At 36.4% G+C, this 121896-nt stretch overlaps 7 protein-coding genes and 1 long non-coding RNA gene across 17 annotated transcripts in view; 6 read left to right on the top strand and 2 right to left on the bottom strand.

The window, feature by feature from the left end:
• Positions 1 to 752: 752 nt before the first annotated feature.
• Positions 753 to 6256, top strand: LOC131533371 (uncharacterized). Its single transcript, XR_009269092.1, has 3 exons — positions 753 to 839; positions 4767 to 4838; positions 5582 to 6256. It is a non-coding gene; the product is annotated as an uncharacterized LOC131533371 (long non-coding RNA).
• Positions 6257 to 16285: 10029 nt separating this feature from the next.
• LOC131533370 (polycomb complex protein BMI-1-A) lies at positions 16286 to 26194 on the top strand. Of its 2 annotated transcripts, XM_058765675.1 has the most exons (14): positions 16286 to 16494; positions 17133 to 17244; positions 17354 to 17417; positions 17503 to 17531; positions 17961 to 18015; positions 22954 to 23083; positions 23193 to 23289; positions 23553 to 23608; positions 23694 to 23744; positions 23888 to 23993; positions 24183 to 24225; positions 24358 to 24456; positions 24671 to 24751; positions 24949 to 26194. In XM_058765675.1, the coding sequence occupies exons 1-14, from the start codon at positions 16359 to 16361 to the stop codon at positions 25267 to 25269; spliced, it is 1380 nt and encodes a 459-aa protein (XP_058621658.1). In that variant the 5' UTR covers positions 16286 to 16358; the 3' UTR covers positions 25270 to 26194. The 2 variants fall into 2 exon arrangements, with proteins under 2 accessions (XP_058621658.1, XP_058621657.1); XM_058765674.1 differs by lacking the exons at positions 16286 to 16494; positions 17133 to 17244; positions 17354 to 17417; positions 17503 to 17531; positions 17961 to 18015 and adding an exon at positions 19642 to 20282 and having other exon boundaries at positions 22951 to 23083.
• A 94-nt stretch (positions 26195 to 26288) lies between these two features.
• spag6 (sperm associated antigen 6) lies at positions 26289 to 33608 on the top strand. Of its 4 annotated transcripts, none has more exons than XM_058765672.1 (11): positions 26289 to 26821; positions 28649 to 28744; positions 29365 to 29531; positions 30723 to 30912; positions 30998 to 31203; positions 31283 to 31456; positions 31782 to 31934; positions 32565 to 32756; positions 32894 to 33010; positions 33110 to 33255; positions 33399 to 33608. In XM_058765672.1, the coding sequence occupies exons 3-11, from the start codon at positions 29370 to 29372 to the stop codon at positions 33460 to 33462; spliced, it is 1404 nt and encodes a 467-aa protein (XP_058621655.1). In that variant the 5' UTR covers positions 26289 to 26821; positions 28649 to 28744; positions 29365 to 29369; the 3' UTR covers positions 33463 to 33608. The 4 variants fall into 4 exon arrangements, with proteins under 4 accessions (XP_058621655.1, XP_058621656.1, XP_058621653.1 ...); XM_058765670.1 differs by lacking the exon at positions 26289 to 26821 and adding an exon at positions 27655 to 28498 and having other exon boundaries at positions 30729 to 30912; XM_058765669.1 differs by lacking the exon at positions 26289 to 26821 and adding an exon at positions 27655 to 28498.
• Positions 33609 to 37247: 3639 nt separating this feature from the next.
• Positions 37248 to 60860, top strand: LOC131533275 (polycystin-1-like protein 1). 4 transcript variants are annotated; one of them, XM_058765507.1, is made up of 54 exons: positions 37248 to 37530; positions 37639 to 37741; positions 38622 to 38770; positions 39546 to 39704; positions 39785 to 39955; positions 40050 to 40218; positions 40470 to 40709; positions 40903 to 41035; positions 41124 to 41327; positions 42118 to 42299; positions 42376 to 42579; positions 42699 to 42862; positions 43131 to 43541; positions 44348 to 44422; positions 44546 to 44605; positions 44700 to 44861; positions 45192 to 45269; positions 45394 to 45536; positions 45624 to 45744; positions 45836 to 45959; positions 46045 to 46237; positions 47071 to 47127; positions 47233 to 47451; positions 49204 to 49449; positions 49538 to 49654; positions 49746 to 49894; positions 49974 to 50074; positions 51046 to 51241; positions 51502 to 51585; positions 51678 to 51885; positions 51986 to 52092; positions 52211 to 52427; positions 53654 to 53827; positions 53957 to 54076; positions 54236 to 54302; positions 54392 to 54489; positions 54601 to 54757; positions 55288 to 55420; positions 55532 to 55616; positions 55734 to 55877; positions 55990 to 56108; positions 56197 to 56310; positions 56382 to 56505; positions 56603 to 56686; positions 56795 to 56925; positions 57022 to 57256; positions 57617 to 57718; positions 57828 to 57968; positions 58186 to 58320; positions 58424 to 58633; positions 58782 to 58943; positions 59042 to 59209; positions 59910 to 59992; positions 60090 to 60860. In XM_058765507.1, exons 1-54 carry the CDS (start codon positions 37446 to 37448, stop codon positions 60550 to 60552), a joined length of 8280 nt encoding a protein of 2759 aa, XP_058621490.1. In that variant the 5' UTR covers positions 37248 to 37445; the 3' UTR covers positions 60553 to 60860. The 4 variants fall into 4 exon arrangements, with proteins under 4 accessions (XP_058621490.1, XP_058621489.1, XP_058621492.1 ...); XM_058765506.1 differs by having other exon boundaries at positions 49743 to 49894; XM_058765509.1 differs by lacking the exons at positions 59910 to 59992; positions 60090 to 60860 and adding an exon at positions 59412 to 59532 and having other exon boundaries at positions 49743 to 49894.
• A 316-nt stretch (positions 60861 to 61176) lies between these two features.
• pdia4 (protein disulfide isomerase family A, member 4) lies at positions 61177 to 64915 on the top strand. Its single transcript, XM_058764897.1, has 10 exons — positions 61177 to 61482; positions 61741 to 61909; positions 61994 to 62199; positions 62320 to 62458; positions 62598 to 62803; positions 62893 to 63051; positions 63151 to 63302; positions 63549 to 63705; positions 63829 to 64067; positions 64281 to 64915. The coding sequence occupies exons 1-10, from the start codon at positions 61395 to 61397 to the stop codon at positions 64689 to 64691; spliced, it is 1926 nt and encodes a 641-aa protein (XP_058620880.1). The 5' UTR covers positions 61177 to 61394; the 3' UTR covers positions 64692 to 64915.
• A 1444-nt stretch (positions 64916 to 66359) lies between these two features.
• Positions 66360 to 83151, top strand: ezh2 (enhancer of zeste 2 polycomb repressive complex 2 subunit). Of its 2 annotated transcripts, none has more exons than XM_058764896.1 (20): positions 66360 to 66742; positions 68424 to 68542; positions 68752 to 68880; positions 69116 to 69235; positions 69307 to 69427; positions 70561 to 70740; positions 71119 to 71221; positions 71361 to 71524; positions 71620 to 71717; positions 72972 to 73215; positions 73449 to 73618; positions 73811 to 73905; positions 74061 to 74101; positions 74218 to 74343; positions 78259 to 78437; positions 81235 to 81330; positions 81415 to 81496; positions 81577 to 81657; positions 81739 to 81823; positions 81905 to 83151. In XM_058764896.1, exons 2-20 carry the CDS (start codon positions 68426 to 68428, stop codon positions 81963 to 81965), a joined length of 2292 nt encoding a protein of 763 aa, XP_058620879.1. In that variant the 5' UTR covers positions 66360 to 66742; positions 68424 to 68425; the 3' UTR covers positions 81966 to 83151. The 2 variants fall into 2 exon arrangements, with proteins under 2 accessions (XP_058620879.1, XP_058620878.1); XM_058764895.1 differs by having other exon boundaries at positions 68420 to 68542.
• Positions 83152 to 83221: 70 nt separating this feature from the next.
• cul1b (cullin 1b) lies at positions 83222 to 98610 on the bottom strand. 2 transcript variants are annotated; one of them, XM_058764893.1, is made up of 22 exons: positions 98508 to 98610; positions 95414 to 95756; positions 92891 to 93068; positions 92420 to 92587; positions 91789 to 91839; positions 91601 to 91691; positions 91215 to 91378; positions 90943 to 91105; positions 90707 to 90837; positions 90179 to 90286; positions 89979 to 90085; positions 88809 to 88857; positions 86877 to 87008; positions 86663 to 86780; positions 86496 to 86572; positions 86240 to 86371; positions 86047 to 86139; positions 84790 to 84837; positions 84380 to 84462; positions 84132 to 84237; positions 83931 to 84044; positions 83222 to 83846 (listed from the first exon to the last, which is right to left on the bottom strand). In XM_058764893.1, the coding sequence occupies exons 2-22, from the start codon at positions 95551 to 95553 to the stop codon at positions 83766 to 83768; spliced, it is 2334 nt and encodes a 777-aa protein (XP_058620876.1). In that variant the 5' UTR covers positions 95554 to 95756; positions 98508 to 98610; the 3' UTR covers positions 83222 to 83765. The 2 variants fall into 2 exon arrangements, with proteins under 2 accessions (XP_058620876.1, XP_058620877.1); XM_058764894.1 differs by having other exon boundaries at positions 95414 to 95644; positions 98508 to 98585.
• A 19717-nt stretch (positions 98611 to 118327) lies between these two features.
• cntnap2a (contactin associated protein 2a) overlaps positions 118328 to 121896 on the bottom strand; it is a 378859-nt gene continuing 375290 nt past the window's right edge. Inside the window, exons 23-24 of the mRNA XM_058765454.1 lie at positions 121456 to 121527; positions 118328 to 120900 (exon numbers count right to left, since the gene is read on the bottom strand). Coding sequence (XP_058621437.1) covers positions 120701 to 120900; positions 121456 to 121527 — 272 coding nt within the window. The 3' untranslated portion in view covers positions 118328 to 120700. The remainder of the gene's footprint in view (positions 120901 to 121455; positions 121528 to 121896) is intronic.

Genomic DNA, 121896 nt, shown 5'->3' with positions numbered 1-121896 from the left:
GTGTGTGTGTGTGTGTGTGTGTGTGTGTATGAGTAAGCAGGCTCTTTCATTTTAAGCCGTGCAGTGAACATGCATGTCATGGACAGGGCCTGCTTTGGGCCACTGCACATCTCAGGAGACTTCATTAATTATTCAACCCTTTAACTCCCAGTGAGACAAGCCCGTTCGCTGTATGTGGCCGGTAACCCCAGAAAAAGACCATTACATACAGGTTACCTGAGTATATGCAGAATAGAGATGATGCGTTGCTATGGAACCAGCGACAGGAAGATTCGGAGCATTTAATAACAAGAACAGCGGCAGAACTGGGTACAGTACGCCGAAAGAAGCGCGTATGTATGCAGAAGCAACCAGAAGTGCATCTGGGGTGGAAGAAGCGGCCAGCTCATGCTGATTTTATACGGTTAAAGTTGAAGTATGGGCACAGAATTGACATGTAAAACTTGATTTAAATTAAATAAATTAATAATTCAATTATATATTAAATGATTAAATACATAAATATTTAATTTAATAATTTGTATATTGAATATATAAATTATAAAATTAAATAAATGTATATATCAAATACAATTACATTATAAATTATTAAATGATTATTAAAATATAAAATATAATACAAATTATTTAAATTAAATTAAATTAAAATTCTAATTAATTTGTTAGACTTAATCAGATCGCGCTGAATGCTGGTATTTTAAATTGTGTAGGGATCTGATATTCAGCGTAGACGCCATATTTAATTTTTCACGAAGGAAACCGAGGCTGCGAGGGATACACTTAAACTCCCATATCAAGTCAAAAGATATCTTCTGAGTAGCTGGATTATCGACAGACAGGTATGGCGTCTGCCTCGAGTAGGGTACATAAGTTTGAACACATTAAATAAACATTAATAAACATATTAGTCAATGGAGTCAACGGAAAATCCCCACCGTGAGAGAAAAATAAACGCGCGCGTTTGTGTGTGTGTGTGTGTGTGTGTGTGAAGGACGGGGTTGACTAAATGCCTCCAGCGTGTTCCGCTTGTGAAATTTTATGCCTTTAAAACAATGCTATGTATTTTGAGGATGTACATTTTACTGGCGTTTTTACGAGAAGCATAAATAGGCTACAGATGGTTACATCAACAAACAGTTCAAGTATTATAAACTCTGAACTTTCTAATATTACATATTAAACGTTGCGCCTGATTAAATGACACAACAGAGGAACCTTTCAAGTAAAATTTCTCAGTCTTCTATCATGCCTCTTATAATTCGGATCAGTTTGAGGGAGCACATATTTGCAACATAACTTTAGAGAGACGCTTTCAGTGTCGAAAACAATGTTATTCAGATATATCAGACAAGGGAATGCATCTTGTATGACAACTACTCTGTTATTGAAAACCCCTGTAAATTCCACAGCATTTTCCATTTAAAACATGGTCAACCTAAGGCTGACATATAAAAAGGATGAGGTCATCGAATGCCAGGTGTGCATTTATCAATGTAATCTATGAGTGCAGGGACCTCCCACAAACTCACTGGCCTATAAGAGCACAGCGAATTGAAAGAAGCAATGAAATCAAGTTTTTACCACAGTATGACATAAATAAATATAAAAACATGCACACAAATCAGAATCTGAACCCTTAAGCCTCCAGAGTCCACTACATCTTTTCTCAATCTATGATAAAAAAAAAAAAAAAGTTTGGTTGCCTTTTAATTCTTTGGCAATAGACATCTGTTGAGCCACATGGCCAGTATTTTGCAGAGTGGAGGACACTTGTTTTGAAGGATTAGCTGACTAAGACATTCTCTGTGTCTTCCCTGGCTAGCCATGTTTTATTGTTATTGGTTTTGGGCATGATAGGAAAGTTTGTAACTACAGGTGTTGGACACATGAGAGACAGGGACCAAATCAAGTTCATCACAAAAGATAACAAAATGTGTTTTATGTCCTTCAGGATGTGAATGGTTTGGATGCTTTTAGATTTGCTGGGAGAGAAACTGTGCTTAAGGTTAAGGGAGAGGGGCCGTTCGAACACTGGCAGCTACACAACACCCACAATTAGTGGTGTTTGCTGTGCTTTGTCTGCATGAAGCTGCAGCACAGGACACATAATGGCCACCGTCAGGCCGGGGAGAGGGATCGAGAGAAAGAACTGCTGCTTTTCAGCTCAGAAACAATGAGGCCCAGGCTGGAATAGCCTCTCCCCACAATATGTGAAAGGCCCATCTAGGATTTGATTGCATAACTTGTAATAGAAAATGACTTGAAGAAATACACCGGCCAAATTCTTGTCTTTAATGAACTAGGTTCAGTGAGTCTGTTTTGAAACTACCGCAATTAACTGGTTACAGTCATGGTAGGACAATTAATTTACTTTTACATTTTTACATGGATTAGCACTGAGGTTAATTTTAAATAACTGCTTTACAATCACAATCATCTCGGAGAGTGGTAATGGGTCCTTAGAAAATGGTTGTTTTGATTGGATAATTTCCAAAGCTCTGCATTTCAAACAAACTAAATGATATTTTTCATACCATTAGGTTGATGAAATCTTGAAAAAAATTATATATATTTGCACCTAAAAACGGCTTTGTCCCTTTTTCTTAAAAAAAAAACAAAATGCTGGGCAGAAGGTTCCAATCTTTTAAGAGTCATAAGAACAATTCAATAAACATTTAAAAGCAGAAATGTGAAGCTTATAATTTCATAAAAGCACTAAATATTGTTTAAGCTGTAAAGCTGTTTAAATCATCAATTTTAGTCGTTTTAGGGTTTATGGCGTTACATTGTCATGCCGACTAAGTTGTAAAATTGGATGTAACTTTAAACAGAAAGGGTTAAATCTTTTTCACGCTAAAATCATATTATCATATTATCAACTATTGTTGGCTATACTGTATTTTAACGTTTGGATTAACCCATTCAGTTCCATTGTAAGTACCTTACTGTAACTGATTTTTGCTTTTGTTTAGGAAAAGGAGAGATGATTGGAAATTAATTTTTGCAGTAATCACCATTATACCACAACTGCTGTCGATCTTTTTCAGAATTCTTGATAATTTTCTCCAAACTAACAGCACCTTACGGGACATTTGGAATGAGGGGTTAGTGCGCTCTGGACTACGGCTGCCTTTGTGGTCACTGGAGAGGGAGGGCCCTCTTTGTTCTGTCAAGGACTTATCACAATCAGAATGTACAGTGTGTCAGGCACACACCGGCATATATCAACTTCAATCTCTTTTTAATGAGAAATTCTGCCCTCTTTAATATGTGCAAATTAACCTTCCCCCCTCCACTCCTGAAACCTCTGTATATGCACACCCTTCTCTCTATATCTGTCCCTCTCTTTTTCCCTCCCCACCTCCCTCTCTGCTTTTCCCCCTGGGGGCAGAACCCTACGATGGACATAGTGCTAGATTAACCATCAGGCTGAGTAGAGCACGAGAAGCTTTGACTATGAAGCCAACACTATTCAGGCCCATACCAGCTGCCTGCCTGGCCCTTATATTATTACCATCATTATTCTAACTATTATCAATTTTATATTCAAGCCATGTTGATTATAATTTTTGAATTACAGCTAATAAGGAATTTTTAAAAACAGAGAGTGGCTCCAAGCCTGGCACGGTGGTGTGCCATAATTTAATAGATTTCCTGGTAAGGGATCCATTTCCCTACAGTGTGCCCAGCGTGAGGTCCAGGGAGCTGCCAGCATCCTACTATTTTTTTCCCCCTCTTACGCTTTTTACTTAATAGGCAAAAAATATTGTTTGACTGTCTCTGTAAAATAGCAAATAAATAAATAAAAAAATAAAAACAAAATAAATAAAAATCTGGCAAAACACTTGATTTGGAATTATATTTATATCAACAGTTAAGTGAAGGCTTTAGTAAGCAGGCCTATAGATATTTTTATTTTCAATCTGAAATTGGTTCAAATTGAAATCTAAGGTGTTAAATTATTATTATTATTAGTAGTAGTAGTATTTAGAATAAATGCTGCATCTCAAAATAAACTCCTTGGTTTCACAAAACAATGGGCAATAATATTTTTTACGAAATAATTTTGCCCCTGTCTTGTTCTAATTGTAATACTTATTCATTTTAATAGCCAGTGCAGGACAAAGACCCTTTCCTCACTTCTAAGAATCTCTATATTTCTTTTATGCTTGTGGAAAATGTACATGCAAATTGAAGCCATCAACAGCCAGTGACGAAGTGAGAGTACATATTGTAAACAGTGTGTGCCGTTGCTATGGTACCCATTTTCACTTCAGAAGTGGGGAGGGAGCGAGTGTGCGGCGGGGAGACTGTCCATGCGTCTCCATAGTGATCAAGATGCCATGCAATCCTGCTATTCTCCACAGCAACTTCTGTGTTTCCAATCACACAGACAAAGAAACTTTCAATTTATATAGTGAATGTGCAACTATAAAGACATTATAAGTAATATTTCTGAAAAATGAGATATAACATTTGCAGTAAATACTGATTTCTACGAGCATTTTTCCTTCAAAACCAATTTCTCTAATAAGACTGAACTGAATTACAGAATATATTCCACCAATTAAGTGAAATGGTCTGTTGACCCAGTAGCGTAAGCACCGACCTGCATGTTCAGGGAACAGGCAATTAGGAGAAAAATGTAAACTTCTCCAGATCATCATTAGGCGATTCAGTCTCAGAGGAAATTGATTTTTTTTTTCTTATTCGACCCTTCCTCCTTTCAAATTCCATTTAAACCTCTCTCCATTTTCAATCCATAGGGTTTCTGCACACGTTGCCATCAGGACTGAATTTACTGAGGCAGAAAGAGTCTTAAGTCTCTCTCGTTCCAGGTTAGTTTCTTTCTTTTTCTTTCTCTAGTGTTTTAAAGGCATGGTTCACCCAAAAATTAAAATCTGTCATTAATTGCTAATCTTCATGTCGTTCCAAACCCGTAAGACCTTTGTTCATCTTCAGAACACAAATTAAGATATTTTGGATGAAATCCGAGAGCTGACCCTCGATAGACAGCAATGTTACTGAAACGTTTTATGGCCCAGAAAGGTAGTAAGGACATCATTAAAATAGTCCATGTGACATCAATGGTTCAACCTTAATTTTATGAAGTTACGAGGATAATTTTTGTACGCAAAGAAAACAAAAATAACCACTTTATTCAACAATTCTTCTTCCCTGCATCACATCGGCAACCATAATGTATTCTCAAAGTACTCTCGTAATAAAATTAAGGTTGAACCACTGATGTCACATGGACTATTTTAATGATGTTCATACTGTGTTTCTGGGCCTTGAATGTGTCAGTTGCTTTGCTGTCTATGCAAGGTAAGAAAGCAGATTTCATCAAAAAATATCTTAATATGTGTTCCAAAGATGAACTAAGTTCTTACAGGTTTGGAACGACATGAGGGTGAGTAATTAATGACAGAATTTTCATTTTTGGGTGAACTGTCCCTTTAAAACCCGATTCACCTTCCACTATTTTCCTGATAACTCTTTCACCACCTCTTTTTTTATTCTTTTTCCTTTACTCCCATTCTTTATTTTACTTCCCCTTCTATTACTCTCTGAACACTAGGCTGAGAATCAATGCCACATTGATTTTCCTATCAATAGACATTATCATAGATCAGGCATCTGCTAGCACTGGCCTCAATCCACGTGCCGCCTGTTGCCACGGGGACAGAGAGATTTCATCACTCCTCGCTCTCTGACAGACAGACAGACAGAGAGAGATGGCTAAAAAGCAAGGGATGGCAGGGAAATGCATGCACACACGCAGGGTAGAGGATCAATACCTGAAGTGCAAAGGATATTGAGTCAGAGGGGATGTTGGATTTGACTACCGGAGGAAAAAAAGTGCAGCTTTTGTCACCGAGCAAGCAGGTTTCAGAGATCTCCTGGAGTTTGCACATAAAATGCACCAAAACCATAAAACAGGTATCCCTGATTGTGTGATGGCTCCATGAAAGAAAAATATCTGGCAACAGAATATGATTAGCCAAAAAAACATGCACAAACTCACTCTATGCACATATTCATAAACATACATAATTATCGAATACCAGCATCTGAGAGATATAAGCTGTAGATCGATCCTTTGCGGAGACACTGACAACACATTCATGGGAAAATGACAAATACAAAAATCAGCTCATATCTGCAAAACATGGAACGCCTCCTTACAAAGCCGCTTGAGGTGTTGAAGCATATATGGTTAGAGGAAGATAATTTCCTCAATGTGTGTGTTTGTGAATGTTTGATTTCCTCAATCCCCAGTGGAAGCTGTGAAGCCTGAGGCCTAATGACCATTTCAGAGCTCTCTCGCTTAAACATGACATCCACTTTCCTCTGTCTCACACCCCCCGGTGCTTGAATTTGTGCAGTATGACTCATGGACGTACAAGTGACACCTTGCGGATTGTGTGGACTGGGTTCAAGCAAACAGACAGAAGCTCTGGGCACCTGAGGCTGTGCAGGTAACCCATGGAGGGCACGGTAGAGGATTAGTCCAGTGGAGGAGGAGGGTGGGAAGCAGGGAAACCTTTCCACCACTGCTGTACCACTACACAAAATTCATGTAGTGCATGCTCAAACATTTGCTTCAAAAATAAGTAGTTGTTTTAAATAGAGTGCTGCAATGATGATGTATTTTTGAAGGCCATCCTAGAATTTAGCATCACCCTGATTGCCTCAACAGAAAACCAATATCATTTTCCATGAGCTTTTGAATATTGCAGAAAATAAGCTCTGTGACCAACAAGTTTGATTATTACACATTTTGTTCATCGTGATAATCTTCACAAATGAACACATTTTTTAAAGCCTAAATACAATCACCAGAAGTAAAAATCTAAAAATAGGCATCACCATGTCACCACAACTCTGTATTTAAAATACATTTTCCCTGAAAGTTTGAGTTAAAATTGTTTGCAAGAGTGGGATTATAAACAGTGAAGCAAACTAGTAAGAAAATTAGTTTCGGTGTGTTGATGTTTAATATCCCCAACAACCTCTGTAGTTCCATTTAGCAACTTATTAAGCGACTGCTTTTTCAAGACAATTAAAAGCTTTAAAAAAATTCACAAGGGGTATACTGATGCATTTTATGTCGTAGAATAAAACGTGAAAATATCATGAGCTTGTGTTAGACTTTTTCAGGCATTTAACAGAAAAATCCAAGTGCTAAAATGCTAACCCATTTCTGGGTTTTGGCCTACAAAAATACATTATCCCTGCCGCACTATAGCTTGACCTGTATTTGTACCATTAGTTGTATGAATGAGAAAAATAATTCCTTTAGATGATCTGATTTTCCGTTTTATTCATTTTTAATTTTCTATTACTTAATTTTTAAAGGTTGACTTATATTTTGATAACAACATTTATACAGTGTTTATAGATGATAATCAGCATTTTCTTGTATGTGAAAGTTATGTTAAAACTATATTCAAATTTTATGAGTCAAGTCTGTATGTGGTCTGGAAATGTGGCTACATTTCTACTATACATAAAAAAATGTAAATTAAAATTAAAAAACAATTCAATCTAAAACAGAGCTTCAAAACAATACATTTTAAAGCTATTTGGCTAAAACTATAAAGACAAACCAAACATTCAGCATTATGTGTTATGAGTAGCTTGCTCATTCTTGTTTTGTCTAACAGGAGGTTGTCAGGTCAGGGGCATGCATGCAGTGGGCCATCCGTCTGTTTGCAGCAGAGTGCTTTTAAAGACCGATAGAAACACAAAGCATGGCCTGTCAATCAGAGCACCCCGGTCCCCTGGTGTAGCAATGGAGAGGCCTACTGAGAGAAAAGGAAGGAGGGCAGCAACACCACTTTCTCTTTGGTAATGGGTGTTGTAAGATGTGGGCTGAAATGATGTCTGAAATGTTGAGAGAAATCACATAGATATTGAAAATGATTTCTCTCTGTGGTGTTATTCAGCTGGTATGTAATGTTTATTTGTGTATGTGAATTTTTTAACAGATTTTTGTAGCGTGAACATGAACACAACAAGGTTTATTTATATATAGCCTACATAGCATTTATCTGCACGCACACACACACACACACACACACACACACACACACACACACACACACACACACACACACATATATATACTACACGGTTTCTGTTTACACATCTACCATTTTTTAGAAGAGAAGCTCGTGCACATTTATTTGTTTCAAGCAGAAAAGCAAAGCGACAAAAATAAAAATAAAAACTTCTGAAAGGGGTTAGAGAGGAGGGGAACAAAGAGAACACTTTGCGTTAAAGCGCGCATATGAAAGCCGATCCCTCGCCTCAGAGCTGCTCGGACCTCCTGCACTAGGAATTTGAGAGCCCGTGGTCCGCGTGAGCCTGATTGTAAAATGCTTTCATTTGTGCCGCATTAGTAGTCGAGAGGGAAATGGCACAGAAATCACCCTCAGAGCTTCAATAGAAAAGGAAACTTTGTCATTTCAGTTTAATTTGACTGGTTGCGAACATGATAAAGCCCACTGATTGATATGTGTGTGTGTGTGTGTGTGTTGCAAAGAGTGAGAGACAAAGAAAACCCCCAATAACATCACTATTAGCCATATTTGTATCAACTCCGCTGAATACCTTGTTTCGTGGTCGTATCCATTGTTGTTCTGAGGGCCTTGAAAACTGAATGATTAGTTAAACCCAAGCTGAAGCATCAGTGCGCGCACATTTACAGCAGGCCGACGTCAACCATTCGAATCCACATTAAAATGTTCCCATTTCTATTTTACAAAGTCCTAAACACACAGGCAAAAACTCCAGGTCTATAGTTAAACACAAGAATGAAGGCATGAAGCTACGACGATAGGAGTTACATAATCAATTTATAACTGAAGAAGATCTTTGCAACAGCCTATTGTAGTATCAGGATGTCGTGTTAAAACTGAAATTAATGTCTAACGCCTTGGTGTAGGCTAATGCCTCTAGATGCATTTTTAAAGGAATAAAAAGTTGTTTTTGCTCACGTTTAAAAGTCAATTCAACAAATTTGCTTCTGTGAGATAAATGTTAAGTCTCTTTAGCCTGTGCGAAAACAACAACTGATACAAAAACTAAGCAGTCTTTTATGAAGTGGGCTATAGTTCAACAGCGATTCCTTAAACGTTTACTTTAGAGTAACATAACTTGAAGGAATAGCACTGTAAAAAAGAGTGACTCAAATGAACGGTGAGCATGTAAGTTCCTGGAAGTATGAAATGAGGGAAGAGCAGGAACAATTCCAAATGTGTCAAAAAGACCTTATCCCGGGATGCCGATTTTTCCGTTCCGCTGAATGCAAAGGAACAGCGGGTAATGCAGTGTGCTCGAACGGCTGCTTTTCCCACTCACGGTCACAGGAAAATCGCAGCGGCGGCGTTGTAAAACCGGGCTTGCCTGACAAGCAAATAAAATCAGACCGCAAAGCAGCATTTGGGGTGTACGTGCACCGCGTATCTTTGAAAATATGCGACATCTTTAACATATCGATTAGGCTAAGCTGCATGTTTATGGAAACTTTATGGATTGTAGGCTATAGTGCATCTACAAAAATAACAGAAGTCCAAGCAAGCTTATTATTGTATTTACAGTAGCATATTAGGTCGAAGAAGAGATGCAAAATTTATTTTTTTTAAATGATTTTTTTTAAAGCAATATGATTTTTTTTTCAAATTTGGGTAATATTTGTATTTTCAAATATGCTAACGTAGCCCATTTAATAACGCTTATTTAATTAACTCTTCTTATTAACACCATCTTCCTTAAGTCTTAACATTTGGTTTGCGTACCAAATGAATTAGCCTATTCAACCGACATAACACAAAGTATGAAGTAGCAGCAAGAGAAGCATTGAGACAGCCTACTAAGCAATATGTCCGTAATAAACGGAATTGGTGACAGATAATTTCAGAAATTGTAACAATACAGTAGCAAACCGGACCGTTCTGAATTGTGCAACACTACTCTTCGCTGGTTGTGAATTTCCGCCATAGTGAATTTCAGTTTTTGACTGCCCAGCCGTTTGGTCTTAGTATTTGGCCATTACGGTCAAAAAACGACGTCTTTTCTGATTCAACGCCCACACTTGTATCCCACCACTGCCATCAAGCGGCCACGGCTGCGCCCCTGTTTATTCTATCATTATATCTGTATGTCTGTATGCGCGCGGGTCTGCGGCCTACGCGTGCTATTCGCACGAAAAAGGGCACTTTATGATTTTTGGTACGTGGTGTTCGTTATGCAACTAAATAAATGATTTTATCTCTTTAATAGGTTTAGGTTAAAATGAAGGGAAAGATAAGGGTTATGTTAAAAACGTGTTAGAAGAATAACCTACTCTTTGACAAATATGCCTGAATGAGTGATAATTCACAAATAAAATTAAATCCAAGGTTTATATAAAAATCGTGTTAAGGAACTGGACCAGAAGTCAATGTCAGTGCATTCGGTCAGTTTTGCTGACCAGTTGTCACCGCAACAAAAGCATTATTTTAAAGTAAATTTGCAGATTAATTTAATTTGACAGTTTACATATTTACAATTTATTGTCAAGTACTAAGGAGATTTTGACCAGGCCTTCATTTTTATTTATTTATTTATTTTTTGCCTGGTCAAATTCAATGGCTCATTTCGTCTTGACAAATTGTTGTTTTGATTGATCGTGGGCAAAACAATTTGCAATTAAATATTTATGGTCGAAAACATACACATTGTTCAAGCATCAACGTCATAAAAGCTCAACAAAGCTAAATCAAGTCAAATTTATTTGTATAGCGCATAAACGAACAAGGTAGCTAGCCGCACACCGAATCCAATACAGACTGAAAAAGATTAGCAAAACTTTTTTTGTTGTTTTATAAATTGCATCGTGCAAAAAGTGCAGAGACCATGTAAGTTAAAAACAAGTGGACACGAGTAAGCAAACGATTCAGCAAAGTGCTATCTCTAGTGCTCCAGTGCTTTGTAGGCTATAGTGCATTACATCGTTTCAAATCAGCGTTACAGAATTTATTATTACCTATGAGTTTTGAGCTTAAAATTGGGGTGTACTTTATCCCTTTGATTTGGTTGTCTTTTGATTGCTCGAGATGTTATAAAGCAACATTGCAGAAAAAAAGTTGTACCTGACTGATTTGAATTTGGTCCACAACAAAAAGAGAGGGATTTAGTTCCTATAGGGGGCAGAGTCACTCTCTGAAACCACGTCCAGACACACACACACACACACACACACACACACACACACACACTGTGAGGCTGTTTAAACCACGTACCATGTTTTTTCTGCATCCAGAATGTTGCTACATGGCATCTCTCGAGCAACATCTTGAAGGTTAAAGTAGCTTACTGGAATCAAAAGAGACCACCCCTCTTTTAAAGCTCAAAACTGAGAGATAATCAGATTTTGTAAATCATTTTGAGTTCTGAATTCTGCACATTATATAAGTTCTGCATTCGGCGCATTGTGGCACCATCGTTTTAATACGGAGATATAAAGCAACAAGTCTTGCCCGGCTCGTGATCTGTTTACTCCTTAACGAATAAGATGTAGGACTAGAGGGGAGGGGCGGAGACTCACAGCACTAACGTTTGGCACTGTGCCCACAATGAATGAGCTAGAGCAAGGGGTTGGCACGAAGAACCATTAGGATTTCCCAAACCTCACTAATAAACTGCCCACAGTTCACAGGATGAAGCAACACAGCGGCTTGTAAAATGGAGGGGGCAAAGTCATTAGTAGTATCAGTGGGAAGTGAGCAAACGTGTATTTTATTATACGTTCAGTCTTTGCAAGTGGTGAGTGAACAAATAGACCTCACGAGCCTGAGTTAAACGCTTTGCCAAAGCAAACAGGATTATTGTGAGTTGAGGCTAATCGTAATTGCGGTGTTGCGGTACAAGATGTGTTCGTCTGTCTTCGCAGATTTACAGTGGTCTTCACAAAATGTCGTTGAGGATCGTGGGAATTAATTGCATTTTTCGACAACAACAATTTAAATAAATACGTGGTGTGAAAATGAAAGCAAAGTTCTAATCTCGACAAAATTACTTGAGGCAATAAAATGGGTATAAACCTACAAAAGGCACGTAAGGTTTTCTATCAAAACTAACGTTTCCTCACATGCCTTTTCTGTATCTTTAGCCTACTTTTATTTACCAGACAACTGGGATTGGCGAAGTGCATCGACGATTCAAAGAAAATCATTACATTCTTATATTTAGCCTAATATAACATGATGCTCGTGTGCAGTGCCAGTGGTCGGATATGAACTAACATGATTTACTCTAAGTACAAAACAAATAACAAAACTTCCTTCTCCTGTGTCTTAAAGGAGACGTAGCTTAACCATTAGTCCTCCCCTCCCACCTCACAGTGCAGCCAACTTTCTTTATCTTTGCACTGATGATCGACAGGCCTGTCATTTTATGCTGTTGAAGCATCTCACAAGAGATGCCCTGACAGCTATTCTGATATAATTGAAAGGTTTTGTTTTTGTTTTTTAAATGTTGTGCAGCCCCAGTATTAATTAGGTAGTAGCCTAAATATTAGTTAAATAATTTAGCCTATATTTTACAACATTGACAGCCAAAGCTGTAAAACTTATTTTATATAAACTTTTTTTTTTAAATCTGAAAAGTATTTATGTTTCTGACAGTTTTTTTTCTTCCTGGTTTCATTTTTGTTTTCTGATTTATTTATCTTATTATTATCTGTTTTCTTATCCTTCTTTGTCTTCCTGTTAAACAATTAACATATATTCTATAAATATTATTCCCCCCTTATGAATGCTAAATATAGATTCTCTTAGTAATTAGAGAAACCTAAAATCAAGTCACTTCAAGATTAGTTACATTGTCATACAACTGTAGCTGCAACAAGCTGTATTATCAGAAACGCAGCAGTTTTCTTGGGTTAATTTATCAGGTTTATTCATTCATACTAAGAAAATATATAAGTGTTAGATGAAGTTCAAAAAGAAAAGAAAAAAAGTTTAAAGATCAATCTTGACTGTGATATGCATGCGTGGCCAAACACATTTAGGCCACCACATGATTCCTTTATCACACGCGAAACGCGTTTAAATATAAATAAATACATTAAATATTTTATTGACTTGCTTTTCAAATAAATAAATTAAAATATTAGATGATGCAAAAATGGCTTTTTAAATTTTTGTTTAGCCTAGTTTTGTTTATTTGTATAGGATCTCGTATATATTGTTGAATATTATGGCTTATTTCCTTAAATGAGAGATTTAAGAGATTAATTTCAGATAGGAGTGCAGCGTAGTTAAAAACAAATTTAATTCAGTGATTTAACGAATTTATTACATTTAAACTACATATATGCTGATTTCTAAAATAAAAAGGAGCAATAAATAAACGCATTTATGCAACCAATAATGCCTTTTCATTTCAAAGAAATACTGCCCTACCGAGCGAAATAAAATTGGTCAGACTTTAGGAAATTTTATCTTTCGTTTTAACACTTTTACACTTACTTTTTTCACTATATAGTGCCAATTTTCTCTCAACTTTATAGGGTATATTACAGTTGGATCATATTCATATTACTTCCAAAGCATTGCTGTATGCTTTGCTATCAGCTCTCCATATTGACCCTAGAGCTTTTGCTGTATGGTGTGAAGACAATGACGAAGCAATAAAATTGTTATTTTAACAAAACAGCCCATAACAATAGGCTAATGGCTATTAAATATCTCCTCCCCCTAATAAAAAGCACCAGTGGCGCAAAAGGTTAATTGAAACATAGAGTTTTCCCCTATTTGCATGAACTTTCTTCTAAACATTTGCTGTCGAAGAACCCCCTTAGTTAACAGCTGGTTGTTTGGTATCTGAAAGTTTTTCAGTGAAACGCTTAATAAGTACACATGTCACATCCATTTTGTTGCACAATCTTGTCTGGGCATTACCCAAAATGGCCGCTGTTCTGTTTGAGGGTTCCAAAAAATACATCTTCACCTAGATGTATTGCATATAATGAGGTTGATAAACTTTATTGAAATTCTTTTAAAAACGCTTTATTTGTCACTTTTCCTGTTGTATTCTATGAAAAGTGATTGGAAGCGATTAACTGCTTTGTGTCTTTGAGGAACTTCCTCTGAAATGACAAGGTCGACAGACAGGCAATGTTTTAATGACAGCAGTTTATTTTCGGGCTGCAGTTCAGCCTTAAAACGGTGCTCGGAGCTCTTATTCTGGCATCAGTTAGAGCAATGACCTTAATAAGACTGTTTTATTTTTCTTCTACATTTGGTGTGCTTCTTTAACTAAAACAAACTGGATAATATGGGTCATCATGCATATTCTATAGCCTATGCCATTTGACGTCGGGGTGATAACGCAAATAGCCTGACCAACTCTTTTGCGTATCATAAAATCGAGGAAAGTTTTTTCCCCCATAGAGAATCTTAAGGCTTCTCTCAAATATCAAAAGGTTGCAAAGCAAGGTTTCCCGATTAACAGAATGTTTTTAACCGAGTACATGCATGGTCCGATGTTAAAAAATATTAAAATTATAAAACACCCGTAATATAATATTAACATTTATTGCATAACCTCTTGATATCGCATGATCAGTGTGAGAAAATGTTTGACCAAACATATATGAATAAAAATAAAACATTATACAATAAAAGTGTTAGTATTACTAAATTATAAATGATAAATTAAATTATAAATAATAAATAAATAATAAATAAATTCATATTAATATATAATTATAAAAATAAATAATAATAAATTATTTATATAATAAATTATATATAGATTATCTCGTTAAGAGGTTGTACTTTGTTAAAGAATATTTCATGTAGCTTGAACGAATGAATGAATTAACGAAATAAATAAATAAAAATAAAATAAACAAAAAAATAAATAAATGTAACAGAATAAACATGCGAATACATATAAGGACATCATCATTCATTTAGTATTTTTTGAAGATTAAATATAGCCTAATAATTAAACAACTACATATTTGATGAACACCACTGATTCTATCCAAATAGCGGCGAGCAGATCATCTGCCAAACTTATTGAAAACCAACAAAAGGAGAGCAAATTTTAACTTTAATTTGACTAAAATCTCTATGTATCTCATATTATCAATACTCCGTTTAAATTGTCTGACAGATTCTACTTTCTGTAGACCTTTGTCTAATCTTTTTTTTTTTTTTTATAAAATTGGAACATTGCTTCAGAAATGTTGAATGTAAAGAGACAAAATAATTGTATTTATATATAGTAAAATATTTTGCACTTGTCTATTCTATATCTGAACACATATATTCTATATTCACCTATATTAGGAATACTAATTTAGTATAACATTTATGAATTAAGGTTTTGCTTCTTCAGTGCTGATCGACGCTCGAAATGACAACTTTGTTAAGCTGATTTGTAATTAACCACTACATAAAAATAAAGGTTCCCTTTAGAGCAAAAATAGAATTTAGCTACAAACCGGATGTCATACGAGACATTTGAGTTTTTGGAGTTACTTCTGTTTTAAAGAACGCAGAAACCACTAATCTGTGACATAAATAACTTATATATATATATATATATATATACAGCGAAAAACCTTTTAAATGGTGTAAATGTTTAAGAGCGTAATAGCTATAAAACCATATAATAATAATAATAATAAAAAAGTTTAAGTAGGTTGTGCCTTGCAAAATTTCAGATCTTCCCTCATTACTTGGCTTTTGGAAACTATGGTTGAAAGTAGATTTGTTTCTGTATTTTGTAAAACAATGTTACTTTTTTGTAGTAAAAGAGCTGTCTAAGAGGAGTAACTTATAGCTAAGGTTTATCTTAGGTGATAAAAGGTGATCCAAAGGTGACAGACAGAGTAACGGAGCTGCCGTCGCTCGTCAGAACTGCGCCTGTCAAGTGGACAAACAGCTACAGAATGTTTTATGTAGCTTAACAAATAATGAGGTGCCTGCAAGCGGTATAAAATTTGTTGAATAAAAAGCTGCGCTAAAGCCTTTTAGAATTCTGCCTCCTCAAGAATCATATTCTAATATATTTTTTTGGAATATAAAAGACATGCAGTGGTAGAAATACGGATGCGCTGGACAAAAGTCTACCTGCATGAAGGACTGAAAATGCGGAAACGATCTTGCTTCAGTCGTTAACAACCATTTATATGTGAGTGCTTTTATCTTGGTTATATATCAGTAACATAATGCAAAACAGCAAGTATATAGGCCTTTGCGTTGTGTATCAGTACTGTGTCTCATTCTCCGACAATTCAAGTCTTGAGATCAGCTGACGCGCTCATGTGACCAAGGCTCGCGAGTCTGCTCAAAATGGAGTTGTCGGAATCAGTGATGAAAGGGCTTCAAACCCTGGCCGATCCAAATGTGTTCAACCTGAAATCATTTACGATATTCACGGAGGCCGCATTCGACAGTCTGGTCTCCTCTCGAGGCGAAAGCGTTCTAGGTAAGATGGTTGAGCTTTTTTTCTTTGTGCTGCATTACTTCCGGTGCTTTCCAGACAAGAAGGAAGTAGCGCTGCGCTGTGTCTGTTGCTGATGTTATTTTCTAAGACTGCACATATTATATATCACCTAGCCCTAAAGCTATGCAAGGGCTGACAGACTGTGGTCGCTATCCTTGCTTGTGGCTTGCATACTGTGCTAACACAGTATAGTCTAATGAATCTTCCGCTTAGCCGTATTAGCTAAGCTAATAACACATATAACGTTAACATGGTGTTATAACCGATGCATTCTTCTTCTTTAAGAACTGAAATGTGTATAAGGACTCGTGAATATTTACTTGGTTATGGTCAAACGTAGCCTGCATGTCTTTCATCTAAGTAAAATACCTCATCTGCGCGAGTTATGTCGCTAAGCATGTGTTTTGTCTCTTTTTTTCGCTTATCTAAGTTATGTCTCAGTTTGTATTTAATGCGCTTAAGTGGCATGGCAAATAGTTGTACGTTTGTATTCCCAAATCACTGTTAGTTTAGTTGGCTCAGTTCAAAACAACTCACGTACGTGTTTTGTGAGCTCTCCCTTGTTATCTTTCGCGCACGTACAAAAGCTTCTCTTGAGAGCAATTTTTCATCTCTCGCAGGTCACCCAGAATTGAGGCACATCGACCAGACTACCTTGAAACACTGTCATACCGCGGCAACGACCTTCATTCTGGAAGGCGTTAAGCAAAATGCAGATAAATCAACTATTAGGTAACATGATCCGAAATGGTCTTCTGAAGATTATATGAAACTGTTTAGCACTTAAAAATAAAAATAAAAAAACACTTTTCCATTCTAAATATCTCGTGTGCTCTTTTAGCTCATGTCTTGAAGACGTCAGATTCCAGAATGAAAGAGTGGATACATTTTATAATTCATTCCAGGTAATGTTTTGTATGCCGATGATCCGCATCCTCTGAATGAAAGTACAGTTGCACTGCAGCACATTAAATGTTTGTTTTCTTTTAGAAACACAAGAAAAATTTGGAATCTTTGTTGTCAAGGTGAGAAATTTTATTTAGGCAATATTTTGTTTACTACAACCAATTAGGTAGTGTATTTTCCTGTTTTGCAGAGTGTGATGAATCATGCAAAATCTGTGTAACTCTAATGGCCGCAGCGATAGTTTATTTATTTATTATTTATTTATGCTCCTCAGCATTGATACATGTCCTCCCTATATAACGGATGCTGAATGGCGTCTTGAGTATTGTATAAAGGTACGTTGTTTCTATAAGTTAGTGTTTCTAATATTTACATTATTATCTCATAACCATTGTTTTTCTCGACAGAATAGTCATGTGCATAAAGTCAATCAGCCGTCATACCTGATTTCCTTAAACACCGAGGTATGTAGTACATAGCTATGTCCAGTAATTGCTGCTGTTTTTTTCTTCACTTTGAATAAACTTTGGTTACTTTTGCAGAGGGCTGGCGCTTCTTCGGAAATTAATTTTAGTTGCACCATGGACCAACTTCAGGTATTTATTGTGAACGACAAAGTTGCATGATCATTAGTTTGATTTACCCTCAAGTAATTAGTATTAAAGACACGTTAACATGACATGGTTCACATCGCTGATCAAGAGGTTATTTAAGGCTTGGGTAAAATATACTGTTTTATTATATTGATTAAATTTCTTTAATCCTCCATAGAGGTCACTTTGTCTTCCTACAGTTACATTTTGTGGGCCATCCTAATTGTACGAGAAGTCCTGGTCTAAAGAAACATACAAGCGCAATTGAGACTTGAAATAAATTATTAAACAATTATCTATTGTTTTTATTAATTACTGTCCGTTAATTGATATAACCCATTGATTATATGGTAAGCTATATTGAAATGTCAGCTTTGGGTTTCTGCCTCTGTAAAAGCCTGCTTGGTAATTTTATTATCTTAGTCATTACACAGATGCCTGTGTTTGTTGTAGGGGTGACACAAAGGTGAATTGTCCGAAAGATCAAGTCATAAAATTCTCATGCACTCAATCATGGTCACTATCACGTAACAAATATCCCAGCAGCTCACTTTTTGAATCGGCCCACAAGTTTTAGCAAACTGAAACCAGAAGGTTCCATAATGTTATTAACTTGTTTGCGTAAAACTCAAAGCTTGTGAGGATTACAGTGACAACCAACTGATTATTTTGAAATGAAAGAGTGCTTTGGCACTTAAGACTATACCGCATAACCTGGATGTAAGACTATATTAGCCTACATGAACAGTGTTGCAGCGCAAGTTTTGATTTTATGTTTAGCTCAGAGAGAGAAATTTGACTTTGCAAAATAATGGTGGGAAATAACATGTCCACATATTTGCTGGTGGATAATCTGGATTGTTTGAATTGTGTCTAGGATTTGGTTGGAAAAATGAAGGACGCAGCAAAAAGTCTCGAGAGAGCAACCCAGTCCTGATTCCTGGATTCTTGGATCTCTAGATTTTGGATGCCAAGGATTAATGAGCGAAACGCGTCTTTCCTTCGGGACGCAGTGCCCCATCAGTTATTATTTTCTTTGTTGAATTATTCTTGCATATATCGACTAGTATTCTGTAGCTTCTTTTCATAAAATGTACAATAAAAAATCACTTTGATCTAAGAAAAGCTGCATTTGTGTAATTGTTTTAGAGCTCAGTCAGCTGTCTTTGTTGATAAACGCATGTTTCCGAAAAAAAAAAAAAAATCGACATTTAGTGTCTGATCTCCGGATCCCGTTGTCGGATACAAAAAACGCATTGTGTCTCTATATACTATAGAAACTAAACATTCTTAAGGCTAAGGGTCAGGACAGGTTTTTATAGGCTAATACGTTGAAGTTAATGAGAATATGCGGAATTGTGTTACTCTCCGAAACTGTTATTGAGTCATATTTGTAGCAGCAAAAATAGCACTTAATTTCTATGTGAACTCCCGGCCATAAGTGGAACCTGCGCAGATTTCTTACTGCCTTCTGCATTACATTCACCACCATGAATTAATTTAGAAACAGACTATCGGGTTAGGTAGTCTTAACATGTGATTGGCTATGTAACTGCTTCCTCAACGCCTTTGCGCTATTTAGTTTAACCGACTCTCTATGAATAGACCATCTAGGTGACTCGAATTTTATCGTAAGTTGATAATGTCTCCGTTAAGAATTACCTACATTCTTCAAAGCTGTTGAGGGATAGAGATCATTTTACAGACAAAAGTAGCAAACGGTTCAAAGCTGACCTACAAGAACCTATTCTGTTGTGTAAACCTTACAAGCTGGACCGCGGTCAAACAGACTTTGAAACGCAATTCTTTGTTATTTGCTGAACACGAGCAGCGCTGAATACACCGACACATATTCCCAGGCCACCCTTAAGGAATTAGATCACGTGATGCACGGGGCGGTCGAACTACAAGCCATTTTGGGGACGGTGTCAGTTTCCACTGAACCATCAGCGCAGCATTTTTCGAAGAGAAGACTGAAGGCGCTAGCCCAGAGAAAACGCACATCAGCCTGGCCGTTTCACTGGCGGGAGGTCTACATTCAAGAGCGCTTGCAAATCACCGAGCACAGCACGCACATCGACAACCGGACCTTTTCAATATTTTTTTTATTATTGAAATGCGCCCTGCTCCGCCGTTCTCTTATTGCAATTGACAGCGTCTGCAGCCCTTTTCAAGATGGCCGCTTGGCTCGTATTCATTTTCTACTGATCGCCTCCTAACTTTCATTGTCTAACCACCTCCAGGCTCGACTATTCGCTCCTGCTCAGTAAGGTATGTGTTCTTCGATATCTTCCCTTACCAATGTCTAATTTCACACTCTGTGCTCTACATGCATCTGTGTTTTTGTGAGCGTAAAATGGAGACGTGTGTTAGAGTGGATGCGGGAACTGACAGGCTCGCGTACGCAACACTGGCTCCGTCTCTCCGCGTGCTTATAGATTTTAGTTATTTTATCTAGTAATATCGTATTCTGTCTGTGCGAATGATTCCTGTTTTGTTGTATGATATTCAGTTATGGGCATCATTATGTTCGCTTGGCGTTTCTGGCTAATTGAAACGGTTTAGTTAATAATGAATCCTCATGTGCACGCGAAATCGGGTAGGAACGGGTCGACTGTTCATGTGAGGCTGATTTCTAAAGGATTTTCTGTTTGTTGTCTCATTGAGCAGTTATCTGATTTTATAGATATACGATCTGTATGATGTTTACGACCGGATAAACTCGTCGTTTTGCTGAATCGTACCTATTTGTGTGTTTTCTTAACTTAAATTTACACGGTAACCTAAACGTGTCATGTTGTCGGAGATACAGGACAAAGCTTTCAGCGGTTGACACAAACATTCACTTCACGGATGATGTGTGGTTGATTAAACAACACACATTTATAAACTAAGGTACTTATTTAACACATTTAAAATGTTTTTAGTGTTTTTTTTTCATTTGTTCAAATGACCTGAAGAATGCTTCTCTAGATACCCTGGCTTACACAGGGGTTTGGTTCTTATAACAGTTTGTTGGACTTTGACAAACACATTTGTCACATTTGTCAAAGTACTGTACTTTACCATTCAGATAAAAAAAATAAGCTCAAACAATAATTTTTCGCTTATTTATTTATCTACTATAACGTAGGCTAAGCCTTACTGTGACTTGTCACGTCAAGAAGAAAAATGTTTTAATATTGAATTTTTTCGGCATCTTGTTTTAGGTTTTTTTTTTTTATTAATAAGGTTATTCACTTGCGCATATGTTTTTTTATTTAGAAACCGCAATTTGTATACCTGAGACTTGGGTGAATAATTTTGTTTAATATCACTTCTCTGACTCCCTGTAGTTGTGAATGTTAGAGCTAAATATAAAGTGACATGTTATTTATAGGCTAATATTGATGACTTTAACACGGTCTGCCGGCATTTCGAGTATTCTGTCATCTGCTTAATCAGGTGGAATTTCATGGTGGTAGGCTACCTGTATTCATCAAAATAGGCCAGACAGGGCTTTGTAAACTCGGCACTTTCCCACGTGGCACAGTTCATGTGTAAGGGTCATTTCCTCTTTTTGACAGTTATTTATTCTATAGCCTACGCATACTACCACCACATAGAATGCTTGTCTAGTCAGAGTTCAAAAACAGAGTTTGTGGTTTTGTTTTTATAACCAACCGAAAGGCTTGTTGCAAGAACAAACAGCGCTGCATCAGTTCTGTGACTGGTGGATGTTTTACTAAATAAATGTTAGATCACGAACGCCTATATTTATTTAATAAGCAAGGGCACAGGTTGACATTTTTTCCTCTGTAGATTAATCTGGGCTTGAAAGTTGTCTTGCAGATGTGTATATTCATCATATGTTTTGAGACCCTCTCGCGTGAAATTAGAATTAGTATCGGGTGCTTGGTTTTCTCGCGTGTTCTTAAAATCGTTTTGTATAGTCCGATGGCTTAACTTCTAATTGCCATACAGATGACATCACCCTTTAATGCATGATTATCTTACAGCAAGTTACATAACCTTTAAAACGCATTTTATAACTACTTGCAGTAACCTACTTTTGGTATGCTTCATCCAGCACGAGTTTGAGAACATGTAACGGGTTGACTGAAAGTTATTTCTTACTCTGGTCGTTTTCGCACGGTTGTGAGCTCCTTCTGCGCTTCATAGCACTCGTCTTCGGCTCTTAGAGAATGCCCCGACGTAATAAGGGGTTTCAAAAACAGGATTTGTGACAAACGTAAATAAACTTCATACATAGCAACGTATGACGACAATCATGATGTCAAATGGGTATCAGTTTAATGCAAGGTGCATTCATGGGCAATGAACGACTGCAACATTAGGGATCCAGGAGGGAGAGAATGTCAAAGCATAGCCAAGATCAGCATCATCAATAACATGAATGTTCAGTCTTTTATTTCAACTCTTTAAGCGAGATCTTAAGATACAATGTCATTTTGAAAGGCCGTTATAACATTTTTAATGGGGGAAATGCTTATTTTAAATCGAAATTTCCACTTTCACTGCTTTCTACGCGGAATGCTCAGTTTCAGCTGCTTGGTACGTTGCCACGTAACGCAGCTTTAGTTGCTATAGAAACCGTAAGAAGTGTACGTCACGTAAAGTTCATTTACGCAGACTGTCCTCATAACTGATTCAGTATATTGGTGCGTTGTGAAGTGCTATGTAGTGTGTAGTATAGCGGATCTGACTTTGCTGCGATGTAACGATCGTTTACATCGCAATCGTGCCGTTTCACAGCCCCGAAGACCCGTGTGTAAGAGATGATCTAAAAATTGCGCCAATTCTGTTATTCCGTAAATATACGCAACAGCACATAATAACAAAATGGTATGGTCTCAGGTAATGAAGTCCTCATAATTGTTTCCATTGGCAGTTGTTTATTGTTACAAATCTTTATCATCTTATTTTGATGCACCTGCAGGGTCTATTCTATCCCATGACGATGCATCGTACAACAAGGATCAAGATTACGGAGCTCAATCCCCATTTGATGTGTGTCTTGTGTGGTGGATATTTCATAGATGCAACAACAATCATAGAATGCTTGCACTCATGTGAGTATATGAGTTGTGCTGCTCTATTTTTCTATAGGCCTATCTATAATAAATCATGCAACATACCCAGACCATGTGTCTTATCCTCTGACATTTTTCTAATCCTCAGTTTGTAAAATGTGCATTGTCCGGTACCTGGAAACCAGTAAATACTGTCCCATATGTGATGTACAGGTCCACAAAACGAAGCCACTTCTCAATATTCGGTAACCTTTAAAATCACTGTCTGTTCCATCTTTCCACTTTTTGTAAATAGTTATTCATAGTAATAATTAATTCTGATTATGCATACATCTGACATCTTGTTTGTTTCTTTCTCAAATGCTGTATATTGTGTTTTCTGTTCATGCCTTTTAATGTGAGAATTAGGAAATAACATTGATTTGAGTAGATTGCAGCAGCAGCATTGTTTGAAGTGCATAGTCCCCCCCCCCAAAAAAAGGTTTGACCAACACCCCTCCCCCCACAGGTCTGACAAAACTCTACAGGACATTGTATACAAGTTGGTTCCTGGTCTTTTCAAAAGTAAGTCAGTCACTGTGGAAGATTACTTTTATTGTTTGTAATTATTTACACAAGCTTTGATCTGGAAATTTCTTTTTCTGTGCAGATGAAATGAAGCGTAGGAGAGATTTTTATGCTGAACACCCATCTGTTGATGGTAAGTATTTAATGTACCTAAGTAAATAAGTTGGTTTTGTTAGGATGACCATTTGAGCACACTGTGTTGTGTAATTGTTTAGTCTAATTGTTGAAATTTGTTTAAATTTAAGCTATGATTCATCATCTTTTTTTTTTTCAAAGCTGCAAATGGATCAAATGAGGATCGAGGAGAAGTTGCTGATGAAGACAAGCGAATCATCACAGATGATGAAATTATCAGTCTGTCAATTGAGTTTTTTGATCAAAGGTATGTGTTTACATGTCTGTATAAAGTGATTTTTGCTGTCAGTGTATCTGTCTGTGCTGTTACAAGAGTTTTAAAAATGTGTACAAAAATTTGAAGTGGCCATTCTCTAGCGTAAAGATATTTTATTTGAAACATGAGAAGTTATAGTTTAGTATTTAATTTACAACAATTGTACTATTTATTGTTAAGGGCCCAACAGCAAGGCAGCACAGATGAGAGGCAAAAAGAAGAGGTAATTAAGAAGTACTTGCTAATGCTGAAAATCCTTTTTTCTCTGTAATGATGGTGATACAGATTACACCAATAGTAAAGCTTATCTGAATAATATATGTGTGTGTTATTTATTTTATTATTAACCACACAGGTTAATAATAAAAGATACTTACAGTGCCCTGCTGCAATGACTGTGATGCATTTGAGGAAATTTCTGAGAAGCAAAATGGATATACCTCCTACTTTTCAGGTAATGTGATCTGTGTTATTACAGATGACGTTTCTGGCATTTTTTGAAATCTGTTTGTTACAGTGGAAGTTTAGTAGTTCAGTGTTTCATCACATAATTTTATAGAAAGAGGGTATTGTTATTTATTTATCTGCTGATCTTGAATTATCCATTACGGTGTGATATTGATTGACTGGTGCTTGTTTTTTAATATTATTGTTCTTTGTTCTAATAGATTGAAGTTATGTATGAGGATGAGCCTTTGAAGGATTACTACACATTAATGGACATTGCCTACATCTACACTTGGAGAAGAGTAAGTTCTCACGTTGTTGTTTTTTTTTTTTTACTGTCAAATCTGACTGCTGACTGTTACTTTACACACTTGGTCTTAAATCTCGAAGTAAGTGAAATATTCAAGCAGGTAATTTATTTATCTTTCGTTAATTTGAGTTGTTCAGTATCCACCGTTCAATAAAAAGGTGCCTTCTGTTATTTTTGCACATTCCATAGAATGGACCATTGCCTCTGAAATACCGCGTGCGGCCCAGCTGTAAAAAAATGAAGATAACCCATCCACAAGATGGCGTGAACAATACAAACCGCTCTGAAAGCGATTCAGCCAGCGATAAGGCCAGCAGTCCCGCTGGAGTTCCATCCACCTCCTCACCACTACCGAGTCCAAGCACACTGGTTCAGCCTTCACAACCTCATTTCACCCATATTTCCAATCCTATAAACGGCACAACGATGACGAGCCCAAATCGACAGTTCACCTTTGGCAACAAAGTGCGAAAGACGGCGCTGAACGGATCTTCCACATCGTCGGGATGATGAGGGAATACACGATGAAGCCAACGCCAGATATAATCCAGCTATTTCCATGCCAACGTAGTGTCATGTAGATACATTTCTTTTTGTCATTATTATCAATATATTATACGTGTAACTTTAACGTAGTGGAAATTACGCACTTCATTCGACACATTGCTGGAATTTCTAAGTTTGCGTGAGAACGTTAGAGGCCCATCTGATTGCAAAGTGGAGAGTGGAGCCCAGAGCGACGGTTGTGGCATTTCAAAATGCAAAAATGACTGAATTATACCTACCTTTTTATATATTTTTACTTTCGGTCTACAGTTTCTCTAAACAAATTGCGTTATCTGTTGCTTGTATTTTACATGTGTATTATATTGTTCTTTAAAAGCATGATAAAAAAAGCATTTACTTTTGATTTTAGTTTGCCTTTTCTGGGGTAGTTACTAAACATTCCTGGTATATTCTGGCCTTTAATAATGTATCAAAGAAAGGCATATATAGTTAAAAATTAAAGGACAAAATACTATATTAGGACTGCGTGTTAAAAGGGATGAAAAAATGCAACGTTAAGTTGTAGTCGGCGTAATAATTGTTATTATTCAAAGTTCTTGGAAATTCAAGTTTAATCTTTGCAGTTATTGTACGATTTGCTCCACTGTGCCGGTTCGGGTCCGTAAGTTTGGTCTTGAGGTCATGCTCCAGTCCTGTAGCCTAGCATGCACACACCCTGTATCTTTCAGACTGCTTTCAAGCGATTACATACACGAATTTGTCAGAAGACAAACAGCCACTTGTTATACCCCAAACTTCTTATTCTGGACAACATTTTGATGTCTTCAGTGTTCATTGTCTTATTGGTCGATTGTAGACTATTGACAGCTATTGTATTGTGACTGTTGCACAGTATAAAACATCTAAATAAAACATTTTACACTTTCAATCGTTTTCTTGCGTTTTAATGCTGCTGCTTCTTCAAAGAGAGAGAGAGAGAGAAATCTACATACACCTTAAAATCTTCATGAATTTGCACAATATCCGAATATATTTATTCAGACTTTTATGTAAAATAAGTATTATGTGTGAACAAACTTGACGTTTTAGTATTCAAGAGGACACTTTTCCCTTTCCAGTATTAGCTCATCTCTCAGTAGACAATACACTTAGAGAAATAATAATAAAGTGTGGTCCAGTAGAGAACTGCCGTGTATTAGCCTATTATTTATTTATCTATTTATTTTTGACGCATAAAGACAGCCTACATCCTTAAGCGCGGATGCCAATATATTAAATGCCTGTGCGGTAAACTGCTAATAAACGTGAAGAAGTTAATCAGATTAATTTACGATCAAATCCATTTGACCATGTCTGTTGCGAAGAAGGTATTGTGAGGCAGGTGCTGACTTCACGAACTGTAGCTCAAACAGATGACAAGCTTTTAAGTAGCCTTTAAGTACCCAGTCAGACCTTTTTTGTGCAAAGTACCAGTCAGTCGTCAGAAACGGAGAATTTGTCGTGAATCTCTCCGTGAGGCGAGGAGTGCTTGACTGAATAGGCTACTTACACTGAGGTAATGAAAGCAATTTATTTTAACGGGGTGTGCAGTTCGTCTGTTATATTGACAGTTTCAGTAATAATCTGGTACTTCGACATGGTCTTCAAAGACTTCAGTATAGAATAAGGCAGTTTCTCAGCACATTAAGTCGGTGCTGGGACTTCCGTAGTCTGACTGATTATCTTTCAAGGCTGGAATCTTTTTTTTTTTTTTTGCCCACTCAGACTTGCAAGGCGATAGTATCTTATAAAACTAATTTGGACCTAATAATAATATAAATCGCTTTAGTTATTATAGAATAAACAAAACATAAGAAAATCCCTACCACCAGTGATGTTGACCGAACTTAGTAGTGACTTTAGAGGTGGAAATGAACAAAGGCTAGTATTGTGGTCATGTTTTACATTGATTTTGTGACATTCAAAACAATCTATTTTTTAAAATGAAGAAAATGTTTGAGAAAATTGCTTTTTCCAAAAATGTATTCATCTATGCTCACTTTGCCTTGCTCCAGCTGATGTCATGATGAACCGTATAATGTAGGCCTACATGTACTTAATTACATTCAACAGCATTTAAACAAATTCGTTTAAAAGCCTTGCTCATTACGAGAGCATGTCTTTGTCAGAAGTGACTTTTAAGTTAATGGATACACTTCTCAGATTTGAGCTGGCGTTTAAAAGTCCAGTCTGTTTGAAATGCTTTTTTTTTTTTTTTTTTTTTTTTAGAGGTGTAGAACCTTAATAAATTGATTACTTATCCAATAATGGTCCAGATATAACAATATAAATGACAAGCTTATATTTTTACCATTTGCAGATATAACAATCTAAATGACAAGCTTATATTTTTACCATTTTAGTCCCATATAACTAGATACAGAATAATTTCTAATGTTTTAAGTGAGCCAAACACTCAGTGTAATCATGTTAAAGGACAGAAAGTGCGTGAAATGCAACATATACGCCTAGAGACGAGAAAATATGAAAGGCATCCGGGAAATAATGAATTCATAACTATTTGGTAACCTGCTCAAATTACCGCATTATTAAAGTTTGAAGAGGCTTAAACAATAATAAACTAGTAGAGCGACAACTCTCAAGTGAACAGTCACGTACGGAAAGTTTGTATTCTCTTTGACGATAGACTAATTTTTGCCTACATGATGCACGAACTATAACAAGCACATGTTGTAAATTACCAGTAAATACTAAATATCAGTGCTGCTGTGCCTGTGACTGCAGTTATCTCTGCGATAACCATGTAGAAGCTAATGTGGGGGCAGCTGTTCCCTCTCGCAGCTGCTCTGTCCCGATATCCCACATTCATCGACCGCTTCTGAATTTTATATAATATCCCAAACTAATTAGGGATTATTTTACCTGCTATTGCATCTGGACACCAACTGCATGCGGTACTGTCCCTGACTTGAACATATGCGCGTTTCAGCACGAAACATTTGAAGAACATTGACAGCAAGCTCACCGAACGAACGCGGTGCCTATCACTTCCGGTTTGTTGCCAAGACAACGGTTGCAAGCCTCCTCTAAACTCAAAGTCACAACAAACGCTCTTTCCTAATGGAAGCTTAAACGTACTTTTTTTTTTTGTCGCGTTCACACACCTTTTTGTCGTTTTTTGTTCCGATTTGAGATACTCATATAACTATGAGCCAACGACAGATTTTGCAAGGTGAGAAAGTGAGATCCGTCGAAGTAGCCAAAAATGTAAAAGCTTAATTATAAAACTGCTGGTAGTTCTTACTGTTCTTACTTTTGCAGTTTGTTGCTATAATTGTGGGCACTGATTCGCCTTATTTTGTCTGTTATTATTATTATGCAGTGTTTGAGCAGTACCAGAAGGCAAGAACACAATTTGTGCAAACTGTAGCAGATCTTGCAGCAAGACCACAAAATACTGAAACACTTCAAAATGCTGGTGAGTGTTTAAAATTTATATTTTGTTTAAGGGAGGTTTCTGCATGAAGAGTGGCCTGGCATTTGCTTGTAAATACTTATTATATAATATTTATATAATTTCTAATTTAATAATTTAAACAATTTTACCTTTTTTTTTTTTTTTTTTCAAATTTTCCAAATTCCATCCTTCACATAACTCAAGTAAATTCAAATTTTAGTTTATTTATCCATTTCTTTGTTTGTCCTTACCTACAATGTTAGAGAAGAAGCATTTATTTCAAACCTTTCAACACTCAGGACTGATGGTGGTAAAAAAGAGGCCATAGCAAAAGTTTCTTTGTGCATGGATCTAAAACAATATCTCATTTTCTCCCAAACACAGTACAATGAATGTTTCTGGACAACAAGTCTTTAAAAGAAGTTACCAAGTTGCATTTTTTAATTAATATTACAGAAATAAGGAATACATACGCTCATGTTTACCCTGATCTCTTTTGGAACTTAGAAGAACGTTTTGTTTGATATATTTTATTACATGATTTGAATCTTTGAAAGTATATCCTCCCCTCATCTGCTCTCGAGTGTCTTTCCACTCCTGTTTTCTCCCCTGCACAAATGCGCTCACTCTCTTTGGCTTAGGTGTAATGTCCCTTTTGAGGCCTCTCCTTTTGGATGCAGTCCCAACTATTCAGCAGACAGCAGCTCTGGCTCTCGGAAGGCTTGCCAACTATAACGATGACCTGGCTGAGGCTGTAGTAAAGGGAGACATTCTTCCTCAGCTTGTGTACTCCCTGGCTGAGCAAAACGTGAGTTTCTTTAGCTGTGCCTCTCAGCTCTAATTTAAATGAATAGGTTTGCGTTGAGGTGTCGAACTTTAATGCCTACATTTGATTTTGCACAGTGCAAAAAATTTCCATTAACACTGTCAGTCAAGCAATTCATGCTTAAATAATTTCCATTTTAACATATTTCATGCGCTGTTATTCTTTAAATGTTTTTAACAAAGCCAAAACCGTTTGTTTGCACTATTTAAATTCAATGACTTCAAACAGTAACAGGACTTAGGACTTTTGGCAGGTACTGAAAATGTACATGTTTCATTATGAAAATTGAAAGTTCATGGTAGTACAACATCTCCAGATCTCAGACCATGTCTCTTTTGCCAGGAGAAGAATTGTTCAGAACAAGTCAAGTCAAGTTGATTTATTTACTTGAACAAATACAGAAAAATAACAGAATTGATGTAAATCATTCAAATTCTGTTATTAAGCAGCTATAAGTGTCATTATGCAACTGCATTCAGTTCTGTGTTGATTTAGTTCAGTTCAATATCTGTTAAGTTAATTTATTAAACAAGTTCAATTCAGTGATAAGAAGACAGTAGTTTGGTTATTCGGCTTAAGTCAGTTAAATTTTGATTCAATTCAGTTCAATAACAGTGTCAATGTTGCAAAATTCATGAATTATGAACAAATTGAATTCATCTATTAAGCAGTAGACAATAGTGTCATTATTCAGCTCAATTCACCCGACAGTGTCAGTGCTGGCAAATTTATGTCTTTTAGACCCCAGCTAAACAAGCCAAAGGCAACAGTGCCAAGACAGAATCCAAACTCCATCAGGTGACAGAAATTGAAAGAAAAAAAAAACACCCTTGGGAGAAACCAGGCTCTGTTGGGATCCAGTTCTCCTCTGGCCTAAATAAATGGACATGGTGTGATATTGCTCTGCTCCAGCAGAGAAAACAAAACACTATAAAGTGGCGGTCCAAAGGCTTTGCTCTAAAACTCATTGTTAGAATGCTATTACGCTGTCAGAGAGGCCTCATCAGAAGTATAAAACACTTTCCACAGAAGGTCCTTTTATGTAACTGAATAATATAGAATGTGATATATCACTTACTGTTTATTAAAGGCAGATTTTCTGGTGATTTGTGAACATTCTAGAGTGTATTTACTGGTCAATTGTTTTTCCTCTGGATTACTGGGATATGAAAGACACAGCGTTTCTATAAGAAAGCTGCAGCATTCGTGCTTCGGGCTGTTGCTAAGCACTCCCCTGAACTGGCCCAGGCTGTGGTGGACTGTGGAGCACTGGACGCTCTTGTCATCTCCCTGGAGGAGTTTGACCCTGGGGTCAAAGAGGCTGCTGCATGGGCAATAAGCTACATTGCCAGACATAATGCACGTAAGTTTGCATAAAAAGGTCATTTTTTATTCTTTCTCGCAATTCGTCAATGTTCCTTTTGTTAATTTCTTCTCCTGCTGTGCAGAGCTGTCTCAGGCAGTGGTTGATGCTGGAGTTGTGCCTCTGCTCGTGTTATGCATCCAGGAACCTGAAATCGCCCTGAAGAGGGTTGCAGCTTCCGCTCTGAGCGACATAGCCAAACACTCCCCAGAGCTGGCTCAAACCGTGGTGGACACTGGGGCAATCGCCCACCTAGCACAGATGATCCTAAACCCAGATGCCAAATTGAAGGTGACACAGGCTACAGATTTTGTAATCAATGACATGCAGGCTTAATTTGCCAGTACATTTTTTTTCCTCCTCTTTACAGAGGCAGGTTTTTTCAGCTCTCAGCCAAATCGCCAAGCACTCCGTAGACGTAGCCGAGATGGTGGTGGAGGCAGAGATATTCCCCGCCACACTGGTTTGCCTAAAGGACCCGGATGAATATGTTCGGAAGAATGTCGCCACTCTTATTCGGGAAATCACAAAACACACCCCCGAGGTACCTACCACATACATAACACAGCCACTAAATGATTTCAAGATGCTTGGGTAAGTTTGGAATCTCCACTTTGTCAGCTCTTTGACACCCCCTGTTTAAGTAACATGGTGTGAGGCAGCTAGTCTGTAAAACATGGAGAATGTGGGTCTGTTATTTATCACCAGTGCAACACAGGAAACAAGACAATTGGAAACCGCATTGCATCACCAATTTTTTTCACCTGCCCAAAACTGTTTTGCTTTTCTGGTCTGCCTCACTAATTGTTTATCATTATGTCACACTAGCTTATGTGTTTGCATGTTTGTATCGTGTGTTTCCTACTCAGCTGTCCCAGATAATAGTGAATGTGGGGGGCGTAGCAGCTGTGATTGACTACCTCGGGGACTCCAAAGGGAATGTACGCCTGCCGGGGATCATGATGCTGGGCTATGTGGCTACACACTCCGAGAACTTAGCCATGGCTGTGATTGTATCTAAAGTCTGTTATCACATCCTTTCATAAGCTTACACATAAAATTTGAATTTAACTACACATAACACATAACTACACAAAAGTTTGGGGTCAGTATAATTTCTTTTTTGACGGAAATGAATCCTTTTATTCAGCAAGGATGCATTCAATTGAACAAAAGTGAGAGTTTTACATTGTTACAATAAATTACATTTCAAATAAATGCTGTTCTTTTGAGCTTTCTATTGATCAAACAATCCTGAAAAAATGGTATCATGGTTTTCACATACATATTGAGCAGTACAAACATTTTCAACTGTGATAATAATTGTAAAAAAAAAAAAAAATGCTTCTTGAGCACCAAATCAGCTTTTTAGAATGACTTCTGAAGGATCAAATGATACTGAATTCTGGAATAATGACTGCTGAAAATTCAGACTTGCCATCACTGGAATACATTACATTTTTATAAATATAAAAAAAAAGACAACAGTTATTTTAAATTGTAATAATATTTCAGAATATTACTGCTCTTACTGTATTTTGATTACTGTATCTTGGTGAGCATAAGAGACTTACCAACCCCAAACTTTTGAACAGTAGTGTATTTGTCTCATAATACTGATTATTATCATAATTAATTCTCCACTTCTGTAGGGAGTGTCACAGTTGGCTATCTGTCTGGAGGAAGAGCAAGATCATCACACCAAAGCAGCAACAGCTTGGGCATTTGGCCAGATCGGCCGACACACACCCGAGCACGCAAAAGCTGTTGCTGTGGCCAATGTGTTCCCTAAACTCCTAAATCTCTATTTGGACACTGAAAGTTCTGAAGACCTGCAGGCCAAGGTGAGCCTGAGCCCATTCTTAAAGTGACTGATAGAGGTACCGTTTTTCATTTTGGTGTAAATTAATTTTTACCGCTGACATTTGGATTAGATTTTTAGTAACTCTTCTCTGCTTTTGATTACATGCTAAAAAAAAAGGCCAAGAAGGCACTGAAGAGCATCCTTCAAAAGTGCACTTATCTACCAGCACTGGAGCCTCTTCTCTATGAAGCTCCCAGCAACATTCTTAAACATGTCATCTGCCAGTTCAGTAAGGTAGTGGGAACTTCATCAACACATTTTATGAGCTCAGCATTTGTTAATCCCAATAAGAATAGTTCAATTTTTTTTTTTTATTTCCTCGCAATCTTACAGGTTCTTCCTCATGACAGTAAGGCACGTCGCTTGTTTGTTACCAGTGGCGGTCTGAAGAAAGTACAGGAGATCAAAGCAGAACCTGGTTCTGCAATTCAGGAATATATCAATGCAATCAACAACTGCTACCCTGAAGAGATTGTCAGGTTCTTACACATTTATATGAATAATAACCAATACAATATCAACATATTTTTAAACCAAACAAAGTGCATTTATAATGCTGTAAACTTTAGTGTGCTGTACAGATTTATTTTTGCTGTTCCACTAATCGGCCCATCTTTTACAGGTATTATTCTCCTGGTTACTCTGAGACATTGCTGGAAAGAATTGACAACTATCAGCCAGTGTGATTTTCTTTACTGAAACACTTATGGATGCCTTTTAAAAAGCTGTGAAAAAGGAAAAAATACCATACCATTGATCACTTCTGTAACATCTTATATACATATATATGAATATATATATATAAATCTATTAAAATGTATGTATGCTAGAATTTTGATTTAGCTTTGATGTCTTATTTTGTTTAATGTTTAGTCAATACTGTAAAAAAGCATTTTTGTTATATTTAGTGGTACAACATTATTAATTCAGAGATTTGCATGGCTAGCAGACAGACTCACCTGCAGGGAAACCGCTAAATATACCAAAACTTTATACATTATTATTAGCTAATTGAACTTTATGCATGTAGCTTTAATTTCGGGATTTTATGGCTTGTTTTGTTTGTTTAATCAACAAAGTGCGCTGATTTGCTTGTACGACGACTTAGTTTGGGTTTTTTCAGACAACTGTATAGAAAGAATTGGCCCAAGTAGCAGGCTGAAAAGAAAAACAGGATAAAACATATCAACAAAGTAGTAAATATCATACCGTTCATGAGAACCGGCCATATTGCCGATGTGTTGCTTCGTCAATTCGTCAAGACATCTTCCCGTAGCATATTTTCATCCTCCGCTACAATCCACCCTTCATACCCAACAACTCACCACAAGGTCGTGCAGCATTGCTGTCATCGTTATCGCTTCACGGAGCAAAGAGCAGACCGCTCAGTTTCACTCTGCATTGTGCTACTGGCCACGAACCTCGCAACACGAAGAACCTCGAACCAAGGGACTTAATACCCTTGTCTTTGGCAGGATCATACACATCACAGGGTTCACTACATGGGTGAACGTTGCCTCCATGTCTCCACTGGCGCTGAAGCTTGTTTAGAATTTGACCCCATAAAAATGCGAAAATAAAAGATTGCAAATGGACATCAGATGAACGAAGCAGCGATTGTGTCAAGGCTCTTAACAAAGGACTCGCACAATTATAATTATGCCTATACAATTATGAATATAAAAAGCCTAAAGGCCACTGATCTATATAAATGACTCAAACATTATAGATCAGTGCTAAAGGCCCTAATAATTAGCGACTGACATTTAACGCGTCATGAACAAACAACTCTTAAAAATCGCGTTTGTGTTAAAACATTTTTAATAAATGCCCGCAGAAAATTCGAAGGGGAACGTATGGGAACACTAATATGATCGTTACCGAGAAACGAGCCCAGAACGTTTGATTTTCATTGACAATTATGCATTCACTTATTATCGCCCCCTGCTGTCTTATTTGTGCATAATGTACACATTAAAGAGCAGCTGTTAAACATATGGCAGCCCATTCTTTGTTTATTGTTTCCTCTTCTGGTGTCAGTCAGATTACTTTTTCAATTGACGTTGTTTGGTTATGCATTGTCTCCAAGTCTCCATGTCCAATTCACAACCTTGATTACCAAATCAGAATGCCAAATCACTTCGGGCCTATTTGAATTTGTATTGATTCAGAAGCAGTTTGCAGGAAATTAATTTGTCAACTTAAATATAATTGAAATGATTGTAATATTCTCTATGGTAGGGGATGGTTTGTCATAGTTATTTTCTTCAAGTAGGCTATCCTCTCTGACTTGCCTTACCGCAAAGTTGGAACAAACAAATATCAGTTGTGGCATCGCGCTTTCAACCACTGCCATGCCCAAGAAACGGAAGAAACCTTGAAATAATTAAGCCATATACGCTTGAGGCTTTTAAATGAGAAGGCTATACCCACAAACCTTCGTGTGCACCAGATTGCAAGCTGCTATGCGTAGATTCAATGAAAACTGACAACAGAAGTTTTCCTCCTGCCTCTTCTAGGCTATAGCCTATATATTTGAGACAGTCTTTCCATGATATGAATGTCCTTCGATTTTTTCCCTTTGTTGTTTAGGCTATTTAACAGCAAATCATTCAAAGTTAATCTGCTTTTAAGTCTTGTAGGCCTTTTTGGGCCTCTTGAAAACACAACGAACATTCACACCCCTTTAATAAAGTTAATATTAAACTTAACTGTCAAACGAATATACCGTAATAAAAACAGTGGATTTTTAACTAACAAAGCTTAATGTAGCCTAGTTATGAAACATGTAACCAATGCTCCATAAAGTCTCTGCATTCTTATAGCTATTGTTTTCTTAAAATCTAAAGAACGCGCTTTGATCAACGACAGCTGTCATTTTATAATATAGCCTATATTTGGGTGATTTTTAATTTTTGAAAACATTGCTTTCTACCATGTTTTATTTTACTTATTTTTAAATTAACATAATTTTGTATTAACGTATAATATTTAACAAATATTTAAATGTAAATTAAATTGTCACACGTTTTAGTTCATTTATTTTTTTCTTTTAACGTTTGATTTTTTATTTTTTTTTAATTAACTTCTTATATTTAAAATACATTTTAAAATATTAATTTACCTTAGGCTATATAAATCTGTTTGCTTCTGTAAGAGCTTTGTTGCAAACAATAAGCATTGAATGGGTAGGTCGATATTTAATTGGAAATAGGAAATTAATTGGAACAACCAAAGATTAGTTCATAAAAAAATTGCTTATCTTTGTCGATTTGTTAATTTGCCGTAATCTACTATCTGTAAACAAGTAAACGCAAGGGGGCGCGGTCCTCTCCGCCCGAGCTGGCACCCAAACAACCCAAAACTACTTATTTAGTGTGTTATAGTCTATATAGCACAAGGAAAAGCTGGTTTTATTCAACCCCGCCATCCATTTTTGTGCCCCTGGCCGTCAATGGCCCACTTCAGCTCTCATTCATCACCGTGGAACATGGATACGAATCCCCCCAGAGCTGATGTTTGAAGTGGCATGTTCTGTTTTCTCAGTGGGATGGAGCCGTTGGCTTGGTCAGCACTTGTGGTCCTGTTGTGGGTCACTAACAATGTGTTCATGCCTCACCTATAAATGTCTGTGTCTCACTAATCCTGACGTGGTCCATCTCGGAAAAGTCTTTGAAGCTAAAAACATCACTGGCATGTGATCAGTCAGACTTTGTCAGCAGGTTCTACACACGGGCATCCATACTTTCACCTGAGATTTTCTCACATCCTCTGTTTTAACAAGAACGCAAACAGTCAGGTGTTTCTCTATGAAACAGACCACAAAGCATGAATACAAAATTTAATCTCAAAATGCATAACGCTATTCAAGTATCCTGAGCTATTTTACCAATTGTTTTGGATTTAGAGGGCATGCGGCATTTACTTGATAAGCTAATGTGTCGCTGTGTTTCATCGCACATCCGAGTATCTCCATCAGTTTCTGGTGACTATATGATCATTGCATGAACATATATGTTTTGGAGTATTTTGGATTATTTAAAGAGAGTGTTTTTTGTTTTGTCTTCTCTCATTCTATTCGGTTTCCTGTTTGAATACAGTCACGACATGTGTCACACAGGCGTTGTTTATCCTGTGTGAAACTTGCAGTCATTGTTCTTTGCCTGAGCTAAAGTCGCTGAATTTGCAGTTTGAAGGTGTAAAGCGTAGGCTATTTGTGAAAACCCTTCCAGGACTTTTATACATCGAGTCAAAGGTAAAAAAATAAATTAATTAAAAAAAGCACGGCACCTGAATAGTCGGCACACAAACTGAGGATTTTAACAAAAACTATGCAACTGATTCGTGATTAAGTTCCAGCAATCATAATGACTTCTCAATAGAAGTAGCTTACATAATTGCACTTTTAACTTCTGATGTCTATGAATGTTCAAGAATTATAAAAAATAGTAGAACTATAATAGCATACGATACAGTCATTCATTACAATAAAAAATGTTGTCGTAGTAGGGATTCCTGACTGAAAGCATAAGAATAGCCTACAATCGATCGTTTGGAAATACAACTGTCAATCAAGAAGTCACGCCTCCTATTCACCTGTTCACTGCGAATTCAGACAACAACAAAAAAAACATTCGCACTAGAGACGAGAGACATTCAGATTGTTAAGATGTTTCTTTTATGTCGGTTTGTATTCAGTTTAATTTTGTCAGTCATTTTTGCTCTCAGGCATGTCAAGGGAAACTCGGGATATGGTAAGTAGCAACTCACAAATAAGGCCTTGTTAAAACTCTTTTGAGGAATATAAATAATTCTGGTAAACATTAAGATTTGTGTATAATATCAAATGACACTTTTTACAGCTGTTCAGTGGTTCTTTGAATTGAGCAACTGTAGCTCATTGGGCTCACTCCAGGGTCAAAAAACGGAGCTTCCATTATGTTCTAAGCTGTGTTTCAGTGAAGGGTAAGAACACGATTTTTTTTTTCTTTATCTACACCATAAGTGAAATTACACTGTAAAAGTTTTCTGAGGTAACCTAAAACTGTGAATAATAAAATCATGAAATCAAGCCTATTCTAAATAACATATAAATACATTTTTTTTATTCAAGTCAAAAAATATGATTTCATATGGCTGAATATTTGTACTTTTGACAAAAATAAAAAATGGAAGTGCAGACAATATAACAGCTCAATACAATTATTCAGTTTTTACAATTAAATTAATTAAAATAAAGATCATTATAAACTATAAAATAAAATAGAAATAAAAAAAAAACGCTTATATGAAATCTACAATGCTTATATGAAATATAAAATAAAAATAAATTTACATTACATTAATTTTAAAGATGGAAGTAAAATGTTCTGTGTAATGGGTATTCAGTTTAGCTACAATTTTATCCCCATTGTTACTGAACATGCCAAAATAAATGTATTCCTATGCTTTCTTGAAATGTTATTTGATGAGTCATGTACTCTTATCTTTTATTGTTAAATAACAGTGAAAGAATATGTGGGCATAAGGCAAAACTATAATCAGAAGTGAACAATCACTGTGGTGTGGTATTCCTTCACTGTATTATATTTCCTATCGTTTAACACAAACATATTCCAGAGAGTTTCATCTTCACAATCTAGTTTAGACCATCCAAGAAAAAAATATAAATAAATTCTTGGAACAATGTTTTCAATGCATGCCAGCATGAGTTTATCATAAAGATTTATGCATACATTTTGATTGTGAGTTTGACTGCTCAATCATTAATTCAAGACCTGCGGATAAGTTTCTGTGTTTTAATGTTTTGTATTGAGAAGGAGGTCTGGTTTTTATTTTCCTACAGATGCTTCTCCTCTGAGTATGTCCCTTCTGGGAATGAGACGGGCTGGTTGGCAGTGCACAGCAGCAGAAGGCCTTCTGTTCATGATGCCACTGTAGTTGCTTTGACTGACAGGGTGCAGATTGGGAAGCCCCTCCTCCTGGAAGTCTCAGGTTATTGTCAGCCTTGCCATAGCAACCCTTGTGTAATGTAACTTGCTTGTAATTCAGTTGGGTTTTTAATTACATTTATTTAATTGAATTGGACACATCTTAAATAAAGATGCTTATGAAAAACAAATGGAAATATACTAGAAAATGTAATGCAGTATATTAAATAATACATTTTCATATAAGTATAAATTTACTTAGGTTTTTAAGTATACTGCAATATATGCATGCATCATGTATGGCTATATATTGATACATATACAATTATATATAGCAATGAAGCCAATAAACAACCCAACTTTTATCTCACTTTTGCATAGTTACACATTTCTTAAATGAAAATATGTGGAAGTATAGAGGAAAATGTTTAGTGAAAACAAATTTAAATTTCTTGTTAAAGTCATGGCAACATGGTATGTGTGTGTGTGTGTGTGTGTGTGTGTACAGTATCTTCCTCATAATTGTGTACATATATTGCACATAGATATTAAATCTATTAATACACACAGTACCATTTTTAATCACATGTACATCTATATATTATAAAGTAAAAATTACATACATTATTGCTACATTTGTCATTATATTCTATTCATTATATATTATTTTTAGTTAATATGTTGTAATATATTAACACAATATATTATTGATATTTTCAATATACATTAATACATAATTTCTTGATTGTTAATATATAAGGAATACAATATCCTTTTCTCAAAACATTATCTACGGCTAAGCAATGCAATGTAATCCCTTGTATATGTTCTTGTTCCAGGCATACTAAATCTGAGCAAAGAAAACTTTTCTATGGTTTTCATTACATTTAGTGGGAACTCTGGTCCTCAGGGTCTGCATAATATATCTGTTATGGGCAACGGATACCTCACCTGCTACATAGATGCGATATTACATGCTGCTGGATTGTACCATTTAAGTATGTTTAGCTGCAAAACAACAAATACACGGGAAGAATAAAATAGCTTTTGTGACCACTATATGTCTTTGTATTTTTAGATGTGACCGTGACGAACAGTATCTACACTCATTCTGCCAGCTGGAAGATTAGAGCGTGTCCCTTTGGGACTGAGTACTTGAATCTCATGTTGTCCAAGAGAGATCAGGATATCCCATCTTGTGCCCCTCTGCCCACAGATGCAGAGGACAAGCGGCAGGGTCACACGCGAGGTGTGAGGTCCTATGCATTCATAAAGAAAAGCTACTCAGTTGTACAAACGTATCATCGCTTTTTATACTTTTCTGCTTTGTATGTGTTTTCCAGCTGTTTGGATCTTTTCTGATAAACGGGCATATGCAACAGAGACAGACATTAAATTTGTAGCAGTAACAGAGGAGCCTGATCCTCTATACATTCATTGGAAATTTGGGGATGCACCAGAAATAAAAACAACATCCAGAATCTACAAAAAGAGATATCGCTTACCAGACAAGTACTTTTTGTTTCATCTATTTTCATAAGAGCTTCCAATTTAAACCTATTTTATACAGATTAAATATAAAGTTTTACTGAGTCAATACTTTACATATCTAGAAGTATTTAGTTACTTTTTCATTTATTATTTATTTATAAATATAATCTAATTTTGATAGTGAGTTTGACTGCGCAATCACTGATTCAAGATTTTTGAATTTTGTATTGAGAAACATGTCTATTTATTTATTTTCCTATCTGTATTTGCAGATACAATGTCACTGTCAGTGTGTGTGATGGTCTCGCATCCATCAGCTCAGATGTTTATCCGCTCGTGATTCAGAGAGCTGTGCAGCCCAACAGGCTTCTGTATAGTCCCTCAGTTTTATCACACAGCTCTGTGAACGTCACCTGCCGGATCAGCGCAGGAACTGATGTCTCGTATATCTGGAATTTTGGAGATGGAACAGAGCGAGATGGATCAAGCACTGAGCATCATGTCTATAACAGGTTAAACAAAATGCATCCTCCTGGCTGTATTGTTTTAAAATGATTTATCGATCGTTGTTTTTCATTTTTTAGTTTAAGTTATTTCTAACAAAATTTTGTCCTCGGTCATAATTGTTGGTCACTTATGACATTGAATGTTTCTTATTTTCTGTATTTATTGTACAGTACATGTTGTTTTTAAATTTTTCTATAGAACTGGAGAATACATAATAGAAGTTATTATATCCAACCTGGTGAGCTCAGCCTCTTTAACAGGGCACATCTTTGTCGTTGAAGAATTATGTCAGCCTCCTCCAGTGAAAAATATGGGCCCAAATAAAATACAGGTACAAGTTGTATAGTAATCTAACAATTACACTAACAAAAATGTATCTATATAGTGTATATAAATAGTTTTTGCTTGCATACTTTCAGGTGTGGCGGTATCAAACTGTCCATCTTGCTGTGACGTTTGAGGCACAGATTCAATGTAATGTTTCCAGAGGTCTGCTGTATAGATGGACTATATATGACATGAGCGGACAACGACTGCTGTTCCCACACATAGACACGGGACGGCAGTATATTGATCTTCCAAAATACCTCCTTCATTATGGAACATATAAAGCTATAGCAAAGGTAATGTGTTTTTGTCACTTCGTTGTTTTGCTTAATTGAAACCCTAAATTAGTTCTGTCAGATAAGCTAAAAAGTCCTTGAAATGTTAACATTTAGATAACTGATATAATTTAAATATATTAAAATATTACTGTTCAAAAGTTTGAGGTTGGCAAGATTTTTTTTTAAGTTTTGAAAGAATCTCATATGTTTGCCAAGGCTGCATTTATTTGAATAAAAATAGTAAGAAATGTTATTGCAATTTAAAATAACAGTTTTCAATTTTAAAATGTAATTTATTCCTGTGATGCAAAGCTGAATTATCAGCATCATTACAAATTATTCTAATATGCTGATTTGGTGCTCAAGAAACATTTCTTCTTATTATCAATGTTGAAAATGTTTGTATATCATCAAAGAATCCTGAAAACAACTGTATGATGGTTTCTACATTTTCTTTGATGGGGAAAGTTCAAAAGAAAAGCATTTATTTTGTAATGTTATAAATGTCTCGACCATCTCTTTTGATCAGTTTAATGCAATTTAATGCATCCTTGCTGAATAAAAGTATTCATTTCTTTAAAATCTTAATGACTCACAAACAACTGTAGTGTATATCCAAATATATTCCAAAATATAATTTTATGTTATTAAATAAAAAAATAACCTTAGGTTGCATCACAACATTAATTTCAAGAGTCAGATCAGATAGCTGGTTAAGGTAACTGCTAACTTAATTTTTTTTTCAGCCTAACTGCTCTATATTTTAACAGATGGGGAAATACTAACACAAGTTGTATTTACCACAAAGGTCCAAGTAACCGGCAGTGTGGTGTACAGCAACTACAGTGTTTTAATTGAAGTGGTGCGCAGTCATCCTGTCAGTGTCCTCAGCGAAGCCACAAATATTTTCATCAATCGTCAGAGCGGCACCATCATTACTCTTGATGGACGAAAATCACATGACCCAGATTACCCTAATAACACTATAAGGTACGACAGTGTTTGTTCATTGATACATTCGGTCATTTTTACTTAAATCACATCTGTTTTCTTGTTTCTGTTTTAGTTACAGCTGGTCATGCAGGCCAGTAAACACAGAAGAGAGCAGCTGTTTCAACAGGAACATTGTGACCACTTCAGCAGTACTTACATTTCCCGCTCTTTCCTTGAAAGCTGATTTCGACCTGCTTAAATTCACTCTCACTGTGCGCAGTGGCCATCGCTCTTCATCATCTGAGATGTTCATCACTGTAACATCAAAACATGTCAGGTGGGATTTAAGTGGATAACTAAGATTACATGGCTATAAAAAATAGATTATGTGCAATAAACACAAAGTATGTTGTATATCACATGTTTAATGAATATATATTTTTTAATTCTCTGCAGCAACATTCATATGTCTTGTAAACAAGTCCGAGAAAATTCCGTGAATTGGAATGAGCAGTTTTCTGTTTCTGCTCTCTGTGATGCTTGTGGTTTCAATGCAAAAAATGTCACCTATTACTGGAAACTTTACCTGGTTAATTCCTCAAGCAAAGCTGTACCAGAAAGTAAGTACACAGCCATACAGAAATACACTCTTAAAAATAAAGGGTCTTTATTGGCATTGATGGTTCCATTTAGAACCTTTAACATCCATAGAACCTAGAACATTTCAATTGATCTTATAATGGGAAAAGGTTCGGGGAACCAAAAATGGATTTTTTCTGCAATCACAACCTTTATTTTTAAGAAAGTAGTCATCTATTTGCCAAGTCAACTGTTTAGTTTGTGCTTTTGGATCAATTTGAAATTGATTGCTCTTGCTCTTTCTCTCAGTTCCGTTCTGCAGCAGTATGGATCTCGGTTTACCCTCCAGAATACAGGAGAGCTTACATTTCTCCCAGCCTGCTGTGACACCCTACACTCCAACCCATTTTACTGAGCCTTCCCTTCCAGTATCTCTGGCTCCTTATCTTTTATCAGATGATACTGACCTTACAGCCCCGGTTTCACAAGATACTCTGACTTCAATAATACATAAAAAACACCATAATATTGGTGTACACACTCTAATTGAAAGCCCCAGTACAAACACGCACCACCATGCAGCATTTCCGACTATCGCATCTTCACCCCCCCCTTTCCTTCCATCCTTCCCCGGGGAAACAGAGTCGTCCGGGAGTCAGTGGCAGTATCAGGGGTCTTTACCAGCCTCAGATAAGGTGTCATTGACAGATATGACCTCAGGTAAAATACTGCGGTGAGAGTGACAGTAATCATGTGAATTAATGAATTATGTAAAAGTTTTAAAACTTGAATAGGATTACCTATAATAATAAAGCTTTTGTCTTTATGCTTTAAAACAAATTTAGCTCTATAGTTGATGTAAATTAAAATATAATGAGATTAGACGCCCCCTGGTGGTTGATTGTTTTTTAGATAAAATAGGAAGAACACAGCTGAAGGCAAAAACAATTTGTGGAGGAAAAAATATTTTATATAATAGATCAGTTATCTATCTACTACTACTACTACTTCTAATATAATAATAATAATATAAAAATATTTCTTTGGTCATTTGTAATCTTGCAGCACCAGGATTGCCACTGATGAAAAAAATTTAATAAAAAAATAAAGCAATATTTAAAATGACTGTTAACATTGATACACCACAATAGTTTTTGTTTATATTTTAAATTAAAGTTTATATTTTGCATTTCTGATTTCACTTTAATTTTAAAGTGAAACTCCTAACCAATATTATTTTAGTATCATTGATACACCACGATCGTTTTTTTGTTTATGTTTTGAATTAAAGTTTGTTTTATATTTCTTTAAATTTTGTTGTGTAACTATTATTATTGTTTTAGATATGTCAGTATAGGTTTTTATTAGTTTTAGTTTATTTAGTTTTAGTTATTTTAGTACTTTAACTTAAATTGCACAAAAATGAGAAATGCTGCATTGGCAGCTGAAATAAAATAAGTTTAAAGCAATTCAATCAAATCTAATAATACTAAATAAAATACTAACTTTGTGAGCTACATTTGCAGATTTTCATACTGAGGACATGATTTACACAGACGCTTATCAGGAGTCAATATCAGGCGATCATCTCTCCCTACCAGGTATTTTACATTCAAGTAAACACACCTCCTGACTATACATCCTGAAATGAAGAATTTTATTATAATGAACAGTATACTGAATGATAAGTATGCCGCTCATGAGATTTTTGGTGCTGTTTATAGAGTATGATTACTATAATTATGGAATTGAAGAGGCTGATCCTGGTGTTGGCAGACCTACAGGTACACATTTATACGTTCTGAATAAAAAAGCAATAATGATCTAATTGCTAGTATTTAAATGTTGTAGTGTATTTAACTGTGTCTTGTGTGTAAGGGACCAATTCAGTGGGCTTTAGTTGGAATGGAGTATCATTCCCTCACTCTTATGACAATGAGGGTGATAATCTGGTGGACCCCAGCCTGCTTGGCCCCGCGGTGTCTGAGAAGACCCTGCTAGATCTGGACAGACAGCTCATTCAGTCTTACACTCTCACAGGTACATCTCACAAGACTGAATTACATACACTGTAAAAAGTGATAAGTTGACTTAACTTAAAAAAATCGAGGAAACCCGTTGCCTTAAAATTTTTAAGTAAATGATAATTAAAAAAATAAGTTAATTGAATTGTCAAGTTCACTTAAGTTTAAAAAAAAAAAATTATTATGTACTTAATATTTTTTAAGGCCTTTTAAGGCAACGGATTTCCTACTTTTTTTATAAGTTAAGTCAACTTATAACTTTTTACAGTGTACATTCCTTATCACTCATTTTACTGTAAAAAATAAATAAAAATAAATACATTTGGATGTTGTCTTTTTCCTTTAGGATTGTCTTCTTCGGTTGTCACATTTAAACCCTTCATGCTTAAACCAAAGAGTCTTTATTTGCTTGAAGTGTCTGCAAGTGAGTTTTGGAAATTCAAAATAAAATGAAAATTACAAACAAATAAATAATGCATTAAATATTTGTGAAGTTTTTTTGGCCTGATGCTATTTGCATTTTTCCACCCCGCCCCCCTCCTTGTCAGTTTCTGAGAAGCGGCTGCAAGGGAAAAGCCAGCTGTTCTTCCACACTCAAGCTGTTCCTGAGGGAATGAGCTGCCAAGTGCAGCCCAACACAGGCTATGAAATTCACACTCATTTCAGCATCTTCTGCTCCTCTGGAAAAGAGGTCTTCATTTTGCCTTATACTCCTTTCATTCGTATTTTCAATTTTTACTTTGATCTGAACTTGATGTAATTGTGTTTCCGTGTTCAGGATCTCTTATATGAATACAGTTTTAGTGTGGGCAACGATCCAAAGAAACTCCTTTACGAAGGCAGGGATTTCCAACATTACTTTAGTCTTCCTAGTGGAGATCCTAATGACGATTACAAAGGTAAAGATTTAACAATGAAGCACATTTTATTATTAGCTCACACAAACAAGCTTTATCTTATTTCAGAAATCCTCTTCTTTTCCTCCCACAGTCACAATCTATATTGAAATAAAGAACAGATTTGGAGCAGCGACCAAACCATGTCCTGTGAAAGTGACTGTTCTTCCAAGCTTTCAGAGAAACTCATCCTCTCAGCTCAACCCTGATCAAGAACTGTGCGGACACAATGGAATTATACAGTAAATCAATTCTCACATCTTTATCTGATGTATTTAATGGACTTTTGTTCTTTTTTCCCAGGTACATGTATGGAGTGGGTAACCTAACCGGTCTGAGTAAGATCGGAAGCAACAGAGAAATCATCAACTACATCTCTCTTATGATCGCGGTACTGAACCGCTTGAGTCTGGACCTGGATTCCTCCGTCGAGCTTCTGACGCTCACACGCGCTTCCATCATTACAGCAGCCTGTCAGCTGTCCATCACTGATAAGGTCTTAACTAGACAAAGCCATTGTATTTTAGATTCTATAATTGAGATTTGTAATAAAAACAATATTTAAAAAGACTTTTAACCAGTATTATTTTAGTATCATTGATAAACTATTACAGTCTTTGCTAATATTTTGAATATTATTATATAATATTGTGTGATTTTTGTCATTTTTATTAGTTTGTTTTCTCTAAAATATTTCTATATAGTTTTATTTATTAGTTTATTTAGTTTTAGCTAATTTAGTACTAATTTAGTACAAGTTAAACTAAACTAAAATGTGACCCTGGACCACAAAACCAGTCTTAAGTCGCTGGGGTATATTTGTAGCAATAGCCAAAAATACATTGTGGGTCAAAATGATCAATTTTTCTTTTATGCCAAAATCATTAGGATATTAAATAAAGATCATGTTCCATGAAGATATTTTGTAAATTTCCTACTGTAAATATATCACAACTTAATTTTTGATTAGTAATATGCATTGCTAAGGACTTAATTTGGACAACTTTAACGGCGATTTTCTCAATATTTAGATTTTTTTTTGCACCCTCAGATTCCAGATTTTCAAATAGTTGCATCTCAGCCAAATATTGTCCGATCCTAACAAACCATACATCAATGGAAAGCTTATTTATTCAGAAAGCTTATTTAGTCACAAATGAGAAATATTGTCTTGGCAGCTAGCTGACGGTGAAGTGTTTTACATTATATAAAAATAATATATATTAAAAAGAAATTGTGTTCATTTTATTTCAAGTGATGATTTAAAAAACATTTTTTTTAATGATTTTAGTAGCTAACTATAATAAGACCATAATCTTTTTTTTTTAGGAAATTTTATTTGAAATAATTCACAGGCTTACTGATTTGATAAAAGTCTCCAGTCAAGTAAGTATAAATATATATACTAAATTGAATTGAATTCCAGTTTTCGTTTGTAAATTTTTAATAAATTTTGCTCATTATTTTTCATCTATCTTATATCTGATTTAGGTGACATTTTACAGTGCCAAACAAGTAATTCAGCATGTTCACGACATCTCATCCCTCTCACATGAGTCCAAGCCTCCAGCAGGCCATATTTTGGACTCTGGAATGGTGAAAGCGCTGGTATCGCTCCTGTCTGGTGTGTTGGAGGCTCCAGCGCTCTCTTCCAGACCAGGACACCAACTCACAAACAAAGTGCTTTACACCATTACTGATTTAGTACTGGTAAGAGAAGCATCCCTGATGCTGTTTTGATATGTTGCCAATATTGTTTCTGTTTGAGAAGTTGAAAATCAGCAGACATTTGTTTATGAATTAAGTCCTTCAGATTGTCCAGATCTCAATGCATCTCAGGATCAGTTCATTTCTGCATTATATTTCCTGAATGAAATCCAATGCATGTTTTTGTTTTATTTAAAATTTAATTTTAGGATGCTGATTCCAAAAATAGAGTTGTGCTAGCACGTGACACTTTAATTTCTGCATAATTTTTGTTTTCGCCAACCATTTGTAAGGTGAAGAAGTCTTATTATTTCTTTATCACCAGAAAAGCTGCCACGAAAACACGATTCATATCTGCCAGGTTACAACTGTTTGTTTAATTCTTAACCAGACATTATTTTATGCCCAATTCTGATTAAAAGGTTAGAATTATGGCCAGTGACAGAAGAAAATGTAAACATGAACCAGACATTTTCTGCTACATCTGTGGGTGTCATACAAGCAAAAAGTTACAGAAAATTACATATTTAGTGAAAAAACCTTATTCATGAACTTCTTTCATTAAATGTGACCCTGGACCACAAAACCAGTAGCTCGGGTATATTTGTAGTAATAGCCAAAAACACATTGTATGGGTCAAAATGATTGATTTTTATTTTATGCCAAAAATCATTAGGATATTAAGTTAGGATCATGTTTCATGAAGATATTTTGTAAATTTACTACCGTAAATATATTAAAACTTAATTTTTGATTAGTAATATGCATTGCTATGGACTTCATTTGGACAGCTTTAAAGGCGATTTTCTCAATATTTAGATTTTTTTGCACCCTCAGATTCCAGATTTTCAAATAGTTGCATCCTAACAAACCATACATCAATGGAAAGCTTTTATAGTTTTACTTAATATTTTACTTCACTATTTTACAATTAAATCCTAATCTAATCATGACAAACTATCGTTGGAAAGGTCTAAGATTCCTAAATAGGTATTTTACCACTTTTTCTGTTAAAAAATTATGTAGGAAAAATAATAGATTAATTTATGACAAGAGTGGACCTGAAAAAATCTACATCATAACAGGAGTTCTGACCTTTGTCACAGAAAGTCTTTTTAGTTGCCTTTTTCTCTATCACGCTTTAGAAATCATAAGAAATTATATATCAGTTGAAAACATAAAATCTCAAAATTCATCCTTTGAAACCCATTTTAAAATCAGATATTGCATTACCATGGAAATGGTACATCAAAATCACGTTACAAAATGTTTTCATTCATGAATTATAAAAATTTAAGTTTGGATAGTGCACTATAATGTCTATGTTCAAAACTGTGAGTGACGGCTAAGGGGTTAAAGACAATTTTCTCAATATTTAGATTTGTTTTGCACCCTAAGATTCCAGGTATTCAAATACTTGTATCTTGGCTAAATTTTGTCCTAACGTAACAAACCATACAAAGCCTATTCATTCAGCTTTCGGATGATGTATAAATCTCAATTTTGAAAAAGTCACCCTTATGACTGCTTTTGTGATCCAGGGTCACACATGGAGTATTTGAACATATTTTTTCCACTCCTTTGCAGATTGTAAGTTCAGTGATACATTTTGAATACTTGAAACTTGAAACGTTTGACACCTGCCTGCTTTTGTTACCGTATTTTAGTCTTCTTTGAGAGATTTCAGTCTTATTTTGATTTAAACAGATGCCTTCTGACATTCTGTGATATTAAACTTGTACATTTTGATCGTAGGAGTGTTTGCTGTCCAGCAATGTCTTGCAGTGCAATGTGAACACCACGTTCATGGAAGTGTTAGCCTGGAAGGATGAGCGGTCTCATTCTGTGGTGCAAACATTTGGCCTCACTGCGTTCCACCTCACTGATTTTCTGGAGATGCAATTTCAGCAATGGAGCAGAAACAGCCAGCACAAGCCCTGCGTCATTACCTGGCTCGCAGTGTACAGGCAGAGCCCATACCGCTGGTCCAGACACGTGCAGGTACACTAGAAATGCATGGCTGAGTTTGGAAAAACATGTGCTTTGTCATGTGGAGTAAATTACATTCTAATTTAATGCAACATTACAGCTCAGTGGAGAGACAGCAGACATTCGGCTCTACAACTGCACCACTAGGAAGGAAATCAAAGTCCGACATCTATCCACACCAGTTACCATTGAATTTCAGAGGAAAGAGGAGACAAATGTAGATGCTTTCTACTGCTTGATCACTAATGATGCCAAACAGTTTTCTTCTATTTGTTTACTACGATTTGTGTTTATCTTTGTTCCAGCAGAGTCGACACACACGGTTCACTCTTCTGCACGGTCAGGTGAACACTCATCGGTTCAACATCACGTCACAGACTCTTCAGAGAGCCTTTCAGATCACTGTGCAGTTTAACAGGCCAGCTGAACGCCCCTTTCCCGTCCTGCTGCTGCTTAGGTGAGGACACCGCTGCGTTTCACTGATAGTCTTCAGTGTTTTAGTCATCCTGAATATTAACTATAACATCTGTTTACAGGATGTATGAGCAGCCAACACCTAATCTACACAACAAACAGAAAATGTATCACTGGAAAGGACAGACGGCTCACATCTTCCTCCCTCAATCCTATTTGCATGGTTTGGTGAAATATTTTACATTGTGTCCATACATCCAAATATTTTGAAACATTTAAAGATACAAAAATTTAAATAAAACATGATATAAAATAATAATACACATTACATTATTCATACACACATATGATAGATATAAAATAAAAATAGATAGATATTTGTACGAATTTATATAATTTATGATTAATATATAGTTTATATTAATTAACATAACATATTTATTTATAGTATTAAAATAATATATTAAAATATAAATATATATAGTTGAATTGTATATAAATATGCTTTTTATCATGAAATATGAACCTCATTTTTATCATCATTTTTAAGATTTTATATATAAGACTAATAATGATAGATATAAAATAAAGATAGATAGCTATTTATATGAATTTACATATAATATATAATTCATATATTTTGTATTAATCAACATAACATATTTTAATTGATAGTGTTAATACAAAATATTTTTAATATTTAAATATAAATATATATAATTGAATTATATTTAAATGTCATTTTGTTATAATGAAATATGAACTTCATAAAAATTTTATCATCATCATCTTTAAGATTTTCTTTTTTGGTCCTAAAAATTATATAATGATTATACATAATTTTACATATTAACCAAAAAAGGTACAGGCTGAAGCCTTAGCTTATTTTACCCTAATTCTTTTTATTTTATTTTATTATTTTTTTTTTTTAAATAATATGCATCATTTCCATGACTAAATTTAATCTGTACAAAAGATACCAAAGTAACAGTTACTTAAGACAAAATTTCTTAGGACCTTTATGCACAGCTGAAAATGACATATTTTATAAATGTATATATTTTTTTCACACATTTCATATTCAAATTATTTTGAGTACTATATATTTGTTCATCATGTTATTTTTACACCTTGTTTTAAATTTGCATTGTGAACTCAACACATTATTTTACAATTTCACCTCTTTATCTCCAGCTGCTGGTTCTGTGTACCTGAGGCTTCTCAATGCAGACTATAACAAAAGCCCTAGCAACAAGTACATCGCCAGAGCTGTGAACTACACACTTCGCATTGAGTCTGTGGAGTGTTTGTCCTGGGATGGTGTGAAAGAGCAGAAGCCCAGTGGCTGTTTTTCTCATGGTGGGGTTTCCACAGACAAGATCCACTGCAGGTACAGATTACACAATAAATGCTCCACCTAGTGGTAAAACAAAAAACTAAACTTTAAAGTATTTTAATCTTGTATAGTTACCTCAAATGTTTTAGTAATTGCTTCAGGGTCTAACATGTAGGTTTGAAATTAATTCTTAATATAGTGTTGCTTAATATCAATTACCATGTCAATCATTTGCTCTGTAGGCCAATATTGTCTGACACCATGCACTAATAAAAAAACACAAAAAATGTGGGTTTTGTCCTTTTTTTTTTCAGTTGCAACCACCTGGCATCATTTGCAGTATCACATGAGAACATCATAAGCAGCTACAACTCTGCAGATGTTTCGCAGTTTATCCAGTACACCTGCAACGCCTCTCTCCACATTTATCAGATCTGAATATGGTTGTTTTCCAACGTACACTTACAGATATTTTCTTCTTGTCTCGCAGCTCCAAAACCAACTTCATACTGATCATTTTTTCAGTAATATTCCTGGCTCTCTATGTGGTGGTGTTGGTCATCTGTAGGAAGGCTGATGTTTCCATACAGAAAACTACAGGCTCATTTCTGCTACCAGAAAACAATCCCTCAGACCGGTTCCTCTACGCTGTCACCATAGACACAGGATTGAGATCTAGAACCAGAATGACAGCAAAGGTATTAATCATTGTCACGGGAAATGAGAATGAAAGTGAAATCCTTATCAGAGACCATTGCTGCATGAACTTCTGAATCTTTGTTTATACAATATTGGCAGGTTCATATCATTCTGTATGGAGATAAAGGTGTCTCTCAAACCAGGGAACTCAGCAGCTCTGACTCCAAACTCTTTACATGCAACTCAAGGAATACCTTTATTCTGAGGTACAGTAAATGCTCATTTCACATATTTATCATTTTTGAGGCAGTACACTCAACTGTTAAGTTAAACCTAATGTAATTGTCTGATTTGTTATATTTTAAACCATTATTTATTATTCAGTTGCACAGAGAGTCTAGGTCGAGTATGGAAGGTGCGTCTTTGGCATGATAATGGAGGTTCATCTCCCAGCTGGTATCTGAGCCATGTGGTGGTCAAAGACCTGGTGCAGGGGTCCTGCTGGTTCTTCCTGGGCCAGTGCTGGCTGGCAGTGGATGAGGGAGATGGAAGGGTGGAGAGGAGTTTAGTTGCTTCTGAATGCAGCCTGACATTTAAACAGGTAAACCCTTATGTTGTTAGTGATATACAGCTGGTTAAATATGGACATAGATTTGTGTCTGTGCAGTGTGTTTAAAGGGATAGTTCACCCAAAAATAAAAATTCTGTCATCATTTACTCACCCTCATGTTATTCCAAACCTGTGTGCATTTCATTCTTCTGCTGAACACAGAAAATATTTTAAAGAATGTTGATAACACTTTCGGTTCCCATTTACTTCCAGTTTATTTTTTGTTCATAAATGGAAGTCAGTGGGAACTGAATCTGTTTAGTTAGCATTCTTCAATATATATATATATATATATATATATATATATATATATATATATATATATATATGTGTGTGTGTGTGTGTGTGTGTGTGTTCTGCAGAACAAAGAAAGTCAGGTTTGGAACACCATAAGAGTGATTAAATGATGACAGAATTTTAATTTTTCAAAAAGTCAAATCTTTTAATTTGATAACAGTGCTCAATTTTAATTTAAAATGTATTTAAATAACACTTAATAAAAATGTGTTTATTATTATTTGTTACAACAACATCTTTGTTTATCCATTCAATAATAATTTCTACCATTTGTAGTTAAAATTCTTAACGTTTCACCTTATAATTGTTAAAAATTAATACAATCGTTTCATATTCTTCATATACAATTTATTTTGAGTTATATATTTGCTTACCACTTATTTTGTTACAACAACATTTTTGTTTATTTATCCATTTAATAATAATTTCTGCTATTTCTGCAAATTTTGGCACTATTTTTTTTTACTTAAATATTTATATCTTATTATATAAAGATATCTTTAAGGCAGCAATTAAACTTTCAGAAAATTGAGCTTTGCCATCACAGGAATAAATTACATTTTAAAATATATTAAAATAGAACACAGCTATTTTGAATTGTAATAATATTTAACAAATATTTATTTTTAATATTTTATTTATATCTATATTTTACTGTATTTTGATCATATACTGTAACTGCTTGCCTCTTCTTCTTCTATTTCTTCTTTATATTCTTAAAATATTAAGGTAGAAAAAACTTAAAGGTTTAAAGGATTTTAATTGCATTCCCTACTGGCCTGCCCAATACAAATACACAAATATTAATGAATGACTTAATTTGTCATACATAAATAAATGTAAAAATTTTTCTTTGAATATGTCTGTTATACACTTTAACACAAACATCTTGTGTTTTTCCTTCTATGTATCATCGAAAGTTCCTGTATTTGAAACTCACAGAATACCTGGAGGACTTTCACCCGTGGCTGTCTGTGTACAGTCGTCCGTCTTTTAGCTCTCACACACACACTCAGCGCTGGAGTGTGTGCCTGCTGCTCCTGCACTGCTACATGTGTGTCAGCGCAGCGCTTGTAAATCTTTTGGAAAAACAGGTGTTCAACACAGAAATCAATACATGTCAACAAATACTGTCGACATATGTGTGGTTTTGTTGCTTTTACTTTCTTTTTCACAACATTGAGACATGTCTTTGTTGTTTTCTACTCTACACCAATGGGCAGTGTTTTGTAGAGATGGGGCTTATTGATGTTTCGCCGGTTTCCATGGTAACAGGCCTGTGCAGTGCTCTGGCTGTGCTGCCGGTGGGGGGTCTGGTGTCCCTGGTGTTTCGTGTCAGTAAGGTCAGAATTCCCAGGCTGCATGAAATTGTCCCTCAGTTTCTTCTCGCTACACAGTTAGACATTAGATTTGCTGCATGCATTCATACAGACAATTTGTATTTATTATGTATGATATATTTAGTTATTGTGCCTATGCTACTGTTATTTGATCTGTTTTAGACCACATCCAGTAGTGTGTCCGGAGAGCAGTATAAGGTCAAGGTGCCTGATGTCTACTCTGTAGAAGGCATGTTTTTATGCATTTTCCTCTTTTGTTATCATGTGTCAGTCTACTCATTATTCAAAACACTTTCTATTGGTTTGTCTGTTTCACAGATCACCATGATGCACTTCTGATAAATGACTATGCATCGTATTTGTCCTGGAATACGGTTTCCCAATGGACTCATGGATCATGGAAAACAGATTACAAGGTATAATGAACAGATCAGTTAAATATGCTTTCTTGCTCATTTAAATTAGCTTGACATTGAAATGGCTTTAGTCTCCATTACTAAAGACGGTGCAAATGGTGTGTTGCTCAGGGTTGGAAAACCTCAGATTCAGTGTCTGTGTCAAAACTGCAAGAGGATCCTGATGCCATCTTAGAGATTGTAGAAGACTCCATGTCTGATGTCAACAGCAGATCACATGACAAATGCAAATGGAATACGTCTGATCTGAAATCTCACACCTCTGCAGGTTTGTAAACTCGTTAGTTAAAAATGATATAAAAATTATTTTATAGTAAGAATGAAATATGGTTATGTATTTATATTTTTAAAGCAATTGTAATTATTAAAAATAAATATCTTTTCATTTTTATTTAGTTATAACAATATATTCGATTCAATTAATTTTGTGATCAGATTTTCATTTAAAGAAACAGACATTATACATTATTAAAATAAAACGTTGCATGTGTTCATATTATTTAATGGACCTGAGCTAACATGAACTGACAATGAACAGTTGTATTTTTCTTAACTAACGTTAAAAAAAAAAGAATAATTACTGTAACAATTGTATTGCTCATTCTTAGTTAATACATTAACTAATTTTAACAAATGGGACCTTATTGTAAAATGTTACAGAGACTTCTTTTAAGCATATTAAAAACCTTACTGACTCTAAGCTTTTGGACTGAAGTGCATGGAAAAGGATAATTTATGAACATTTTTTAAAATCTCTTTTCTCTGTTCTATGTCTATGTCTGTCTTATGTCTTTTCAGGCGTCCTAGAGAACCGGCAGGTTTGTGGTGGTAGAATCCAAAGTCTTCAGTCCTGGTGTTATTATGTGGGCTGGAGCCTGTGCTTGTCTCTTTCTGTTATGTGCTTCATCATCACAGGAACTCTTGGAGTGAAGTGAGTGATCTTTTGTTAGTATTATATTCTGTTGCAGCTTGAATATTACTCAGGCACAATATTTGTTTCCCAAATATATGAAAATTAGTATCTAAATTTGTTACCCTACAGGTTCAACAAAACACAAACTCTTCTTTGGGCTCATTCTGTGTTCTTTTCTCTTGTCTGCTGTGGCTTTGTACTGCATCCAGCATTGGTAAATCATCTTGATCCCGCACACATTTCTGTATATGGTTTCAATTTAATATTTGGCCCACATTTGCTGGATCTAAAAATAAAAATAAAAACCTGCTAATTTGATTTCCTCATACAGATACTCATAACTGCTATCACAGTGTCTCTGCTGCGTCGAAAGAAGCCAGACTGGTTCCACAGTCTAAGTGTAAAAGAGCCTGTCACTGAATTATTGAGACACAGGGACTTTGTTAGCAAATACCAGCAGTCCCATTTTGAAAAGGTAAAATCATTTCTATCACAGTAATACATCTACATCAGAGAAGTTAAGATTGAATAATAAAACCTGAAATCAAGTTCTGTCTCAATCTATTCTGCATTATGTTGATGTGCAGGCGCTCGCTGCCCGTCAGAGAGCCAGGTATTTGCGTCTGGTGCGGCCACCAAATTCAAGAGAGCTGAAGTATGTGAGAGGCCAGATGAAGAAACAGACTCTCCTTCACAAAACCACAAGGTCTTATTATTTGACCAGCCTCAATTTTAATTTTTTTTCTTAGAACCTTTTACATTCGACTCTCAAAATTACACTTTTGCTTCAACAGGAATTTGACGTTTCACCTAATCATGCTATTGACAATTCTGTTCGTGACTTATGGAAAGTCTGACAATGACTACAAGTACCATTTGAATCAAGCTATCAAAACTCATTTCACAAAGTAAATACCAGACATTCTCACATGAAATTATATCATTACTACACTTGCTAACAATATTTTCTTATAAACAGGAGTCCGCAAAATTCATTTCACTCCATCAAAAAACATGACGATTGGTGGAACTGGACAACAACCGCTTTTCTTGAGAGATTATATGACAGTGCCATCTGCCGTGATAAAAGAGTAGAAAATGAAGTACATTTTTAATGATTTAGTTGACATCTGTTGCTGTTTTAAACGAGATTTAAGTGGCTTTGCAAAGAATACTGCTTACTGTGTGTTGCTTTAACAGACAGGAGATTTCAGCTGTCCTTTTTCTCTTATTGGGAGTCCAGTTATTAGAAAGATCAAGAGCACATATAACTCATCGTGCCAGGTAAATCATCAACACTCACTGTTCTACAGTAAAAAAAATAATTTCTTGTGAAGACACGTTAAATGTATACATTTTGACAAGCTAATTTGATCTTTTCTCAATGCACAGATCTTGAATTTGTTGGGCAAGAACAATATTAAATGCTCTAATAACCAGTCTGTGGAAAAGAGACACTCACTTTGTGGGAAACTTGGGTGTTATGAGGGAGAAAGTGTGAGTGTGAGCCTTGGAAAAACAAGGTCAGATAAACCGCTGATTAATCTGATATATCCAATATTATGTACAGTATCTTATATTATGTGCAATATATAAAGAATATGTGTTGCACTGCTTAGGTCCAAAGCAATCAAGTCAATTAAAAAGCTTCTGGACACTGGCTGGATGACTCCTTTCACCCAAATTGTGATGGTTCAGTTGATCCTGTACAATGGGCCCAGTAACCTCTTTACGGCAGTTACTGTACTAGTAGAGCAAACCTCAACAGGAGCTCTGATGCCCTCAGCAAGCATACAGTCCACTAGACTCTACCATTTCCCAGCTGTCCTTGACTACAGTGTTATGACCTGTGAGGTGAGCATCTTATTACAGTCCAGACACATGTATGACAGCACAGTAGCTGAGCTGATAACATTAAAGGGATAGTTAACCCAAAATGAAAATTCAGTCATCATTTACTCACCCTCATGTTGTTCTGCTTGCGTTTCTTTCATCTGAAGACGATAATTTGATGAATGTTGGTAACCAAACAGTCGACGTAGCAATTGACTTCCATAGTATTTTTTTCTCTCTCCATACAATAGAAGTCAATGTTTGGTTCAAGCATCAAAGATTTTTTATTTATTACATCTATATTTATTTATATATATTTAAATGTATTATATTGTAAATACCTTTAACTTATTTTTCCTCTCTGTGTCTTTTTACTTCTAGCTTCTTTTACTTTTATTCATCCTGCTTCATATGTATCGGCAAATATATGTTATGACTCAAAGAGAATGGCTTTACTGGAGAAACCTTTGGAGCTGGCTTGAGGTGACATTACACTCTTTCTAGACATACATGTTTACACTGTACTATGTACACTGTAAATTTAATCTGCTTTACTGTATTTTACATGATTTAAATACATATTTTTACACAGGTGACAGTGTTCATCTGCAGTCTTTTGTGGTTTATCTGCTCTGTGTACATCTTTATGCTAAAAACGGAGATGATTGATTTCCTGCAGAAGGAGGATTTTGAATTACCTGTTGATCTAAGCCCCGTCTTCTTTTGTGAGCAGGTAGGACAAGGAAGTTTAATTCATTATGACATTACCTATATTGGATCTTCTATCATCCCCCATATAAAAAAACGCCATAATGTGACTCAATTGCAGATTAACATTTCAGGAGTACAAAAATGGCGCAGCCTGTAGTTATATAGCTCAAGTGAACAAATTTGTTCAGACTTCCTGCCTGCTTTCTGAATTTAAAAACATGAACGTATTTCATTCACAGCTTTCTCAATCTCTCCTTGGCGTTGTGGTTAATTTACTTCTACTGAAATGTGTGTCCCTACTACGGCTAAACAAAGCAATGGCAGCAGCTGTATCTACTTGGAAGCTGATCTTCTCCAACCTGCTTTGGTTACTGGTAGCCTGTTGATTTACATAACACAATATGTTGAAATCAGCTCACCCTATTAATGTAACCAAAGGCTACTTCCATTAAATTACTTCTCTTTATTTCTATTTAGGCACCTGGTGTTGTCGCAATGGCCCTCTCCAGTCTCTGCAACTTGATCTTTCATTCATTCCCATTTACCAGTATCACTAGATCTTCTCATTTGCTCTTCACTCGTTTCTTTTGCATGAGCCACTTTGGTGACATTTACCTCCAATCCCAAGTCCCATCAACAATTTATTTTGGAGCTATATTCTGCACTATGATTCCATTTAATGCTACGGTATGTATTGGAATATCATAATATTGATGATACACAGTGTATATTTGAGTGCAGTTATATCTCATATGTAGATAAAAGTGTAACTTCTGTTAATTAAAAAGGAGGTATTTATTGGTTGACATGATTCTGTTTTGATACTTTTCTCCAGGTAATTGCCACTCTTACCTTTTTTGTGAAACAAACGAAGAAAACTAAAAAAAGAAAACATTTACTGACTGTCTTTGAGCTGATCTCTTATGTCAAAGACAAGGCTTTACGCATTATTGGCAAAGCCAGTCACAAGTCAACTGACCATCATGTCCACGCTAATGTAAGCAGTCTTTAATCATTAAGACAGATTAATTATATAAATACTCTTGACTGCATCATTTTACTAATTTAAGGATAAATCTGCTTTTGTTTTCACAGAGGTTTTCCTTAGCAGAGTTTGAGGATCTCATGGATGAACTGTTGTTTCATCTCTGCAATATGTCAGACAGTCTCCACAACACCCTGCCAGCAAAAGAAAATCTATTCGAAACCCAGAGTAATTTCTCTGTGCTGCTTTCTGGGCATGTTTATAGCTCAGACTCAGAGGTGATTGTTTCACTTTTGCACGGAGCTCAAATTATTCAAGTTGTATTGTACAAGCACAAACTTATGCATGTATTTTGTTATATATATATATATACAGTATTAGTAATGTGTCTGAATAATATGTCAGTATTAGTAATGATGTCTGAAGCACCAGAGATAAAAGTGAAAAAGGTTATCTAATAAAATGTATATTATATTAAAGGAATAGTTCACCCAAAATGAAAATTTGTTGGAAAATTTACTTACCCTCAAGCCATCCAAGATGTAGTTCAGTTTGTTTCTTCATCGGAACAAATTTGGAGAACTTCAGCATTACATGACTTGCTCACCAATGGATCCTCTGCAGTGAATGGGTGCCGTCAGAATGAGTGTCCAAACAGCTGATAAAAACATCAAAATAATCCATGACTCAATTCAAGTAATTAATGACTCAAGTCTATCTATTAATGTCTTGTGAAGTGAAAAAAATCCATCATTAAGGCATTTTAATTTTAAGCCGTTCAGATGAATAATAATAATAAAAAAAAAAAAAATCATCTACATCTTGGATGGCCCGAATGTGAGTACATTTTCAACAAATTTTTATTTTTGGGTAAACTATTCCTTTAATGTCTATTAATTTTCTTAAACGTTAAAATATATATTTTATATTTAATTGCATTACATAATTGCAGCCATTGCATATACTTGTTTTGTATAGAGTGTAATTTTTGATGGACTGGAGAAGAAACACATAGGATGCCTGGATATCAGCAGTGCCTCATATAGAGAAAACACTCACAGGTAGACTTGTTTTCTATGTCAAATTCCAAATACAGCAGTTGAGATGCAATATGAATGAATCAAAGTCTTATCAATGTGCTAATTGTTTCACTTAAAGATCACCATTTGAACACAGAACGTCTCAGTACATACAAGACAGAGGAAGAACGCAGGAGGAGAGTTTTTCAAGAGGGCCGAGGGATTTCAGAAACTGCCTCAAAGATCCAATCAGAGAGTCAGAAGAGACTGGACAGGCCCAAATTCTTTCTTCAAGCAAGCAGACCCATTGTGCACCATCTGAATGGAAGGACAAAGTGTACATTAAATCATCAATGCTGCCTGATCCAAGCAGGTTGGCAGATGAGCATAGTTTTGCCATCAAGACACAAATCACGACTCAAAAGTTGAGAAGGCACACTCTTCTAACCTCATCAACTTGCAAAGTGAACACGGGTCATCATACAGCACATGGCAAGCGAGCTGGAGAGTCACATGTGTTTAATACATCTTCCGTTGAGGGAATGGACAATTCTGTACAAGGGCAAACAATTATTCCAGGGTTCATTGAACAGTATATGTAATACAAGAAAAAAGAGCTGTTCAGTTTTACTGTTTCATTCCAGAATAGAATTAGCATTTTCAAGCCATATTCCATCTGGTGTTGCTTTAAAAACCTATAACGTTTGATCTGATATCTCAAACGTGATATTTGATTAGCACAAAGTTGTTAAAATACTAAGAAGACATGTCTTAACATGCTTGACAAATTGGACTGGTTTTTAAATATAGCAATTTCAAAATTCACATTTGGGGTATTATTTGCGTTTGTGTGAAAATTTATGAGGGTGGCCCCTTCTGTTATTTTGCAATTAAAAATGTAACATTCCTTTGCCAGAAACCAATTTTAATAAATTAAACTTTTATATATCTACAACTTTTTCCTCATTTACTATTTTACTTCACACATGCTGTCATAATGCATGTACGTGTGAATTTCATATCTTAACAACTGAGAACTTAAAAGCGTAAAAGCAATAACTTGCACCTAGTTACACTTCCTGGCTCTCGTCTTATCGCTTTCACTATTCGTCCAATCAGCTTGCAGCCTACGACAGACCACCCAATTGTGGTTTTGAACGTGCATGAACTGCGGGCTTGAGTGGCGATCAATGATTGGCCGAGTCCTTGTTCTACCAGCCAATCAGAGCGTGGCAAGTCAGTCAAGTTCAAGTAAAGGAGTGGGGCAGCGAAGTAAGAAAAAAGCATTCAGAGAAAAATGCGTGACTTGTAATGAGCTGAGCCAAAGCATTTAATGCAAACGTTATAACTATCACAGTATTTATTACGTTGATTACCGGTAGCAGTGTATGCGTCTCGGTTTAATCTGTTAAGCTAACTAAAGGAGGCGTCAATATTACAGACCATGAAGAAGATAACCCTTCTATTAATTGTGCTGCTTGGAGTGACACACTTCATATTGCCAAGCCGATGCGAAGAAGATGCCAAAGATGGTGAGATATCTCTTGCAGGTTGTTGATATCTAATATGCTTGTGGGTTTTGGAATATTCAGACCCGTTGCACTTGCTAGCTAGCTTGATGCTTTGTTGTTTAGGGCAATACTGCATGTTCGATTGTGTTGTGGAGACCATAGAGATATTTTTGTTGCACTACAACAAAAACCTATTAATATAAAACAAGTATCAAAAAACAGAAAATATATCTTGATTTAGCTTGATGCATTTCATATTTGTTAACCATAACATTTTAGATTCAGCAGAAGATATTGCAGAGGAAGATGATGATGATGATGAGGATGATGATGATGCAGATGACACTGAAGTAAAGGAGGAGAATGGGGTGCTGGTCCTGACAGATGAAAACTTTGACACCTTCATAGAGGGCAAAGACACCGTACTGGTGGAGTTCTACGCACCATGGTAAGGTTTCTTTGCTCTACATCCGTAGGAGACACGTCATTGACTGTCAGAGATCTTGCTCATGCAAATATTACATTCTTTCAGGTGTGGCCACTGCAAAGAGTTCGCTCCTGAGTATGAGAAGATTGCTCAGACGCTAAAGGAGAACGACCCACCGATTCCTGTGGCAAAGGTTGATGCCACTAAGGCTAGTGCTCTGGGCAGTAGATTTGAAGTTTCTGGATATCCCACCATCAAAATACTTAAAAAGGGGGAGCCAGTGGACTATGATGGGGACCGAAGTGAGCATGGTGAGTGCATTTAAATTATTATTTTTGTTAAGAACTTTAATCAGATTTGAAACAAGTGCTCATCAGTTTCCTTCCTGGTGTGTTGTTGATGAAGCATGGTTTTAACTTTCATTTTTTCAGCCATTTTGGAACGGGTTAAAGAAGTTGCCCAACCAGACTGGAAACCTCCTCCGGAGTCCACCCTAGTCTTGACTAAGGATAATTTTGATGATGTGGTGAACAATGCAGACATTATTCTGGTGGAGTTCTATGCACCCTGGTTTGTATATTTAGATTCCTGTTCAGCTTATTATTATTATTATTATTATTATTATTATTAACTTATGATGTTACATCTTTGCATTCTTTCTGAAGCATCAGTGTGTCTTTTTGAGAGTCATGTGTTTTAATTCGAACAGGTGTGGCCACTGTAAGAGACTTGCACCGGAGTATGAGAAGGCTGCTAAGGAGCTCAGCAATCGCACACCTCCTATTCCACTGGCTAAAGTTGATGCCACTGCAGAGAGTGATTTAGCAACGCGGTTTGGTGTTTCTGGTTACCCTACTCTTAAAATCTTCAGAAAGGGCAAGGCTTTCGACTACAATGGACCACGTGAGAAGTTTGGTAGGTCCATCACCCATCGTCTTGGTGACCGATTGATTTGGAGGCGTTGGAAATTAAGAATTACAATCTCTTCATTCTTTTTCCTCTAGGTATTGTTGATTACATGTCAGACCAAGCTGGTCCTCCATCGAAGCAGGTGCAGACTCTAAAACAGGTTCAGGAGGTTGTCAGAGATGGCGATGATTCTGTGATTGTAGGTGTTTTCTCCAGTGAAGAAGATGCAGCATATGAAATCTATCAAGAAGCATGTGTGTATTATACTGTCTAGAAGTCCTTCTCAAATGCATTAGATCTGAACTTTTCTTTTTTTTTTTTTTAATCTAACAACTTGTTCTCTCTTCCTGCAGGTAATTCTCTAAGAGAAGACTACAAATTTATGCATTCGTTCAATAATGAAGTCGCAAAATTCCTCAAGGCTTCACCTGGACAAGCAGTCATGCTCCAGCCAGAGAAGTTTAGGTCTAAATATGAGCCAGCATCTCATTCACTAACAATTAAAGTAAGTTCTGATTCTTTATTGTTTGTGTGATTTATCTTTGCAAACCAAGCATGACACTGTTGTTAAGGTGTGGTAACATCAGAGAAATTTTGGCAAACTTTTGCGGTCAAGAAAGGTCCAATGTCAATAGTAAAGTGGTGTATGAAGCACAGCTCACAGTAGTTTTACATAGTTTAGATAACTCTAATTTTTGTGAACAAACCTTTAGTCAGTTTTCCTGAACCATTTTCCTTGTTTTTCCTAAAGGACTCCACACCTGCTTCAGAAGTTCAAGAATTCTTCAAGAAACACATACTACCTTTGGTTGGGCACAGAAAACAGAGCAACGATGCAAAGAGATACACCACACGACCTCTTGTGGTTGTTTATTATGGAGTAGACTTCAGTTTTGACTACAGAGTTGGTATGTGTCTAAGCCGTGGCTGTTGCAGCGCTTTGAAACTCTAAAAGGAATTAAGATAATGCCTGTAGCTCACGATGCAAATGCTTTTGTTCACTACTGACACAACTTATAATTTCCACCCAGCCACACAGTTTTGGAGGAGCAAAGTGCTTGAAGTAGCTAAGGACTTCCCAGAGTACACATTTGCTATTGCGGATGAGGAAGACTATGCTGATGAATTGAAGAGTCTTGGACTCAGTGAAAGCGGGGAGGAGGTGAATGTTGGCATTCTCGGTGAGGGAGGGAAAAAATATGCCATGGAGCCAGAGGAATTTGACTCGGATGTGCTCCGAAGCTTTGTCATGGCCTTCAAAAAAGGTAAGGTGTTGGTGTGTTATGCATGTTACGTATTCCTTATGATAATGAACATGATTTCTCTTAATACTTAATCAGAACTGATTATTACAATGAGGTTACGCCAGTGTGGTAAGAAATGTTCTTCTAAGAATGCAAATGTATGAGTGTAGAGAGAGAGCACTACTTATGTCACTACATTAAAATCAGTGACTACATCCTTTTCTTATCTGACAGGTAAGCTGAAACCTATTGTAAAGTCTCAGCCTATTCCCAAGAGCAACAAAGGACCAGTGAAGGTTGTGGTGGGCAAGACTTTTGATGACATTGTGATGGATACAAAGAAAGACGTCCTTATTGAGTTTTATGCACCATGGTGTGGCCACTGTAAAAAGATGGAGCCAGATTATACAGCTCTCGGAAAGAAATACAAGAATGAGAAGAATCTTGTCATTGCCAAAATGGATGCCACTGCTAATGATGTGCCTTATGACAGTTATAAAGTAGAAGGTTTCCCTACAATCTACTTTGCTCCCAGCAGCAACAAGCAGAACCCAGTCAAGTTTGAAGGTGGCAAAAGGGACGTGGAGGAATTAAGCAAATTTGTGGAAAAACATGCCACAAAATTAACACAGAAAAAAGATGAGCTCTAAGAGATTTAGAAAAACCATGAACTTTATATAAATGCAGTTCCCTGAGAATGGAGGTATTTTGGAGGGCTTGGTGACCTTCAGATAAGAGAATGTTTTGATTTGTTTTTGTACTTTCTTTCTTTTTGTTTCTGGGTTCAAAACATTCAATATTTTCATTCCCAACCAAGCACTGTTTATTAGGTTTATTTCTCCCAAGTCTTTTAAATAAAAAAGAAAAACACAAATAGAGTGGTTGTCATAAATAAGTTCCTGTTTACTTCATCTCAGCAGATTAAATCTGACGTTATACATCAGTTTTCAGGTCCAAACCCAAAAACAAAGAAAAAACAGTTCTGATATATAAACTTGCGGTGTGCTGTAGCACTACTAAAACATAGCAATCCTGACCTTTATCTTATCTCAGTTGGCCAGATAGTTATTCATACTTTAAGAATTGTTAAAATATTGGTGTCTGGGACACCGTGAGCCTGGAGACTGTAGTGTACATTGAGTTTTTAAAAGCTTAGCTTAAAGGTGTCCTGTAAATTTATAATGCTCATGAACAAATTTGTATTCTCACTTGAAATGGAGTAGAGATTTGGACCCTGAATCAGTATGTCAGGACTGAACGGGCAGCTTGGTTTAAATCAAATCACATCTATTTTAAATCAATTTAAATGAAATCACATCTATACTTTGAATCAAACTTTTATTACAAATTTTTTAAATGTATTGCAATAATTTTGCAAAGAAAATGAGAAATCTGAAGTGTTCAGGCTTCACTGAATTGGTTCCATTTGTTCATGATTCAGATTGAATCTGTCCGAGCCAATAACTTCCAAACGGAGAACTGCTAATGAGCCTAAAATCGATAAGCTGATAGTACATTTAGATTGATCCGATGATTTCAAAAATGAGGCTAAAAGTAGGCTACTTTATTAGTGTACGTTTAATTTAACATTAAAACGTGCGGGAAACACGTGACGGTTTTATCAATGGATTTATAGCGTTTTATTTGAACGTTAACTTTTAAAGCAGCAATATGTGACTATTTATGGCATTTTGGGACGTTTTAGATACAACTGCCGTGCTGTGAGGTCGGGGACGTGATGACGTAGGAGTCTCTGAATCATTTTTCGAACTCTTCGAAAGAACCGACTCGCGGAAATGATTCGGATTGCCCACCACTATTGTACGAAGATGGCATTAAGTGGGTGGTACTAAATGAACCGAGTGACCTAAGTCCAAACAGTCCACAGGAAGTCCCTCAGTTCAATTCGAAAATAGAATAACATGTTGACTGTATCGACTTACTGGCCGTGTGGAACTGTTTTCTCCCAGTGATTACCACAACTGCAGCATGTTTCTCCTTCTGTCTGTACTAACAGAAAGTAACACGAGCTTAAATCTTTGCATTATACTGTATCGCTAACACATTAACAACTGCTGCTCTTCGCTGACAATTCACGGCAATGATAGAAACCCAAAGACTACCAATAGCATACTGCGCGCCGGTTTTACCGTTTTACTAAACTGTATTCGTTCAAAATCAAGAACAAAGAGAACTTCTTCACATGTCCCCCACTGCAGTCACGCATCCGATTCGCTCAGTCACCGATAGGATCTATCCAATCAAAAATCGCAACATTGAGCAGCTCGAACATGGCTTGTTCTGATTGGCTGATCTGTTTGGCGCTCGTTGATTCTGCAGTGCGCGAGGTGGGCGGCGAATTCTGAGTATAAACGACAGACTGAGCGGGTTTGAATACTTCCAGAAACGGAAATATTACAAATTTACATACATTTCAAAATTATTTCAATTCGCTTACAGTCTGCCGCAGTTAGGAGAGAGAAAGACATCTGGCCAAACAGATATTTGTAGAACAAAAGACGAATTAAGCGCCTGTCTTTTGTTTATCGAGGCTCGCCGGTAACGCGGACGCGCGGAGGTGAAAGGACCCTCTACCGCGAGCTAGCTGAGTTAGCTAGCTCACTTAACCGATCATCTTCACTTAGGGACGGCACTGACATAAACGTCGTTTGTTTGGATGTGGACAGGTCTCCTCCTTCAGGTAAGCACTATAAGAAGACACAAAAGAGACGGTTGTTTGAGTGTTTTATTGCAACCACATTTACTTTCTGACTAAGACAGCCCAGCTAACCAGTTGGCGACTAACTTTAAATTGATACACTGTAAAGACAGCAGTCATGTTAGATTATAGACAGTTTACTAGTCATATGGTTCGTGTTCTACCCTACTGTTAAACCATAACGAAGTTTAAAGGATAATTCAACAAAAAACGATAAATCTGTCATTTACAAGCCCTCACGTTGCTCCAAACATCTATGACTTACTTTCTTCCGTGAAAGGAAACAAAGGGGATGAAAGAAATGACAGTCTCAGTCACCATTCACTTTAATTGTATTCGAAAAAGATGCATTGTAAGTGAATAGCGACTGACATTCTGCTTAACATCTCCCTATGTATCAGAAGAAAAAAGTCAGGTTTAGAGAACCATGAGATTGAGTAAATGTTGACAGTTTTCATTTTTTGTTGAATATTTTAGCATCTCCGTTGTCAGCCTGTTATTAGTTCTTCAGTGTTTATTTCTTAATTGTCATTACAAGACTTGCTGATTTTGTGAAGTTGTGCGAGTAAACATGTTTATAAGGTTTTGTTTCAGTTTTCAGTTAGACATCGCTTGAATGTGTGTTAGTCCAGCAGGGGCGCCAATGAGCTCATACACCTGTCACATCTACACCAGGGGTAACATAAATCCCAGATTTGGGAATAAAAGTGTTAACGTAGTTGCAGAACTTTACATTTGGGTCATATAACGTTTATTCGTGGATCAAAGGGGAAAATAATTTTCTTCTGCCTCTTAATTGTTCAGTTTTCTCATGTTACTACATTTGGATTGAGAATGTGAGTTTGTGGTATTGCTGAGATAACTGGGAGAACTTGTAGGAGGGGAAACCTGTGAACTTACAAGTGACACTTTGTCACTGTCTCACACTTGTCTCAGCTGCTCAGTTACATATTCAGCCTACGTAGTCGCAGCATGTTAGATAATCTCTACAGCAATTGTGTTGGCTTTTACACTCTAGTGGTTCCCAGAGGAAAGTATTGTTGCCCTTTCATAGCTCAGAAGACTTAAAGGGGCTCTCAGGAATTTTTCAGTTAAGTTTATAAAACGAGGAGAATTAAATTCGGAGTCACTAATAATTTAAATACTACTGATGTATGGTTAGAGTACAGAACTATAAATGTTTTGGCTCAGCATATCTTAGGCCTACATCATTTCTGCTTGGAAGAATTTGATGAGAAATCTTCATTTGGAATCTGCACTGATAAACAATACAAAAGTACTCTGGAATAATCATTTTTTTTGCAGTGAGTCAGTTTAATCAGTATGCACAGTAAAATGTACTTCCATGTTCTTTACTTAGTCTGAAAAGGTCTTAAAAAGTCTCAAGTTTACATTCATAAAACCTGCAGAAACCCTATAAATAGACCTTACATGTAAGGTTTAAGCCATCTGGCAAGAGAATTAATCAGTAACTTAATGCATAGGAAAACTGTATGTTTTAACTGGTATACGTGTGTGTGTGTGTGTGTGTATATAGTTTTTGGATAAAACTATATGTTTTATCCAAAAGGAAAAACAAAACAAACCCACTTAACCTCCATGTTGTATGTTTCTATAGTCTGTAATGAAATCTAAAGCCATATACTGTATGTGTATAAGGAAGCCATGGGATTGACCGGGAGGAAATCGGAGAAGGGTCCGGTTTGCTGGAGGCGGAGAGTGAAGTCTGAGTACATGCGACTGCGGCAGCTCAAACGTTTCAGGAGGGCAGACGAGGTCAAGGTGATCCATGGGCCAATACAGCAGACATTAAGCTGCTGAGTTTGGTGTTGGTCAGACTTTTAGGTGTCACGTGATATGGACAGTGCAAATGCACTGTTGTTATGTATAACATTGTTTCCACAAATGATAAAAAGAGTCATGAGAACAACCGTGTTGCCTGCCTGTCTATAGGATGGTCTCATGTTGAAATGTGTTTTCTTAATGTACAGAGCATGTTCAGCTCCAACAGACAGAAAATATTGGAGCGTACAGACATATTGAACCAGGAATGGAAACTGAGACGGATACAGCCTGTTCATATTATGACACCTGTGAGCTCCTTGCGAGGGACTAGAGAGGTTAGAACGAATCCCCTAATTCAGATTCTCCTAAAGTGCATTTTTAATGCCATCCATGCTTTTGTAATTTAATTGATTATTTTTAACTCTTTCTCATTTCTGTTTGCTTTTTGTAAATGTGTATTAGTGTTTTATTATTAAATGCAGTGTTTATGGTGTTTAGAGTAAATGCTCATTATCCTATAAATATCTTAGTATAGAGACTTATATCTGACACGACTGAAATATTTTGCAGTGCACTGTTGACAGTGGCTTCTCGGAGTTCTCCAGACAAGTCATTCCTCTCAAAACACTGAATGCTGTGGCCTCTGTACCTGTCATGTACTCTTGGTCTCCACTCCAGCAAAACTTCATGGTAAAACAAAATTTCTTATATATATTTGCAAAAGTCAAAAAACACACGTTTAATCTTGTATTCTGTTTTAGGTTGAAGATGAGACCGTATTGCACAACATCCCTTACATGGGTGATGAAATCCTTGATCAAGATGGCACCTTCATTGAAGAGCTTATTAAAAATTATGATGGAAAAGTTCATGGAGATAGAGGTCAGGAATTTGTTTTTTTCCCTGATTTATAAGATTTGATCTAGTTGGTAGGGCTGGGTATCGAGTTTGATACTTTTTAGGCACCGTCCGAATTGCCTCGAGGCACTCGTAGAAGATTTGGATCTAAACCCGAACCCGCTCGGGTCTCGGGTTGGGTCTCGGTTTTTCGGATCCAAGTGGACCCGTGAAGACCCCTAGTTTCCACTGCGTTTCAAGCCAGCTTTCCACTATCTCCGACAAGCGACAGACCGGAAGTCGTTCATTTCTAAAGGAGAGTAGTGCGGGAGCTGTGTGAAGTTCCGATCATATGCAGATTTCCGTTCACGACCGAAAGTGCGTGTTATGTGACCATTCATGCACACTGTAGCATCATGCTACATAAGACAATAAATAAGATTTATCTTCCGCTTTTACTCAAAACTCACTTTAAACCACCATCAAGTGTTTGTAATAACTTCCGATTGCCGTCTAATGTGTGTTTTGGCCATGTAATGTTGCTGAAATATGTTATTACTTCTGAGTCAAAACAGCGATCATGGAAGAGAGAACACAGGCAGACAGTGCTGGAAGCTGCTAATTCTCATCAGTAAATCAGTGGAAAATGAATAGAAATGATGATTCTGTCTGAGCTATGTGTTTTAAAACAAACATGCACTAGTGTAAATGTAGCCTAACAGATGTGTAAACTGAATTTGACTATTTGAGCTTTATTAAATCTATTTGCACTGATTTATTGAGTTGGTTACATTTTGTTCCTTTGTGCAGTGGCTCAGGAGATGATTTTTTTTTTTTTTAGATAATGTAATCTTGTTAAAATTGATTTAATAAAATTGGTATCGAAAAAAGTATTGCTCAGGAACCAGTATTGAAGTCAAGGTATCGGTATCCAGCCCTACTTGTTTACAAATTGGTAGACTATTTAAAATGTATTGTTTTTCATACTCCACTGAATATAAGAGCGCACAGGCTTGGTGTTACAAATGATGACAGTTTTCATTTTTTGGGTGAAATATCCCTTTAAGAATTGATTCACATTTAAGCTAATATATCCACAGCTGCAAAAAGCCCTATAGATTGCAGGTTCTCTTGAAAAGGTTATTGATTTCTTTTCCTGTGTTTTGTTTTGTGTGTAGAGTGTGGCTTCATAAATGATGAGATCTTTGTGGAGCTAGTGAACGCACTCAATCAGTACAGTGACAATGAGGAAGATGATGAAGAGGAGGATCAGCATGAATGCAAGTTTGAGAAGATGGACCTCTGTGATGGAAAAGATGATGCTGAAGACTCTCACAAGGACCAGCTGAATTCAGAGAGTAAGAGAATTTAAATGATTTTTAGTGTAAAGTACGTAAAAACACAACTAGCTTTGATACAGATTGTGAGCAGTTAAAATATATTACTTTTTAAAAAAATATATTTTAGTTTTTTTTTTAAACAAATTTCAAAGATTTACAGCACTATGCATCAACAGTGTTCCATATGTCAGAACTGCAGTGTTTATATGTATTTTGGGACATCAGATGTTTTTCTTGTTCAGTGCAATATAGTTTTTATTTTTATTTTTTTTCTTAAACACATCACATGCCCTTTAGTGCTGCCAATAGACAGGAATTTTATTACATGCTGCATGTGTTTTACAGTCTCTTATTTTGTCTTATACAGTTTCTGTGCTTTCTTATTGTATGCAACAGGTCACAACAATGACAAATCAAAGAAGTTTCCCTCTGATAAAATCTTTGAAGCCATTTCTTCCATGTTTCCTGATAAAGGTTCAACTGAAGAACTCAAAGAAAAGTATGTTAGAAAGCAACTCCTCTGAATAAGAACTTTCAATGGTTCTGATAAACTTAAATGGAAAATAATGTGAATCTTCCATTTGCATTGAAATGTGATGGGTGGTGATCATGTTTTCAGAAATGTTGTCTTTTTGCAGATATAAAGAACTCACTGAGCAGCAGCTTCCAGGGGCTCTTCCTCCTGAATGCACCCCCAACATAGATGGACCAAATGCTAAATCAGTGCAAAGAGAGCAGAGTCTGCACTCCTTCCATACACTCTTCTGCAGGCGTTGTTTCAAATACGACTGTTTCCTTCACCGTAAGCAACTATTCCTCAAAATGCTGTCCTTTAACAATAAAAATCAACCATTTAAGATTGCATTTCTATAAACGCATTCCTCTTATGATTTACAGCTTTCCATGCAACTCCAAACACATACAAGCGTAAAAATATGGAGAATCTGGTGGACAGCAAACCATGTGGCATTTATTGCTACATGTATATGGTTCAGGCAAGTGCATTTCTCCACTCCTTCTAAAATGAAAGATTGTTTGATTATTAATTGTTAACCCTGAAGGCTTGATATGTTTGTGTGGGTTGAGATTAGAGCCCGACCGATATGGTTTTTGGGGGCCGATAACGATATTAGGGAGTTAAAAAAAGGCCGATATCAATATATCGGCCAATATTCGTTGTGTATATTATAGTACAGTACCAGTCAAAATTTGGACACTTTCCCATTCGTGTGTCCAAACTTTTGACTGGTGCAATTTATAGAATACAGTATGTACATAAACAGAATATATATATATATATATGTATGTGTGTGTACCTAAACACATTTTTTGCAATGATCACTCAAATGTGGTGATCAAACACTTATAATGATGTGACAAAGATATGTAATGGAGGCAGGGCATTTAACAATAAACTTTATTATCCAAAATGAGTCTGACATCAGTGCACTGAACATTTATTTATGAAAGTTTATTAAACTTTATTTAAATTCAGTTCCATTCAACTTTATTCCGTTTTCACTTCGGAACATTCATTCATGGATTTGCGCTACTGTCTTCACACACAGACGAAACGTACTAGTGAAGTGTGACATAATATACCTCTGTAAATAAATACAATTTAAACGCCACCCTCCGTGCACCGGTAGCCCCCCGGGATTGCCAGATCGGTCGGCTCCTGACTGCGAATTTAACTGCCCGTAACTTCCGGACCCCAGGGGCTATCGACGTGGGGGTGGTTTCATTCAAAAGGGGGCCTCGAAACGTACACTCGATTCGGCGTTCGAGAGGGTTCCTCGAGCTGAAGGGTTTCCCCGAATTTGGTGCCGATCCGCCACGCCGTTACGGAGATATGGCCGTTCAAAGTTTCAATGGTATTCCATACACTTAAGCTTTAAAGCGTTTCATCCTGGTCGCCAGTAGCAAACAATGGAGTGCGCTCTGCTGGACAAACTACGTAATTACACCATTTACAAGCATTTTATCTGCTTTTTATGTTCTGTAAAAAAAAAATTCATATCGGCGGCATATTTGCCGATACAGATATATCTGTGACAGGCTCATATTGGCCGATAAAATTGGCAAAACGATATATCGGTCAGGCTCTAGTTGAGATGGCACAAAACTGCAAGTGCAGTCATGATTTCTGTGTGAAAGTGTTTGCATCACAGGTTTTACACATTTGAAGCGCTGCTTAATTCTGACTTTCACTCTATGATTAACCCTGGCATATATATATATCTCTTCAGGATGGCATGGTTAGGGAATACCCAGCAGGTGTGGTTGCTGAGCGTGCCAAGACCCCTTCTAAGCGCACAGTGGGCAGACGCAGAGGAAGACTCCCGAACAGCAACAGCAACAGTAGACCCGGCACCCCAACTGTTAACAATGAGACTAAAGACACAGACAGTGACCGAGAGGGAGGGGCAGATGGAATCGACTGTAACGATAAAGATGATGATGACAAAAAGGATGAGACCACCAGCTCCTCAGGTAGAGATTGAGGGTCTATGAAAATATATCATATCAGTGTAATATTTGATTGGGTGCTGTCAATCATGAAAATCATATTTATAAAAAAGCCATATAGTAATGTCACAGTTGATTGTATATTAGTGTTTTGGAGCCATGAAATGAAAGTATTTGTTTATTTCAGTTTTCCTGCTGTTTTGTATTTTATTTCCATTTAATAATAATTAATTTAGGGTTTTTGTTTTTGTGGACAGAGGCGAACTCCCGCTGTCAGACTCCAGTGAAGCTGAAGTTGAGCTCAGAGCCTCCTGAGAATGTGGACTGGAGTGGCGCTGAGGCCTCTCTCTTCAGAGTGCTCATCGGCACTTACTATGACAACTTCTGTGCTATCGCCAGACTCATTGGCACAAAGACTTGCAGACAGGTACACACACCTGAGAAGATGGGTTTATGCAATCACATTACATATTGCATGGGTTCATTAATACTGTTTAATGCTAGACAACAATGCATAACTGCTGTGGAATTATTTTTGAGGATCTGGTAATTGCAAGTTACCACAATCAGTGAAATGAATTCATGTTTTAGGAGTTTTTCCTGTTTTGGGTTTTGGCAGGTTTATGAATTCAGGGTAAAAGAATCTAGCATCATTGCACGTGCACCTGCGGTGGATGAAAACACTCCTCAAAGGAAGAAGAAGAGGAAACACAGGTGTGTGTTAAAAGTGATATTTTTAAGAGTCTGGCTACCTTTCCTTTTTTGTCACTTTCAGTGATATAATCATATTAAATTAAAATAATCAAACTATTATAATTGTTGCATTTCGAACACATTTTACCCTGTTGTGCTTTCTTGGGTTCTTCTAGATTGTGGGCCACTCATTGTCGGAAAATTCAACTAAAGAAAGGTTTGTCTTTTCAAGATTCTAGCTCGTACTTTTAGATGCCAATATATTTCACTATTGTGAAAGTTGAGTAAAATGCAAGTATAAATGTTCATTATATGTGAAATTTCTGCTTGCAGATGGCTCCTCCAATCATGTGTACAATTACCAGCCATGTGACCACCCGCGCCAGCCGTGTGACAGTTCTTGCCCTTGTGTCACTGCCCAAAACTTCTGTGAGAAGTTCTGCCAGTGTAGCTCGGAATGTGAGTGTATATTAGGGATGTAAATTTTCGATCATTCCCATGATCGATCGTCGTTTAAATTAATGATCAATTAATCGATTAACCGTTAACCTTAATACTGCAAAATGCATCTATTGCAGTGGCATATAGTAACCGGCATTACAACATACTGTTGCTCACATGAATTATGAGTATTATGAGACAAGTGAGATACAAAGCTTAGTTTATAAGAGAAATATTTGGTAAACAGGCAAATGTTACATCGTGACCAATGATCATGCTTTTGGATTCATGCTCTTCAAGCCTATACATGGCTTTGTGTTCTGTTTTGCGGGTTGGTCATGAACTTCCATGAATTTAATAATATTGTTTCTTTTCCAAAATCCTCACTGTCTCACCTGCCAATTTCACAGGTTTATTTTATTGTTATTCATTTTTAATCCCTGTTTTCGCATCTCTTACTGTGGTAAACATTGGGGGGGGTGGATGAAAGATTTTGTGGCCATGAATTAAGAATTCGTTCCCACTCATTAATTCGTTCTCTCATTTTAGATAAATCATGGGTTATCTAGGAAAGCAATTAAGGAAACGTAGACCATGGCCACAAATGAACAAGTCACAGAAACAAATGAACAAAGTAGGAATTATATACATACAGTTGTGTTCAAAATTATTCATACCCATGGTAAATATGATCAAAGGCGGCTGTGAAAATAAATCTGTATCATTAATACTTTTGATCTTTTATTTTAAAAATTTACAACAATCTAACCTTTCATTGGAGAATAAGAATTTAAAATAGGAGAGAAATCTCATTATGAAATGAATGTTTTTCTGTAATACACATTGGCCACAATTTTATTCAATACTTTTTGCAACCTCCTTTTGCCAAGATAACAGCTCTGAATCTTCACCTATAATGCCTGATAAGTTTGGAGAACATCTGACTAGAGCTCAGAGACCATTCCTTCATCCAGAATCACTCCAGACCCTTCAGATTCACAGCTCCATGTTGGTGGAGCTTCTCTTCAGTTCACCTCACTCATTTTCAATAGGGTTCAGGTCAGAGGACTGGGACGGCCATTGCAGAAGCTTGGTTTTGTTCTCAGTGACCCATTTTTTTTTTTTTTTTTTTTGTGGATCATTGTCTTGTTGAAAGATCCAACCACGGCCCATTATAAGATTTTTAGCATGGACAGTCAGTTTTTAAATTTTTATATGTTGGTATTTAATTGAATCCATGATGCCATGTATCTAAACAAGATGTTCAGGACCTGCAGAAAAATAGGCCCACAACATTAAAGATACAGCAGTATATTTCATTGTACACATGAGGTACTTTTTTGAAAAACGTAATGTAGGGGCTGTTTTTTTGGGGGGGTTTTCTAACCCCAAGATTGAACTAATCCCTGCAATTCTCCAGCTGTGATCCTTGGAGAGTCTTTGGGCACTCAAACTCTCTTCCTCACTGTGCATTAGGACGATATAGACACACATCATCTTCCAGACAGATTTGTAATATCTTCAGTTGATTGGAAGCTCTTAATTATTGCCCTGATGGGAGAAATGGGGATTTTTAATGCTTTAGCTCTTTTCTTACAGCCACTTTCTAAATTTGTGAAGTTCAACAATCTTTTGCTGCACATCAGAACTATATTCTTAGGTTTCACTCCTTGTGATCAATGATTAAGGGAATTTGGACTTTGTGTTCATCATATTTATAAAAATTTTAAATTTTTTTTATTCAATTAAAGATTAGACTTTAAAAAAAAAAAAAAATTAAAGCTCAAATGGATAAACAATGCAGACTTATTTTCACAGCCGCCTTTGATCATATTTACCAAGGGTATGAATAATTTTGAGCACAATTGTACATGCATACACATACACACAGTGGGGGAAAAAATGATTTGATCCCCTGCTGATTTTGTATGTTTGCCCACTGACAAAGAAATGATCAGTCTATAATTTTTATGGTAGGTTTATTTGAACAGTGAGAGACCGATTAACAACAAAAAGAAAATCCAGAAAAACGCATTTCAAAAAAGTTATAAATTGATTTGCATTTTAATGAGTGAAATAAGTATTTGATCCCCTATCAATCAGCAAGATTTCTGGCTCCCAGGTGTCTTTTATACAGGTAAGGAGCTGAGATTAGGAGCACTCTCTTAAAGGGAGTGCTCCTAATCTCAGTTTATTACCTGCTTCTGTGGACAGGTTGTCTTTTATACAATCAATGAATCGGATTCCAAACTCTCCACCATGGCCAAGACCAAAGAGCTGTCCAAGGATGTCAGGGACAAGATTGTAGACCTTCTCATCAAGCTGCTTGGCGATGGTCTTGTAGCCCATTCCAGCCTTGTGTAGGTGACAACAGTTGGTGTGATTATTTGCAAATGGAAGAAACCCAAAATAACTGTCAATCTCCCTCGGTCTGGGGCTCAATGCAAGATCTCACCTCGTGGAGTTTCAATGATCATGAGAACGGTGAGGAATCCAGAACTACACGGGAGGATCATGGTGAAAGTGTTGTGGTCAGATGAGACCAAAATCTAGCACTTTGGCATCAACTCAACTCGCCGTGTTTGGAGGAGGAGGAATACTGCCTATTGTGCTTTGGGGGTGTTTTTCTGCTAAGGGGACAGGACAACTGCACCACATCAAAGGGACGATGGACAGGTCCTTGTACCATCAGGGCCAGGGCATTGAAAATGGGTCGTGGATGAGTATTCCAGCATGACAGTGACCCAAAACACATGGCCAAGGCAACAAAGGAGTGGCTTAAGAAGCAGCACATTAAGGTTCTGGAGTGGCCTAGCCAGTCTCCAGACCTTAATCCCATAGAAAATCTGTGGAGGGAGCTGAAGGTTCGAGTTAACAAACGTCAGCCTCAAAACCTTAATGACTTGGAGAGGATCTACAAAGAGGAGTGGGACAAAATCCCTCCTGAGATGTGTGCAGACCTGGTGGCCAACTACAAGAAACGTCTGACCTCTGTGATTGCCAACAAGGGTTTTGCCACCAAGTACTAAATCATGTTTTGCGAAGGGGTCAAATACTTATTTCACTCATTAAAATGCAAATCAATTTATAACTTTTTTTGAAAGGCGTTTTTCTGGATTTTTTTTGTTATTCTGTGTCACTGTTCAAATAAACCTACCATTAAAATTATAGACAGATAATTTCTTTGTCAGTGGGCAAACTTACAAAATCAGCAGGGGATCAAATAATTTTTTTCCTCACTGCGTGTATGGGCTCTGCCCTGCTCATGTACCACAGCCCTGTCAAAGCGCAGAGCTCTATGAAACAATTATCTTGGAAAACAAGACTTATTACATTTCTATTGCTTTACATGTTGAAGGACTTTGCATTGTTTCCATATTAATGTACTTTTAAAGTTCAGATCAATTTGTACATTAGTGAATTATTTTTGCAAAAGATCCAGCCCCGCCACAGTCACTCACAGCCACTTGCACATGTTTTGCGCATGAGCAGCACGCACCCCAAAATGAAATTGCTTAATAGACAGCTTTAATTGATTGCATCTCTTGTTGACAATTGATCAATTGCCGATAAATCTTTGACATCCCTAGTGTATATAGAGACACACACACACACACACAGACCAACACCCATCAGGCAGGCAAAATCAATGTGATTTTACACCAAAACAGTTAAATAATCTGAGGATTCTTGAAAAGAGGAAGATGGAGTAATCGCTTCTTTTTCCCTAAACGCGATGGCAATAAAAAGCATTTCATTTTGACCTATACTGTAATTTATATCAGTTATTTTTGTAGAAGAGTTTTTCAGCAGAACTCTTGCATTTAATGGTTGGCACTGAATGTAGTTAATATGTAACTTTTATAACCAAGGTGAAGTTATTGGATTCGTATTCAGGAGTTGTTTTTGAACTGGACATTTCTATCTGTACAGGTCAGAACCGGTTTCCAGGCTGCCGCTGTAAGGCTCAGTGTAACACCAAGCAGTGTCCCTGTTACCTGGCCGTACGAGAGTGTGACCCTGACCTGTGCCTCACCTGCGGGGCGGCTGAACACTGGGACAGTAAAAATGTCTCCTGCAAGAACTGTAGTATTCAGAGAGGAGCAAAGAAGGTACATTTTAATCTGACACACATCAGTATGAAGTAGGAATGTAAATTTTCGATCATTTCCATAATCGATCATCGTTTAAATTAACGGTCAATTAATACTGCAAAATGCATCTACTCAAAACGCCAGCTTCCTCACCCGAATGAAAAAGGTTTTTAGTAGGGTGACCATACAGGCCATTTTTCCCGGATGCGTCCTGGGCAAAATTTCTATATTGCTTTGATTACCTCGAGAGCATTTCAAAAACATAAGGAACCGATGTCATACACCGATCGGTTATGCACGGGATCATTATACTTGAATATTGACTGCTGAATGCGCTTTTTTTAAATGGTTTCATGGTGCTCGTTGTTTTATTTTAATACATCATTGCAATGTTTGCAATTGACATTATCGGGATTTAAAATAAAATGATCCCAAATGTAAGTACGGCGCGTGGGGCTGTGACGTGCGGTCAGTGATCCGCTTCCAAAACTACTGCCGTTGCTATGGCAAAACACACTGTTACCCATTTGAAACCTTTTAATGTGAGTATTATGACACAAGTGAGGTACAAAGCTTTGTTAGTAAGAGAAATAATTGGTTAGCAGGCAAATGTTACATCGTGACCATGCGTTTGGATTCATGCCGTTCGAGCGTATACATTTAAATCAAGCCATACAGCCTTTGTTCTGTTTTGCCGGATGATCACGTTTCTTTTCCCAAATCCTCACTGTCTCACCCTCTAGATTTGCAGGTTTATTTTGTTGTTGTTCACTTTTAATCACTGTTTTCTTATCTCTAACTGTGGTACACATGTGGGGGGAAATGAAAGATTGCGTGGCCATGAATTAAGAATTCGTTACTATGACTTAAATTGTTCCCCCATTTGTTAAATCATGGGTTTTCTAGAACAAATGAATGAAACATGGACAGTGGCCACTAATTAATTTGTCATAGGAACGAATTAACAAGTTGTAGAAATGAATAGCCTGTATCTGTCCTGCTCACGGCCGCAGCCCTGTCAAAGCGAAGTGCAACAATTATCTAGTGATATTATAATTGAACATGACTTATTACTACATTTCAATACAAAATAACTTTTCCAAAATATCCGTTTTAATGTACTTTTAAAGTTTGGATCACATTAAAAGCGTAGTTTGCACATTTAGCGAATTATTTTCGTGCAAGATCCAGCCCCTTCAGTCATTCACAGCCGTTTGCACGTGTGAAAATGTGAGCCGCACACACCCCAAAATGAAACCGCTTAATTGACCATCGATTACATCTCTTATCGACAATTAATTGATCGTCGATTAATCGTTAACATGTAGATGTCAAACATTCTTATTCTGTCTTTTTACAAAGTGTTCTGTTGCAGCTGAATAACATGAGCAAGCAACTTACAGAACCCTTTTACACTTAGGAACATTTGCCTTATGGTTTTAACAAAAAATAACAGCAAAAACAACTCGACTAATACATTTTAAACATTAAATTGTTAGACAAGTAAACAGTCTGTAATAAGATAGGAACAAACAAATCAATTAGCAATAGCATAAATAAATACAACTGTACAAATTTCAGGAACAGAAATTGAAATCAAACATTTAAAAACATTATTATATAGTAATAATTCATTAAAGTTTATGTAGCGCTTTTCTGGGTACTCAAAGGGTACCTCACTAACACCTCTTCCAGCAGCAACAGAGTTTTCCCAGGAGGTCTCCCATCCAGGTACTGACCAGGCTCAACCCTGCTTAGCTTCAGTGGGCAACCAGTCTTGGGCTATAGGGTGATATGGCTGCTTATAATAGTTTTCTTTATATTATATTCTATATATTACTCTTTTTCTTAATATTATATACATTAATTGTCATTAAAGTTACGAACGATATTCAGTCAAGATCAGTAAATGATTTTCTTTTATCCTTTGATTAACATTAATGACAGGCAGCACATGTTTATTAGGCTACTGTTTCTTTAACCGAACACACGTGGGCAGATTTAAAAATACTTTTTATACGTGCGTTTTCTTTCACATCTATTTACGTTCACTTAAGACAAAAACAGCTGTTTATGATGATATACTGATGTATTTTTGTGCATATTGGTTGGTAAATGTGAAAGAAGCACTTTAGGTTCGGAACAAATCTACTTCAGTGGAATTGCACAGAACGGTTCGAGAACAGACACGGGCTGGGAACCCGCATCAGGACCGCTTTTCTCTGTGCTTGCGCTTTCCTGCGTGTAAATTGTTTAAAATCACATTAAAATGCGAACGCAGGAATCATTAAGCATAATCTAAATGCACGTATTCTTGGAAATTTAGAACCAGTTCTCGATACCCAACACTAATGAAGATGCATGAAGTTTTCCTCATATATAAACAAAACATTAATATTTATAAAATGTTGCGCAAAAACCATCCTAAATTTGATCTTACGATAATTTCTTAGATTTGATTGAATGCACAATTGAATGGTTTCAGCTCTCTGCCTTGTAAACGACTCCTAATTAATGTCATTAACATATAAAATATCACCAATCATCATAATTTAGAACGGCGAGCTGCAAGAACAGCTTACATTTTCAAAAACCTGCAGTACTCCGACAATAAAAAGTGCGTACGTCTGCTCAGACCCTGATGTGACGCTAAGCACTTTTCCACGTCAAAGACCGTTTTTATAAATATGAGTGCTGGCGTGGATTTAAGCGTACGCACACTACGATCAAATCTGAGCGTACGCACGCTTTATAAATGAGGCCCCTGGTTATTTATGCGACTTCATAATTTTTTTTGTGTTTTTTTTTTTTTAAGCACTTGCTACTGGCTCCGTCTGATGTGGCCGGATGGGGAATTTTCATCAAAGAGCCGGTTCAGAAAAATGAGTTCATCTCCGAGTACTGTGGGGAGGTGAGATGTTAAAAAAAACAACATGTCAAGACTTCATAACACACAGTGATGATACCTTTTTATGTTTCTATTTTTACCTGCTAGATCATCTCCCAGGATGAGGCAGACCGCAGAGGCAAGGTGTATGACAAATACATGTGCAGCTTCCTGTTCAATCTTAACAACGGTAACTAACCTCTTTCTCGCAAATGTTCACTGTTCACATGCCCCCTCACTAGCTGACAATCTCCCACCTTTCACCCACAGATTTTGTTGTTGATGCAACTAGGAAAGGAAACAAGATCAGGTTTGCCAACCACTCTGTGAACCCTAACTGCTATGCAAAGGGTAAGTCACTCAGAATCTTGTACTAAAAGGATCTTGTGTGTGAAATGTGATGTCATGGTCTCTTCCTGTCTGTCCTTACAGTGATGATGGTTAATGGGGATCACAGGATTGGCATATTTGCTAAGAGAGCCATACAGACTGGAGAGGAACTGTTCTTTGACTACAGGTAAAAAAATAAAAAGTAGTGTTTTGTTTTTTGAGAGGTGCTTTTGAATCATCTAACCTGATGTTTACACATCTCTTTTAGATACAGTCAAGCCGACGCTCTGAAATACGTAGGTATTGAACGTGAAATGGAAATTCCATAAAGCCATCTACCTCCTTCAACAAATGCCTTACACTCTTCAGGAATTCTCTCTCCACATGCATTTCCAGTACAGTTTAGATACAGCTTTATAGGACAAGGGCATCTATTTGAAAAGTTTAACGGTGATATTTAGAAGACTTCCTTTTTTTTTTATTTTATTTTATTTTTTTAACTCGACCAACAGGCTTACTCTGGGATACACTTTCTGATAGTAACTTGAACATTCTGTCATGTTTACAGTTGAGGTTTTAGTACAGAGCCATTTTATAATGGGCCATTGTTTTGTATCTGGATTGTAGTTTTTTTTTTTTTTTGGTTTAAATTATTTTGACATTTTCCTCCATACCTTGGACCAAATTTCACATTTAAATCGGCTGTAAGTTTGTAATGCAAAAACATATATCATGCAGTCCCCACCATTTTAACGTTTGTTCTTTGTGGAAACCAAAGCCACTGTCACTGCTTTGCATGTTAATCTCTCCAGAACCATGGTGCAGAGGTATTAAATGCATTTTCCGGTGCCAATGCACAGTTGCTGTAAAAACAAAACAACTTGGTGATTTATGTAAGGAGGGTAGACTCAGTATCATATTATTGCAGTGCCTTGACATGTTTAAAGAACACTGAATAGTTTCTTGAATTAGATTTCTTAAAATGTTGAATGGTGTACTCTAATTGTTGTATGCATGAACAAAAGTTTAAAATGGAGTGGAATCAGGTAACTTCATTCCTCACTGTACATTGTTTTGTAATGTTTATCCAGACAGTTGCAGCTATGAACTTTAGACGTCACTAAATGTAAAGAGATTGGATTAAGGTGCTGTTTTTGTCCCTGGTTACGTGAAAAAACAATCATTTTTTCTGAACATGGGATACTGTAAAATCAAAGCAATAATACCAGGCTTGACTCCAGAAGTCCCTATTTATTTTATGCATGTAAACAAGTTTTATAATTTATTGATGGCTATCATTTGCTGTGATTTGTCTAGTGAATATTAGGGAGTTACTTCTTAGGAGCTTGATCTTGTTTTGCTCCTCTTAATTCATATTTCTCCTCTGAACCTCGTTTCTACTCTTTCTTTCCTGAGGGTTTTTGACCACTCCATCTCCATGCCTCTGATTACAAGGTGCTGTTCAGTTGTTTACAGGGACTTGTTAAACGTGATAAAATAAACATTGAAAATAATTGTCTGCTGTACTGTTTAAGCTATAAATTCAGAGCAAGTATATAAAAGAAAACCTAGCACTGAGAAAGCATAAAGAAAAATTAAGTTTATTCATGACATTTATAAAATGAACTGCACTATACAAATGGTGTTCTCGTGGCTGGTAATAATGCAACTCGAAACAGCCAGTCAGACATGATTATGCTCAGCGTGCTGCTGAAACGTATTCTCTTAGTTATAGGTATTTCTGTCTGCAACCAACAGCCTTTTTTTTTTCTTCAAAAATCTCAGTTTTCCAAAACTCATAATTACAATTAAATTAATCAGCATTTTGTATTTTCATAATGATAGGCAATAGCATGCAACCCTGACTTTGGGTCCCACTATGAGTATAGTTCAATGTCCAGTATTTACACATTAAAAAGTAAATGGCAATCCTGAGCAGCTTAAGGGCTTAAAGACAAAGACTGGCTGCTTTAGCAGTCTGAGTTTAAAGGGAAAAGTCCAGTGTCACATTGTCCTACTCGGCAACAATGACTTGAGATCTTTATGAGAGAATCCTCTGTGTCCGCTCTGTTGATATTCCTCAAAACTTGAGACAAATATCTAAGGACATTAAACTTCAGAGGACATTGTTATGCCAAGTAACTGTAAGTGTCTTTTTCCCCATCCACACGTTCCAGGTATTCCTTCTCTATCAAAATGTCAATGCATTTCTGAAAGAAAAAAAAAATCATTGAAATATTTCAAATGAATGTTTCATAAGTAGTCAGCATTGCAGAGCGCTGCAGTTCTGTTACCTTGATGACAGGAACACGAGGTTTGAATCGAGAGGAAAGTTGGTTCAGCACTTCTGCCAAAAGCTGCTGGTGCTTTAAAACTTTCCTCATCTTCATGATTCTCACGATGGCTGCCTGCACACAACACAACAATAAAATAGGTAGATTCAAAAGAATATTTTATTTCAACTTCAAGGGACTGCTATAGTTTATTTTTAATACCTGTATGAGGAGCTTCCTGTCTTCCTCAATGTTCTTGTGTGTCGTCTCCTGCTCTTGTTTCTGCTCGGTCTTCATTGGCACATTGATATTCACCCGTAACTTCTTACTGCACAGAGAGACAAAGAATAGTGTAGATGACAAAAATGCAAACCTAACATAATATTCAAAAACATTGCTATGCACGGTTTTAAAATGTTATCGGTGTTAGTGTGCAGATCAAACATCAAGCAGTAAGAAAATGCATTTACTTCTTGTAGCCCAGGAAAAGTTTGATTAATGTATCAGGCTTGAAATCCATTTCATCAATGTTTGCATTCTCATCCTCCAAGACCTACAAAAAGAAAACAAAAAATATACATATAAAAAACAAGGTACGTCTACATCTTTAGATTTTATAATTGCATTATTAATATAAAATTATTCACAAAAACATGTTTAAACAAATGTGAACAACTAAGGGAATCGCATGGAAACTAAGCACACGGAGCAAATATTGAAATTTAAATCAAGTCTAATTTGGTGATTAAACCTTGATTCAAAATCATGTGTGAATCAAATTACTCCCAATGTGAGAATCTTAACACACGAAGAGCAAATATAGCACTGATGTTGAGAGACATTTACAGGGTCCTATAAGCAACTAGTTCTCAACACTTACCAGCAACTTTGATTTCAACAGGATTTGCAAGACCTGAACCAAAATATCCTGAAAAAAAATTAAGTTTCATTTATTAAAAAAACAACACAAAACTCTTAACTAAAATGCTAAAATGTTTTTAGTAATATCCAGACTGATACTTTAATCAGCATGTTTTGGATAATTCAAGTGGACCAAAAATTATTTAATTCGATGTTAAACCTCACACTAGAGGATTTTCTTTTTTTCTGAAAATGCTAGTTAATGTTATCGCATTGGACTAAAACTGACTTTGTTCATAGATGGCATAAGTGCTTACTTTTTTGGGTTTATTTTCCCACCCTGTTACACTGTAATTATAACCGGGTGTTCCCGGTCAAATTACTTTCCGCTGTATTAACAAATATTGGATTCAATCTCTGTATCTACTATTACATTTTTTTTTTTTTATCAACTTTTCATTCATTTCCACACACCACATTTACATTTTTACATTTAGCACAGGTTTTGTATTTCCTTTTTGAAAACCTGAGCATAAGCTGAGATCAATGTGGCCAAAGATCAGTCAGTTCCAAAAAGAAATACAAAATCTGTGCTAACTGAAAGAAAACAAGTTTGAGATTTATACCTATCTGAAAACGGAATAAATAAGCTTTCCATTGATGTATGGTTTGTTAGGATAGGACAATATTTGGCCGAGATGCAACTATTTGAAAATCTGGAATCTGAGGGTGCAACAAAATCAAAATATTGAGAAAATCGCCTTTAAAGTTGTCCAAATGAAGTTCTTAGTAATGCATACTACTAATAAAAAATGAAGTTTTGGTATTTACGGTAGGAAATTTACAAAATATCTTCATGTAACATGATCTTTACTTAATATCCTAATGATTTTTGGCATAAAAGAAAAATCAATAATTTTGACTCATACAATGTATTTTTGGCTATTGCTACAAATATACCTGTGCTACTTAAGACTGGTTTTGTGGTCCAGGGTCACATATAGCATAATGAGAGATTGACACAATTTTTTAAAAACTGGTCATTTTTGACCGGGAACATCAAACTAGCTAAAGGATTTCCAGCAGAGCATAAAGGGTTAAATCATGAATACTTCTCATATAAATACTTTAAGTGATGTTTAACCAGTGGGACACATAGATGTAATCGCTGTTTCTTTTTGTTCCAAGTATGAATCTCATATGAAACGGAGAACAAAGTTTACTGGTTGATTTATGTGAATGAGATGGGGTTTTAAAGCAATGGCACTGCACTCACTATTTTGATCTGTGTGCTGTCGGCCAGTTGCTGGACGGTGTAGCTGTTCTCTGTGTTGAACTGGAGCAGGATGGCCATCTGGAAGGTGGACGCCTGCCGGGACACGACACACAAACACATGCTGACACTCGAGTCCTATAGCCTTACATGCTATGAATTACCACTGACATGATGCAGCCATGAAGACACAAACCTGCAGAGTGTATCTGTTCTTGAAGCAGTTGGTGACCAGCTCCCCTTTGGATAGGTGGTAAAGCCATGTCAACTTCCGCCCGCTGTGTCTACTTCCATAAAAAGCTGTAAATCTTTGGTAACTCCGCTCCAACTGTGAAAAACAAAGGCGTTGGAAAACTATCATCAACTGGAAGTGTAATCACACATTATTCTCGGCTCGTGGAAGGGTGTGAAGGGCTTGGAAAATTACAGGGTTAAGCATCTGAGCATCTCACCTCAGATGGTAAAGCAAACGTGCAAGACTGTTGGAACGGCCACGAGCCAGAGCTCAGAACCTGGATACTGAAATCCACTGCGAGACAGATGGAGCCGGATTTTATTCATCGGTAATGCATGCTATATTATAAAAACACTCTAAACAGGAGGAGTGTGGAGCACTTACAGTCCAAAGGCTCAGAGTTGGAAAGGTGCTTTTTGAATTGCTCATTCAAGTCTTTGCTGACACCGATGTCCTGGAACATGCGCTGTAGTTTGGAGGTGTATTCGAAACCACATGCTTGCTGAGGGAGGACAGAAGAAAAAACGGTGTTAAGCATCTATTAGAAATAAAAAAAGAGCAGTAAAGTGAGCCATCTTCACTAAACAAGAGCACAGACCTTCAGTTTGGAGATCATGCTTGCCTCGGCGTCGTCGCTGGCACTGTTCTGGTGCACCAGTCTTTTGGCCAGCATCTTGGCATAGAACTTCTGGAACACGTCTTTATCCTCAATATACTTGAAAACCACCATCTGACGATGAAGGATGGTGGAGAATCTTATTATCAGTCACACATTAATACGACATGAGCTGACTGACCTTTAGTAATTTGTGTGTAGGGTATGCATAAAGTGCACAGGTTGCAATTTTCTGTATGCACAGAACACCTGGATAGAATACGGCATATGCCGTTCATAACAAAAAGAAAATGAAAGCAATAATCAACCACAATCTTTGACTCATTATTTGATCAGACTGACAAAAATGAATGATGTTTGTGCAAGAATTTGGATTACGCAAAAAAAAATATTGATAAGAATGGAAATGTCAAATAGCTATATTCGGTTACACTTTAAGGTGTCCTTGTTTCAGTGTAATTATACATTTAAGTACGGAGTAATATTAATTAACTACATATACTTAGGGTTAGGATTAGGGTTTGGCTTAAGGTTACTTGCATGTAATTATGCATCATTTATTGTTATTATAATATTAAGTACATGTAACGTGTAACAAGGGCACTTTAAAATTAAAGTGTTACCATATATTCATTTCCAAGATGACAACTGGATGGTGCATGGCACGCTGAACCAATACTAATGTTGCATACCTTGAACTACAGCTTTCTTATAATGCAATACACAGTAAGTACACCAAGCATAACTCTAGTATTAGTCATAGATAACTAGGGCCCTACCATTTCTGAGATGCGGAGAAACAAACAGAATCACAGAATTCAGTTAAAAAAAAAAAATGTAACTGACTGTATGAAGGCCAATTCACACTTCTACAACAGACGCAGACCAACGCTGACAGTCACCAGATTACAGTATGTCACTTCTCAGGCATTCAAAGATTTGACAAATGCCAATTAGTGAAAACAAGCATCGACCAAACGTGAACAGGGGGTAACACACTGATCAGGCAAAACCAGACCATTTGTCAGTGTCTGCTGATGCGGTGTGAATTGGTCTTAACACAGAATTTTTTAAGTTCTCAATTACTAAACCAAAATGAAAGAAATTAGGACTAGTGTCTGTGATTATCAAACAATAAAAAGATTATTTGTAGTCTGTATGTGCTGCATGTCTCAATCAAGCTATCTTTTCATCAAGAACTTTGATTTTCTGTTGCTCTATTTGATGATATATGGAAAACAGAATTTGGGAGAAAAAAAACTACTTAATATTGCAGCATTTAACAACAACAAATTAAAGGGATAGTTCACCCAAAAAATCTGTATGAAAATTCTGTCATTAATTACTCACCCTCATGTTGTTCCAAACCCATAAGACCTTTGTTCATCTTCGGAACACAAATTAAGATATTTTTGATGGAATCCAAGAGCTCTCTGACCCTCCACAGACAGCAAGGACATGATCGACGCACAGAAACGTATCAAGGACATCGGTAAAATTGTCCATGTGACATCAGGGGTTCAACTATAATTATACGAAGCTACGAGAATACTTTTTGTGGGCAAAGAAAACAATAATAACTTATTCAACAATTCTTCTCCCCGAGTAACCGTCCTCCGCCATTTGGGAGAGTACTCCAGAATGTCATCAACATAATCAGCGTTGTTTATGCTCAGTAGACAGTGTGCGCATGCTGAACGTAACTTCTGAAGATGAACAAAGTCTTTCAGGTTTGGAACAACATGAGGGTGAGTAATTAATGACTGAATTTTCATTTTTGGGTGAACTAACCCTTTAATAAATGGAGCAAACATTAACTGTTAGAGTGTTATGAATTCAAGTAAGTGATCCCTAACACATGAAGGAACTTTTAAATTCTGATCTTTAATTTCAGTGGAGTACTGTGAAACTCACCACTTGGTTGAGAGTATCTTCTAGCTCAGCCTCCTCTGGATTCTTTGAACTAAATGAAACACACACTCCATTAAATCATCTGTGTTATGAAGATTCCTAAACACTAAACACTAAAAGCAAACACAAGCTTTCCTAGACATTTATGTCGTCAAATTTCATCTTTTGAGCTCATGCAATGGATTATTTTTTGATGGAATTTTACATATAGTCTTGCTAATGCAGTTATCATTCATGAGTTTTTTTTTTTTTTTTTAAAGGGCACCTATTATGCAAAATCCACTTTTACATGGTGTTTGGACATAAATGTGTTGAAAGTGTGTGAACACAACCACCCTACAATGATAAAAAAAAAAACCACCCACTCATTTTTTAATCCCCATTAAACCAAATCAGTCTCATTAGAATCACACTGATTCTCCAATGTCCGCTGACTGACAGTCCAGTATTACCATAGTTTCCGTTTGTGTGCGCATCATTTCGTTAAAGCGCATAGCGAACGTTATCAAAGTATTTGTGTGTATGTGTGCTGCTCATCTGTCATTGCAAATGAGCTGTGAAAACTCTACAAGTACATAAATGTATCAAATAACCATTCCAAGACGTCCTGGTTCATTCTTTAGGTATTTCTTCTGCCAGAGTCTCTCCTTCATCTGTGTCTGACTCCGGTTCATTCATGTATGGCTGAACACCGGTTCTCTCGTTCTCAGTCATGTTGCTTCTATCGGCTGTTTATTGCTGTAGGTATGCAAAGCAGAAATGTATATGCTATGCCCTCTTCTGAAGATGGGGCGGGAATATGCTGCTCATTTGCATTTAAAGTGATACACACTAAAACAGCTCTTTTTTTTAGATACGCCCCAAAAATCACATAATCCACATGGTTATAATAAATGATCTGTGGGGTATTTTGAGCTGAAACTTCACAGACGCATTCTGGGGAAACCCAAGACCAATATTACATTTTGTAAAAAGGGCATAATAGGTGCCCTTTAAATCCTAAAGCAGCTTCTTTTTATTATTCGGTCAGAACACTGCATTCAAAGATTCAAGCCTCAAATCCTAAAACATGAACTGATGTGTTTGTAAAAATGTTCCAGACATTCACTAGATTTCATTGTCAGATTCACATGTAAACAGATCAAGGATGGGAATATGAATAAGACAATTCACCTCTTCTTCAGTAAGGAGTCGCAGTATCTGGCCAGAAGCTCAGGAGATTTGCTGGAGGACTGTGCCATTCTCGTTACAGCATTATTATTAATGAATCTTCCACAGGCCTGGAGAGCAGGAGAGTGAAAGTTACACCAGTACTATAAATAAACACTATAGCTCAAAACCAACAAAACTGACCTTTAATATAGATCACAAACCTTATCGAGTGCTGCCACAAACCCAGCATCATTATTGAACGCAGACATGACGAGAGCATTGTATTTCTTGTGAACATCCAAGATTGTTTGCACATACATTTTGGGATCCTGGAAAACAAGCAGTGGCAGATCGAGCTATAATCAAATTAAGATGTTACAGGAACTGAATCGAACAGAGATACAGGAAAACATGCACAAAGATGAAAAAAGGATATCCAGAATTAATAGAGTTAAATATTTCTGGATTGGCTTTGACAAAGGAGTACTTGGATTTCTACTGAATACTGAACGGCATAAAGTGAAGTTGAGTCATGTCTTTGAAATACAATAACGTGTATAGTCATATTGTCATGAAAAGAATAGACCTGTTATACAATGAAGTGAGGGCCCAAGTTCAGGGAATTCAGGTTCAGCTGTGTTTACAACAGGTTTGGCTCATTTTTAGAGAAGTTAAATCAATAAAATACAGCCCAAAAAAATTGTGTCCACACAGTCACTGTGGCTTTAAGTTGTAATACCAGGACTCACATTGAGCGCTGAATCTCCACACTTCTCAATGGCAGCCAGCCCCTGATTATGAATGTGGGACTCCAAGAGTTTCTTGAGCTCACCCAATCCGTCCGTGATCCGGGAAACAAGGTTGTACATCCGACCGAGATCTGTAATTATACACGTGTATTAACTGTCAAACTGAGCATGTTATTATGCGTGTTTGAAATCTTAGATATTGCCTGAATGAAGGTGACATTGCAGCACTGACTGACCTTCATTCTTATCAGCGTCTAGAAGGTTCTGGAACTCTGTGTGGAAGATCTCCAGGTGTTTCTCGATGAGGACCTGCTCACACTTGCGAGCCAGCTCGTCTTGTGTGCTCTCGTGGAGATACACCTGCACCCTCCGCTGCTCCTCCAGCAACCGTGCCTCTGCCTGCACTCATAATAAGAAATGTACACTTAATGTAATAAAACCAAATTTACCATTAAATGAAATGCAATTTATATTATAATGTCAGACCTGAATCTGAACTCTAGTTCACCTTTTTCATGTATTCAGTAACAGGGTTTTGCTGGAGGAACTCTGTGCTTTCCCGTGTATAGAAGCGCTCTGTGTCAGCCAAAAACTGCATCTCGAAGTACTCCTTGTAAACTGATAATGTCGGCCCCTTCACAAATGCATCATCCTCATTCAAGCCCAATTCAACTGGAAAAGACAAACCAAATCACAACATGATGATTCAAAGGTCCAGACAGCACTGTGTTTATTTTACCCAAACTCAGACAAGATTTGAAAATATCCTTAAGGGACAACAGCTGGCTCAGACGGAATTAACAATATAATGAATTATGCACGTTTTTGAGAGGCCAGCATAGAAGAGATGTAAATGTAAGGCTGCCACACTCACCGTAGGACTGCCACACTCACCGTAGGACTGCACCACTCCACTGATGAGTCTGGTGTTAATAGTCTCGCCATTTCTCTCCTTCTCAATGAGTTTTAACACAGCATTTGTCACCTACACAAAAGAAAAGACAGGGTATTTAATGCCTGATGAAAATGTAAGAAACATATCTTACAAATGCAATGTTATAAATTGCCAATAAATAACTTGCCTGCTTGTTTAGAGGTCTAAATAAACACTCTCTCCAAGTGACCAAAGCAAGCTGTGAAGGAGAAACATTATTAGAAATGATTAGATTACTGTTTCTATGTGATGAGACACAAGACAAAGAGGCTTTAATGAAACTACCTTTTTTAATTTTTTTAGAACTGCAATATGATAAAAGCCTATATTTATTAAGTAATAAGATTTGTTTTTATGATGAATAATTACTATAAAATAATATTACAACTACAAAACAAACAACAAATTATAAATATAGTTTCATCAACAGAATACATCACATCAATACATCAGAATAAATCAGTAAACCAATCATTTAGGTTAGCAACCCATGCAAAAGATCAACTAATGCTTTACTAATGATTTAGTGCCAATGCACCAAGCCCATTGGTCAAGAGACAGTTGTCATCAACTCCCTCAAAAAGGCCCGGGGCTAGTGTTAATTCACACACCAGATACAGCTGATGTGTGGTCTCAGGTGTGCATTAGCTATTGTGAGCAATAAATATAGCTAAACTACAATACACTATAGCCATTAATCTACGTTTTATGAACACAATGCGTGGAAATGTAAAACAGGAATCTATGAGTCAGGCAGGGGCGTGTGCTGTTTCTCGTACCGAGTAGATTTCATAAATTCCTTTCCGTCCCTCATCACACTCTCGGCGCACCCAGTGTCTGTTGAGGTAAGCACAGATCCCATTTAACACTTTACTGGAGAAGCGATAGTCCTCCCACTGCTGCGTGTAGAACTTCAGAACGCTCTCATCCATCAGGTCCTCTCCATCCTGCCAGACACAGACAGATGGAGGAGAGAAACAGGAGAAGTGAGGTCTGGAGAAGTGACAACAACTCACACTGTTACCCATTTTAGCAAAGAAAATAAAAATCAAGCCACCTCACTAAAATTTGCAATATTCAAGTACAGCAATAGCTAATAATTTATTTAAAATATTTAATATAATTTCTCCTTTTCTGTTATGGCCAGTGCAACCGGTGTCTGCTTTAAATACAAATTAAAAATCACCTGAACAATATGATCAACAACGCATCATGGCATCCTGAACAATAAGCACACCATAGACTATTACCTTGAGAAGATTTGTCAGGTAGCTCCTCAGAAACTCTTTCAGTCTTTTGTAGAGTTCTAGTCCAACAAACTGTGCCCCGCCAGGTGTGGCCGTTTTCTTGGAGGGTTTGGAGGGGGGGATGCCAGCACCCCTGGCCTGGTTGGACTGGTGCACGCTGGTACAGTAGTTATACACATGTCTGAACAGTAGGTTAAAGTCTTAAGATCGTAAATGAGTAAAAGATGAAAGGCAGCTCACAAAACAGACATACTGGCACATTTTTACACTGATGGGATGCCATTCCATAATGATAATGCTTTCAGTTTCAGATGCCAAGTAGCTTTGTCTTTGTAGCTGTATCGGAGTACAAAAATGAATAAACATACTGTGGATTAACGTAGAAGGATTTACTCCTATGAGTGTTCTTGAACACGAAAAAATCTAACATGAAAAGCATGAAAACAAACTCCTATGTGGACTGAGTACATTTCTTTGCTAAGCACTGATGTAATTCAGACGAAGTTCCAATCTATTTTACAACAGTGAAGACAAAACTTTTTCCATAACAGTTTGTGGACAGTTCTGACACACCTTAAATCCCACATTAAAAAATAAAATCATTCTTGTTTAAAATCCTCAATATTAAACAAGAATGAAGCAGTATCTTCAACAGTCTCAGTGCTCAAGCCCTTGAGAAAACTTCCGTTTTAATACACTGATCTACTCTGACATGCAAAAAGCCGTCTAGAGAAGCTTTCGCATCTCAAGACGGAAATAAGTTAACAATATTACATGTCCTCTACATGGGTGTGTTTATAGCAAGCTGTTATGTCTGAAAGGTCACGAAAGGTAGCTGAAAGGTCATAACCACGTAAACTGTGATTACCAGAACTACTTCTGTTTTTTTAGTGCATTAGTTTTTCTGAGAGCCAAGTATGACACCTTTACCACTAACTGTGAGCTCCATTGTGCTGCAATGACAGCACTCTGACACCACAAACTACACGCTGAGATTCAGTTACTGATCAGCGCTAAAGAAACCTACAACAACAGCAGAAAGTTCTTTGGGTACACAGGGCCACACGCAGACAAAGAAAACACATTACTGGAGATGCACAGGAGAATGACAGCTGTGGGTGGAAGATGAAACTCTGAGCAATTACGCCCTTGTGTTTGATGTGGCACTAGTGGGTGAAATGCAAAACTGCAAATCTGAATGCGGACAAAGTTCCTTGTCAAAGTTTTAATTTCCCAGACACAAACTGCTTTGAAGAGCTATAAAGCAGAACACACATGGGCTGGGAGATGCCTGAGATTATAAAAGGGCCCAATAAAATTAATAACACCATGCACTTTCATTTTACATTGTTTTGTAATTCACAATTTACTCAACAAATAATTTAATTATTTCATGTTGATATTAAAAAGTAAAAAATGGACTGACTTCTAAAGTCGCTGAATGATCTTCATTTGGGGGCGTTTTCTCAGCAAGTAAAAATTTATGCTATGTTCTGGATAAATTAATAGAGACAAACCAATGATTCACATTTTTCACAGTAGCTTTCAAAAATGAAAAAGACTGACACTGACAAGTGAAAAATGTGTATCTTAATAATTAGACAAAACAGATGGAAATAAATTAAACTTAAAAATGGACCATTTGGTGGCAAAGTAATTTAGCATAAATAACAATCAATTTTTTATGGATTGTGTTTATCCGACACAAATATTATCCTGGGCACTTGCACTAAATCAGTTGACCTGTTTATTTAATTAATTGCCATACATGCAATTTATTTGATTACAATTTTTAGTTAATTGAGACCTAATTTTAACTGATTTAAATGTTTTTTAAATGTTATTTTTTCGTTTTATTCTTAAATAATGAACAGGCCAGCTAAAGCTATAATATGCAGTCAATTTTAAAAAATAATAAATTGCTATAAAGCTCATTTAAAATAGCATATTCCACTCAAATATTCACAATATTAAAGAACAAATAATTAATTATCACCCCACAAAATGCAAAAAAGATTAATTGTCTATTGTCAATAGTGTAGTGATGTATGAAACAGCGTACACAGAAGTCGCTTTCAAACCCAAGCAGCTTTCTGTTGATCAATTAGATGAATTGCACGATCAAGCAAAATCTGCACAAGGAAATTTTTTCTGCACAGTCTCCCATTGAAATGACTGGATTTCGACCATGAAATTGCATAAAGCAAACTTTCAGGCATGAGTTAAACTTGTAAATCCCACCTTCAGAACTTACACAATGAGTGAGAAAAAGTTGATGTACTTTTGAATAGCACATAATTATCATTCATAGCAATATAAAACCATCAATGAAATAAGCAATGCAATGTATACTACAGCAACCCAAACCATTCAAAGGGTTTTCCTCATAAGCCGAGGTCTTATTCTCATTACAAGCGCAACATTCACACACATGGTAACACCTAAAAAGACAAAGCCTTTCAGTGTGCTGGCCACAGCTGCTGCCCCCATTAATCCCCATGCATCCCGCGGTGCCTGGTAAGATACGTATAGAGTTCCATGTAGCGTGCCTTAGCCATGCTCTGGCGTGTATAGACTTGCTGTATTCCTGATCTCAGGTCATCCCAGATCTGGTCCAGCCCAATCTGTTTGAGCCCGTGGGTGTTCTGGCCCCTGTTGGATGACATTGTCTCTGTGCCGGTCTGCTCGTGTCAGATAAATCCTCTCTTCTCCCTGTTCTGCTCCAGAACACTGCTGCTTCACATGTAGTCCACCATGCTGGAGAGCATTCAGACAGGATCAGGTCAGGGATGAGTACCGCTACACTTCACAGATGGTGCTGCAAGCTGATCTAGGGTTACAGCACAGTCCTAACACTTCAGCACGGTATCTGGGTGAGCAAACGAATCAGGTTTGAAATTAAATAACCACACTTACTGCCATTTTAAAAGAGTGCAACATGAAAATAACCATAAAACAGGGAATATTATTTTCATGATGAAAATAATATTTTTTTATGATGGATATAACAACAACAACAGGTTATGCATGAAGTTATGAATTGACATGCAGTATTATAAGCAGCATTTACAGGTGTTAAATAGGGCAGAACTAGCTTATCCTGTAGGTAAATACAAAAGCAAGAACCAAGAGAACTTCAAGGAAAGGGGACTTAAGTACTAGAACCTAGAAAAAAGTCTGTGGCAAAAAAAGGTGGAAAAACTTAGATGCCCTTAACACACAGGGTTCGATCAGACTATCCATGAACAGGGATAATCTATAGTTTTCCCTGGAGCTGTTAAAAATCAGTTGGATGACATAAAATGACGTTAGCTGACAAACAAATGGGCATATCTTGGTGTAGGTAACATGGAAACATAATACGCATTGTTCATTTACTACTGATGCTGAGAAACAGTAACAATACAAAGCTGGTTGAAAATCCATGACCTTACCCTTTAGGAGAAAAAGCAAACCTAATAGGAGACTCATGGGAAACTAAGCATCATTCCAAGAGCTCATGTGAAGTGACAAGTGTTGGGTCACTGTTATATTTAGCTGCGTGTCTGACTGCTGTGTGTTGTGGTGCAGAGGATATGAATCTCGCCGGTCATTGTTTACATGTTGTGACGTTCGAGATGCCACATGTCAGAGAAGCAAGAGCGACTGAGGGCTGGTGCATCAAAACATGTGACCAGCAGGATTGGGTTTAGCTGGGTTATTAATAGCATTTCCCACATCGTTCTTTCTAAGGCTTCTTGTTTACAGACAGCTGTTTCTATAGCCAGCAGAACTAACTCCATTGACCAATATATGTACGAGACTAAGTTCATTAAAAACATCTCTGAGCGATAACATATAGCTGTGAGGATTCAGATAGACACTTCCTCATGTTTAGATGTAAATGTTCAAAGATCTGATAAATTGTAAATCAAGAAAAGCAAAGTCCCACAACTGACCCAGCCCTGTTAAATCACTGACCCAGAGAGTGAGAGGTTTTACAGCAGGGGAAATAAACAAGTTGGAGTGGCGTCACACCGTCAGGATCAGTCCAGCTTATGGTGACGCATATAAAAGATGCAGGCGGTTGAAGAGGACAATGACTTTTAATGCTCCCTTGCTCCAATACACGCACATACAAAACAGCTTTAAGATACATGTTGTGTCTGTCCAAGCTTATCTATTAGCCTCTGTAAGTGGGTCATTCATTACCCATAATTTTTCAGTACATTTCAGGCAGTGACACTCAAGAGCTTTACCTGATCACTGTGGGAAAACAGTATGCGAATGTCAAACTGCTTGAGTTTGGTCACATTTAATCTTATTAGTTCAGCCAAAGCAAGGCTAGACTTTCTGACCCACATTCATCAGTGGGATATTTCCATGAAATCAAACATGTGATCTGTAAGTTGTCAAAATCCCAACAATTACAGTCCGAGTACAACCCAGAAGTACTTTAAGTCATTTAAGGTAAATGCAAATCATACAGAATCACTTTCTTTCTTCTGTGGAACACAAAAGGAGATATTTAAAAAAAAATGTTGGTAACCGAATAGTTTTGATTGCTATTAGCTTCCATTTTATTGAAGAGCTCCACAGAAGAAAAAGAAAAATTATACAAGTATGGAAAGACATGAGGGCGAGTAGACGATGACATATTTCACCTCTGGCTCATAAACTGTGGGCTGAATCAAGCTTATACTATGACTGATTCAAAACAAAACTTAATGAAGCCACTTGCCTGAGACAGGTATTAGACACTGAATACCAGTCAGTTTACTCATCATAAGCTTGATGAACATAACATTGGTTATGTGTGACAAAAGCAATTCTTTTTGCTGAGCACAAAAACTCTGACTATCATGACAGTCTCGGCTGAAAAACAATTCATGTACTGCATCGACTGATCTTTTTTTTGACATCTGAGGACGCCTTTGCCAAAATTAGCACGAATCACAAACCATCCTCATGGAAAATCTTTCTAATTTCAGAAGGAAACATACCATACACTGGCACATGAGGTTTAGGAAACTTCAAAATAAAACCAATTCTGGGTAACGTATGGCAGTCTTTAAAAAACTACTGAGCTGCCTACCTAGTAGACAGCATTTTGGCCCAACAATGTAATCTAGGTATGCATCTGAGACGGCAGAATTCATGTGAATGTGTGTAAATCACTGTTCATTCTTCAGTCGGCCTCAGCTTTAGGTCTCCATAATAGACTTGATCAAGAAGAGCATGTTAACATCATAAATATACAACGTGTGTTAATTTCATGAGTATTTTTCTAAACAGTATCAATACATTAGCAATGCTAGGTAGCAGCTCGCTAGCTTCAGGTAACGTTACCCTGGTAAACTGCCGCTGAGGAGAACTATTAAGACATATTAAAGCCAAATAAACAACTGACATTAAAATATAACCTAAAAAATAAGACAAACAAGACTTGCTATGAACCTACTGCTCTAAAACGGCGAAGCTTTTGAGATATAGATGTAAAATGGCCACCTATTCATTAAGTCGTTTGTAACAACACAAAAACGTTTGCCTTCTTTCTCGATAATGGACAAATATCTCCGTCTAGTTATATGTCCAGCCAAACCGGGGTGGCTGACCGGTATATAAAGATATTCAATCTTACCTGTGTCCGTTTCTAACGTCGAGCTGTACGAGCTTGAGGCCCAGCGCTGTCTGTGTATGACTGGAGGAGGAGATGATTGGGAATTCCGTATTAGAGCGAGAGAAGCGTCATACGCCACAGCGCTGAGAAATACAGCGCCCTCTAGTGTTCACTGAGAGATACAGCGACACCCGGTGTTCACTAACTTGAGTGCCCTAGTGTCCATAATGTCAAACTGTCTCAACCAATAATTGTCACATTTTTTCCCCCATCATTCATATATTTTTAAACTTATTTCTGTTATTTATTTTCTAAATACCTCCACTACATCGATAGCTGGCAAGTTACTCCTTTCATGAGTGATTTCTTTGTGTTTTGTATTGCTTGGCTCTTTTGTGAAACTTTTTTTTAATTTAATGAAGTGAACTTTGATAATACAGAGCCTTCTCAAGCCCCAGTGTTTATTGTGATATAGTCATTTAATGCATTTTGTTAAAATAAAGTAGTGTTCCCGATATCTAAAGTTCACCCACTTCTTTACATTACCCTACTGTTACAAAATAAAAGTATTTGGATAGTCTACTACTGTATATATACAGGTGCTGGTCATATAATTAGAATATCATCAAAAAGTTGATTTATTTCACTAATTCCATTCAAAAAGTGAAACTTGTATATTATATTCATTCATTACACACAGACTGATATATTTCAAATGTTTATTTCTGGAAAATCCCAAATTCAGTATCTCTGAAAATTAGAATATTACTTAAAACCAATACAAAGAAAGGATTTTTAGAAATCTTGGCCAACTGAAAAGTATGAGCATGTACAGCACTCAATACTTAGTTGGGGCTCCTTTTGCCTGAATTACTGCAGCAATGCGGCGTGGCATGGAGTCGATCAGTCTGTGGCACTGCTCAGGTGTTATGAGAGCCCAGGTTGCTCTGATAGTGGCCTTCAGCTCTTCTGCATTGTTGGGTCTGGTGTCTCTCATCTTCCTCTTGACAATACCCCATAGATTCTCTATGGGGTTCAGGTCAGGCGAGTTTGCTGGCCAATCAAGCACAGTAACACTATGGTCATTGAACCAGATACTGGTTGCTTTGGCACTGTGTGCAGGTGCCAAGTCCTGTTTGGAAAATGAAATCAGCATCTCCATAAAGTTGGTCAGCAGCAGGAAGCATGAAGTGCTCTAAAACTTCCTGGTATATGGCTGCGTTGACCTTGGACCTCAGAAAACACAGTGGACCAACACCAGCAGATGACATGGCACCCCAAACCATCACTGACTGTGGAAACTTCACACTGGACCTCAAGCAATGTGGATTGTGTGCCTCTCCTCTCTTCCTCCAGACTCTGGGACCCTGATTTCCAAAGGAAATGCAAAATTTACTTTCATCAGAGAACATAACTTTGGACCACTCAGCAGCAGTCCAGTCCTTTATGTCTTTAGCCCAGGCGAGACGCTTCTGACGCTGTCTGTTGTTCAAGAGTGGCTTGACACAAGGAATGCGACAGCTGAAACCCATGTCTTGCATACGTCTGTGCGTTGTGGTTCTTGAAGCACTGACTCCAGCTGCAGTCCATTCTTTGTGAATCTCCCCCACATTTTTGAATGGGTTTTGTTTCACAATCCTCTCCAGGGTGCGGTTATCCATATTGCTTGTACACTTTTTTCTACCACATCTTTTCCTTCCCTTCGCCTCTCTATTAATGTGCTTGGACACAGAGCTCTGTGAACAGCCAGCCTCTTTTGCAATGACCTTTTGTGTCTTGACAACTGTCAAGTCAGCAGTCTTCCCCATGATTGTGTAGCCTACAGAACTAGACTGAGAGACCATTTAAAGGCCTTTGCAGGTGTTTTGAGTTAATTAGCTGATTAGTGTGGCACCAGGTGTCTTCAATATTGAACCTCTTCACAATATTCTAATTTTCTGAGATACTGAATTTGAGATTTTCCTTAGTTGTCAATTATAATCATCAAAATTAAAAGAAATAAAGATTTGAAATATATCAGTCTGTGCGTAATGAATGAATATAATATACAAGTTTCACTTTTTGAATGGAATTAGTGAAATAAATCAACTTTTTGATGATATTCTAATTATATGACCAGCACCTGTAATGTCTGTTGAGTACTATAAAGTGTCTGAAATGTTTTATGTTACACATATCGATTAGTTACGCAATATCAACAAGGTTTATTTAATCATTTATTGTAAATGCAACAATATGAAGACATTTTAATGGAAACAATGTTTTGAAATGAGTAACCTACAGTTTATAAACGATACAAAAGAGCAGATGAATTTCATTGCCCAAATTAACTACATTACACACAATTTATATTACATATATTTTATTTCCATCAGAATAACAATATTGATTAACATTTTTTTGTAAGAAAAATACTGTATAGTACAGAACACAAGAGTGTAGAACACATGAGTTTGACTGTTATGATGCTGCAGTCTTTTTCATTTTACACTTTTGGTTTTAAACATTTACATAAACACTTTTGACATGAACATTCGCATCAAAAACCTTATTCTTTTCTGCATTGTTTTTCAGTTTCATACTCTCTCACATAGCCTAATTTCCCCAGTGTTCTTCTGATTGTAACTTCAGAAACTTTGATTTTAGCTAGCGCAAGACAAGCTTGCAGTTCTTTGAGCGTTATTTCGGGTTTCTTCGTGACTTCCTTGATGATTTTACGTTCGGCCTTTGTAGAGATTTTCGGCGGTCGACCACTCCTGGGAATATTCATTACTGTTCCAAGTGTTTTCCATTTGCAGATTATAGATCCAATTGTGGATTTGTGAAGTCCCATAATCTTTGAAATGGATTTGTAACCCTTACCAGACTTATGGTAAGAAATGATCTTCTCCTTGATATCTTCTGAAATTTTCTGCGGTCGTCCACTCCTGGGAATATTCATTACTGTTCCAAGTGTTTTCCATTTGCAGATTATAGATCCGATTGTGGATTTGTTAAGTCCCATAATCTTTGAAATGGATTTGTAACCCTTACCAGACTTATGGTAAGAAATGATCTTTTCCTTGATATCTTCTGAAACTTTCGGCGGTCGACCACTCCTGGGAAGATTCATTACTGTTCCAAGTGTTTTCCATTTGCAGATTATAGATCCGATTGTGGATTTGTTAAGTCCCATAATCTTTGAAATGGATTTGTAACCCTTACCAGACTTATGGTAAGAAATGATCTTCTCCTTGACATCTTCTGAAATTTCACCTGACCGTACCATGATGCATTTACAGACCCTTTGTGCTGGCAGCTTTATGTCTATTTAATGGCTAAGGATCAAAATAAGATTCAATATAAGTAGTTCTTGCTGTCTTCAGGTGGAGCTGAAGGCTGATCTAGGGTGTCCAACCACTTCAGCAAGGCATCTATGAAAAAGCAAATAATATATTTAACTCTGGTGACTGCATAATCGCTCTGGGCTCCGTTTCCCAAAAGCATCATAAGCCTAAGGTGATTGTAGACCCACTGCCACCAATGGAGCTCCGATCAACTTAGGCTTACGACGCTTTTGAGAAACGCAGCCCTGGTCTTGGTGAGGCAAGGCAAGTTTATTTAGAGTATAGCACATTTCATACACAATCATAAGTCAAAGTTCTCATGTCGACCATACTCAAACTGCTGAAGCATTTGGCAAAACATTACCACAACTGAAATAAAATATTTTCACTGCATGTAAACTTCCATTATTTTCACATTAAATACATAGTTTATTCATTGTTGATTAACTAAATCGTGTATATAATTAAACCGAATCGGTTAAATTAATCGAAACTCGACTTCCTGTCAACCCAAAGATTTACAATTCAACGTGTGATAATTTAAAGACATTTGTAAACATCAATAGGCTACATTAGCAATGCAAGCGAACAGCTGGTAAACTTCAGTTACCCTGCTGAAGAGACCTTGAACAGAAATATTAAGACATATAACTTAATGCCAAATAAACGAGTGGCATTTTAAGATGAATAAAATAACAAATCTATTATTCACCTGCACCCAGAGATTTAAGCTACTAATGTTACTGGCTAACTAACGTTATTAAGTCGTTTGTAACAACACAAAAACGTTTGCCTTCTTTCTCGATAATGGACAAATATCTCCGTCTAGTTATATGTCCAGCCAAACCGGGGTGGCTGACCGGTATATAAAGATATTCAATCTTACCTGTGTCCGTTTCTAACGTCGAGCTGTACGAGCTTGAGGCCCAGCGCTGTCTGTGTATGACTGGAGGAGGAGATGATTGGGAATTCCGTATTAGAGCGAGAGAAGCGTCATACGCCACAGCGCTGAGAAATACAGCGCCCTCTAGTGTTCACTGAGAGATACAGCGACACCCGGTGTTCACTAACTTGAGTGCCCTAGTGTCCATAATGTCAAACTGTCTCCACCAATAATTGTCACATTTTTTCCCCCATCATTCATATATTTTTAAACTTATTTCTGTTATTTATTTTCTAAATACCTCCACTACATCGATAGCTGGCAATTTACTCCTTTCATGAGTGATTTTTTTGTGTTTTGTATTGCTTGGCTCTTTTGTGAAACTTTTTTTTAATTTAATGAAGTGAACTTTGATAATACAGAGCCTTCTCAAGCCCCAGTGTTTATTGTGATATAGTCATTTAATGCATTTTGTTAAAATAAAGTAGTGTTCCCGATATCTAAAGTTCACCCACTTCTTTACATTACCCTACTGTTACAAAATAAAAGTATTTGGATAGTCTACTACTGTATATATGTCTGTTAAGTACTATAAAGTGTCTGAAATGTTTTATGTTGCAAATATCGATTAGTTACGCAATATCAGAAAGGTTTATTTATTTAATCATTTATTGTAAATGCAACAATATGAAGACATTTTAATGGAAACACTGTTTTGAAATGAGTAACCTACAGTTTATAATCGATACAAAAGAGCAGATGAATTTCATTGCCCAAATTAACTACATTACACACAATTTATATTACATATATTTTATTTCCATCGGAATAACAATATTGATTAACATTTTTTTGTAAGAAAAATACTGTATAGTACAGAACACAAGAGTGTAGAACACATGAGTTTGACTGTTATGATGCTGCAGTCTTTTTCATTTTACACTTTTGGTTTTAAACATTTACATAAACACTTTTGACATGAACATTCGCATCAAAAACCTTATTCTTTTCTGCATTGTTTTTCAGTTTCATACTCTCTCACATAGCCTAATTTCCCCAGTGTTCTTCTGATTGTAACTTCAGAAACTTTGACTTTAGCTAGCGCAAGACAAGCTTGCAGTTCTTTGGGCGTTATTTCGGGTTTCTTCGTGACTTCCTTGATGATTTTACGTTCGGCCTTTGTAGAGATTTTCGGCGGTCGACCACTCCTGGGAAGATTCATTACTGTTCCAAGTGTTTTCCATTTGCAGATTATAGATCTGATTGTGGATTTGTGAAGTCCCATAATCTTTGAAATGGATTTGTAACCCTTACCAGACTTATGGTAAGAAATGATCTTCTCCTTGACATCTTCTGAAATTTCACCTGACCGTACCATGATGCATTTACAGACCCTTTGTGCTGGCAGCTTTATGTCTATTTAATGGTTAAGGATCAAAATAAGATTCAATATAAGTAGTTCTTGCTGTCTTCAGGTGGAGCTGAAGGCTGATCTAGGGTGTCCAACCACTTCAGCAAGGCATCTATGAAAAAGCAAATAATATATTTAACTCTGGTGACTGCATAATCGCTCTGGGCTACGTTTCCCAAAAGCATCATAAGCCTAAGGTGATTGTAGACCCACTGCCACCAATGGAGCTCCGATCAACTTAGGCTTACGACGCTTTTGAGAAACGCAGCCCTGGTCTTGGTGAGGCAAGGCAAGTTTATTTAGAGTATAGCACATTTCATACACAATCATAAGTCAAAGTTCTCATGTCGACCATACTCAAACTGCTGAAGCATTTGGCAAAACATTACCACAACTGAAATAAAATATTTTCACTGCATGTAAACTTCCATTATTTTCACATTAAATACATAGTTTATTCATTGTTGATTAACTAAATCGTGTATATAATTAAACCGAATCGTTTAAATTAATCGAAACTCGACTTTCTGTCAACCCAAAGATTTACAATTCAACGTGTGATAATTTAAAGACATTTGTAAACATCAATAGGCTACATTAGCAATGCAAGCGAACAGCTGGTAAGCTTCAGTTACCCTGCTGAAGAGACCTTGAACAGAAATATTAAGACATATAACTTAATGCCAAATAAACGAGTGGCATTTTAAGATGAATAAAATAACAAATCTATTATTCACCTGCACCCAGAGATTTAAGCTACTAACGTTACTGGCTAACTACTGAAGAATACCCACATTTGCCTTCTCGGTAAATGGACAAATATCCCTCTTAGTTATATGTCATAATAAAACTAGATAAATAATTATATTTACGTTTACTTGTGGTCTTCTCTAACGTCCAGCTTTAATGGGCTGAAGTTTCTATGCTGCTGCTGTTGTTGTTGCTGTTGCTGCTGCTGCTGACTGAAAATCCTCAGAGCCAGGGTTCTTCTTCTTCTGGTGTTAATGGCGGTTGGCAGACCAACTAAATGGTGCATTTCCGCCACCTACTGGATAGGAGTGTGGAGCGCGTAATGATTGGGACGTTGGAAAACAATAACACATAGAGCTAGGGTTGCCAGGTTTTCACAATAAAACAAGCCCGCTGCTCGAAACTAGCCCAAAACTAGTCCAATGGCGATTCGAAAGGGTTCCGGTAAAAATCGCCTTCCGGGGGGTAAAACGCGTTTTTTTTTGGCGAGATTCCCCTGGTAAAATTCGCATCGCAGTAGCTAAATATCACGTTATTGGGGTCGTTTAAACCCGCGGACATTAAAAACAACCCGCGGCAACAGTGTTAAAGTAGTCCTTGGCAACACTGCTTAGAGCAAATGAAGCTTTTAGCCACATCGACCCCTAGCGTTCGCCAACTTGAGCGCCCATATTCAAACAATATCTATCAAATTATTACTTTCTTATTCATTTATTCTCTACATGCCTCCAAGTAAAATCTGAATCTACAACTAATTTAGTATCCTTACTCACTTTAGATCTTGTGAGTAACATATTAACAAATCTGGAATTTATAGGGCAGAATAGGGCAGTATTATGATGTTCTGAGCTATTTAGTTAGATGAATACAATGGAAAATATGTTATCAATAACCAACCTGCAAACATTTCTCAGAAACACCGGGCTTTCCATATGTTGTTGCAAGTATTTTACCTCCCCAAAAAACATCAGTGCTTGTCTGAATTTTGCCTTCATAATCCTCAAACCTTTTGAGGGACTTTTTTTGTGGACGGATGATTCGAGAGTGAAACTGTTCGGAAGACAGGGGTCCTGTTAGATCTGGTGTAAACCAAATACTGAACTCCCACTCTCACAAAAAGAACATCATAGTTATGCATGGTGGTGGCAGTGCGCTGCTGTGGTGATACTTTTCTGCTTTAGCCTTGGCAACGTGCAACAATTGGAGTAAAACATGATTTTTGTTCTCTCTCAGAAAATCCTAAAGGAGAATGTCCGGTCTTCAGTCTGTAAGTTGAAGCTCAAGTGCAACTAGAGACAATGTTCCAAAAGATATAAGAAAATCCACATCTGGAATGGCTCAAAGAAAGCAAATTAAAAGTTTTGTCTGAACTAAAGCAGTTGTTATTGCTGCTAAAGATAGCACAACAAAATTTTACATTTAAATTTGTTTTTCCACATGGGTAATAGATGTTGTTTGTTTCAGTAAAAAATTAAATTAAAATAAATACTGTGTTTACTCAGGTTGCTTGTTTTATATTGTATGAAATACTAATACAGTAGAATTCAGAGGGAGGGCAAATACATTTTCACAACACTCTGTTACATTTTGCACTAATATAATGTTTCCACTAGAACTTGAAACATGACTTGGAGTATAGAAAATAAACAAAAAACAAATTAATACATTTATACTTTTCTACAGATGTTCCATTTTAGGCCCCAATCCAGTCATAACCCAAGTAATTGATATGATGAACATATATGCATGTTTTCTTTATTATTTGTTTATAATAGCAATATATTGATGAACATTTCTTTTATTTTGCTGTCAGGCCTCATACAATGAGATGAACAAAAATATTACTGCATAAATATCTTATTGCACAGAATAACTTTAGTGAGTGAACAAAATGATACATATTATATATACATAAAAATATACAACTAATCATGCCTGACAGAAAAAATAAATAAATAAATAAATAGTGCCAGAATTAAATACAAATATGAAATAAAGCATATAAGAAGAGTCACACATGTTTTTACTGTGGAGTGTTGCAAGCCTGTTTCTGACACAATGGGACCATTTTTAAACAAAAACTTCCACTTCTGCCACTTCTGTCTTTACAAGATTTTCCTCAAAAACTTCAGCGTCTTCCTGTAGCTTCTTCTCGAACATGAGATGAGCATTTATTTTCTTCCTTTTCTGCAGTGATTTTCGCCGTGGTACTCTCTCATGATGCCTGATTAGGTCCAGTCTCTTCCTGATCGTGGATTCATGAACTTTGACTTTAGATAGAGCAAGAATAGCCTGCAGCTCTTTAGATGTTATTTCAGGATTTTTTGCAACTTCCTGGATGATTTTACGTTGCGCCCGTGGAGAGATTTTAGGCGGTCGACCACTCCTAGGAAGATTCATCACTGTTCCGAGGGTTTTCCATTTGCAGATTATGGATCTGATTGTGGATTGGTGAAGTCCCATAATCTTCGAAATGGATTTGTATCCTTTACCTGCCTTATGGTAGAAAATTACCTTCTCTTTGAACTCTTCAGGAAGTTCATTTGATCGTGGCATTATGCATTTGCTGAATCTTCACAGGATGACCCAGGGTTACAGCAGAGCCCAAACACAAAGTATCTGCAAGAAAGCAAATAATAAAGCAGGTTTTAAACCACCTGGTTCATGCAACAATAAATACAAACATACTTGGTTTTACAGCAGGGGAAATAAATCAGAAGAAGCGGTGTCACACTGTTAGGATCAGCCCAGCTTATGGTGACATCCAGGAGATACAGACTGCAGAAGAGGACACTTACTTTTACTTTAGATTATGGGTATTATACTGAAAACAGAAGTCAAACTGCTTGTGCCTAGTCACCTTTGACTTTCTTAGTTCAAGGCTAGACTTTCTGACCTAATAGCCCGCATTCATTAATGTAGGATAATTGTGGCATAGTCACAGCAAACTAAAATACAATGTCTGTTCACCATTTTATCTACTAAAGTGAAACAACTTAAACTAAAAAAAAAAAAAAAGAAAAGAAAAAAGAATTAAGGTAAAAAAAAGTTTAAAAAAAAAGTTAACACTTTAGGCATTTCGTAGCCATTTCTTATGTTTCCAGAGGGGTCAAGACAAAGAAAATTTAAGGTAAAAGTGAGCCACATTTCTCTACATTTGCACTATACCTCTCTCTCTCTCTCTATAAAAACAATGAATGTTTTTATGACAATGCCAACGCTGGTTAGCTTCAGGTCCCCATTAAAGTGAGGCTTAGGGCATATTAATGCGAAGTAAACGACTGACATACAACAAACAACATATTATTCACAAACTCCTCTAGCGTGGCGAAGCTTTTGATGTATTGTGTAAAATGGCCAATTGTTCGGTCAAATATCCCCTGCTAGGCATAAATGATCTTATCTTGACAAGTATTTAATCTTACCTGTTTGTAATGTTGCACTGTAAGAGGTATTGAAGTGTTTGCTCTCAGTCTCTGCAGCTGGAGATTATTGGGATATGAATTCCGTAGAGCGAGTGAAGCGTCGTGCGCCACAGCGCAGAGAAATACAGCGGCCTCTAGTGTTCACTGAGAGATACTCCTTTCTGACTCCAGGGTCTCTCATTGTCAAGCTAGACGCTAGAACTTGACAAATGGCTCACAGAAAAGGCTAAATAAAAACTCCAGTTCCAACCTAGTAATAATCCAGTTGAAGTCAAAACACAAATGTAGCTGAATTTCAAACAAATTACACGCCAATTATTTGCAGGAATGTTTTTATTGCCTTTTTTTTTAGTTCCTTTGCATAGAAACAGTTATATAAATGAGTATACTTCAGTCAGGACTTATACAGTGGATTAAGGTACTGTACTCATACCTGACACAACAAAATGTAAAAAAAAAAAAAAACATGTCACCAGAAGTAAATACAGATACAATTATTATTATTTACTGTAGATTGTTGCAGGCCTGTTTGTTATACACTGGAAATGATGGGACTTTTATCAAATAAAAACTTCCACTTCTTCCCTCAGGCAATCCATCTCATGAACACTTGACAATAAATGTGGAACACACAACACTATTATACATTTATTTATTTAACACACATACTTATTTACATTTCAAATTTGCACCTAACAAATGGTCTATTTTGTATATTGTGTTTGTGCTTTTTTGCACATTGTCTATTTTGTATATTATTCTTTTCATTATCTGTGTCTTATCTTGTCGCTGTCATTCTGTCGCACTGTGGAGCTTCTGTCACTAAAACAAATTCCTCGTATGCATAAACATACCTGGCAATAAAGCTCATTATGATTCTTCTGCCACTTCTGTTTTTAAAAGATTTTCCTCATAAACTTGGGAATCTTCCTGTAGATTATTTTCAAACAAGGCACACGCATTCATTTTCTTTTTCTGCAGTGTTTTTCGCTTTGACACGATCTCACGTTTCCTAATTTGGCCCAGTCTCCGTCTGATTGTAGAGTCATGAACTTTGATTTTAGCTGAAGCAAGAGAAGCCTGCAGTTCTTTGGATGTTATTTCAGGTTTCTTTGTGACTTCCTGGATGATTTTCCGCTGTGTCCGTGGTGAAATTTTCGTGGGTCGACCACTCCTGGGAAGATTCATCACTGTTCCAAGTGTTTTCCATTTGTAAATGATAGTTCTGACAGTGGATCGATGCAGTCCCATAATTTTAGAAATAGCTTTGTAACCCTTACCAGACTTATGGTAAACAATGATCTTTTCTTTTACATCTTCTGGAATTTCCATTGATCGTGGCATTATGCACTTGCTGAATCTTTGTTTGAATCTTCAGGTTGATTTTGAGGAGTGCTGTAGAGTCAGCCCAGCCACTTCAGCAAGGAATCTGCAAGAGTTAAAAAAAAACAAAAGGTTCTTTACGTTTTTGAGCTCTCTGCTAGATCTGTTTTGAAGACCCGTTTAATGACATTAAAAAGATTTAGTGTGAACGATTTAGACAGACAGTTATGCTAATTTAATTCAATACATACACTGTAAAAAATGACCGTGATTTTAACGGTAAAAAACTGTGAAAAAGCTACGGTAAAAACCTGTTAAATGGTTAACGGTAAGTTCCCCTAATATATAAGGTGAAAAACTGTAATAGACATTTCAGACAATTTTATGGTGAAATACCGCTTTTGGAAGTGAAAAAGAGGGAAAAACCGTAAATTGACGTTCCCAGAATTCCCTGCGTTGCATTTCAAATTTTGTTTGAATTTGATATTTTTTCTTTGAAATAACTAGGTTTCTTAGTTTTTTCTTATCAGTTATGTTTATTAGGGTTGTATGTTACATCTAATGTTGTTAAATTAATGTTTATTGCATATTTCAGTTTAATGAGTCTCACCATGATGGTGTTTAGTGCTTGTGTGAATGACACTGTGCACCTTCTATATATGTTATTATTTAAAAGCTGCTTGTGATGGGCTTTGGTTCATCATGTGACTTTCTCAACACCACCTGCATTTGGTGGTTATCACTGTATGTCAAAGGTACAAAACAGATTTCAGTATTTCAATAGGTTGTTATATTACATCAGTTTACGGTATATAACTGAAAATACGGTATTTAACTGTAAATTTTGCTACCGTATATTTTACGGTATGATTCTGGCAACCACAGCTGCCGTTTTTTTACCGTAAATGTTACAGCATTTTTTTTTACAGTGTACGATCAAAGTCATTAAGATTTCATGTTTTTGAAAGACATTTCTTATGTTCACCAAGACTGTGTTTATTTGATTGAGAGAGGAAACAAACAAACAAACAAAAAAAAGTTAGAAACTGTAAGATTGCGAAATATTTCAATTTGAAAAAAACGTTTTCTGTTTTAGTATACTTTAGCTAAATATATTTCTGTATAATAATATACAGTCCTGTGAAACTCCTCTTTGACGGATTTGTGCTCAGGAAACAATTCTCAGAATGAGTGTGAGAGAGCGACGCACACTTTCCTTATCAGTCTGCATCACTGATCTATAATAGAGATTAGATATTATATATAGATCAGCGGTCTGCATACAGCGGCCTTACTAATGTGCTCTGCGATGTTTTAAAGAAAACTACCATTTAAAATGATACCGCTCAAATAAATATGCATATGAATATGGCAAAAAAGTAAAAAATAAATAATAATAATAATAAATTTAAATTAAAAAAACAAAAAAAAACAACAACGTATATTTAGTCTTGTTTGCATGAAGGGAAAAAATTAATTTAAGTGCATTTTTCTTATTTTTCAAACTGTATGCCAATGGAGTAAGAAATTAAAAATATTCTTGTTTCCGTTTGCATTAAGATTATTTTTCTTATGACAATTTTACATGTTTGCACTTAGAAGGAAAATCCCTCAGGAAACAAGACAAAAAATCTTAGAGTTACAGTCATGGCCAAAAATATCGGCACCCTTGGTAAATATGATCAAAGGCAGCTGTGAAAATTAATCTGCATTGTTAATAAGTTAAAATTGTTTTGATCTTTTATTTTAAAAATTCACAAAAATCTAACCTTTCATTGGATAATAAGAATTTAAAATGGGGGATATCATTATGAAATAAATGTTTTTCTCTAATACACATTGGCCACAATTAACGGCACCCTTTTATTCAATACTTTTTGAAACCTCCATTTGTCAGTTTAACAGCTCTAAATTTTGTCCTCTAATGCCTGATGAGTTTAGAGAACGCCTGACAAGAGATCAGAGACCATTCCTTCATCCAGAATCACTCCAGACCCTTTAGATTCCCAGCTCCATGTTGGTGCTTCTCCTCTTCAGTTCACTCATTTTCTACAGGGTTCAGGTCAGAGGACTGGAATAGCCAGCAGAAGCTTGGTTTTGTGCTCAGTGACCCATTTTTGTGTTGTTTTTGAGGTTTGTGTTTGGATTATTGTACGGTTGGAAGATCCAAATATGGCCCATTATAAGATTCAGAGTCAGTCACTTTGGTACTGTTGGTATTTGATAGAATCCATGATGCCATGCGTGTAAACAAGATGTCCAGGACCTCCAGCAGAAATATAGGCCCACAACCTCAAAAATACAGCAGTATATTTCATTATACACATGGGGTACTTTTTATCCCTGTGTTCACCAAACCCATCTTGAGTGTTTGCTGCTAAAAAGCTCATTTTTTAGTTTTATCTGACCATAGAAGCTAATTTGTGAAGCTTAATTATCTTTTGCTGCACATCAGAAATATATTCTTTGGTTTTTCTCATTGTGATGGATGATTAAGGGAATTTGGGCTTTGTTTTCCCTCCTATTTATATTTCTGAGAAACAGGAAGTCATGGCTGGATAATTTCATGTTCATAATCACTCTGCAGTGCTCAAAATTGTGAATATGAATGGAAATATACTTCAGAGATATTTTACTCATAAGAATTTCTAGGGGTGCCAATAATTGTGTCCAACGTGTATTTGAGAAAAACATTTATTTCATAATGATATTTCCCCCCATTTTAAATTCATATTATCCAATGAAAGGTTAGATTTTTGTGAATTTTTTAAATAAAAGATCAAAAGGATTAACAATGCAGATTAATTTTCACAGCCTTCTTTGATAATATTTACCAAGGGTGCCGATATTTTTGGCCATGACTGTATATATAAATACTAAATATCTTAAACACTAACTATCTTAAGTTATTTAAACATTGCTTACGCTTTAAAATGGGGGAGGAGACCGAAAGAAACTGGGTTTATCGAAAAAACCTGCTCCTGACCAGGTTAGGTTCACAGAGTCAGAAACCGGCTTGACTTGAGTTTCCCTCACTTCAGGGTTAACATACTTTCACTTAACCTCCTTTCTGAAACGGGCCCCTGAACAGAATAATACAATCAACACAACAAGGGAAACGGTGCAAAAGGAAAACAAAGTCCAAATTAACAGAAACCTTGACAGTAAGAGCTATCATTATCATTTATTTTATTTTTCACAGTCACACTTCTGTTTTTATGCTGCACAGTACACATGTAAAAAAAACTGCCGTTAAAAGCATGTTTCAAAAAATAAATTGCTGCAGCAACATAGTGTTCGTCCAGATCCGGCCCACATCTGGCCTGTGTGAAATCCATGCGGGCCAGATGTGGGCCGGATCTGGGCCAACACTGGTTGCTGTCTGCGTGGGTATGTAGCCTTCTTAAGACTCATATCCAGATCATCCTGCATCAGTTAACTGTGTTGCATCCAAAGTAGCCAAATTCTATTAGGCCATATTTACAATTTCAAACTTCCATTTCAATTAGCCAGTGTCAAGTGCAACATTCAAACCAGAAGTGGCCCTCATCTGTTTTATAATAAATGGGGCATATTTGCCATATCAAATGCGGGACAAGTTAGGCTCACAGCCACATTAGCCAGTGCTTACCATGCCATATCTTTGCCAAAACTGGCCCAGATACGGTTTTGGATAACTGGGCCACATTTGTGTCATCATATAAGGGCCACTTTAGGCTCACAAGCCAGTGCTCACTGTGCCACATTTTTGACAAAACTGGCCCAGACACATTTTAATATACCTGGGCCAGATTTGCTGAAACATATGTGAACCACATTTGGTTTACACTCTGATTAGCCTTTGTCGATTGTGCCACATTTTTGCCAAAAGTAGACCACATTTGGTTGGCACTATTTACCACATGGGCCACTTCAGGGTCACATTCAGATTACACATTTCCGTGAACACCACATGTGATTTGATACATTTGGGCCATTTTTGCTATTTTACATGTGGGCCACTTCAGGCTTACATCCATTCTGTATGGGCCATAAGAAGGCCAGCAGTGCCGTATCATGGCCTTAAGTGGCCTACATTTGCATGCTATCATAGCCCTTATCAATGTCTGCATGAAATACCTCTGCTTTTGATTAACGCTATGTTGATACTAGGGATATAACGATTCACTCAACTCAAGATTCGATTCACGATTTTTTTTTAAGAAAATGAGATTTAAGTCAAATTATAAATTAAATGTGTCCTTTTATTATTGCTTGGACAAAATGCTGCACGTTTCTTTGTGAAATTGAAATATAACACCATAATAATATACTAATATAGCACTTGCATATTATTGCTCTTTTGTTGGTTTTGATTGCTTCTATTCTCCTTATTTGTAAATCGCTTTGGATAAAAGCGTCTGCTAAATAACAAAATGTAAATATAATGTAAATGTAAATAACAAAACTAAATTGAAATTTTAAAACAAGCCCCAAATCAAATAAATAAGTAACATAAAAGAAATCTCTTCATAAAAACAAAATAAGGCTTTGTCTGTGCTCTTTCCATTTAAAATTAGAGGCAACCACTGCATTTTAATCATGATCCAAACAAAGATGCTGCATACATGCAGCAGGAGCAGTTTTAATCTAAATTAGACTGTATAATTTAGAAATTTGAAGCAAAAACAGAATGGTCTGACTTCAGTTTTGTGAAACAGCAGTCGAGCTGCCTCTGCCAGCAGGTGGCGCTTTAAGCGTTTCCTTGGTTTCCGCTGTAAACAAAGCAGCGCTGCATTATACAGAGGCAAGATGAAAAGAAAAAATACCATCTAAACTTTATTCTAAAGACAGTAAGTTCCCCTCAGACATACATTCATATAAACTCCTAACCATAACTGAATCGCGATTTGTTTAGCATCTCAATCGATTTGAATCGTGACATATTTGAATCGATTTTCAGCCGGCTCGCGGTTAATCGTTACATCCCTAGACTTGATACAGTAAGCGTTAATCATTCCAACGCGATCTGAAGTCGAATCATACACACATAAAATAATATAAAATATCTACATTCACTATGGAGCTCGGATGAAAGTTAAACTGAAACTCGGTATGGTAAACAACTCAAATGTAAGATGTGGCTTAATAACTGATCTCTGTAGATTTATTATATACAGTGATTTGCATTAAACTGCAAGCCCTCACACTACAAATAGAAGAAAATCATACATGGAAATGTTATCTTGCTGCAGCTGATACCCAGCCACTTGTTTGTACGGATTAAGTTTCATTCATTGATTTGTTCGCTTGCATCGTTGTTCGGCATCTCTAATAGTAAGGAATCTTCAGCCTGGTTCATTCAAGTCAAGGTATTTATTTGCATAGCATCCAACCACAATACACATCGTTTCAAAGCAGCTTCTAGTTATTTCTGTTGCTTCTATAACAGTGGCTTAATTCTTTACACTGAGCAGTTTTACTGGGCAATGTGTCGATATATAACAATGATAAATGATCCACTGTTTGAGATCTAGCTATGTATTCTCCCCTTTAACAAATAGCCATGGTATTGCTACTCTAACCAAAGTGTTTTAGCAGTTAGCTTATATCACTACCACTGTAGTGAAGGAGACTGAATAATATTATGGCATATTAATAATATGTGCAGCCTCTCAGACAAACCACAGAGCGATATATATATATATATATATATTTTTTTTTTATTTAAAGAGATTTACATATTAGTCCGTTTTATTCTAAGAGTAAGATGGTTTTCAAAAAAAATATATGGTATATTGATTTGCGTGTTTACACTGTGTGCTCCTGAGCGCGCGGCGTGACGTAGATTCCCTTTCTTCTTTCTGTAACGTAATTACATGTTCTAACTGACATGTCCTTCCAAAAACTACACAAAAACATTTAGACTAATCTTACCAGGCAGGTTTGGGTCCCATAAGTTGACAACATCCGGATACAGATCGCATATGTTAACGCCAAAGTGTAAACGCAGCCTCTGAGATGCTTTGGGCAGCAGCTGGAATTCCGTAGAGCGAGTGAAGCGTCGTGCGCCACAGCGCAGAGAAATACAGCGGCCTCTAGTGTTCACTACCTCTAGTGCAGTGCTTCTCAACCCTTTCTGACTCCAGGGTCTCTCATTGTCAAGCTAGACACAAGAACTTGACAAATGGCTCACAGAAAAGGCTAAATAAAAACTCCAGTTCCAACCTAGTAATAATCCAGTTGAAGTCAAAACACAAATGTAGCTGAATTTCAAAACAAATTACAGTCACTTATTTGCAATTATTTGCAGGAATGTTTTTATTGCATTTTTTTTTAATTTCCTTTGCATAGAAATATAGTAATATAGATGAGTATTTTTCAGTCAGGCCTTATACAGTGGATTAAGGTACTGTGCTCATACATGACACAACAAAATGTAAAAAAAAAAGAAAAAAAGTCACCAGAAGTAAATACAGATACAATTATTATTATTATTAGTAGTATTATTATTTTTTACTGTATAGATTGTTGCAGGCCTGTTTGTTATACAGTGGACATGATGGGACTCTTATCAAATAAAAACTTCCACTTCTGCCACTTCTGTTTTTAAAAGATTTTCCTCATAAACTTGGGAATCTTCCTGTAGATTATTTTCAAACAAGGCACACGCATTCATTTTCTTTTTCTGCAGTGTTTTTCGCTTTGACACGATCTCACGTTTCCTAATTTGGCCCAGTCTCCGTCTGATTGTAGAGTCATGAACTTTGATTTTAGCTGAAGCAAGAGAAGCCTGCAGTTCTTTGGACGTTATTTCAGGTTTCTTTGTGACTTCCTGGATGATTTTCCGCTGTGTCCGTGGTGAAATTTTCGTGGGTCGACCACTCCTGGGAAGATTCATCACTGTTCCAAGTGTTTTCCATTTGTAAATGATAGTTCTGACAGTGGATCGATGCAGTCCCATAATTTTAGAAATAGCTTTGTAACCCTTACCAGACTTATGGTAAAAAATGATCTTTTCTTTTACATCTTCTGGAATTTCCTTTGATCGTGGCATTATGCACTTGCTGAATCTTTGTTTGAATCTTCAGGTTGATTTTGAGGAGTGCTGTAGAGTCAGCCCAGCCACTTCAGCAAGGAATCTGCAAGAGTTAATAAAAAAAAAGTTCTTTAAATTTAATCTCTTTGCTAGATCTGTGAACTAGTTAGACCAGGGGTGGCGAACTCCAGTCCTGGAGAGCCTCAGCCCTGCAGAGTTTTGCTTCAACCCTAATCAAACACACCTGAACAAGCTAATCAAGGTCTGAAGGGTTACTAGGAAGCTACAGGCAGGAGAGTTTTTATTAGGGTCGGAGCTGAACTCTGCAGGGCTGGAGTTCGCCACCCCTGGTCTAAATAGTTCACAGATCTAGCAGAGAGATCAAATTTAAAGAACTTTTTAATAATAATAAAACATTTACACTACCAAAAGTTCGATTGAGGTAATTAGATTTCATGTTTGAAAGACATTTAGCCTATGTTCACAAAGGCTGCGTTTATTTGATTGAGAAAAAATAAAAATAAAAAAACGGTAAGATTGTGAAATATTTAAATTTGAAATATCTGTTTTAGTATACTTTAGCTAAATTTATTTCTGTGATGGCAAAGCAGCCATACTACAGTCTTCGGTGTCACATCCTTCAGAAATCATTCTAATATGCTGATTTGTTGATCAATAAATATTTCTTATTATCAGAACGGAATTGTGCTCCTTAATATTTTTTTTTTGTAGAGACCGTGACACGTTTTACAGGATTCTTTGATGAATAAAATGTTCAAAAGAACAGTATTTATTTGAAATACATTTTTTTGGAACATTTTAAATGTTACTTCTAATAAATTTAACCCCCAAAAACCCATAAACATTGAACCTACTGAATCCAACCTTCTGAACGGTTCAGCAAAACACTAACAAAACCTTCTTAAAAATTCAACGTCAATCATAAACTGAGGCTCTGAAATGTATGAAATATGAACACGTCTAGCTATTGTTTTTCAGCAACGGCACTTAAACAGGCGGCTGGTTAACCTCGATCTTCACTGTAACTGACACCAAACGGAACGACTGTGACCTAATAAACCACAACGAGCGAAAGGGAAACGATAAGGAAAAATGATAAGCTCAACAATAACTGACATCGTCGTAGTCAATGCAGTTTGAAGTAAAACGGTAACCTATACGTAAATCGCTTCTTCCTTCTGTAATTACATGTTCTAACTGACATGTCCTTCCAAAAACTACACAAAAACATTTACCCTAATCTTACCAGGCAGGTTTGTATCCCATAAGTTGACAACATCCGGATACAGATCGCATATGTTAACGCCAAAGTGTAAACGCAGCCTCTGAGATGCTTTGGGCAGCAGCTGACTAAATTCCGCTTCATAAGAGTCATCACAACGTGTCAACATAAGAGACCTCTATTTTACAAATTATTACGGACTTCAGTTTTATATGCATGCCATACAGTATCCACATCCAACATCTGACTTTATTTTAGTGTCATAGCATATGAGTTTCGAAGTAGGCTATACATTGTACAAAACAGTTTTAGTTGTCTGCAAATACAGAGGTGTCTAATAATGTAACTTTACAGGGACTGAAAGACAACTCAATAATATATTCATAAAATTTGAAGTCCCATCTAATGTGAATGTAGTTGACATTGAAAAAAAACTACACAACAAAAAATTGTTAGGTTCTTCTTTTTATTCCCTTCCCATAAGAATAGCCACATTAATGAGGAATTCTTTTATTTTGCAATCAGGCCTCACACAGTAATGAGATGGATGAAAAGAGGTCAGTACAAATATTTTACGTTAAACAGCCAGTCGAGAACTGAGTTGCTCTAAATATAAAAAGTATTGTACTATTCATTCTTGACTTGTCAACATCATAACAAAAGGTAAAAAATATGCCCCCAGGAGTAAATACAATTGTGATATTGCACAGTAGTTTAAAGTACAGTATGTACAATTTCACATACAGTGGTCATGCTGCCATTAAAACAAGTTGAATACATGAGCAGAATGCAATCATAATATGAGATACAGATGAGTAAATATATTGTTTACATACTTTCACTCGTATATTTACTCATAAACAATAAAATGTCAAAGCCTTGAATTGCTGTGATCAAAAAATCTATATTTACATTTAATAAAAAGGCCTATACATGTGCCATATGAGAGGCAGCAGAACTGAGCTGTGTTCAATAAATAATAAAAAACGTTTTATTATTTTGTAACCTCTTGTCATAAAAAGAAACAAAAATCACCTTCACAAAACATAAATTCAACATGTCTAAAGAATAATACTGTAAAAGGTAAATGAAAAGGGGTCATATTATGACAATTAAAATGATCAGAGCTTTCTGTCTCCACACAAGGAACATTCAAGTACATCTTTTTTTTCTTCACAGATCTTGAGAACACTTTGAAAATCCTTCCTCTAATACACAGACAGGTGAGACACAATGAAAGGCTAGGTCATCTACAAAATATCCTCATAAAAATATATTCATATATTTCATTTATTGTGAATCTTAACTGACTAACCTTACAATAATACAAAACAATGTTTATATTTTCAATGTAAATGAGGGGTGAAGAAATTGATATTAGAATATAAAAGTGTAACTCATTAAGACGCTTGTACATTCTCATGAATCCATCATTATACTGTCCAAAATGTCAATTTGAGAAATATTTAACTAAATTAACATGGTTATAGTCTGAGATGTGATTGTGAACACAAACCCTCCCAAGCATATATCATTACCCATACACCTTTCAAAAATAATATTAATCTAAATTATAAGAAGATGCATATCTACTTTTTGCAAAACCAAACAAAATTTAGCTTGATATCTCTGTGAGAGAATGATAAACTATCCAGATCAGAGACTCAGAATTACTCCAATACATGACGGAGGTGTCATAATTCTAAACCTAGATATTTATAACAAATAAATACATTACATTGACCAAAATCGGTTTTCTAAAATCATTCTGTGATCCAGCCTCTGAGAGAATGGAGAATCTGTATGTAAATGACAATTTATTCAAAAAAGTAAATAATACTTAAAAAAAAATGTCTAAAGTAATTTGACAAAATGCACAGTGCAAAGAATTTAGATGACACTGCTGTTCCGAACACTTCTAAACTCATAAACATTGGGTCTACTTCTCAGTCAAATATCTCAAATAAATACAAACAGCCATTTGATTGGTTGGGATTCTCCTTTTATCTATTTAACCAAAGTAAACTCTCCACAGACGGCAGGCTGAATCCTAAAGGCACCTTGAATTAAGTTATTAAATTGGGTGTCAGTGGTCCCACCTTCTTCATCTGCAATGACAAACGCTGATGATACATGTTTGGGTTTTCATTTGCCAAATAGATGCCACTATGCCAATGCTTTACCACAGCCTGCATAAATGAATCACAGACAAAATGATCTCTCAAAATAACATCTTTATGCCATGATACATGCCTTCAGTAAAACAAATGCTTAAGACTGAGAGGTGTTTGGCAAGGAACAATAAACTGAAGGCTTCCACAAGAAATAAATGAGCATAGCTGTGCAGAAGGCTACAAACAGACAGCGTCGATTTGACATAATTCTTGGTGCATGCCTTGTTTTTCTTCCCCTCGCTGATGATATACAATCTGATGTCATCTTAAACGTATATCTTTGTCGTTTGTGCAATGAATTAAATAAGAATATTCATATAGAGCATTTAACATTTACAATCTGTCTAAAACATTTTCCGCACAAGGACTTTTTGTAAGATTAAGCACGTGAAGAAAACGATTAAACTTACATAAAGATTTTCCATAAAAGAGGATTTTGGCAAATAATGATGTTTCTGTTAAAAAAAAAGAACACATGGTGAAATGATTTATTAATGTGATCCAGAGATTACACACTTAAAAGACTTCTGGCAAAACACAATAGAAAGAGACAAGCCAGTCACTATGTACAGGACAGTTTCTCAAACTGGTGATGAGCTTGATCCCAAAACATTAGTTCTGATACTCAAAAAAAGATTCTGAAAGAGTCTGTACACCCCCATTAGATGAACCATTCTTTCTTGCTTTCGTCGATGGTCTCTGTGAAATTGGCCTCGGTGCCGATAATGGCCGCGTCGGCTGACTCTGATGACTCTCCCCCCTTGGCCTCGTTGGTGTGGTAGGTGCCTTTATGGCGGAACATGTATCGGATCAGAAACACCAGCGTGCACAGAATAGTGAAGATCACCACTGCAATGATACCTGCAAGGAAAATACATTCGCCACAGTTAAAGGAATAGTTTAAAAGGAAAATGAGCTGAAAATGTATTCATCCTAAAGCCATGCAGATGAGTTTTGTTTCTTCATTGGAACAGATTTGGGAAAATTAAGCATTACATCACTTACTCACCAATGGATCCTTTGCAGTGAATGGGTGCCGTCAGGAGTTTAAACAGCTGATAAAAACAACAAGTAATCCACACGACTCCAGTCCATCAATAACATCTTGTGAAAAGCTGTGTGTTTGCAATAAACAAAATCCATCATTGAGACGTTTTCCTAATTGATGGACTGGAGTCATGTGGATTACATGTGGACTAATGTGATGTCCGTTCTGACGGCACCCATTCACTGCAGAGGATCCATTGGTGAGCAAGTGATGTAATGCTAAATTTCTCCAAATATACATCTGATGAAGAAACATGGAAGGCCCAAGGATGAATTTTCATTTTCGGATGAAATATTCCTTTAAAAATAATAAATAACTTAAAAGAAGTAAGTTCATCTGAATTAAATAAGAGTATATTTCCATCTCACCTCCTATTATAGCTGAATTCCTGTTAACTCCATCCGGTATCACTCTTTCCTCATTGAAGGGGAAATCAGCACCTGTAGATGATCATAATAATCATAATAATTATCAGGTATTATCGTTTTCATTTCAATTTTAGTTACAATAATTTTGTAGTGTGTTCTTGTCATTATTCATGTCAAGTTTATTTTTTAAATATCTGTAGTTTATGGATTTATTGAAGTATGTTTTACAAGAAAATACAGTTTCAGTTTTTAATTTTAAAGTTTTGAGTTTAATGCAACGTGTTACTTGCCATTTCTTTGTAATTGTTAGTGAACTTTACTAGCAATTTCTGAGAATTGTTTCTACAGCATGTTTTTTCAGTGTAGTTTTTGTTTCAGTTAACTATAATAACCCTGAGACTGAAAATGAATAAATGTAAAAACAATCAACAGTGTCCAATT

The sequence above is a fragment of the Onychostoma macrolepis genome, chromosome 24 (genome assembly GCF_012432095.1).
Source record: "Onychostoma macrolepis isolate SWU-2019 chromosome 24, ASM1243209v1, whole genome shotgun sequence".
Lineage (NCBI taxonomy): Eukaryota > Metazoa > Chordata > Actinopteri > Cypriniformes > Cyprinidae > Onychostoma > Onychostoma macrolepis.
The sequence above is the reverse complement of the archived record's forward strand: the minus strand, read 5'-3'. Positions and strand labels throughout refer to the sequence as shown.

Coding starts and splice junctions, on each gene's coding strand:
- LOC131533370 (XM_058765675.1), top strand. CDS start 16,359: ATGGAGTTGTCGGAATCAGTGATGAAAGGGCTTCAAACCCTGGCCGAT. Junction 17,418..17,502: donor CATTTTATAATTCATTCCAG/GTAATGTTTTGT, acceptor GTTTTCTTTTAG/AAACACAAGAAAAATTTGGA. Junction 23,609..23,693: donor GGTTCCTGGTCTTTTCAAAA/GTAAGTCAGTCA, acceptor TTTTCTGTGCAG/ATGAAATGAAGCGTAGGAGA.
- LOC131533275 (XM_058765506.1), top strand. CDS start 37,446: ATGTTTCTTTTATGTCGGTTTGTATTCAGTTTAATTTTGTCAGTCATT. Junction 49,895..49,973: donor CCCGTCCTGCTGCTGCTTAG/GTGAGGACACCG, acceptor ATCTGTTTACAG/GATGTATGAGCAGCCAACAC. Junction 53,828..53,956: donor TAAATCTTTTGGAAAAACAG/GTGTTCAACACA, acceptor ACCAATGGGCAG/TGTTTTGTAGAGATGGGGCT.
- spag6 (XM_058765669.1), top strand. CDS start 28,474: ATGAGCCAACGACAGATTTTGCAAG. Junction 31,935..32,564: donor TGGCTGTGATTGTATCTAAA/GTCTGTTATCAC, acceptor CCACTTCTGTAG/GGAGTGTCACAGTTGGCTAT. Junction 33,011..33,109: donor TCATCTGCCAGTTCAGTAAG/GTAGTGGGAACT, acceptor GCAATCTTACAG/GTTCTTCCTCATGACAGTAA.
- ezh2 (XM_058764895.1), top strand. CDS start 66,719: ATGTGGACAGGTCTCCTCCTTCAG. Junction 78,438..81,234: donor TTCAGAGAGGAGCAAAGAAG/GTACATTTTAAT, acceptor TTTTTTTTTAAG/CACTTGCTACTGGCTCCGTC. Junction 81,658..81,738: donor CCCTAACTGCTATGCAAAGG/GTAAGTCACTCA, acceptor CTGTCCTTACAG/TGATGATGGTTAATGGGGAT.
- cul1b (XM_058764893.1), bottom strand. CDS start 95,553: ATGTCATCCAACAGGGGCCAGAACACCCACGGGCTCAAACAGATTGGG. Junction 91,840..92,419: donor GAATTTATGAAATCTACTCG/GTACGAGAAACA, acceptor TCTCCTTCACAG/CTTGCTTTGGTCACTTGGAG. Junction 91,692..91,788: donor TTAGACCTCTAAACAAGCAG/GCAAGTTATTTA, acceptor TCTTTTGTGTAG/GTGACAAATGCTGTGTTAAA.
- pdia4 (XM_058764897.1), top strand. CDS start 61,395: ATGAAGAAGATAACCCTTCTATTAATTGTGCTGCTTGGAGTGACACAC. Junction 61,910..61,993: donor GTGGAGTTCTACGCACCATG/GTAAGGTTTCTT, acceptor ACATTCTTTCAG/GTGTGGCCACTGCAAAGAGT. Junction 63,052..63,150: donor TGAAATCTATCAAGAAGCAT/GTGTGTATTATA, acceptor CTCTTCCTGCAG/GTAATTCTCTAAGAGAAGAC.